The 141,682-nt window shown below is 54.2% G+C and overlaps 1 protein-coding gene across 1 annotated transcript; it reads right to left on the minus strand.

Moving 5' to 3' along the window:
* Nucleotides 1–15,071: 15,071 nt before the first annotated feature.
* Nucleotides 15,072–111,337, minus strand: CACNA1E (calcium voltage-gated channel subunit alpha1 E). The gene is made up of 49 exons (XM_053984694.1): nt 109,927–111,337; nt 109,138–109,404; nt 100,661–100,766; nt 100,100–100,239; nt 89,254–89,357; nt 87,911–88,063; nt 87,623–87,804; nt 74,413–74,516; nt 63,429–63,544; nt 62,399–62,452; nt 61,936–62,061; nt 61,488–61,697; nt 60,142–60,254; nt 59,786–59,898; nt 59,534–59,665; nt 59,153–59,225; nt 58,659–58,776; nt 58,311–58,378; nt 56,585–56,682; nt 53,504–53,560; nt 52,043–52,627; nt 51,659–51,933; nt 50,876–51,035; nt 50,216–50,345; nt 49,596–49,655; nt 49,219–49,325; nt 45,267–45,278; nt 43,810–43,906; nt 42,553–42,713; nt 42,021–42,158; nt 41,303–41,504; nt 40,942–41,106; nt 40,342–40,452; nt 38,789–38,872; nt 38,582–38,707; nt 38,413–38,478; nt 36,615–36,706; nt 36,310–36,475; nt 35,978–36,105; nt 28,941–29,037; nt 27,133–27,238; nt 25,635–25,742; nt 25,039–25,139; nt 24,663–24,769; nt 24,004–24,112; nt 22,455–22,583; nt 20,874–21,054; nt 20,598–20,788; nt 15,072–19,465 (listed from the first exon to the last, which is right to left on the minus strand). Exons 2-49 carry the CDS (start codon nt 109,401–109,403, stop codon nt 18,926–18,928), a joined length of 6,867 nt encoding a protein of 2,288 aa, XP_053840669.1. The 5' UTR covers nt 109,404; nt 109,927–111,337; the 3' UTR covers nt 15,072–18,925.
* Nucleotides 111,338–141,682: the final 30,345 nt, after the last annotated feature.

Below are 141,682 nucleotides of genomic sequence, written 5' to 3' on the forward strand. Positions count from 1 at the left end.
TCAGTCAGGGTGGAAGATCTTCATTCTGAACTCCGAGAGCCAGGTGCCACCATGGATTCCTCTTTGTGCCAGAGGCCAATTACCTCTGCCTCAGTCTGACTTGGTGGAAAGCAGAAAAAGCCTGGAACACCCTAAAACACACCCCAGGACCTGAGTATGACTGTGCTGTAGGTTTCTCTGGATTCAGTTGCCCCCACAGCCCCTGGAAAGGCCCAGGATGGCTGAATACCAAGGGTGACTCTGAGCAGACAGAGCTGACACACGCAGGTCCCTCCTGCAGCTCCCAGCACACTTCAGTGCACGGCTCTGTCTGATGCAGAGGATGCCAATCTGGCATTGAATTCCTCCTTTAAAATATTCCTCTCTCAGCTCTTGAAACACCCCCCTCCCTCCCCAAAATAAACAAACAAGTTAGGAAGCTCACGAGCCTGGGAATGGGCTGCGGGCAGGAAGCGCTGCGAGGTGACGGAGCTCCAGCGTCCCACAGCGGGCGGGGGCTCCTGCATCCCTCTGCCTCCTCCTGGTGTGATGCCTCAGGTTTTAGCTTTTATATTTTTCACATTCTGGGCTGTTTTAGTGTGTGGCTCTGGGCTTCATATGAGGGGATGGTGAGCTCTCTGCACAGAGCAGGGAGACAAAACAATTCCTTCTCCAAATCTCAGGCCCGAGAGCACAAACAGTGGTAGACCAAAGAGAGAAACAAAAAAGATGAGACTTCATGGGCTAAAGGTATAATTGGACAATGAACTGCAGCATGCAAATGGACCAGAACTTATAAAAGTGTGAGACCTGTGACCAGTGGTCCATTTTGTGGCCATGTTGGGTTGTGCTGCCCAAGGTGGATCCATTGAGGCCTCTTAATAAACCCCTACTTTATTCTTTAGCTCAGTTTAGTCTCTATTCTAGGGCAGCCTTCACAAGGCATTGGGTGCTTTCTGGCCCCTCCTGCTCCCCCCACAGCTCAGCTCCCTGGGGGTGGCTCTCGTGCACCCTGGGGCAATGTCACAGCGGGTCCTGTCAGGACACCGAGACACGGCTGGCACTGGGTGGCCTTCAGGAGAGCCAGGGTGAGGCTCTGGGGCTGGTGGCTCGCTGGGGACATGTCAGATGTGTGTTGTCAGCTCTGGCCAGTAATGATTTACCTCCATTCCACACCACACCCGTCTGGGACAGGAATCCTGGGAAGGTTTGGGTTAGAAAGGACTTTAAAGATCAGCGAGGCCCCACCAAAATCGAGGGAGCCAGGAAAGGGTCTGGATGATTTCAGCCTCTGTTGTAGATGTAGCCTCCACCTCCCATCAGCGAGGACAGGATGAAGGGATGCTAAGGCTGCTCCCATCTGTGCCAAGGGCTGAGGCAGCTGAATCATCTCTCCTCTCCCTGCCTAAACCTCATCTGCCCTTTATAGGTCTCTGCCCCCTCCTTCCTCGACAGCAACAAAGCAAAGTGAAAAACAGAGGCTTTATTACAAACAGTACCTGTTTCCATAGAGACTTGCTAAGAAAATTACACGAGACAAAGATGGAAATGAGCGAGGAAAACACAAGGGCTCGTCCTTGTGCATCGAAGTGATGCCTCACCTACCTGCAGAACCAGCAGCCCCTGCCCTCCTGGAGGGGGATGAGTGTGGGTGAGGGTGACAACACCCCAGCCCATCCTCACTGGCCACAGGAGCTGGTGTCCCCTGCTTCAGCAGATCTCCTGGCACCCCTATGGAGATGTTCCCAGCCAGCCCCCTCCAGAGCTCAGCGGTAAACAAGAGCCTGACTGTAAAATGGCAATGAAAAAGGCAGGAACAACATCTCCTTAAGGGAGAGGATGGAAGGACAAGCTGGAAAACTGTGAGGGGTGCAGGCAGGGCAGGGCCTGCCTGTCTGGCAGGCTTAGAGTCCTACCCCACCACTGCAGTTGCTGGAAGGAACAATCCTGCTGCTCCCAACCATTTGGTAAAGCACACCAGGGGATGCAAACAGGGAATTAAATGGATAAGACACTTTTAGACCGTGATGTTTTCTTCAGGAAAGGCAAACTCCAAGAGAGCAATGCCAGGCAGAGGGGTTGGGCCTGGGGATGCTGGCACTCGGCTGGAGAGCCACTGCAAATTCCTGTGCCACAGGAGAGGTGTGTCCCTGCCAGGATGGATAAGGACCTGCACCCCTCTCCTCGAAGCAAAGATTCTGCCTCTGAACAGGCACTGTGGCAGGGTCACTTCCCACTATCCCAGGTTGCTCCAAACTCTGTCCAGCCTGCCCTTGAACACCTCCAGGGATGGGGCAGCCACAGCTTCTCTGGGAAACCTGTGCCAGGGCCTCAGCACCCTCACAGGCAAGAATTTCTTCCTAATATCCAATTTAACCCTGCCCTCTCCCAGTGCAAAGCCCTTTCCTCAGTGTCCTGTCACTCCATGCCCTCATCAAAATTCCCTCTCCAGCTCTATTGGAGCCCCTTTAGGCACAGGAAGGGGCTCTAAGCTTTCCCCAGGACCTTCTCTTCTCTAGGCTGAACAACTCCAACTGTCTCAGCCTGTCTTCATAGGAGAGGTGATCCAGCCCTCTGAGCACCTTTGTGGCCCCCCAAAGATGGACTTTATTGCTATTTTTGGCTGCACGGAATCTCTCACACGTGTACAGGGCTGATCCATGGACGTAGGTCCAACTGCTTCCCAACAGTCCATCAGAGACAAGCGCCCATTTGTACAGAGCAGTGATATAAGAATGGCAAACACCTCTCTCAGCTAAAGAAACCCATGGATTCACCAGAAGGAAATTACCACAGACTCATGAGGGACGCAGGCTTCGCCACACAGGGGCGAACAAACCTTCTCCTTGAGGAACAGCCATGACTCAGCCCCACCAGCTGGGAAAAACAACCAGATGGAGCCGGGCATTTTCCTAGCACGGGAAAACCTCACTGGGGAGAGGGCAGGAGACTGCCCCTGTTCATCCCCACCCCACGTGAGGAAAATAAGCCAAGTGTCCTGCTGAGCCCTCCTGAAGGAGCACCGGTGCTCTCCTGGCCACCCCAGAGCCCTTGGTGTCACTTTGATGCCACCTCTCTGGGCAGACAGGGTAAGCCCAGCTGCTGGTGCTACCCTCCATGCTCACTGCCCACAGAAAGAGAGGACAGTGGTGTGCCAGCCTTTACCAACAGGGCTGGGAAGTTAAAATGCCAGCAAGCTCATTTGGTGCTATCTTAGCTGGGCACGTGGGGAAATCCTGCAGCTTTTGCATTCCCGCAGAACAGGAGATGCTCTCCACCAGCAGGGCCTCCCCACTGCCTCTGCTGAGGAAAGGAGAAACTCCTCCACCCTTGGCTGTCCACAAAGCAACAGAGTGCTGGAGCATTACTACAGAGCAAGGACAGGCCACGCCACATGTGATACCTCAGGGTGACAAGGCCCACACAGGTCAGTGGTGGCATCACAGGAAGAGACCAGCAGCTCAGGCTGCTCCTTCCTGCAGGCAGCAGCTGCTGCTCCCAGGTGTGAAAAACATGTTCACACTCCTGTGAAAATTTAAAAACTCTAATAAAGGACAATAGGAGACAAGGACTAAAGGTTATTTTGGCCCGGTGCATCTTGGCACCCAGCCAAGAGCACCCTGCTATTTTGGAAACCCCCTTTATGTACCATTTCTATTGCATCAGCCTGTTACATATTCACAGACCTTATGCATAGTAAACTTTCCCCCAAACTAGTTTGCATGTTCCAAGTACTGTTTAGCATGGCTGCTCCTTGGATCTGCCTTTTTAGAGCAGGCACATTTCTTGGCTGTAGTTTTGGTCCATTCTTATCACCTCCAAATTTTGGGCCTTGGTCCTCACTGCCTTCAGACGGTGAGTGCTGATGGTTTGTCGCTGTTGAGCAGGACAGGAACAGAGAACTCTAGATGAGAAGGTAAAGAGAATGAACTGATTTATTTCAAATGTACTGCTCTATATATATAGAACATCGTGAAGACTAATTCTATTGGTCTTAGAGTAGAAACATCTCACACCATTGGTGTGCAGTGAATGATGCACAGGCAGAACGTATCTATAAACAATGTGAATAACAAGATAGATTAGAGAATTATTTGCATTCTTTCCCAACTGTTTCCCAGGCTCTCACCTGGTTAGAAAACCTTTCTCTTTCTCTCTGACTGAGCTGAGAATATCCACAATGGCTGGCAGATCTGTACAGGTGTGCTCATCCTGTGTCCATTGGATGTTATCCCATCCCAGCAGGCATTTTAGCACAAGCACACTGTATCAGCTATTTCACTAAGCTTAATTAGCACCAGAAATAAAAACTATATCTTTATAACAAACTTACTTTAACATCACACATATAGAACCCATTTTAATATTTGCGAAAAGCCAATACTATAATATGTATAATATGTATAATATGTAAAACACAGGGGATGAGAGCTGGGAGTCTGGGCCATTCTCTCTGTGACAGTCCTGGGCCACCTCTCTGTGACAGTCCTGGCACGCAGCAGACACACAGGGACAGCTGGAAGCGCAGCAGAGCGAGGGGAGGAGGAGCAGGTTTCACTGGAGAAACACAGACATTGTGTTCGCTTGGACGCTTCAGCTGAAGTGCCCAAAGGCCAGCAGGACTCACAGCTGGATGAGCAGGCTGTCAGCAGCCACTCTGACTCACCCCACAGAGCTCCTCTTCCTGACACAGCCCTGAGAGATTCATCAGGGGCCTCCTGGGAGAGGCTCTTAGGAGACACTTCTGTGTTTGTGGCTGCTGCTGGAGAGCTTCCGAAATTCCAGAATACCTTTGCACAGGGGATCCTTGCCCTGCTGCTCTGGGAAGCTCATACAGCTGCTGGAGCCTTGTGGAGCACACCAAAGCACCTTTTCCAGCCTCAGAGCCATTGCTATGCAGCCTCTTTCACTGACAAACCTCCACACTTCCCTTCCTCTTCCAACACCTAGAGCACTGTGACACCCCAGATGTGACCAAGCCACAGAGCACAGGCTGATTGCTGGGTGCACCTCCATTGTCTGTGGAGAGATTTTTAGATTCCATGACAATCCCTGCAGCCATGGGAAGTGTCTCCCTGGCCAACATGAGGCCCCAGCAGCCAGGCAGGTGTGCAAAGTGATGCCTTGTGAAGGCTGACCTAGAACAGAGGCTGGACAGAGCTAAAGAATAAAGTAGGGATTTATTAAAGGGCCTCAATGGATCCACCTTGGGCAGCACAAGAGCCCAGCCAGGGCTACACCCAAGATGAACCAAAATGGTCACAAAACGGACAGCCAGTCACGGGGTCTGACACTTTTGTAAGTTTTGTTGGTCCATCTGTGCATTAGGGTTAATTGTCCAGTTCCAGCTTTAGCCCATGCAGTCCCATCCTTCTTGTTTTTCTCTCTTCAGCCCATGTTGTTTGTGCTCTTGGGCCTGAGATTTGGGTCATTTGTCCTTGGTGCCCAGCTGGAGAAGGAATTGTTTTGTCTCCCTGCTCTGTGCAGAGAGCTCACCATCCCCTAACATGAAGCCCAGACCCACACACTAAAGCAGCACAGAATGTGAAAAATATAAAAGCTCAAACCTGAGGCATCAAAAAAGCCCTGTGCCAGCAGAGCTCAATCTGCACTGGGCAGGCAAGGCAGGAGCCACTGAGAGAGCAGCCTGCAAGCATCCAAAAGCATGTTCTGCTCCCTGCACTGCTGAGAGCTCACATGATCAGAGAACTCGTGCTCGCAGCCAGGGCTGGGTTGCTCAGGACTTGGTATCCCCTCCAGGACAGTCTCCTTCTCCCATTGACAGAGCTGCTTGTGCCTCCATAAAACAGGATTTGCTTCTTCCACCCTGAGCTGACACATTTTGGGGAGCAAAGGCTGTCTCCTCCTGTGCATCCAGATGGCCTCGCCCCCAGGATCCCTGTCCCCACTGAGAGGCAGGCTGTCACTGCAGCACAAAGCACCAGCCAGCCCCACCCTTCCAACAGCCTCAGAGCAGCACCGGGGGAGCTTTTGGTGCAAAAGTGACAGCACCTTGCAGGTGCCTTGCATCCCATCCCTGCAAGTGCTCCAGGCCACGTTGGACGGGGCTCTGAGCAACATGGTCTAGTGGAGGGTGCCCCTGACCCTGGCAGGAGGCTTGGAACAGCATGAGCTTTAAGGTCCCTTCCAACCCAAAGCAGTCTGTGATCTGTCACCGTGGCCACACGAGCAGCACAGCTCTATTAATGAAAAGCTGTTAGCTTGCAGCTCCCTCCTTTCATCCTCGTGCTCCCAGGGGCTGGTTTTGCTTAGGATGGGTCTTCATGGGTCACTGCCAGCCCTGCTACTCTCTCCCCTCCCTTTTGATTATGCCCTCCCTCCCTTCTTACACCCATCACCCATTTGGTGGCACAGTGACATTTAATCCTGTGTCGTAGCCAATTCCACCAGACAAGCCAAGATGAGGTTTGCACTCGCAGCCCAAAACCCACTGAAAAAATACCCCCCCCCCACCAGCTGGTTCACCCCCCAATTCCCAAGCCACCATCACTGCTGGGATAACACCAGGAGAGTTATCGAGTCTGGCAGCTGCCCAAATTGCCCCCATAAAACAGAGATACAGCAGCTCATGGCCATTTAGTGCCTCCACTGCTGAGTGCACCACAGGACCCAGCATTCTGCCAGAGCCCTGGAAATGCAAATTAAAACATGGCTGTTCAAGGGAGGTTTTGCTCTTGCCATGCCCTAGCAGAGACGAATTTTGCAGAGCCACATTTCACGTCTGTCCTCGCACGTCGCGGCGTCAGGCACAGAGGAACAGACAGGAGACAAAATTCCAGCTGCATCTCCACATAAATCCAAGTGCAGTTTTACTGCTCACCTCTCAGCTGTCCCCTCGCTCCTGCCTGCCTCATTTCTCCCTCTGCCAAGGGGGGTGATGGACACAGCCGGGCTGTGACCCTGCTCAGAGGAAAACCTTTCTCCGGGGGTACAGGAGAAAAAGGTGGGGACCAAGGAGGGCTGAGCAGGAGGGGGATGCCCAGGAGGGTCCCCCCTTGGTGACACTGGCAAAAAGGAGCTCTCTCTCCTCTCTGCAGCACATCTTGGCATTGACACCGGGCTGGGGGTGTTGGTGGCTTGGCCCACCAGCATTATTACACGGCTTCTTGGCTTTATGGCATCAGGACCGGGCAACTCCAGGTCCATTCAGTCCAGGTCCCTCACGGGAACACCTCTGCCATCCTCTGCGTGACATGGATGCCAACACCCCGTGGCTGGGCTCAGCTTCCTGCCCTGCAGGACCCAGCCCGGGGCTCTGCATTCCTGCACAGGAGCTTCGCTCCGGCCTTACAGAGATCCCAGCAACCTACAGGGAAACAGGAATTGCAAACACTAAAGAAGCTCCCTCTGCCTAAGCCCCTGCTTTATATTCAAGCTGTCCTGACAGGCGTTTGTCAGGAACAGAGGATACAATGTTCTCTGTCTGCAGCGTGTCTCCGTATGGCAGCGCTGGCAAAATGAACCACTTCTACTAAGGGCTGTGAAATTCAGCCTGGGAGGTCTGTCTAACCCTCCTGACCTCCAATTTCCCAGTTAAAATAAGTTTTTGTTGTTGGGAGAAGAGCCAGACTCCCTCCTGGCGTTGCTGGAGCCTCTCCCCCAGGCTATGGGACAGCATTCTCCCATCTCCCCTATGCCTGCAGTGCTGCAGAGCCATCCCCCTCCACTGTGAGCCCAGAAATGGGGCAGAACATGGGGGGAAAAAGTCTATTTCTTGGCCTGATTTCATCCAGGAGATGATTGTAGAACAGCACTTACCCACTTTTCCTTCCCGACCTGAAACCTGACCTGTCCTCATAGCCTGTAATAACATCTCTGAGTTAATTCACTGGAGCTGTAGTCACTTGTGTGCCGAAACAGGGCTGAAACTGTCCCTTGGTGCAGAGCCTGGTCCGAGGGGCAGGTGAGAGCCCTGGGCAAAATGGGGCAGCAGTTCAGCCCCACCAAGAGCAGCCCTGACTGCTCCAGCCCTCCTAAACTCCCACCAGCATGGCAAAAAATAAATTTCTGCAGGGGGAAACTCTATGAAACACAATTAAAACATTTAGGCAGCAAATCCACAAAATCTCCTTCTCCAGCAGTTTCCTTTCCAGCCAAGCCCTCTTGCTTGGCTGACCGAGGATGGTTCTGAGGGAGCTGGGGGTGCTCAGCCTGGGGAAAAGGAGACTCAGGGGTGACCTCAGCACTCTCTGCAGCTCCTGAAAGGTGGCTGTGGCCAGCTGGGGTTGGGCTCTTTCTCCAGGCAGCACTGACAGAACCAGAGGACAGGCTTAAGCCAAGGGAAATACAGGTTGGATATGAGGAAGAAGTTTTTCACAGAAAGGGTGACAAAGTTTTGGAATGGCTGCCCGGGGAGGTGGTGGAGTCACCATCCCTGGGTGTGTTTAACAAAGCCTGGATGTGGCACTGGGTGTCAGGGTTTAGTTGAGTTGAAGGTCTCTTCCAACCTGGTCATGCTGTGAATTCTGTGAATTCTGTGAATTCTGTGATTCTGTGAATTCAGTGAAGGGGGAGACAGAGACAGATCTTCCGAGGGCAGCAGCTTTACAGCCAGGGGTGACAAGTCAAAAAGGCTTTTCCCCTGGGAGCTGCTGGGCTCTGCAGCACGGGAGAGGCTTTCCTGGGCACACTGCAGAGGAAAGGCAGCGCTGCTCAGAGCCCTCCCGCCGGCTGTGTTTGAGCACCCACCAGGCTCTCCCAGACAGCGCCGATTGTGTCAAACATCAAATCGCTGTCGTTAGCACAGGCTGGAGGAGTCAGTGCAGGGAAAAAAAGAGGCCAAGACGAGGAGAGGGTGTTGGCACGTGTGACTGCTAATCCCATCTGCCGTAGGGCTTCCTGCCCTCCGGCATTGGAAAAGCGGCTGGAAAGACGTCCCTCTTCCCCAACCAGCACTGGGCAAAGCAGGGATTTGCCAACATTCACCCCAAAAACGCCCTCAAGCCACAAAGAAGAGCCTGCGAGCTTTTTGGAGCATCTTCCACTGCTGAGTGATGCTGGGGACGGGGATGTCTGTCCGGGCAGAGGGGTGATCCGTGCACCACGGAGACACGTGGGGACCTCAGAGCCCCTCTTGCCAGGGCTGTGGGTGGCACAGTGGCCGTGCCCCGTGTCCTGGGGGCGATGCAGGTGTGAAAAGTGCATATGATATGGCTCTACGCAGATAGTTACTATATGTATTATGTCGTATTGATTAGTTGTGCTGTATTAACATTTTAATAGTATGGTAAATGTAGTTTTGTAGTTAAAATGAAGCTCTAGTAGTTGAAATAGAAACTATGTATGTGGGGTTTTTTTAAGGAATGAGATACTCGCTTCGAGGTAGCCATCACAGAACACCTAAATCGTCCAGAGACGAGGAATTTATGGTTTCCTTATCAGAAGAAGCTAATTTCTTCAGGCCTTGCTCAGACTCGAAGACGCCGTGGGGATGAAAGGAAACGACATATAACAGACAAAGTTTATTGTTTTAAATAGAATGTATGTATAAGCATGAAGTATGTATGAATATGTAACAGTGTATTGTTTTAAGGGTGATTCCGTTGTTCACAAGGCATGCTTGTCGTGGCTTAAGTGCCCGAGAGCATCTGGACGTCCGTAATTCTTTGCTTTTTATTGTCTTGTAATTGTCCTAACTCTAAATTTTTATTACTCCAATTGTATTACTATTTTTATAACTATTTTATTAGTATTAAACTTTTAAAATTTTAAGTGATTGGCGTTTTTCACACAGGGATCCTTGCTTGTCTCCCCCATGACACTCTGGCTCCTGCTGCAGGAGGCAGCTGCAGCTATTCCTGCTGGGAGGTGGAAGAGGAGCCTTTGCCAAGGGGCAGGGGAGGCTCAGCTCTCTCACAGCTCATGCTGGTTCCTAACGCGCTCCTGGTTGTTGGGGAGGTGAGACTTGCTGATCCAGCACAATATCACATGCTGCGGGAAGAGGGGCTCAAACTGGGACAAGTCCTGGGGAAAACGATGGCCGTGTAAATGGGGGCCACCCTTTGATCAGTGAGAAAAAACAAAAAACAAACAAACAAACAAAACCAAACAAACAAACAAAAAACCACCACAAACAAACAAAAAAAAACCCAACCGCCCCCCCCCCCAAAAAAAGCTTGATTGCACTTCCCCACCCCGAAGTAAATTATTATAAAGGATATTTGCAGGCCCCTGTCAACACTTCAGAAGCCAAGGGAAGGGGCAGCTGGGACCCGTGGTTCTGGCTGATGGTCCTGCACACTGCATCCCTCACCCAGAGGCCCCAGAGATGCACAAGCTCCCCTTTATTTGCCCCAGTACCATAGGATTAAGCTTTGCTGGGAAATATAACCTTGGATTTATTTTCTTCTCTGCTCTTCCTCTTTTGGAAAGGAAAAAAAAAACAAAACAAAAAACTCTGAACAACTCCTCACACCATTCATGATGGCTGTGATTCTGTAGATCTGTGAAAATCAATCCGAAGATCACATCATCTATGGCAGAGGGCTCCAGAAATTCACCGATTCGCTGGGCAACGTGTGTGGGAGGCAGAGAGAATCTGGCCTAGGCCTGGCTTTAAAAAATAACCCGTCCTTATCCCTGATCCCTCTCCCTTGCACCCCAGGCATCACTGGCACCTCTGTTGAGGTCTGGAGCTGCCCACCGGGTGTGCCACACCCGTACCAGGCTCCCTGTGGCATCTCACCCATGCACTGGGACACTGCAGGGACACCCAGCTCAGCCCTGCCACGCCTCTGAGCTGAGCACAGAGTGTGGTTTGATTTTGGCACAAATCTCCTCTGCTGGCTTTCCACCCACTCACCCAGCCCTGGCAGCATCCCACTGCCCGGTGCCAGGGACACCTGGAGAGCCCTGCTGTGGGGACAGGGAGGTACCAGCTGGGGAAGGAGAGCAATTCGCGCTTTTGGCATTCATTTAGAAGCCAGAATTGTGTTGGTCTAGGGTTATTTGTAATTATCTACACAGAAACAGCAAAGTCAAATGAACGGTGGGCTCTTTCCTGCTCAGTGGAGCTCCAGCAGGGGATGGGATTGTGAGACCAGACAAGCTCAGCCCTGCCTATTCCCTTGCTCCCTGGTGCCAAAGGATAACACAAAAGAGCTCCCAAAAACCTCCTGGGGGTCAGCAACACCAGCTGGCTCTTCTGTGCTCGGGTAGGGAATTTCCAGGGGATTCCACGGGATTTCACCTGCTCACCAGAGCCCTGCTCCCCGTGGTGTCTGGCAAACACAGCCAGTGCAGATGTGCAGCTCTACACCACTGAGCAAGGCAGATCAATGCCAGGAGATTTATTTTATTTTTAAATAATAAACTTTGGAATTGTTTATTTTTGTTTTTAAATAACAATTTTAAGTATTTTTCATGTAAAAAAATTTTTAATAGAAATAATTAAAATAATAAAAATTATAAATTTTTATTTTTAAATAATAAACTTTTTAAATTTTTATTTTTAAATAATAATTTTAATTTAAGTATTTTTAATATAAATATTTTTTTGAAAATAGAAATAATTAAAATAATAAAAATGATAAGTTTATATTTTTAAATAATAAACTTTTAATTTTTTATTTTTATTTTTAAATAATAGTTTTAATTTAAATATTTTTAATATAAATAATTTTTAAAAATAGAAATAATTAAAATAATAAAAATGATAATTTTTTATTTTTAAATAATAAACTTCTAAATTTTTTAAATTTTAAATAATAATTTTAATATAAATATTTTAATATAATTTTTTAAAATATAAATAATTAAAATAATAAACATAATACATTTTGATTTTTAAATAATAAAAAAAAATATTTCTGCCAGGAGACAAAAATAAATGAGAAGAACAAAAAATAGAGGTGCTGAACCAGGCCAGGCTGCTCCAGCCCTTGGGGGAGGACAATCCCTGTGGGGAACACAGGGCAAAGGAGTGGGGCTGTATGGGCTTTTTGTCAGCAGGGTGCTCCCCTGGGGAGGGATGCTCATCCGTGGGGGGATGCTCACCTGTGGGAGTGGGAGGAATGAGGGATTTGTCTTTACAAACTGTGGGTCTGCTGATAAATAAAGTTAGATACAGAGAGATGAAAGAAACAATGGGAAGAAGCATAAATTCCATAGGAATTCCACAGATAGACAGAAGGAAAAGGAAAAAGCAGAGGTGTGCATTAGAAGGGGGTCTTAGGTAGCAGGCATTTCGGGAAGTCTGTACCTCTCAAATAGCTCAGCCAATGGGGAATGAGAGAGGGAAATTAGGATAAAGGAGGTGTGTCCTCTGAAAATTTGAGAGACCCCACTGGAAATGCCCATGACCTCTCCCTTTATTCGAACGAAGTTCCAGGACTCCTCTGTCTCCTTTTTGGACATGAACCTCTGGTGTTTGTGGCTGAATGCTCCTGACAGGGGGATGCTCACCTGCGCGGGGATGCTCCTCCATGGGGGAATGCTGTCCCAAGGAACTGCCGGTGCTGGCAGCCCACGAGCCGGCAGCTCCACATGTGAGTAAGCACCAGCCCCTCTTCAGAGCCCACGCACATCCTTGGTGTGCTCCTAAGTGCCACCAGAGGAAGGAAAGGGAAGGAGGCGGACGGGAGCCATCCCGGCGGCTCCGATCCGAGCCATCATCAGCTGTGCCCCCAGCGGGAGCAAACCCTGCCCCCTCATCTTTGAACCGATGGATTTCAAGCACCTCGCTCGGATGGGAAAAAGGAAGAGAAAAGGTTTCATTCTTTCAAGTTCCTGCCCTCTCCTCTTGTCCTTTGCACCCCCAAGGGGCTCGGGTTTGGCTCCAGCAGCCTCATAGCCAAGTTTCCCTCGTTTTGCTGGAGGAGTGAGCAGAGTCACCACCAGATGTTTGACCAAAAGGACCAGAGCCAGGCTTCCCTTGCAGGGATGCACAATTGCAGACATCCTGCCTATAAAATAATCCAGGAATCCTTTAGAGAAGTGTCCATGCCTGCAGAGCTACAGACACACACGGTGCCATGGGCTTTCACTTGGCTTTGCAGGAGGGAAAGAGGGGCAGAGACGGAGAGAAAAAAAAATCCAGCATGATGAGGAATTCATCCTTCTTTTCCCAGGAGGGAGACCCAGGTTATGGGGTGGTGATCTGCAGCTGTCCCAGGACAGGACTGTTCATGTCCCCCGGGCCGTGCACAGCGCAGGGCTACCGGGGCTGGGGTGGCTCCCACATCCCGGGAGCCTGGGCAGCTCGGAAGGGTCCTGGAGCACGCAGGGCAAGCTGAAAGGAGCACACACAGACCAGGTTTTTGGGCTCTGGTGGCCCTGCCCCCAGTGGCTCCTCAAGGAGGAGCAGCCCCAGCACTTCTGGCAGCAGCATCTGTTTCTGGGGTACTTTTGTTCCCAATTTATCCCCAGTCTCCTGGAGCTATTATAAGCAGGTACAATCTGCATCGCCATTGTTATTCAGATGATGAACAGATAATTTTAACCTTTCTGTTCCATTTGTCAAGGGGCTTTTTTTAGCCTCTGCGCCTGCCAGGTAGAGCTCTGGCTCTCCGACAGCGAAGGCTCCCCGTTTTGCAGCACCAGTTTCCCTTGTGAGGGTGAAGCTCTGTCTCTGCATCTGCCCTGCCCTGGGTGTCTTCTCTATGGCCCCAGATATTTTAGGGGATTTGGGGAAATGTGCTAGAGGTGGTCATGCACTCAAGCAGCTGCATCCACCACTCATCCTCGAATGAGCATCCGAGGAGGGGTTCCATGGAATGTCCATCAGAGACCTGCACACTCCAAAGGCTTTCAGAGCTTTTGGAGCAGCTCATACTTAAAACAGTCACTTCGAGGAATGTTAATGCAGCACTTCTGGCCCACACGGAAGGACATCCTCTCCTCAAACTGCTTCCAACAGCACTACAAAGTCCTCAGTGCTGGAGGTGGCATCACCACCCTGCAGAGCTTTCCCCACAGTCAGGACTGCAGATCACTTTTTTGGCTATAAAATGGGAACTCACTTCCCAGCCTGGAAAAATGCTGGGCTGTCATTGCATTCATCGCCTCGGGAAGTGCTCTCAAAGCTGGGCCATCTCCTGGAACTCTACACTTCCCACTGAAAACTTCTTATCACTTCATGAGCCAGAGAAGTGAAAAGCAGATCTGTCAGCATTTGAGAAATAAAGGGAAACTCGCACAAAGTGAAGGGCAAGATAAAACCAGTACCTACTACAGGTCATTTGGGCTTAGTCCTTGGTGGCACCACGCTTGTGAAACACACAGGGTAAAGCTCAGCTCAGGGAGGTCCAGAGAAGGCGACTGCCTTCATGCTTCCCTGAGCTTTTCTTGGCACAGGACTGGGAAAGAAGGAGAGTGTTCTTGAAAAGCCATAAACCATCCCTGTCGCCATAGGCTGCTGCCTCACCTCTGGCTGCTGGAACTTTTCATGCTTTAAACACTCCCACAAAAAAAAAAAGAAGTATAAGACGTGACTTCAGCATCTTTGCTTGACAAGTCACCCACAAGCTTTGGACCAGGCAACAGCATCTGCATCCACCTGACATCTCTGAGTGCAGGCATAGAGGGGTGGCCAAGCTGTTTGCAGCATCTGCATCCACCTGACATCTCTGAGTGCAGGCATGGATGGGTGGCCAAGCTGTTTGGATGCCCCAAAGGCATGGATCCCAGCGGGGTTTCCAAGCTCAATGTGCAGGCTGTTGCTCCCTTGCATTCCTGCTGTGACACGATGTCACCGATGTCACCGTGATACTCATGGTTTCCCCTGGCCAGTTTGCTGCAGTGCCACCATTAACAGCTCCTCAGGCTCCTGGCCCTGGCTCTCCCAGCTCCCCCAGACCCCGGCACCCCTCAGCCCCCGTGTCTGGAAGCAGCCAGGTCCGAGCCACAGCTAGCCCAGGGTATCTCAAATACCCTCCCTGCCCCTCTCCTCCACAGCCCCCTGCCCTGTCTGGGGTTGCAGAACACCCCATCCCATGTGATGGCAGTGCCAGCACAGGCTGTGTGCCTCCTCCTCCTCCCTGCCACAGGGACCTTTTCAGGGGTTCATGACATTACCCAGAGTCCCCCCAGCCCCCCCAGCACGGGGGGTGCCAATGAAACCAAGTCTGCAGCGGTTCTTTACAACAAGGTTTTATTTTTCTTTCCTTTTGACAAAAAACATTGAGGAGTTGTATATTGTTGGTGGTCAGCTCGGTTCCCCGTTTGGGTCCAAACGAGCAGGTTATGTTACAACATCCCACCCCAGAGCCTGGGGCATGAAGGCAGAGCATCTCCCACCCTCCCTCCCACGGCCCCAGGAGACACCAGCCCCACGCCTGGGGGGCTCTGCCATCCGAGGCCTCCTGGGGGGGCAGGAGGATGGTGCTGGGACAGCCAGCCTGGAGGGGACAGCGGGGCTCCGTGTGCCAGGGCTGCCACACCTCCTCGCACACCCACCACAGCCCCCCCAGGAGATTTGCAGGGCTTCGAATCCAGTCCCGGCACCGAACTGGGAACCAGTTGCATGCCACCGGTGAACTCCTGTCCGCCCAGGGCATGTCCTATGCGGGCAGAGGTTGAAATACATCCCCCCCCGTCCCCATCCTGCCTCCCGTGGCCCAGCACGGCCAGCAGCCACCGAGTGGCACAGTCCTGGTGTCCGGGAGGCTGCGGAAATGTCCAAAAATACACAGAGGAGAGATCGTACAGCAGCAGCAAAGCCGAGTCCAGCGCCTTGAAAAGCGAGGCACAGGCTGCAGTGGTGCCCTGGGGCTGGTTTGCCTCCCCCCTCGGCACAGTCCTTCCCGTGGTTCTCCTGGGGGTTGTTTTTGGTTTCAGAGACGCGCTGTGGAGGTGCCACCGTGTCCCCGCAGGTGCCTGCCTGTCCCCCCACCGCGGGAGCAGCGCTGTGGCTGCTTCAGGAGAGGCAGAAGCGGGGCGTTTTCGGACCCTTTCCGGGTAAAAAGGGGCTGTGTTTTGTTCCACACAGTTTCTGTACGTTAGTTAAACACAGGGCTGACATGCCAAAAAGCTCAGGTTCGGGCTCTGCAGCCCGGTGTGGCAGCGCGGGCACGCCCCGGGGGCTGTGCCCCATCCTGTGCCACCGCTGCGGAGCACCACCAACACCGCTCGCCGGCCCCATGCCGGGGCTGAGGAAAGAAAAGCGCCCAAAAAGCTCGAAATCCGCATGAAACGTGCCCCCGCTTGGAGAGCATCGCTGCCTCCCTCCCACCCGCCAGGCACAGACACAAAAAGCCGCCTCCTCCCCCCCTCCGCGGGCTCTTACTCAGAGCCCGGCGCATTGTCAGACACCTTTCCGCATTTAGAAGGAGGCGATACCGACACCTATATTTAGAGCAGGTACGGCATCGCCTTCCCCGGCCCCCAGCAGCATCGCGTCCCTGGCCCCCGGTCTCAGCGATCCCACGCTGCCCGCCAGACCCGGCTCTCCCAAATTCCGCCACTGGGAGCAACGTTCCGGAAGCTTCAGGGTAAAGCCACGAACTGCTCACGGATGGCTGGAAGGGAGCAGGTGATGCCCGTGTCCCCAGCCACCACCAGGGACCTTCCCCACGGCTGCGTGAGACATGGATTGTCCCCAAGAGCCCAGAGGGGGGATATGCAGGATCTGAGCCAAAGGCATGGAGAGGTCTGCCTGTGGAGTTTTTGGGTGCCTGGGCAGGTGGAAGTGTCTGGTTGGGACGGCAGAGGTGCCACCCGCCATCAGGGACCGCTGGAGGCAGGAGCAGCTTTGGGCCCTGTGAGGGGCGTACAGAGGGCACTTTGGCCATGACAAGGAGGGGGGTTGGTCCATGCACGAGCCCTGGAGCAGGAAGGCTCACAGCCACTGGGATTTGCTTCTCACAAAGCAGAGCTCCCTCGGGGGAGCTCACAAAGAGATCGGGTCATGATCCGCACATGCAGGAGGAGCAGGGCACTTGGTGCATCTTTCCGTCAGGAGAAGCCACGAGCTATCCAGGACCAAAGCAAAGCCTGGCCAGGGCTGCTGCTCAGCTGGACAACAGCCCCAAAGCCCCAGGCCACAACAACCTGCAGCAAAGCAAAGCTGGGGGCAGGAGGAAGGGCAGGGTGAGTGCTGTACTGCCCTAACCTGCCCATCTCCATGTCCCATCTCCACTCATGGCCACCATGGCCGGTCCAAATGCACCGAGCATCCCCCAGCCCACAGAACAAGCCCTTCCCTGAGGCTCCAAAGGCACAGGGAGGCACAGGAGGCTGGAGCACCCTCCAGCTCCCCGGGACCAAGCTCTGGCTGGCGACAGACACAACTCATAGCAGAAACACAGCACAAGTCACCAGGGCGAGCCACCCATCGGCACGGGCCACCAGCAGCACCTCCCCAAGCTGGCAGGCACAGCACTGTACCCACAGCATGGATCGTTGAGAGCCGACAGCATATAATTAGCAGATTAATTAATGACTGGCGCTGGAAGGTGGCCCTGTGCTGCATTTTCAGGGTTTGCAGGAGGGCTGAGCCACCCTGCTCAGGACAAAGCTCCTTCCCCAGCTCTTGGACACACACCTGCTCCCAGACCAGGGCCATGGGGTTTGCACAGCCAGCCCCCCATGGCAGTCCTTCTCCAAAGGGGTGCCAGGCCCCCGGAGAGGGCACAGGCCATGGCTGCAGGGGAAACTGAGGCAGGGCTAGTGCTAAAGGCGGATGGCTCTGCCCGGAGGACAGAGTTTAAGGTACATCATGCACTCACATCTTCACTCCCCTGCAGACACGGATATCTTCTTTTCCTGGGCAAACAAGCAAAGAGGCCTCTGAGAGAGAGGTCTGCCATCACCCCCTTGGTACTGCTGGTGCCAAGTGAGCCGTGCTCCTGGGGACAGCTCTGTCCTCATGCCTTGGGCATCCCACTCCTGCAGGCACCGAGCTGCCCAAGGAGCCCTCGCCACAGCCATTTCTAACAGAGAAAATGCAATTCCCACCGCCGGAAACACCTGGCAGAGGGAGCAAGGTGACATTCCCAGTGCTCTGTACAGCAGCTCCCCGGGGGAGGCTCAGTCCTGCCCCCACCAAAGCAGGGTGCAGGCAAGCAGGAGCCCCAAGGGGCTCCCCAGCATTGTCAGGTGATTAAAACAAATCTATGTATGTGTATATCTTTATATATACAGCATATAAATATATATACACACACACACCCCGTATATACACACACAGGCACACCTAGAGTTCTCCGTATATAAATAAATATATGTCGGCGGGACACAGGGTACATTCGGCAGCACTGAGCCCCCCACCCCCAGTACAAACCAGTTTTGCCCCCTCTGGCAGCCAGAGCTGCTCAGGTCGGTCTGGGTGCATCCCAACCCCTCATCCCCTGCACCCCACGTCGCATCCTGCCCCTTTTCCAGGCAGGATGAGACCCTCGGGGAGGGAAGTTCAAAGCCACAGCAGCACAAGCCCAAGCGACAGAGCAAAGGGGGCCCCTTGCATCCCTTTGCTGGGACTCTCTGGCCATGGGGAGCAAAAAGTCCTCGGGATGAGCTTTCCCGGGGATCCCTCTTGGGGCAGGGAGCGGGGCTGCGGCCGGGGGGGGGGGCTCTCCCTTGTCCCCCAGCACACCAACCCGTCCGGGCCGCTCTGCCACCCATCAAATGCTTCTCTGTGCAGAAAAAAAAAGTGATAGTAATAAATGAAAGTCGACAGATTTTAATTTTTTTTTGCACAAAGACTTCTCTTTTTTTTTCGATTCTTTTCTTTGTCGTTGGTGGGTTTGTTTGTTTTGTTTTTTTTTTCCCCTCTCCTTTTTCTTCCCCCTCCGTTCCGGTCGGTTTGGGGTGGGCTTTTTTGTTTGTTTGGGTTTTTTGTTTCGTTTTGTTTTGTTTCCCCCCTGCATTTGGTTCTGGTTTTTAGTTTCATTCCCAGGCGTGGCGAAGAGCATGCATTGGAGAAGGGCAGGGCGGGACGGGGCAGCCGAGGTGGGGTCGGGTGGCGGGTTTGAGGCGGCGGGGGCAGCTTCTAGCACTTGTCATCCTCCTCGGTGTCGCTGAGCACGTCGATGCTGGCCCCGCACATGACGCCCTGCGCCGCCCCTCGCCGCCGCCGCCGGTAGTGCCCGTTGGGCATCTGCCAGCTGTGCCGCAGCGGTGGCGCCGAGCCGATGGTGTTGGAGCGGCCGAGGCTGGTGGCCACGGCCGCCTCGAAGGTGAGCGTCTCCTCCTCACCGCAGTCTGAGGCGTGCGAGTCGTCGTGCAGCGCCAGGTAGGGCTCCGAGATGTAGCGCTGCGGCGTGGACTGCCGACTCTGCTTCCCCGCCGGGGAGCTGGAAGACTCGGCCGGGCCGGCCGTGTTGGGATCCAGGGTGGAGGAGAGCAGCGGCGAGCCGCCCTCGCTCTCGTCGGCCGGAGGAGAGGTGTCCCCGGCGTGTCGCAGCATGGAGGCGTAGGACAGGAGGGGACGCGGCTTGGGGGGCACCGGCGGCAGCTGGCGGCGGCCTCGCCGGGGCGTGCTGGTGTCCGAGATGGAGGGGATGGAGCTTTCGCTCAGGGAGCCCATGCCCTGCAACGCACCGGGACACGCTGGGGAATGCAGGCAGCACCACAGCACAGCACCCCATAGCATGGCACGGCACGGCACAGCACAGCACAGCACCCCACAGCACGACAGGGCATGGCACAGCACCCCACAGCACGGCACGGCATGGCACGGCACAGCACAACTCAGCACAGCACAGCAAGCACAGCACAGATAACACAGCACAACACAGCACGGAACGGCACAGCACAGCACAGCACAGCATGGCACAGCACGGCACAGCACAGCACCCCACAGCATAGCACGGCACAGCACCCCACAGCACAGCACCCCACAGCACCCCACAGCACAACTCAGCATACCACACACCCTCTCCCCCCACCCTCGGCTCCCCTGGAATTCACCTCTGTCTTGAAAGGGCGATTCTGCCCCATCCCTGCCCCATGAGCTCATCGTGGACTGCGGCTTCCTCACAAAGAGAAGCACACACGGGCAGGCACTGAACTCCCTGGTGACCAGTGACAGCACCCAAGGGAACAGCATGAAGCTGTGCCAGGGGAGGTTTAAGTTGGATATTTGGAAAAAGTGCTTCACCCAGAGGGTGGTCAGGCATTGGAAAAGGCTCCCCAAGGAAGAGGTCACTGCACCAAGACTGACAGAGCTCAAGATGCATTCAGACAATGCTCTCGGGCACATGGTGGGATTCTGAGTTGGACTTGATGACCCTTGAGTTCTGCTCCAACTCGGGACACTCTACGATTCCATGCTCTTGGTGGTCAAAAGCAAAAAGCACTCCCAAACCCGCCGTAGGAAGAGCTGATGGCTCGCCATCTGCTGCTCTCCAAGGGTGGCATCTCCATGGGTGGCTTCAAGTTCACTCAAGCACCGGCACCTCCAGGCTGGAACACTTTGACCTTGGCAGACAGCGGATACCATAGCAGCAGGAGGATCAGCATGAGATCCACCCCTGTCCCCAAATACTCTGCAGGGTGCCTGAGCAGCCCCAGCCTGCTCAGCTCACAGGAGACACAGAGATGCCACCACCAGGAGATGAGACGGTTCAGAGCTCCCAGAACCAGGGCTTATCTTCCCGGTTTTGCCAAGGAACTTTTTCTGTGCTTCCCTTTACGCTTAGGAAGGGATCTCCACCACCCACCTGCCTGCTGGGTGTCTGCGACCTGCCCTCACTGGGTGACCGGGACTCGCGCCGCCGCTCCGGCGACTCCTCCTGTGCCTGGGGACTCCTCTCCTCAGAGTTGCAGCGGGAGATGTCAGGGGACAGCAGGTGCTTGCGTTCTTTGGATCGGCCCCGCTCCCTGCCCGAGCGGTGCCCCTCGGACCGGTGGCCTGCAGGACACCCACGTCAGTCCCCACCACCACCCCGTCTGCAGCAGCTCAGCTGGAGGGTTTTTTGGGGTTTTTTTGAGCTCACCCGAGTCAGTGTTGAGTCGCCGGGCAGACAGCTGGAGCGAGGAGTGGTAGCTGCGCCGGCGGGACTTGTAGGTGTTGTCGCTGCTGCGCTCCATGGAGAACTCATCCAGCCAGGAGCTGTTGGGCCGCTTGTCCCGGATGGTGGAGAACGATCTGCGCATGGAGCTGGTGTCTGTCACCACCTGCAAGCAACCCCAGCCAGCCGGGGAGAGCATTAGCACCAGGCAAGGCTGGGGGTCAGGAATGACCGGTTCACCCCCACCACGGGGACGGCCGCGCCGTGGGATGGGGAAATTCGGGGTGGGGGCAGCCAGCCTGAGAACAGCTCCCCCAGATAATCTCTGCACAAATCAGGGGTGGGAGGAAAGCGGGGTTTAGCCTTGGAGCTCGTGGGCTCCCCTTCCCCAGCTGGCTGGAGCTGTGCTGCACAGGCAAAGCCAAGCCCAGGGCTGTGTGGAGAGCAGCAGCACCTCCCGCTGTGTGTGGGGACACGGAGGGCACCAGAGCATTGCCCCCCAGGCTGCCTCCCCAGCATCCCTCCCCACTAGGAAAGCAGCGTCAAGAGGAGCAATCCTTGAAAAGATTGTTGGCAGAGAGGGGTCCCCCAGTGCCCCTTGCTCTGTGTTCGTTTTTCCAGCTGCCACCACTTTTCCACACGCCTCCCTACTCTTCTTTTATTCCCACATCCCCAACCCTTTCCCCTGCACTCATTCCCTATCTCCCCGCTCATGCTGTTGTTTTATCTTCCCTTTCCTTTTCTTTCTCCCTCCCATGCTTCTCCTTCCTACCTTCTCCCCTCGTTACACCCTGTGTTTTCCCATGTTATGGAGAAAACATCACCTCCTTCCTTACTTCCTTTGCTTAGTTCTAGCAGCTCTTTGCCCCTGCAGCCTCAGGCTGTTCTCCAGCTCCTCTCACCTTTCCTGCTCCCATCCCCTTCTTTGCTGCTGAATGACCAAGAAAGCCCATGAGACAAAGCCTCCCTTTGTCTTCACACCCTCACAAAGCACCGCACCAAGACTTGGTGCCTGCACCAAGGTGAGAAAGCAAACCCAGAGATTTCACAGCAACACCAAACCCCAAAAAACATCTGCATCTTGGGGGAGGCTGAGCACAGGACAGAACAAAGAAACCAGGCAGACAGATGAGGAGGTGAGATGTGGCCTGGGTTCCCCTGGACAGACAGAGAAGTGCACATGCTGGGACGATGGGAAAGGACGGAGAAGGCGTTTCATCACCTGTGGTCATCTGACAGCTGGGCTGGCACTCCTCAAACCTCAGCCACTGCCTAGGGCTGCAGGAAAGGAGGGGGTGTCCCACCGTGGGGAGAACATGCGCCTCCCGGCGTGGTCCTGGACCTCCCCCACAAGCCAGGAGATGGATCCCCCAGGCTGCTCTCTGCTGCCAGCGTCCCCCTTGTAGGGCAACAGCAGCTCCTACTTGTGCAGCACCCAAAGAAGGGGAGAAGCTCTGGTATCAGGGTGCTGGGGATGCCACAGGGCTCAGCACAGAGAGAAGCCCCAGCGTTATCTGGCAGGCTTTGATCAGACCCAGCACCTGTGGGGGCTCTGCTTGGTTTTACCTGGGGATCCACAGTGAGACGAGGCATGGAGGAGGCCCTCCCAGAGACAGCATGGTCCTGAGTGTCCACGGGAAGGTAGCTGCCACGGTTAGAGGGCTGCACTCTTTGAAACTCCCTAACCTCTGGCTCCTGGAAATAAACACACAGCCAAGCTCTTGGGATGGGCTTGGAGCAGAGCAGCACGCTGCTTTGGCCCTCTTGGCAGGGGACAGCCCTGCTTGCTCAGCCAGGGGCCGAATTTAAGTTGGCCAAAAACAGGTGGTAAAACACTAGCGCAGGTTGCCCAGAGAGGTGGTGGATTCTCCCTCCCTGGAAGTGTTCAAGGCCAAGTTGGATGGGGCTTTGAGCAACCTGGTCTGGTTGAACATGTCCCTGCCCGTGGCAGGAGGATTGGAAATAGATGCATTTTAAAAGGTCCCTTCCAACCCAAACTATTTGATGATTCTATGAAAAACAGAGTCTAAGCCATCAGAATTCATCACACTGCCGCCAAAAAATACCCTCCAGTTCACAGTCCCCAGGTGAGCCCTGCACATGTGGTGCTTCAAGCTTGCCTGATGGCCAGCTGCCCTTGCACCTCTACAGTGACAGTGGAAACCCTGCCTGGGTGTGGGGGCATCCTGACTGCTCAGGGTTTAACTCCTTCTTTTGCCAGGATGGGACAAATGGATAGGATTTTCAAAAAAATCAAAGCTTCCTGGCCACATCCCTGTTGAAAGAGCACACTCTGCCCATAGCACTTAAATGCTTTGGTCAATTCTCAGTTTTTAGGGGACTCTGTGGATGCTTACATTCACTCACAGTGTCGAGGAGATGGGCACAGAGCGACCCTGGAGGTCACTAGAAAGTGACTTTACGGGGGCAGGGGGAGTCTGATCTGCCACCTCCCCACGTGGCTGGGGTGGCCGAGGCAGGGGATGCCTGCCTGTGTCATACACAGGTGACACAGAGCTACAGACCCTGGGGACACGGACTGGGCTGGGGACACAACGGTGGTGCCACACTGCGCCGGGTGGTGCAGGAACGCAGACACGGAGATATATCGAGATGTGTGATATATAGAGATGTGTGATATATATAGATATGTGATATATATATATACACACACAGACAGACAGGAGGCCAGAGAGGGCTGCTCCTGCTGGAGACAGTTTGACAGCTTGGCTGGGGACTGGGGACGCCACCACTGACAACAAAATGGACACGAATCTGAAAACATCAGATACCATCACTCAGCACGGGGTAACCCACTGACATGAGTGCTCAGTGGAAAAAATAGCCTGTGGAGAGAAGGATATTTTACTGCAGGACATTGGTCACGGCTCTTGCCCCAAAAGCACTTGTGCTGCCTGGCCCCACGAATCAGGGCAGGATGGCTGTGTCCCCAGTGCCAGAGGCGAGGGACAGGACATCCAGGGATATTTGTCCCCTGTTTTGGATCTGTGCGTGACCCAGCAGCTGCGATCCCTGCACTGTGCTCACTCCCCACACCTCCCCGTGCCCACCAGCATCCGTGCTGGGGCTGCAGAGGAGCAGTGCATGACTTTACCAGAGACTGGTGCTCCTGGAACTGCTCCTGGGCCGGATCCATGCACGCCAGCTGGAAGATCTCCTGTGGCGAAAGCGGGCTCAGCGAGGGGAACCCGCCTCGGCTGCTCCTGGAAACACAGCCCAGCTTCAGGGAGGCCACGACCCCTGGGATCACCTCTCCTGCAGCTCAGAGCTGGGGAGCCCTGTGCCTGCCCCCCCAGGCTGCTGAGACCCCTTGTTTGAGACAAACATCAAGTTCCCTGGAGAGCTGAAGTGGTGCCCCAAGGCAGGAGAGGACACCAGTGTCCCGAGTCCTGCAGTAGCAGTGGGACATCCCAAGAGCAGTGACAGAAACCCTTAACACCTCATTCCCACCAGCCAGGGTGCTGGAATTCCCCAGTGCACTGCTCAACAGCTCCTGGGGTCCAGCTTCACCCTGGGTGAAGAGTGCCAGGATGATCCTGCAGGAAAAGCATCCACAGACCCCTGGCCATCCCCTTTTCCACCTCAGCTGCTGCTGGCGATGCTGACACACACCAGGTACCTGGAATCCTGCAAAAGCTTTGTGCCAGATTTCTCCCTGCTCCTAGCAGCAATTTAACCCTTTCTACAGCCCAGTGCCAGCTCCAAGAAGGAAAGAAGGGCTGCAGGAACAGAAAAGTGACAGGCAGCACTCACAGGCCCGAGAGGGTGTCCTGCTGGAGGTACGGCAGAGCCTTGGCGTTGGAGATGATTTCCTGCGGCAGAGAGGACGGCTCCATGCGCTGGAACATCGGGGCATTTTTCTGCATTGAGGAAAGGAAGGAACTGAGCCTGTAGGAAACGTGGATGAACATCCAGTGCTTCCCCAGCCAAGCTCCCACCACTGGAAAGAGGACACCGTGCTCATGTTCCCTGTCAGGGACTGAGGATGATCGCAGATACGCCTTGTAGTCCCCAAACCCTGAGCTGTGCTGTTGCTTTCATCCCAGCTGGCTGCACGTTTGGGCTGGCAGGTGGTGGGAAGCAGAGAGGGTGATCTGAATGTCCCTGTCCTGCCCTGGCTGAGCCTCACCTGCTCCTCCAGCTGCTGCCGCTGCTTCTTTGCCTTGCTCTGCTTGTAGTAATCCATGATCATCATGGCTGCATATATTTTCCCAACAGTCAGGTCAGAGGCTGGGAGCATGAGAGGGAACAAAATGGGGTCACTTGTGTCGTAAGAGAAGTCACCGACGTGGATCTTGGGAAGAGCCCTGCTCTGGGATACCCTGGTGACCCTCAAACTCTTCTCACCGCTCCAAAAGAGAGAGTGCTGAGCACCCAAACACTCCCCATGGTGATAAAATAGACGAAGATGGCTTGAAATCATTATCATCCTAGGTCACCAAAGCACACATCCTCATCATATCATCAGGTGTGCTCAGCCTCCCTCCCTCTGCTCCAGAGAGGATTCACAGGAGCCTGTGGCTTTGGCAAGAGTAGATCCCTGCGAACTGGGTGGTTTTCCAGAGAGTTCCCAAGCAGGCAAGCAGAACAAGGCAGAACAAACCCTTTGCCCACCTCTCCCCAAGCTGGAGATGGGTCTGGCCAGTCCCCACCTCCCTTTGGGAAGAAGTTGCTGTGGGGATGAGGGGAGTTTGAAAGCAATGACAGCCCCCCCCAGAGACTCACTTTTTGGCATGGGTACCAACAGGTCAAGCATCTTCTGGGACAGGTGAGGCCAAATGGTCAGGATCTCCTTTTGAAGCTCAGAGTCCAACTGCTGCCAATCTGCACCTCCTTCAACAGCAGGGAGCAAAAATGGCCCACACGCATCAAACCTTGGCACCAGGGTCCAACCAACCCCCCTTCCCCATCCTGAAGTGAGGTTCCACCTCAGTATCCATCTCTCTGGGCTGGGAGGGCCATCTTCCCTCAGCGAGCCTGGTCTCCTGCTCCCACAGGGAAACTTTCCTACCATCCCTTCCATATGTGCCTCCATCTCCCCATCCCCTGCCCTCCCACTCAAAGCTGCCACCTTCAAGCTTGCCTTGGGTCCGTCTCTGCAGCTCCAATCCTACTCCAGCCCACACACACCTGCTGCTGCCCCACTTTCTTTTTGCTGGTGAGCAGATCATGTGCCGGTGGAAGAGCAGCTCCACTTGGTAAATCCTGAAATGCTCGGCGAGGCTGTGCATGCAGAGCAGAGTTCTCTGGCCAGGGCTTTGCTGAGCTTAGGAAGACCCAGGACCATCAGAAGCTGTCAACGTGCCCTAACGGAGCCACCCAAGCACAGGGCAATTTGGGTGAGCTGTAGAACACCCAGGTTCAAATCTCTGCTTTGTCTGGAGGGGTTTGAACCTATCCCTGTTGTCTGAGCACTGGGCTTTGGATGACATCTTACCCTGGGTTGGGTTTTCTCCCAGTAGCTGAGCTGTTCCTAGAGGAGGTTTTATTGAAAATGCCATGTTTCTGCAGGAAGTTTTTGATCTGATGAATCACTGCCTTTCCAGCAACAACAACAAAGGAAGTTTTCCTGCTCTGAACATTTTATCTTCCCTGAGAGACAGAGAAGTTTCTTTTCCCCGCAGCCTAAGGAAGCCAAGCACGTATTTTCCATCCTTGGTTTGGCTTCTTACACGGGGAGGAAGGGGAATTCTCTCTCTCCTCCATTGCACAGTGGACATCAAGCTGTTTCTTTTCTCTGGAAACAGCTTCTGATGAAGAATTCTCTACCTCTTCCCTAAAGAGATAGATGTTTTTTTTAACAGAAAGTGGCAGAAATTTGCCTGTTCAATGTACTTGCTCCCATCCGTGTGCATCCAGGCTCTGGATACCAAATTAGCTGTGAGGAACTCAGCCCGGCCAAAGAGAAAGGGACTTTTTTTGTGAGGTGATAAGACAAGGAAGAAGGATTTTGAGCTGAGTGAGGGTAGATTGAGCTTGGATATTAGGAAGAAATTCAGAAGGTGGTGAGGCCCTGGAACAGATTGCCCAGAGAAGCAGTGGATGCCCCTACCCTGGGAGCGCTCAAGGCCAGGCTGGATGGGTGGTGGAAGGTGTCCCTGCCCATGACAGGGGGGTGTAACAGGATGATCTTTGAGGCTCTTTCCAACACAAACCCATGCTGGGATTCTACAAAAGGACGATGGGCACTCTGCAGAGTGCCCCTCTCTGCCACAGCCTTTACCTTTGGCAATTTTGATGTCCAAGGCCGTGCGGATCAAGGCCATGAGGGTGGAGGTGAAGTGGACTGTCATGTCCTCGGCCACGGGCATGTTCATCAGCACCAGTCTCTGCGCAAGAGAGAGAAGAAAACAGCGGACGGAAAACAATATCGAAAAACACATTGACCAGGCTGGAGGAAAATAAATTAAACATTAAACAAAAGGGAAAAAAAAAAGGAATCAAAATTAAAAAAAGAAATAAATAAAAGAAAATAAAAAGCAACAAGGAGTGTCAAAACAGCACAGCCAAAAAAGAAGGGCAAGGATCACCCCACCGCCCCCCCACCTCCCCGGCTCCTTCCACCCCAGGACGCCGGCTCACTGCCTTCCAGGGCTCCTCCTGCACCCCAGGAACGGCCCCTGAGCCCCCCTCCCCACGGCACCGGGGCTGCCACAGCACCCCCTGGCACTTTTGGGAAGACACACCTGATCCGTCAGGGATGTGGGTATGTGGGATGTGCGGGAAGGGGAGATGGGCTCAGGTTTCCGTTCCCGGCTGGTTTGGCTTTCCAGCTCTCAACCCTTCCCAGCTGGGGCAGGGGAGAGGAGGGTCCCTAACCTTCAGGGACTTCAGATCGGCTGGATTCCTCTAGCATGCTACATCCTGGCACTCCCTTTTTGCGTCTTTCAGAGATGAAGTTTGCCAGCACATGCAGGGGGTCCAAATTATCCATGGGTGGGGAAGGGAAAGGAAGGGAAGGGGAGGGTGGGAAAAGTGCAGAAGGAAAGAGAAAAGGGCAACCAAGGCAGGTTAGACACGCCATGCTCCTTCCCCACCCTGGCAAGGCGGGGTGCAAACCGAAGTGACCAGATCCACTTTCCAGAGAGTATATTTTGCTTTGTGAATACCTTGGGTCACCCTTCCCTGCCCATTCCTTTTCACCCAGCTTCTCACGTCCCTTTCCTGCTTTCAAGGCTCCCTTTTTTCCCCTGGAAAAGTGTGATGGTGGATGTATGCTCATGTAAACAAACACGTGAGAGCCGGAGAGAGTGGAAGCACGTTTGGAAGTGTGCAGGAATCCCTTTGTGCTAGCCCTGCTAAAAGGCCAAGAAAAACCCTAATTTCCTCCTCGACAACAGATCCTCCTGTAGCTCTGGGTCTTGTCCTGGCAGCTGCTGCCCTCAGAAAGCCACGAAGCTCCCACAGCACATCCTCCATGGCTTCCCATGCTCCTCATCCATGCCTACGCAGCTGGGACCTGACTGACAGCCACCACTCCAGGTAGGAGAGCTCAGAGCTGCCTTTGGAAGGCCCATGGCTTTGCCCTGCACAAGCCATCCCTGGGGTAGCCCACGCTGATGGTCCTGGCTCCTCAGGCACAGCAGGCCCGCTCCTATGGGATTTGGGATTTGTCTCCACTGCCCACCTGTTTCCCATCTCCATGGGCTTCTGCACCAGCTGGGATGAGGATGGTTCCAAGCCCCTGGGCATGAACTCCTGAGGACATCTCACTCTGCTGAGTGTGCTACAGGGCTGTTCCTCACCTCACCTCACTTCACCTCCTGCAGCCCTCCCACTTCCACACCACTGCTGATCCTGCCTCTCCTTTTCCCCTCGGAGCTGCGAGCGAGCACAGCAGCATCACGTGTGTGGGCACTGGAGAGCAGCCAGCGTGGCCAGGGCTCTTGTGGGCACACCGAGCTCCCCAGGAGTGAGCCAAACACATGTTGGACACCCCAACAACTCCCCAGCTTCCCCGGCTCCCCGCCTCCCGCAGGTGCCCCGGCTCCTGCTGGGCTCTAACCCCCAGAGAAGGAAGGGTTGATCTACCTTATAGGCCACTTTGGAAGGACATCTCTTGCCGAGGCCTAGCGGTGGTGACATAAGAGTCAGCATTTCATACATCTCAGTGTAATGGATTCGGCCACTGCTCATGGAGGGGGAAGGGGAGGGAGGGAGATGCAGAGAGAGGAGGCATTCCCAGAGAGCGGAAAAAAACGTACGAACGAAAAATAGTACAGGAAAAAACAGAAGAGAAAGAAAAGAAAAGAAAAGGAAAAAAAACAAACAAAAAAAAAAAAAAAAAAAACAAAAAAACAAAAAAAAAAAAAAAAAAAAAAAAAAAACAAAAAAAAAACAAACGGACAAACAGGAAAAGAACAGGAAACCCGTTAATCAAGGCAAATCATACATGAGAGACTGTCCTGATGTGGATTTATAGCACTGCTCACACAGACCCAGGAATGCTGGCAGAAAGCGACTCACCCCTCTCCTCTCTGCTGCTGGCCTCAAGCGCCTGTCTTGCTACCAGCCTGGGACGACTCCTCTGCTCTGAACCCCTCTCCTAAAGCCCTCCAGCAGCCCCCACCTCGTCCCACAGGTTCCAGGGCTGTGTGCGAGTGGTATAAATCAGATACACGGCACTCGAGCCATGGGTTATTTGAGATAAGGGTGCTTTGCACCACGGTGCTCTGTGGCCTCCGGAGCGTCTTCCCTCCCGGGGGGGGGTGCCTGGTAGTGCTTGGCATGGCCACCTAACCCATAGCCAAAGGCTGTGTATCCCCAGCTGGTGGGGTCTATGCAATTGGGAGGCAGCATCTTGCATAGAAGGCAGTGGGCCAGGGTCACTTGTCAAAGGAAGATGCCCAGTTGCTTCCGTCTGGCTCTGCGGATGGACCACTTTCCCACCATGCACCAGTGCGAAAGGCATGCTGAATCGGCTGGAAAAAAAAAACCAGGAGGAAAAGTTGGGCATGCCATGCTCCCGCCCTGGCTCTCTCCCACATGCGGCTGCAAGTTCCACCAGGTTGGAGTTTAAAGAGTCTCAGCAGAGGCAGCTGTTTGGGCCTTCCAACATTGGGGTTTGTTTGGGTTTCCCACAGGAGCAGTTAAGGCAGGACCCCCCCCTCCCTGCCTTGCACTTCTCTGCTCCATGAGGAGCTGCCTGGGATTGCTGAGCAAGGAATGCCACCAAAATTGGGCCAGCCGAGGCTGCCCTCTGCCAGGCTGGGGTAGCTGGGCTGTGCCTCCCTCTCTCTGCACATCCACATCTCCCAGGGACCCTGGGCTTGGTCACCTCTTCTTCCCCTCGTGCCAGGCCCCCAGCCTGCACTGCAAGGTTCAGGATGGTCACTGAGCTGGGGCAACCTCGTGACACCAAAGGCATTGACCCTCACTGCTGGACACGAGCCCATCTCAGCTGGGGTGCCCTGTGAGAGAGGGCACTGCCAAAAAATTAAGCATCCTCACGGGATCTTGACTTCTTCCCTAGGATGAGCTGAGAGCAGTGTGGAAAGGGGAGATGAGGTCTCCTCTTCTCAGGGTTTGGAAGCAGCCCCCTGGTCAGAAAGGCCCCTATCAAGATAAGTCCTGACATTTCAGGTGTGAACAGAACTGGTGACAAGATCTCTTTGGGGTGCAGGCACAGAAGGGGCTGGACCAGTCATACCTAAAAGATGGTTGATAAGAACTCTGGAGAATGATGAGCAGGATGACCAAGAGGAAATATCCAGGAGTCTGCAAGCAGCACCTTGGCAGGGCTGGATGAGCACCAGCTCAGGGTGAGATGACTAAAATTTTCATGCATGAATTCAGTGCAAAAAAAGGAAGCAAGAGAGTGATCTTCCAGCCATCCTTCCTGGCAGGAGGAATTTTGGGGAACCCAGCACAAAACAGGCACTGCCCTTCAGACTGAGATCCTCCTCAAAACGAAGGAAGAATGGAGTCCATGAAAGGAAGACTTTGCCTCAGTGACCAAGAGGGATCACATGAGACCTGCACACTTTGCTGCTCCTCAGAGCAGAGATCTTGGAGCTAGAAAGCAGCACAGCTGTGCCCAGACACCATTTCCTCACGGAGTGAAGCACAGGCAGGCACATGGAATGACATCCATCTGAGCAGGATTGATGCCTTGTGCAGGCTGACCTAGAACAGAGACTAGATGGAGCTAAAAAATAAAGTAGGGATTTATTAAAGGCCTCAATGGATCCACCTTGGGCAGCACAAGAGCCCAGCCAGGGCTACACCCAAGATAGACCCAAAATGGTCAAAAAATGGATCACTGGTCATGGGGTCTCTCACATTTCTATAAGTTTTGGTCCATTTGCCTATCGGAGTTCATTGTCCAATTACAGCTCCAGCCCATGAAGTCCCACCCTTCTTGTTTTTCTCTCTCCAGCCCACGTTGTTTGTGCTCTTGGGCCTGAGATTTGGATCATTTGTCCTTGGTGCCCAGCTGGAGAAGGAATTGTTTTGTCTCCCTGCTCTGTGCAGAGAGCTCACCATCCCCTCATGTGAAGATCAGACCCACACACTAAAGCAGCACAGAATCTGAAAACAGAAAAGCTAAAACCTGAGGCATCAGGATGACTCCCAAGAGCTGGTCCAAGCATGGGCACACCCAGGATGGGGGATCTGACCCATCTATCTGTGTCTGGACAGAGATGTGACCCACAGCTACAGCACAAGGTGGCCACCAGGGATTAAACCCTGTAAAACCACCAGGAATTAATGGCTTGACCCTGAGAGAAGCCTGGGAGTGGCAGAGGAGTAAACGTGGGAGACAGGACATGTGTCCTCCTGTGGTTAGGAGATAAGTACTGTGCCACACAGGCTGTTAGGAAGGGAGCAGCAGGAGTGCTGTGAGAGTAGATTCAGAAGAGGTGAAGTCCACAGGGATATTATCTGTGGAGCATTCACCCGGCAGGCAGGGCAGGCTCACTGAACTGAAAGGTGTGCAAGCTGACTCGGCGTTTTGGGATCTGGCAAGATGCAACAACCACATGGAATTTTTTTTTTTTAATCTTTTGGGAATTGTTCCAGGGCAATAGGAACTCCTGAAAATCCCATGTTCTTGAAATATCTCCTGCACAGGGAGGAGGACTGAGGCAACACAAGGCAGAGATGGGGATGGTCTCCCCCACATGACAACAGAAGCTGTTCTCAGTACTCTTTGCTTCTGCCTCTTCTTGAGTTTCTTTATCTTCACTGTTCTGTCATCCACAGTCAGCAGAAATCCTATTGCTCTGAGACTCCTTCTTCCAAGGAAGCATTACAGGTACCCCTCTGAGCCCCAGGTGATCCAGCTTAGGAGAGCAGCATCTGACATGGAGCCCTGTTGAGAAGGGCTCAGCACTCCTCCCGGAGGTGTCTTCTGCCTGCAGGGACCTGAGCAGGCGTCCTCAGCCAAGCTGCCATCTTCTGCCAGGGATGCAGCAGCAGAGAAGACTGGAAAGACTCCAAGAAGCCCTTCCTGGAACAGACAACCCCATCTGAGATTCTTGCAAGAAATCTTCTGCTCCTAAATCCATCTTCCTACACGAGGTGACCAATCATCCGGGCCTTGTGTTCTTTGTGCTGCTTTGCCTCTGGCAAAACCGTCCCCACGTCCAGCTGTGGAGGGTGACAGAGCTGTCCCAGGGGTGGCATCTGTAAGGAAAGCCTTTCTGATGTTTCCAGAAGGATGTGGTGACTACACCACGCTGCAGCAAGCAACCCTCCTCCTCTGCAGAGGCAAGAGCAAGGGCTGGGGTTGTCTGAGTTCCCTCGTGCACCTCAGAAGCCGTGAGGGATGCAGAAGGAAGAGCAGGCTCTGTGATTCATCCTTTCGTGCCATAGGCACAGACAAAGGTGTCATGGCACTTCAGAGAATGCGGCAGGAGAGGGATTTTGCTCAGCTGTCACCCCAAAATAAATTTTCTTAAAAACTCCTTCAGGTCAGAGAGACACAAGGAGGCCAAATCACTGCCCTGGACTCATGGCCAGGAGCCAGGAACTGAGCTCAAGGGAGAGGAGCTGCCAAACTCCAGAGGTGTGCCCTGGTGTCGCCATTTCCCAGGCAGATCCAGCAAGCTTTGTGCAAGACTAGCAAGAGTCCTGCTCCTCAGAGATGTGATTGTTTGTCCTCCAAAGTGCCACACTTGAGGACAGGGCTGTTGGGTACAGCACAGCATCCCTCAGGAACAGGGGTCACCCTGGCCTCCTCATCCTCCCCCGGCCCTCACTGTCCAAAACAACAGCAAAGTCCCCAACATCCTCCAGCCTTTGCTCCCTCCTTCCCTCCTGAGGAGCAAACCCTCCCAAAAACCTCGTCCCACATGAGGTGCTTTGAGGAGTCGAGCAGGGACAGTGGCATTTGGCCTGGCGCCCCTCGGGGCTCTCTGCACCAGTGGAACTGGGGTGGGGGGCTTGCTGGGGGGGCACAATTTGTCAAAACCCACCCCAGGAGGCTCTGAGCCCCCCCCCAGCCCCACTGATGCCTCCCCCGGAGGGGAACAGCTGCTGGCTCTGGGAGGCAGTGGACCTCTTTAAACTCGAAGGAAAGCAACGTCAGGGGTCCCTGGGGAGGCGCGGTGGTAGTGGAGCGGGGGAAGGAGGGGTGGATGGTGTGTCCCGTGGCCAGGTTGTGGCGGAGGACTGGGAGGCAAACCTTGCACGCCACCCTGTAGGGGCAGTTCTCTCCTAGGCCCAGAGGAGGCGAGATCACCCGTACTAATTTGTACATATCCTTATACGAGATCCTGCCGCTGCAAAGGAAGCACAGGTGGGTTAATAGGACACTGAGAGGGTGGAGGGGAGGATGGAGAGCTTATCGGGGGGATGCTGGGGCCATCTGTGGGGCATGACCCCCAGCAGAGCACAGCTCTTCTCCTTGTGGCTCTGTCAGACCCAGAGAGGAGAAAAAGCTGTGAGCATCAGCTACCATCTTTTCCACCATGAGAGCTGGCTCGTATCTCCTCACACTGTCCTATCTTCACCCTGGAGAAGGACAGTTTTGGTGGTGGACACCATCCCGTGAGCCTTCCTCATTGTGCCCCTGACCCCTGCGCCTGGTGGGAGAGGACTGGGATTTTAGACACAGTGAGCCTGCAGCTTGGTGGAGTTCTAACCCAAGGAGTTGTGGCCCATCACCAGAGCCCCTGTCCTCACACAGCCAACCCTCTGAGACCCACGAGGTCCCAGTGAGGTTGGCAGCTGAGCCACTTGTGCCTCCAAGATCTGGGGAACCTGAGACAGGGAGGGATAATGTGACCAGCTGGGGGCTGTGGCACCTGGCGCTCTCCAGTCCTGTGCTCTGGCCACCAGCCCAGCTCTGCCAAGGGTGCACATTATTAGAAGCCATCCTCCCCAAACACACACCCCCATTCCTCCCACAGAAGCACATCTGCCCAGAGCTGGTGCAGCCATCCCAGGATACGGCCGTATCCTCCAGCACCATGGGAATGAGGATGCAGCCGAGGCACAGAGCTGGCAGGAGAGGGTGCAGGATGCTGAGCTCCCCACTCCGCTCCAGCCCAGAGCCCCTGGGGAAGCGATGGGGTGGAAGTGCTGAGGTGCAGCTGCTGCAACCTCCTGGGCATCCTCAGACAAGCTTGGAGGGAAACCACGCAGGGAGGCAAAGAGCGGCGTCACCGTCCTACCCGGCATCTTTGCCTCTGGTTTCTTTCTCCTTGCTTCTCTCCCATCCCCTTTCCATTGCTGGCCAGAGATGAAGAACCAACCAGACCCCAACCATCTGGACAAATCCCATCCCTGCTCCCCCCTGGAGCTGGATGCTCTCCCCAGGAGAGCTCCGTGTGATGGTGCCGCTATTGGGATGTGGTGGGAGCTGTTGGGATGTACTCACCCGTTCCTGGCCTGGCACCGGGGCCAGGGCTGCCACCACTGTCTCCCGTGTCCCCTAACCACTGGCTACAAGCGTGGCTTGCTCAGGAATCAGAGGGGCACATGGCATGGACAGGACAGCTCAGGCTTGTTTTACAGTGGCTCCCGGACACCGAGGCCACCATCGTGGGCGATGAGAGGGAATCAAGTGCCCAGCATGGAGAAACCCTTCCCAAGAGCCACCCCAGAGCAAGCAGCTGGGTGCTTCACTGCTCCACCTCCTCTCCTTTCTCTGGTTGGAGCTAATATTGGGCACAAAAAAATACCTTGGCTGGGGCTGGTCTCCTGAGGGCAGGACATGGAGGCAAAGAGTCTCCAATAGGAGCATGTGGGGTTGCCAAGGCCAAGAGCTAAGATGGCACAGGCTCCCTGGCAGTGGTGAATCGCAGCCCCAAGGAGTCCCTGGGCTCTGGAAGGGGCCACACAAGGCACCCTTGGTGGTGCTGGGGCTGAGTGAAGGGCAAACATGTTCCCAGAGCTGCCAAGGGCATTGCTCTAGGGATGCTTGGGACCCTCCAAGGAGGAGGAGCAGTGGAGAGCAAGGCCTCTGCAGCAGCAGCAGGAGGAGCAGGGCCAAATTCTGGCCACCCAGGGTGTGTGTGGGCCCTGTGAGCCCATCCCACTGCTGGGAACAGGCTGCTGCCTCCAAACAGGAGCCCTGTTCTCCAAAGTCCTCATCAGCAAGGGCAGGAGTGCAGCAGCCAAAGCCCTCCCACCTCCAGAGGGGTGAGTGGGCTGGCCAGCACAGAACACAGCTCCCCAAACAGGCCCCAAACAAGGTCCTGTGCAGGTGGTTTGGCAGGAGCCCAGCAGATCCCCACGGGAGGGAACAAGACCCGCTCAGCCCTGCTCTCATCAGGAGCTGCGGGTGCTGGGGAGCAAGGGATGCAGCCAGTCTCAGGGCAAAGGCTCCCAGCTGGTGCATGGGGACAGGAAAGGAGGCTGAGGGGGATCTGCCTGCTGGGCAGGGAGAGGAGGAAGAGCAGGAACGTCCAGCACTCAGGATGAACACCCCATGGCAAACTGAACATCACCCAAGACGCCTGTACCACCAAGCAGTACAAGAACCAGCTGCTGTGACCACGGGTGACAGCAGCACATCCCTGACATCACTGAGAACTACACTTCCACTAGGAGAACACAGAGACCCTGGTTTAGAACCAGCTCTGAGAGGTTGCTTGGGAGAGAAGGAGCTGACTACATACCACGCTGCTCGGTCGTACTCTGCCCAGATCCGGACAAACTCATCCAGATGGTGAGGGCCCAGGATGGAGGAATCCCGTGTCAGGTATTCAAAGTTGTCCATGATGACGGCCACAAACAGGTTGAGCATCTAAATCAAAGGGGGAAAAGGCAGAGAGAAAGGAAATTGAGGGGAGAGAAGGGAAGGGAGAGAGTGGGGGAAGGTGGGGGAGAGGGAGCAGAGAAGGGAAGGGAGAGAGAAGAAAGAGTGATTGTGGGAAAGCGATGGAAGATGACCTGATGGCTGGGGTGCTGAAAAGGGGGATCCCCAGAGCCCTCAGAGGAGGCAACTCACCAGGAAGGAGCAGAAGAAGATGAAGGACACAAAGTAAACATAGGCCAGGTCAGTGCCGCAGCGCTCATTCTCATTCTGCCCAGACGTCGCCGTCGTGTCTGGCTCGCAGCCTTTGCCCTCCAGGCAGGACAGCATGATCTCCTGCCACGCCTCTCCGGTGGCACTCCTGTTACCAACACAGCCCTGTCAGCAGCTCGTGGTGGCACGGGACGGAGTCAGGACGTCCCCAGGAGAAGCCTCACCACCCCCTGCCCAAATTAAACGCATCTCTGGCAGGCGGAGGAACGTTTTCCATGGCTGCTCACCTGAAGAGGAGCATGAGGGAGCCCAGGAAGCTGCGGAAGTTGTTGTGCCGGTTAATGTGGCTTTCCTCATCTAGTTTGATATTGCCAAAAACCTGCAGAAGGGAGAAAAAGGGCTCAGCTCTTCAGGCAAGAGCTCATCAGCCAGGGAAGCAGCTGCCCGTTCGCATTCCCGTCCTTGAGAGCACTCCAGGTTGGGTTGGACAGGGCTCTGAGCAACCTGATCTAGATGAAGATGTCCTTGCCATGGGGTTGGACAAGGTGGCCTTTAAAGTCCCTTCCAACCCAAAGCATTCTCTGACTCTGTGATTGCTCGCAAAGTACCCCAGCAAACACAGGCTGGTGCACAGCCAGCGTGCCAAGGAGCTGGTGCCAGGCAGCCATCGGGGAAGGAGGCTCTCTTCTCCTTGGCAGGGATTTGCTGTGGGTGGCAAAGGCTGCAAGAGGCTCAGCTACCATGGAAACAGGAGCATGGAGGGCCTGGGATCAGCTGAGTCCAACCATTCCACATCCATCCTTCGATGCTATCTGAGCACCGCATGGCACCCAGCGACCCCAGCTACGCTGGAGGTGCAGGGACAAAGTCCCACCGTCCTGGGCCACACTCCTGGACACTCCCAGGAGCTTTTCCCTTGGTGGAGAAATGGTCTGTGATGCTGGGGTCAGGCACAGCACTGCAAAAAGGGTGGGGAAGGGCTCAGGGAGGGAGGGGCAGACCCCACCATCCCCAGGTATAAGAGAGGCAACAAAGATCAAACAATGGACAATATTCTGACAACAACCCTCAGCCAAGGCTGTGGTAAGACATACCGAACATTCGTAAAGTGCCTCAGATTGGAAATATGTGCTGTTATTACTGTTAAATATTTATTCCCCTTTCCCTGAACCTAAAAATACACCAACTGCAGAGTATTTTTTCCCTGTACAGGTTTTTTGGAATGTGTAATTGTAGAATATTTTCTGCCTCCAGCTATTTTGCTCAAATAACGCCCACAGACTTTACTGCTTGGGGATTTGTTCACAATGGTGTTAAAAAAAAAAAAAAAAGTTAAAAAATAAATCTAATACTACCAGCCGGCAGGGAGGGGGGCTGAGTCAGATGGCGGCTGTTTAGGAGAACACCTGGAGCCGGTGCCAAGGTGAGTAGGACAGGGTGGCAAAAATCAGCCACTGGAAGTTCCTAAACAGCAGAGCTGCCAAGCAGCACAAGCCAGGGGCCTCTGTCACCCCAAAATGAGGCATTGGGTAGTGTGGCAGCTCATCGGGCAGCTCCACATCCCCAGTGCTCGCCGTCGAGGATGCTTTGTCATATCTCCAGCGTGGGATTTAGTCACAGCAGAGGCGAGCCAGCCCTGCAGCACGAGTGGGGCTGAGGGGTTCGGCTCACGTGCCTCTTATTCACCAGCTGCAGCCCGTGAAACTGAGGCCTCCCCGTGCTCTGCACACCCCCAGCAGCTGGGAGATCACGGCAGGGCCCGAAATGTGAGTGCCCGAACAGACCGACAGCGGTGCAGCTGCAGGGACAAGATGGATGGCAGGCGCCCAGCTGAGTCCTCAGGGCCACATCCCCAAGGGGACCAGTTGGGAAGGCAGTTGTGCAGCTTGACTGAACGAGCCCATGGCAGTTTCCCCCAGGGCCCTGCAGCTCCCAGAGGAGCTGTTCCACCCTCAGCACCCTCCTGGCACTGCGGCTGGGTGCAGCAATGACAGGCAGGCACAAGGCTGGCTCCTGCGTGCAACATTGGGAACTCGCTGGTGTCACCGTCTGTGCCACAGGGACGTACGGACACGTCTGTCTCACCTGCATCCCAATGATGGCGTAGATGAAGAAAAGCATGGCAATCAGCAGGCAGACGTAGGGGAGTGCCTGCAAGAGAAGCAGACGAATCATCTCATTATCACAAGTCCAGCCCCAGAGGAGTACAGAACTCACAGGTGAGCTGTGCTGGTCCAGGGCACATGAGACTGACCTTGAAGGACTGCACAAATGTCCAGAGCAGGATGCGGATGGTGTAACCCTGGCGGAGCAGCTTGATGAGCCGAGCAGCCCGGAATAGCTTCAGGAAGCTCATGTTGAAGCTGCTGGTGTTCACCAGCTGGGAGGAGATGAGAGGGTCAGAGGGAGGTGGGAGCTCCCACCACCACCCCACAGCCCACTGCTCCCAGCCCTGCTTCACCTTGGTGTCCGTCAGGATGATCTCTGTAATGCTGCCGATGACCGTGATGAAGTCAAAGATGTTCCAGGTGTCCCGGAAATAATTCTGCAAAAGAAAGAGGGAGAGAGGGAACGGGGATTTGAGCTCAGGGATGGCAGGTCTGAAGGTGCTGGGCCACGGGCCAAAGCTGCTCATGGCCAGCGGTGGAGACCTCGCAGCCCATTTGTATGCAGCCACAGTCCAGAACACCATCCTGTGTCTGAGACAGTGGCAGACCTGAGCATGCCTGCAGCAAGCAGCTTTTCCTGGGAGATGATTCATGCATGCAACACACCACCCTGGCAAATGGGAGCAGGAAAAGCAGCCACAGCCTAGGTCAGGCTGCAGCAGCTCGCCACATTGACCCTCACGGCCAGGAGGCTGCTTTGCCCTCCTCTTCACAGACACCAGGACACATCTCAGCCCCTGCTATTTGTGCAGCAGTGCGGGAAATAGTAAAAGTAAGATTTTCAGAAAGCTGTAAAAGCAGGCCTTAGAAACAGAAAGAGCAGAGAAATTAGAACCATCTACAGCTGCAAAGTCTGAATGTAGAAAAAGTTACAATAGTACAGCAAGCAAGGACATGAAACAATAGCTTGAGTTTTAGGCTTGGCTAAGACAGACCTTAAGACTGCAGAAAAATATGCCTAACAAGATAGTAGAAGGTTTTACGCCTAATAATGGTGTATTGTGTATTGTTAATAGAGAGCAGAGGAGCAAGCATTGTGTGAAGCAGGTGTATGTGTGCTTTTAATGATTGGCCAGAACAATTGTCTGTAAGCTTTGGCAATATGCTACTGGCTAGAAAGTTTTTTAAATGCTCTGTAACAAAGACATCTTTGGCTGTTGTTGGCAAGATGTGAGCTTTTGCCATCTTTCTGTTGTCTCAACCCTGTGATGAGGCTGATGCTGCAATAAAGCTCAAGGAACGAATCCCAGAATCCTGTCCTGTTCGTGAAAAACTCCAAACACACAGCAGCTGGCACAAGAGCAAACGTGACCGTGACTGGTGCTACTGGGAGCAAGGAGGGTGGCTAGAAACCCTCCTGATAGTGGACTTTGTCTTCCATAAGCAGCAAAGAATAGCTGAAGAAACAGCAATCCGTGGTTTCAGATGCCAAATGAGCAGCTGGGAGCTCGAGGACTGTGAATCCATCAGGGAGGTCTCACTGCTGCTCAGGTACAGCCAAAGGACAGACGTGCACCAGCACCTCCTTACTTGTGGGGACAAGGGAGCACAGCCACCAGCCCATGCAGCAGCAGTGGGCTCTAACAGAGCAGCAGCACAGAACATGCATGGTCCAGGCACAGAGCATGAGGCAAGAAGTAAAGCAGCAGTGTGGCTTCTTCCACCAGCAGCATCCAGCACTGGGAAGTGCAATGAGAACCAAAGGACTCCAGCCCAAAAGCAGCTCTCAGGCCAAGATCCAAAATAAGTAACAGCAACTTCACATTATTAACGCCTTCCCTCTGTGATCTGTGCACTGCCAAAGTGCAAATTAACACCCTCATAAAGAACAGGAGCAGGCACTCACCAGGAAGCCGAAAGCGATGATCTTGAGGACGCACTCCAAGGAGAACACCATGGTGAAGGCAATGTTCAGGTACTTCAGGGCCAGCTCATAGGTGTATGGAGCAGAATAGTACTGATGGAAACAGAGACAGCACTAGCCAGGAGGGGGTCTGCCAGCCTCATGGCTGATGACTGTCCCGGCACAAGCCTGACATGGCCTATGTTTGCTGCCCTGGCTGCCTCCAGAATTCCTTCCTTTCCTCACCCCTCCCTCGGGACAGGCCTGTGATGGTCCATGTTCCTTGCCTTGGGGGCCTCAAGAACACCTCCTCCTTACTCTCTCCACCCCTCTCGCAGCACAGATGCCAATTCTTCTAAGAAGGGAGCACAGAGAAAATCCAGATCTGCCTGCAGTAGTTAAAGAGGTCTAAATAATTTGGGTAATTTCTTTTAGAAAATGTGCCACCTCCACTTTGGCTCCTGTATTGTTTCACATGGATGTGCCCAGAGAATTTACACACCTCAAAGCATCTCCACAACCAAAATTCCCTCTGCTCCCATCCTGATTGATCCTATTATGCTCCAAACGAAGAGGACAGCCTCCCTCTGAGCACCAGCTCACCTTCATCATGAGCACCACGGTGTTGAGCGCTATCATGGCCATGATGGTGTACTCGAAGGATGGGGACACCACAAAGTGCCACACGCGGTACTGGAAGGTGTGTCTGTTCTGGGGCATGTACCGCGTCAGGGGCTTGGCGCTGATGGCAAAGTCAATGCAGGCCCTCTGCAACAAAATAGCACCCATCAGACCCCCATGGACACCTGGGAGGTGCTGGTGGCTGCCACAATTCTTTCCTCCATGATCTGCGAAGGTAGCTGGCTCATGGGTTTCTCACCTTTTTGATAGCAAGGGAGTTCCAAGCTCCCAAATTGCTAAAAACCCCATAGAAATGTCCTTGTTCCCCCTCCCCAGACCATACCTCGTTCTTCTCCAGGCTGCACTCCTCCATCATTTTGTCTCCTTGTTCTTGGAACGTGATGATGATGAGAGCCACGAAAATGTTGACGAAGAAGAAAGGGAAGACCACAAAGTAGACGACATAAAAAATGGACATCTCCATGCGGTTGCTGCGGCTGGGCCCACGGTCCTCCTCCGTCACATCCACCGAGTGCTGCAGCACCCTGTGGGCAGAGAGGTGAAGAAAAGCAACCAGGGATACATCCAGCACTTCCAATGGGACCCAGCTCTGTCTGTCCATGCTTGTATAATGACCAGGTAAAGCTCTGTCCTAATCTGCTTTCAAGGATGACATTTTTAAATGGCTACAGCTTGTTTTATGGTGCTTTGCCACGTCCCTGATGGAAAATGGATCTTCCAGTGCTCTGCACACAGAGAAAAAAATATTGCCCAAACTCACATGAGCATTTAGAGAGGTCCAGTCCTAATGTTATCCCTAATATTGACTTAAAATATATCTCTGGGCCATGCAGAAAAGGCATTTTCCATCATTCACTCCCTAAGGAAGAAGCTAACCCCAGCTTCATAGCGGGGCTAAAAGCTCTTTTGTGCTGGTGTAACTTTTTATTCTCTCCGCTCCCTGCCCAGCAGCTCCTCTCTCAGTCTCACTGGGTGCAACCTGACCACCCCAACAGGGTGACCACCCCTATTCAAGGGGACAGATGGAGCAGAATACTCACTGGGGCCACCCCTCGCCGGTGGACACGGTGAACAGGGTGAGCAGAGCCCAGATGATATTGTCGTAGTGAAACTCGTGCCGCTTCCACTCCCGGCATTTCACCTCCATCTTGTTCTTCTCATGGTCCACGTAGTTCCCTCTGCAAGGTGGAGAGGGAGCAGTGACCTCGGGTTTTTGGGTTGCCAGAGTATGGGATGGTGGGTTTGAACGCTGGGGGCAGTGTGGGTGTGTGAGGGGGTCACCTCTCTTCCCGCAGGTAGAGATGGGGAGAAGCTGGATAACAACCACAAGGAAGGGGAGAGAGAAGGGGAAAGTAAAACAGAAGAGAGAAGGAGGAAAGAAGAGGAGCCAGTTAAGGGCTCTGCACCCCACAGAAGGATGGGCCACAGAACTGGGGACAGAGCTCAGCCCATGCTGTCCCCAGGAGCAAATCACGGCCAAGGACTTAAGAGGGATGCACAGCAGACATGACCCAGCACCCTGCCCTTGCCAGAGGGGTCAGAAGCACCAGAGCTACTCCACAGGGCACCCACATGCAGTCCTTCTGCGTGTCCTTGGAGCTGTCAGTGCAGTAGAAGAACTTCCCCTTGAAGAGCTGCACGGCAATGACGGCGAAGATGAACATGAAGAGCTTGTAGACAATGAGGATGTTGAAGACATTCTTGAGAGATGTCACAACACAGTCAAAAACAGCCTGGAAGAGAGGGAAGAGCTCACCCTGGGGAACCCACAGCCCTGGACCAAGACCAGGTTACTTGCTGGGAAAAGAAGGAAAGAGCTGGGCTTTCTCCCAGGCCAAGAGCTATTTTGTGAATGAGGTGAACACCCAGAGCACCCACAGCACATGTGTAGGCACCATGCAACCCCTGAGACAGCACCAGGGATGGATATTTGTGTCCTCTGTGTTCTCTGCAACCACGGAAGCAGACAGGGGGACCATCCTAATGATGCAATTAGCAGCATTCAAGACTAATTAGCGAACACTTCATCATTTCACATCACCCCGAATAACAAGGCAGAGCAAATACCTCTGCCTGGCACAGCAGCACGTTCCTTAGTGCTCACAGCCCTGGCTCTCACAGCACTTCAAGTGGGGATTGTCCTTATCCCTGTTGCATGATAGAGACAGGCACTTCCAGAAAGGAACTGACACAGGCTGACTCCGTCCACTGATCAGGAAGAAAACCTGGGGTCAACCCCCATGTTTCTGGGCTGCCACCCTGGCTCTCATCAATCAGCCAAAATCACCATTTTCAGCAGGTGAAAAAAAAACGGCTTTCTTGTTCTCATACTCTTTTTTTGTCTCTGTACCCCATCAGCTAAGATAGGGAAATTCATAATCCTACCTGTGATGCAGAAATAATCCCATTATTGAGATGGGAAATCCCTCTCCAGTGCAGCACTGTGACAGCACAGCACACAAAACCCCGAGCTGTTTGCAACCTGCTCTGGTGGGAAAGATGAAAAACTCTGCAAAGGGATTTGAGCTCTCCAAAACCAGGGCAGCCTATTTTTCAGGAGAACATCCGGGCTTTGCTCCATTTTGTCCACTCAAGCCCCACTTTCCCTGGCAGAGGAACTACTTCTGGACACCTTGCAGTGGTCCAGGCTTGCTTTTAAAAACTACCTGCACCTCCAGACACGAAGCAGCCTGAAGGGCATTGTGGTTGCAGACGGGGCTCCTAGAGCACCCCAAAAGCTTTGAAAACAACTTGTTTATTGCTCACAAGCAAATCACGCTCCCAGAGAAGAGGAGAAGAGGATGTAAGGCAGGAGATGGAGCTCGTTACCTTCAGCTTGGGCAGTCTCTTGATGGTTTTCAGGGGCCTCAAGACTCGCAGCACACGGAGAGACTTGATGGTCTTGATATCCCGGCCCTTGTTGGTCCTGCCACGTCGGAGGGAAGCACACGCACCCAAAAATGGGACAGAGAGACAATAACCTTGTAGACCTGGGTGCCCTGGAGAACTGAACTGCCGACAACACCCCCCAGCACGTGCGAAGACGGGAACAGGAGGGGCACAAACACTGCTGAGCTCTCAGCCCACCTAAATGCGGCCCCTCCAACACGCGCGCTGACCGCCGGCAGAGATGGAAAACAAGGCAGTCCTCTCTTTCCCAGGATTAGCACCCTTCCAGTGACCTTACAAACCCCTCGCTGTGGGAAGCAGTGCCAGGACTGGGGCAGGCAGTGCCAGGAGGTTTGCAGAGCACGGGCTTTGCTTCCCTCCTTCGGGCACATGCTGTTTGCAAATGGGGCTTGCGCAGGGTCACCACCACTGCAAATTGTTTCCTACCCATTGCAAGAAATTCAGAATAAAATGAGAGAGGTTCGCTCAGTGGGGTCTACATTGCCAGGGAAATTGTGGGTACCTCATCCCTGGAAGTGTTCCAGGCAAAGTTAGATGGGGTCCTGAACAGCCTGGTCTAGTGGAAGGTGTCCCTGACCAAGGCACAGGGCTTGGACCCTTGGAAGGGTCTCAAAGGTTTCTCCACATCAGGGCTACTCTTGCCTTCACCCCAAGTCAGCTGAGGGAGGCAGAGCTTACCAGTTGAATTCTTTAGAAAAGCCCCCTCATGACCCTCATTTTTTGCATATGATGATTATTCCCCAACCACAACGCTAGTGGTTTTTTTTTTTTTTTTTTCCTTGTCTTTTAACTAAAGACTGGATCTCAGGGTGGAGCAGCGAGGTCCTGGTGAAGGTGGCACAGCTTGGATCCACCAGGCACCCTTGAAAAATGTCAAGGAAATTACTTGCAACAACAGATGCTCCCAATTACACAGCTCCTTGGCGAGGGTTAATGCAACAGGGAGTACAATAATGGGCTTAATCATTATGAGATGTAAACAAAACCACTAATTAATAGCCCTCCCTAGGAGCACAGCCCTCACATGCATGGGAAGCAACTGTACAGACAGACCTAGGACTCACTTTGCTCCTGTTTTGCTCAGAAATAGGGCCTGCATAAGGGCCTGGAGCATCTGACTGAGGGTTGGGGTAAGGGTTTGAGGGCAGCACTCAGCTGGTGCAAGCTGTCACCAAGGACACCCCAACTGCAGTGTCTGTCACCTGCTGAGGGGGGATCCCTTCAGCCCTCAGCAGTGCCTGCAGAGCAGCATGCTGCAGTCACTGAAAATGCAGCTGAGGGTCAGCCCAGGTGTGGGACAGACTGACCTCCACCTGCACCCACCCCCCTGCACTCCCAGGAGCAGCATCCCACAAGATCTTGAGCACCATAGTTACCCCAAAGCATTCCTGTCGGCGATCCAGCCCAGCAGCCACCAAGCAGCACCAGCAGAGAGAGGGAAAAAGAAAGAGAGGAGGAAGGTAAGAAAAGTGTCAGGAGAGCTGCATGGGGACCCTGCAGCAGCTGCCCATCACCCCAGACCTCGGGAGAAAGGCACGGCGTGCAGACCATGTCATACGCTTCAGCATGGGGCACACCTCCAGGGAGGGACTCGTCCAGAAGCCCCTCCTGCCTTCCCTGCTGGAGGTTTTGGCTAGAGGGCACGTGGTGAAAGCCCTGCTGCAAGAGGAACCTGCATGGAGTGGACAGTGGGCAACAGCAGGAAGGCACACGGTCCTCCTCAGCCGAGTTGTGGGGTCAGTGAGCCAAAGGCAGGGGCCTCTGAGGGAACCTATCTGCAAGCCACAATAGCTCCCACCCGAATTCTGCTAAATCACCTCCACTGAGAGCTCCACTGATTAAGAGCCTGAGCTGCAGTGCAGGATCTCCTGCAAGCCAGCAGGACACTCAATTGGACAAGCCAAGGTGGGCTGGTTGTAACCAAGCCTCTGTCCCTGTTTGAGCCAAGTCCCTGCCACGTGCACACAGAGTGCTCAGCACTGGGGGCAAAGCCTGTAAGTAAAACATTTCCTCAACCACATAACACGAAGCCCAGCCCCTGGCTGTGTGTCAGTCCAACATGTGGGAGGTGTGCTGAAAAGGTGACAATTTAACTTTGCAGCACTTCTGTGGTGGGACCTCTGCCCTGACCTGCCTCACACCAGGTTATTTTGCAGTCCTTAGGGGTCCTTCTTTCTTACAGACCCTGGTGCCAGTGGGCACAAGGAGATGCTGCAAGGAATGAGGCCCCTCTGCTGGGTAATTGGCCCCTGCACACCAAGGGTTCCACACTGGCCACTCAACCTCTCCACCAACCTTTCCACCACCCCTGGACAGCTCTGCAAAACTGCTGTGAAATGCCTCCTCAGAGGGAGGCAAAGGCGAGTAGGGTCTTTAGTTGTGGTTCTGGTTATTTCAGCTAATTTAATTTGAACACTTTGGAGATGTACAGCTTTTTATTTAGACTCTGTATGGATTGATGTATTAGCTTTCCATGTGGTGAGCTAAGGATGAATGGAGACAACCTCTCTCAAGGTTTGTGGCCTCCAAGGGAGCAGTGGACAAGCCACAATGGCTCACAAAGAGACAGCTTTGTGGGTGGACACTTGGTTCTCAGTGATCTAGATGTGGCACAGACAGCTTGTGGGTGATGGTGGCACTGCTGAACCAGCTCAAAAACCTCCTGCTGTGCCCACGGCCACCCAGGACCCCTGTGGGAAAACCAGAGTGCAGAGGGGAGGCAAAAGGAGCAGGAAACCTGCATGGCACATCCCAGCATTCCTACTAGGAAGTGCTGGACTCAGTCACCAGCTGCTCTCATCCAGGAAGTTGCCACAGCCACTCCATGGGCATGCTGTTCCCACCCAGCACCATGGAGGAGAGGAGAAGGAGAAGGAGAAGGAGAAGGAGAAGGAGAAGGAGAAGGAGAAGGAGAAGGAGAAGGAGAAGGAGAAGGAGAAGGAGAAGGAGAAGGAGAAGGAGAAGGAGAAGGAGAAGGAGAAGGAGAAGGAGAAGGAGAAGGAGAAGGAGAAGGAGAAGGAGAAGGAGGAGAACATTCCCCCTGCCCTGGCCCCACATCAAAGAGCTCACGGAGGGAGAAGAAAAGTAGACAGACTGGAACATCACCACCAGAGTTTTCCCCTGGAGATCAGGAGGGAGGGTGGGAGGGAGGGTGGCAGGCTGGGATATGGAGAGCTGGTGAATATCCTGCAGCTCCCGCAGCTTTGGCAGTGCTGGGCTGCTGAGGGGAGAGGCAGGTGTTCTTATAAATGCTTTATAATGTATGAACCCATCGGAAATCACCGTGGTGCCTTTGTTCCCTTCACTGCCGAAGCCATGAGCTCATCTCCTCCAGCAGGAGCCACGCTGGAGGCGGGGCAGACGGACAATCCTGCAGGTTCACATGATAAAAAGCCCCGTCCATGGCACAAGCAGCTCAGTGTCTACCCAGCTACAGCTGCAAGAGAGAGCAGGAGACACCAGTGGTTGCTGCAAACGTGCGTGGAGATGCCAAGGCCTTCTCCACGGGAAGGGCTTCGGTGCCACAACCGATGGGGATGCTCACCCTCGAGAATTCAGCTGCCCCGTGCCCAGAGGGAACGTCCTTCCCTCGGGAAGATGGGTGGAGGCAGGCAGGTGGCAAGCAGGGCTGGAAGGTGCCGGGCAGCTTCCCCACATGCTCGGTGTTTGGTCCTGCCAGCCGCAGGGGCCACCGCAGGAATTGTGCCACCCTTGTGGGGTGAGGGCAAGGGGACAGTGAGCATTTACTGTGCCTTGGTGAGGACAGCCCTCCACCCAGGAGCAGGCTGAGCCAACAACATGTGCTCCTTCAGCCATCAAAATTCTTGATGGACGTCGCCTTGGAAGGAAAAGGCTCCCTTGTCCTCCTCCTCAAACCACTCAGTGCATCTCCAGGCTGCTGATGCCCTTGAGCCCTGCCAGACACGCTCCCAGGGGCTGTCCTGGCAGAGCAGGGATCAGCCAGACCCTGGAGATGCTCCATCCACCCTCGAGGTGGCCTGTGTGGCCTTCCAGAGGCTCAGAGCATTGTCCCCAGGCAGCAAAGCTGCCCCAAGCCCCTTCCCCATGTTGGGGTCTGCAGTCAGCCCCCTGCCCTGCCCAGGGGCTGCTTCATCCCTGTGCTGGGCGAGCTGAATTCTCCCATGCTCTTCCCAAGGACAGAGCAGGGGCTGGAAGCACTGGGTGAGGAATGGGGGGAGTAGGGTGAGGAAGGCACAAGCAACGAGCCAGAGGGGCACAAGTGGGTGAGAACCAGGAGGAGGAGCTGCTGCCCAGTCCGGGGTGAGGTGGGAGGGATGGATTACGGGCTGTAATCCATCGAGGGACCTCGTAGGCACCCCGAGAGCCCCGCACGGTACCTGAGATGTGGACAAGGCCAAGGCTCCCGTCCGCGTGGCTGCCAGGCCCTCCCCTGTCACCAGCCACTGCTGCCAGTGTCACAAAGAGAGAACAAGAGCGTGACAAAGGAGCCTGAGCCTTTCCTCTCTCTTCTCCTCTCCCTTCTCGGGCACCAATGGGGCAGCACAGCCCTGGGGACCAGGGGATGCCCCTTCCCTGTAAGCACCACCTTGGCACCACACATCCCTCCCTAAGCTTACTGCACCCCCTGCCCCAGCCAGCAGCACAGGGCACATCAGAGCAGCAGGAAACTCAGCCCTGCCCTCCATGGCATGGGCACCATGGACATCCCAGTACCCACAGGGGCCACAAGCTCAGTGCCAGAGCCCAGTCTCCAAGCAATGCTCAGTGGGGACGCTGCAGGGCAAGCACACAGCCCTCTCCATGATGCCTCAGAGGATGCTGGCACAAACCCCACCAGCCTCATGCCCATTCCTGCAGGGCTCCAGAGCAATGTTCCCCTCAGACCTGAGGAAAAGTCACCAGCTAGGGGTACCATTTCCAGCACAAACGTGTTCAGGGGGCAGCTCCACCTGGCAGGCTGCTGCTTCTGCTGTCTCTGTGCACCCCAAGATGCATAGCAGGTATGTAACTCCAGCTCTGGCACCTTTAGGCCATTTTCCCCCTCTCTAATAGCCCCTTCTGCTCTGTTTCAAAACCACTTGTACCACCAACTTCTTCCTAGCATCTCCAGCTTGCCTTGCCTTGCTCCCTGCCTGCTTTCTCACCAGCCTCTGAAAAACAAGGAGAAACACATCTCCAGAGCAGCCACACAGCACTGCCAGGAGCCACACCAGAAGCAGAGCAGAAGGGTGCAGAGAAACAAAATGCAAAAGAAATCAGAGTCTGGTAGCCATGACACACAGTTTCATCCTTCTTCCACCCCAGCTCTGGGAAGGCAGGGAGCTGACAAGGACAAGGGCCACTTACGCCAAGGCAAAAGCCACCAGCGCTCCCACCACCACAATGAAATCCAGGATGTTCCAGAGGTCTCGGAAGTAAGAGCCATCCTGCAGGATCAAGCCCTGATCAATCATCTGGAGGGGAGATAGAGAGAGAAAAACAGGCAGGGAATGAGCAGCTCAGACACCAAGCTGGGGGACAGGGACACTGCAGACACACCCCAGTGTCCTGGGTGTAGGACTTTGTATTTTGTGGAAGCCTTGAGGCTGATAAAGGAGGTGCTGAGCACTCTGGACCAGCACTGCTGAGAACAGGACTTTAAGGTCTCCACCTGGTCAATTCTGGACCAGAACGGCAAAACTGAGCAATTTCCCAGGGATGCTGCATCCTGTCAGGGCTCTTACCTTGATCACCATCTCGAAGGTGAAGACACCAGTGAAGACATAGTCGAAATACCTCAGCACCTGCAGACAGAGGGCACAGGTGCTCTGCAGCTGCTGCTGAGCAAACCGTGCCCACCCAGACACCCAGCTACAGCAGCTTGCCTGGCTCAGGGGTAGAATGGGGTTGGTTTGCTTGTCCCAAACACAGCCTTATCCCTAAGAGCTCAGGACAGCGTTTGCTTGTCCCAAACACAGCCTTATCCCTAAGAGCTCAGGACAGCCCCAAACCCAGCCTGTGCAAGCAGGAGGGAAACATTCCCCATGCAAATGACGCTGCTAGCCAGGATCACATGCCCCACACCAGCACCTGTACCAGTATCTCCTCAGTCCAAGCCACTTTACAGCTGACCAGGCATCCTGGTATCTCCCCAGGCTCTAAACCCCATGTGTGGGAAACTGAGAGTGACTCCCACAGCTCACAACGGAAGGTGGGGGGGGAGAAGTCAGATTCCACGGCACAGTACGAGTGCCACCACCGGCTGCCCTGATCCTACAGATCCTGCCCACAGATCCTACAGGGCTAAAATCCTGCGGGAGCTCTGCCTGCACTGGTGGGGGCAGCGGGAGGGGGTTGCAATCACTTTGTTGCGGTCGGAGTTGGTGAGGACGGGATCCTCGGCGGCGAGGGCGATGCTGCTGGCAGCGATCACCAGGAGGATGCACATCTCGAAGTAGCGCAGGTTCACGATGTAGTGGCAGGCCCTCCTCACCCTGCGGGGACACAGCCCACACCCCACCTGTGAGCCCCTGGCAGGCCACAGCCACAGCCCATGTGCAAAGCCCACCCCGTATTGCCACTTTCCAGGGTGGGGAGACGGGCAGCAAAGCCTGAGGAGCAGAAGAAGGGAGCCCAAGGGGTGTTTGGGCTTGTTGATGCCTCTTCTCAGCTGTCTCAGCCCCACAGCCTGGCAGGGAGAGTCCCTAAGAAATTGGGGTGCTTATTCTTCCAGGCTGCAGGATCTGGGGAAGAGCTACAAGGCAGCAGAAAACTGCAGGCAAATGTAACAAACAAGGAATAAAAATCCCAGCTTTGCAATTGGCAGCTGGGAGAGAGAGCCATGAGACATGCCACAGAGAGAGAGCGATGTGGGGCTTGGGGAACTCTGTGGAAGGCTTCGGGCTTGGGGAAGCCTGTTTGGGAGACACTCAGCTCCCTTCTCACAGGGATTCCCTGGTTTTGGTGATGTCGGGGGTCCTTCCCCTTGCAGCCCTCCCCAGCCCCAGTGTGAAAAACGTCTCACGGGTTGGTGGTGCTGAAGATGAACATGGAGCTGTGCGGCACCATGGCTTTGCCCGTCTCGCTCTTTTCCTTCTTCCGCTTCTTTTTCTCCATTTCTTCCTCATCCTCTTTGGTCTCGGCCTCCTTTAAGGGGCTGGCTTCACCATCTGTCTTGTTGCTAACTGCAGGAAAGTGAGAGCCTTTGCCCGACCTTGCACCCAGACAACACCCTGGGGTGTCCCTGCCACCTGGGCAACCCTCCTCTGAATTCCTGCTCTGAATCCCTGTGCTGTTACAGGGACAGGGACTAGGCAGGAAGAAAATATACCAGCTGCTGGGATGGAACAGATGAAATGGGTTTATCAAGGCCAGTTTTCACCTTGCTGGTTAATTAATAGCACTGTTTAAAGCAGCTCACCTTGACAGCGAGGCTGCCGCTAAGGGGTTTGAGCAACAGTGAGCTGCCGGAGGCTACAGATGTTCCAGGAAAAACAGGGAATGTGAGAGTTTTGCCCAGGCAGAGAGGAAGGGGAAATGATGGATGAGATGAAGGGGTGGTGGAAAATAGTGGATCAGATGAAGGGGTGGATGGGAAGACGTGAGAAAGGGACACAGGCCCCAGGGCATGCTGGCGCATCAGCGTTTGGGCTCCCCTGCAAAACTGGGGTGAGATCCTGCAAGGAGGAGCAAGGAGATCCCCCCAGCTGATGGATGTGCACAGGAAAAGCCATGCAAGCGGCTTTCCATCCCCACAGGGTCCCCGAGGGCTGGGAGAGGGGCTCAGGAAAGAGAGACGGGTCCTCACTCTGTACCACAGCGGAGTCGTGGACATCGATCATGATGGCGGTGCTCTCGGTGGCCTTCTCGGTGTTGGGGGTGATGGAGGAGAGGTCAGGCTCACTGTGGCTCACGGTGCGGCTGGGCTCCAGCAGTGCCTGCTCACTCGTGTCCGGGCTGCTGCACTCCTGCTCCGTCAGGTTGCCCGTCTTCCCCTGGGAGAGCTGAGGTGCGGCGTGTGGGGGGCTCCCTTTCTTGGTGGTCCCGATCAGATCGGCATCGCCAGCAGGGACCCCGTTTGTCCTGCAGCAGGGACACGGGAGAAAAGGAGGTGTGAGAAGATACGGGCACAGGAGAAGAAGAGAATACGAGGAGCTGTGGGGACAGAAAGATGCTCTCTGCAGGCACCAACCTGATGGACTCTCCGCTTGCCTCTGGCTCCCCCAGAATCAGCGCCTCTGCTGCAGCCATGTCCCCACGCCGGTCCCCATCCTGTGCCCCCTCGGCAGTGCTGGTCTCCTCCAGCCCCATCTCCTGGCTGGCCGAGCGGCTCCCCAAGATGCCAGCCGTGTCCTTCCCCTCCATGCGGGCTCTGCGGTGCCGGCTGCGCCGCTGGCTCTGCCTCATCCTCGCCCTGTCCTCGATGCTGCCTCCTGCCCCGTCCTGTTCTCCTGGCTCACAGTTCCCATGGCAAGACTTCTGCTGCCACACGTCCCGCTTGGCCCGTGGCGATGTCCTGTCCTCCCCACTGCCGGGGTTGGCCCCCGGGACTGGCTGCTCGGGTCCCTCGTGCTCGCCCTTGCCCTGCTCCTCAGCGCATTTCTCCAGGGTGACACCCTCCCCGGGTCTCTTCCTGCGGAAGATGCTGGCGTGGGGATTGATGAGGGGCGGCTCGTCCTTGTTGATGCCCTCCTGGCTGGACATCTGCATGTGCCGGCGCAGCTGGCTCGTGCGCTGCTCCCACACCGACATGTGGTGCCGCCGGCGACGCTCCCGCCTGCAACGGGGGACAGCAAGGGGTCACCGTCCTGGCTGCCCACACAGTCCCCTCGGTGAAGCACCCACCCTGGATTTAATCTGGGAATCCCAGGCAGAAGGAAGTGCCACCGCCAGGGTTACACGCTGTGCTAGGGCTTCCTCAGTGGTGCTGGCGGGGACTGGAAATGGGGCTGGGAGTGTGCTTGTGCCCCTTCAGAAAGCATCAGGCTGATGGATGACCGGCCCCAGCAGCCTCGCCGCTGCCCTGAAGCTTTCAGGCAGTACGTCCAGTTTCTGGGAGCAGCCAGCATCCTGCCTTGCCCTATCCCAGACAGGCAGAGACCACCTTCCTCTTGTGTGACTGCCTGGGGACACCTTAAATATGGGCCAAGCCCTCTTGCTGCATCCAGGGACCTCTCCTCGCCTCTCTCCCAGCACATCCCGGGTAGAAAGCCTGCCCTGAGCCTTGAGGAGCAGCGATTTTGACTGTCTGAGGGCAAGGAGCTGCTTCTGGGCTACACCACGAAACCTTTTTAGCGTTGTAAAACAACACCCTGGAGAAGACAAGACGTGCCCTTCCCGACACCCCCGTGGCACAGGGAAACACCCAGGAGCACACACGGGCACGGGCACTGCGCACACCCCACCGCACACCCACGGGCAGCGAGCGGCGGGCGCCGGCACCGCAGCACCGTGCACGGGGGGACCCGCACACACCGAGGGGAGCGCGGGGGCACACGGATACAGTGCACACACACACACACACACAATGAATCCCCACTCCTGTCCCTGCCGGCCAGGCCGGAGGGGAGCGAGGTGTGCCCCGGCCCCATGGACGGACGCACAGACAGCACAGGAGCCACAGACGGATACGCGCCCCCCGCCGCCCACATACAGGTGGCTGCTGCGTGGCTCCCACATCGACATGTGGTGTCTCCTCCGCCTGTCTCTTCTGCGGAGGAAAAACAAACGGGTTCAATCCCCTCCTTCCACTCGTGTGGGCAGCACAGAGAGCTGTCCCCCCTCCCTGGGCAGGGCTCATCCTGGCCCTGTGCATCCACAGCGAGCCCCCACGGGCACGCTGGTCACGGGCTGCCCTCGCTCACGCTGGCACTCTGTTCCCTGGGAGCTTTCCCCACATCGTGCACAGGGAGAGCAGCGCAGGCTCCGGTCCTTCAGAGCCTCCAAGATATCCTTGGATACTTAACCGCTGTCTCAAACTGCTCGAAATTCACTTCTCTCAAGAAACACGTGGCAATTGGAAAGAGGAAGGAATGCATCAGGCCAGCCCTGAGCTGCTCAGAGCCACCGCCATGAGCTCACGCTGGCCTGGGAGCACAGAGGGGAACGTGAACTTCCCCAGCAAACACAAGGCACAAGGCCAGGCTGAGATGCTGCAGAGCTGCTGTCACCTGAGCAGCCCCCGCACAGAGCAAGTTAACAGGGCTGGCAGGGTGAGATTCCAGGTTTTAACCTTTGCCTCTACATAGAAAGGATTCAGATACACACAGCTCCAAGAACGCTGCCCTGAGAGTGTGCAATCATAGAAACACAGAACATCCTGAGTTCGAAGGGACCCACAAAGATCACTGAATCCAGCTCCCGGCCCTGCACAGCACAACCCCAAGAATCCCACCATGTGCCTGAGAGCACTGTACAAATGCTTCTTGAGCTCTGGCAGGCTCGCTGTCATGACCACTTCCCAACAGTTTGAAGGCATTCCCCCTTGTCCTATCACTTGTCAAAAAACCACCTTGTCAGAAGTCCCTCTTCAAGCTCTCTCAAGGTGCTCCAAGGTCTCCAGGCTTAACAACCTCAATCCTCCCAGCCCCAGCTCACGGGAGAGGTGCTCCACTCATGCTGGTGATTATGGTCTCCATGAATCCCCGTGCATGGGAAGGGCCCAGTGCCACGCTCGAGGCAGGGCTGGAGATGCCAGCACCCACAGCATTCCCACAATGAGCTGCCGAGCCACCAGACGCATCCACGCGGCGCGTCCGGCACCAGTGCATGCAGGCGCATTGTTTGACACGTGCCAGCACCCGCACGCGCCCACCTGGCAGCCCTGAGCCATCTGCACCCAGGTGTACAAACACAGCGCTCCCACGGGCACCGGGGCCACCCACGCCATCCCTGGTCTCATGGGAACACCTGTCCATCCCCACACTGCCGGCAGGAATGCCCGTGCCAACCTGAAGGCGCCAGGTACCCGCGTGGAAATTGGAGTCACCTGTGTGCAAAGGCAGAGCCCTGCTCTGAGCTCCCTTCTGTGCCAGCTCTGCTCTGCCTTGGCCACCACTGTGTTGTCCCCACTGTCTCCCACAAGCTCAGCACCACCAAAAGCACACCAGACCTGAGGCTGAGCATACCATCAAGCCTAACCCGTGGCATCTACTGCCTGGACCTGACCCTAATCCATCCTGGTGAGTAGGAGGAGCCGGAAAAAAGCCCCATGAATATCAATATTCATGGCCCTTTCAATGCCAGCCACCAGAACAACAAGGAAAGGTTGAAAAAATCTGTTTTTCCAACCAGCTCTGTCTGGCAATGACTAGAGAGCTCTGTCAGGGATGTGCAGTGTGGGCAAATCCTTTACTGCCCTAATATATTCCATCTCCCCCTCTTCCTCTCTCCTATCTGTCCATTCCTCAGCCTCTCCCGCAGCTCTTTATTCCCTCACTTTATCCAACACATTCCCACTGGTATCCAGAAACAGAGCCAACATACAGACTCCACCACCTCTCCCCTAAACCCCCCTTGTACCTGGGCAGACAGATTTACTATGAACACCCCATCAGCCCCAATCCAGGGTAAAATCTGTGACTGCTGGGGGATCAGGCAGGCCTTACAAGCACACCCTGTTCCTGCTGGCCCTAAAACCATGCAGGATGGGGGACCACAGCATCCCACCACTGCCAAACCAGGGAGGGGGCCGTTCCCAAGGCTGCCTCTGATCCCCCCCAGATCAGCACTCGCCTGAAGACAGCAGTTTCTCTCAGCAAATCTGCAAGAGATTCTGCCGTGTACAAGCTTGGCTGGGTTTCAAAGCATAACAAAACCTAAAATTCCCTGGGAAGGGATTCTATTTAAAAAAAAAAAAAAAAAAAAAAAGAAGGAAAGAAAAAAGAAGAGGGGAAAAATATAAAATAATTCCTTCAGCTGTACTGAAATATACTGTTTTGGGAAACAAATCAAAACGCCTCATTCCAATGTTGACTTTGAAAGTTTTATGTGATTTAGACCATTTGACATCGCAAAATAAAGAGAAAAAAAGGCAGCTAGGAAGGGAAAACCAGAAATTTCTCCTGCTGAAATGCAGAGACAAGGCTTCTTAACACCATGCTGGAGGTTTATGTGGTTTGGGGCTTTTTTTTCTCACCCCAATCAAATTTTTGAACAATCAAACATGGTTTCACAAACCCGCTCCATCTTTCCTAACTGCATCCGCTCCCAAGGAAGGAGCCCGAGGGAGATTTGTGACACCACTGCTCCCTTCTCCCCCAGCCCTGGCTGCTCTCCTGCAGCTCTGCCATGAAGAAATACTCCCCAGGAACAAATATCACCCCTCCTCAAGAATAACTTGAGATACTTTCCTCCTCCCCAGCCTCCTACCATCAGCCCTAAGCGCTTGAGCTCTATATTTGGGGCAGAAAGCCTCTTTTAGCATATTTTTGCCATGCCCAAGCACTGAGACTGCAGCTTGGTGTAGAGGTTGGCAATTTCAGGAGCTCCCTGGAGAGCTGTTCCCCATGCTGTCACCTCTCTAAAAGCGCTGCTGCTCATGGGGAGCACACTCCTAGACCTCCATCCGTCTTCAGGAAGATGCCCAGGCAGGGAGTCACCTCATGTGGGGACCCCTTTTTTCTTGTTGGCAGCCCCCCCAACCAGCCAGGCCAGGCTCTGCTGCAGCTCTGTGCCCTTCTAAGCCTGCCTGGGCTCGGGAGGGTCACCAGGGTGGTGTTGGGGAGTCACTCACTCGATAGCAGGCATGTTTGGGGCAGACATGGGGCTGACTTCTTTGGCTTTCTGAAGGGCGTGCTTCTGGTTAAAGGCCTCCTCTTCCTCCTGCTCGTCCTGCAGAGAAAAGAGGGCATTGCTCAGTGGGGTCTCAGGGCTCTGAGGGAAAGCTCAGCCACTGGAAGAAGTGAGAGATGTGCAGGGCAACCCCTGATGCCAAGGCTTGAGGGATTGAGGGGGACCTGTGCTTCTGACGCCTTGGAGTGACAACCTAGAACAGAGTCTAGACAAAGTTAAGAGAATAACGTGGGGTTTTATTAAAGGATAATAGACACACCTTCAATAGGCACACTTTGGGCAGTCAAAGCTTCCCACAGGGGCTACACCCAATATGGACAATGGTTGTGAGTTTTTCATACCATTATAAGTTTGGTCCCCATATCAGGGGTTAATCCTCCAATTACAGCTTCAGGTGATGAAGTAATGTACCCCCAGTTTGCTCCCTCACAATTCACTTTTTGTTCATACTTTTCAGGGCCTGAGGCTGTAGGGTGTCCTTGAGTTTCAGGCCCAGAGGGATTGTTGTGTGTGACCAAAATGTGAAGACAGTAGCTAACACTTTATATGGAATTTAGAGTTGTGCAGTACTGCAGTACAGGATTTGAAAAATATAAATTTTTTAAGGCATCGCTTCAAGAGACACTTTGTCTCCCTTGTGCTGTGGGTATGCAGGCTCCCCACTACACCAGATCTTCCCCAAGGCATCGGTGCTGCTTGAATAAGTGAGCCCAGCCCACTCCAGGCAAGAGCTGGGCTGAGCATGGTGGGACAACCCCAGACAGCACAGACCAGCTCAGCCCCCACTTCTTCACAGCCACAGGGGCCAGACAGGCATCCCCCAAACCGAGTGGGAGGTAAGGCATCCATGAATGACCCCGGCAGAGACCGGATTGCTTTAATGAGTATGGTTGTGTCTCCGGAGCAAAGAATGTCATTAGGAGTCATTAGCGAGCATTCAGCCTTTTCAAAAACTCAGCGCTCCCTTAATTGATGCTGCCAATACCCGTGGGGCTGTCCCATCCCTCGCACCCCAGCGGCAGCCGGCAGCCCCTGGAAGTGCCATCTGCACCCTCCCCCCGTGGGAGGACCCCTGCACACAGCCCTCAGGCAAACCAGCACTGTGCCCCGTTTCAGGTCAGATTTACACCGGCGTGGAAGCCTCCCAGTGAGCCCCAGGGACGTGAGTAATAGCCCTGGCTCCACAAAAATCTGGGCACCACAGGATCACTGGTCTGCTCCAAAGAGTGGACACGACTCTTGCAGCTCTCTCCTACTCACCATTATCCAGATCGTGCCCCAACTATTTTGTGTTCCCCAAATATTCCCCAGCATGGCCTTAAAAGCAGCTGAGCACCAGCCTAAATTGCATCCTAAATCACATCTGCTGCCCACATCTATGGGCAAATGGGGAATAAATATTGACACCACTGGAAAATGTTTCCCACTCCACATCTCCAGAGTGCTCGGGCAGAAAACAGTCCCCACATCAGGTCCCACCCAACAGATGAGGGTTATCTCCATCTGTCTGGTGGCAAACGGGACTGGGGAGTTTAAATGGAGAAATAATTAAAGTGTGGGTGTTCCTGGAAAGACCAGCAGGTTTAAGTGTTTTCCTAAATCAAAGCCTAAATGGCTTTGCCCCAATTCTCTCCACGGGAGAAGGAAAAGGAGCAGCAGGAACGTACCTTGGTGAGCTCCTGAGCGTTGGCCAGGTTGTCCACGGCAATGGCCAAGAATACGTTCAGCAGAGTATCTGAGAGCAGCTAAGGATGCACAAGCCGTGTGTTAAGGACATGTGTATCTGCAGCTCCCAAGGAGCCCAGCCAAAGGCACAAACTCCTCACCCATCCCACAGAAACAGCCCTCAGTGCCCCTCCCCACAGCTCCTGCTCTGCCTTTGGGACACCCAGCGCTGCCACACGTGTGTGGTGGGTGTCCCTCAGCTGGGAGGGGAAGAAGGGGAGGGGGATGCCCCCAGAGAGGGTGAGGAGATGGGGTTGTCAGCACTGAAAGCACAGCAGCCTGGTGGATACAGTTTCCAAACAGGGTGAGGACAATGAAGTAGATGGAGGACCACATCCCTGAGCGCACGCCTCCCTGGGAGCGGATGCCATTGTACATCACCTCATTCCAGTCCTCGCCTGTCAGGATCTGCGGGGACACACGGCAGCAGCTCTGTCACCTGCACCTGCCCATCACCTGCACATCTGTGCCACCAACGCGTGGGCGCCATCCACAGAGACCCCCTGCAGTGGATAACCCAGCTCTGCAGCACCTGAGGGATATCCCACTGCACACTGATGAGGATTTAAAGCCTCCTCAAAAGAGTTTTGAAACTCTTCATCTTCTGTAACAGAGGTGGAAGAGTTTCCATCTCTTTCCGTCCACTTTGTTGTAGAGGAGAGGGAGGAAGCAACAGCTGATAGAGGGGAACCTGTTTGGTGTAAAGAGCCCCTCCCAGCCATGGGGGAGAAACCAGGTGGTGCCAAGTCCCTTTGCTTGAGTCTCCTGGCAGCCCAGCTCCTACCTGAAACACCGTCATGATGGCTGCAGGGAAGGTATCAAAGTTGGCCGAGGGAGTCCCATCCATGAAGTTAAACCTGGAAAGGGAACCACGTGGGTGAAACACCAAGGTCACCAAACCCCCGACTGCTGTGCTATCAGTTCCCTTGTGTTGAGGAGGACCTTTCCCCACTCTAGAAAAGGTCTCCTCAGCATATGGTGCCAGAAGCCAGAAGGTCTCCTGGCTAGAAGAACCAGCACAGCTCAAAGGCAGCCCTCAAGTAGGGATTTTTGTGTGGGAGGAAACAGAGGGGGAAGGTACAGTCTTGCTGGGCTCCTGAAGAGGGTGTCATCACTTGGCTTTAACGCTAGGAAACTCCTGTTCCTCAGCCTTGAAATGACATACCTGCCTCCAAACAGCTGCATTCCCAGCAGGGCAAAGACTACAATGAAGAGGAAGAGGAGGAAGAGCAGACTGATAATAGATTTCATGGAGCTCATCAGCGAGACCACCAAATTCCTCAGGGATGCCCAGTACCTAGAAAACAGAGATATTGCTGAAACACTGACAGTGATGCTGGAGAGCAGCAGTGACTGGATCTGGGCTGCAGCCACAGTCTGAGACGGAGGGCAGCAGGCACTGATGGTGGGTACGCACTTGGTTATTTTAAATATCCTCAGGAGACGAAGAGCTCGTAGGACACTGATCCCAAAAGAGGTTCCTGGCCTGAATATAGCCCAAACCACTTCGAAGATGCTTCCCACTGTGACCTGAGAAGCAGACACAGCCACAAGTCAAAGACAGGCTCAGGATGGGCTGCTGCAGGGAATCTTAACGTCCCTGAAGATGAGGCACCCACCACCCAGTCCAGGAGCTGGTGTCACAGGCTGTCCTGGCAGAAAGTGCTCCCTGCCCACTGTGAGGGCCATCTTGATCTCCCCCTTGGTGCCTTGCATTGCAGACCCCTGCCAAGCATCTCCCCCCACACCCACAGCATCCCTGGGGCTGCTCACCCCACAGTCGAAGCAGTTGAAGGAAGAATGGAAGTAAAGGCGTGGCCCCATCCCGTACATCTTCAAGGACATCTCCAGAAGGAAGAGCCCAAGAAACAGGAACTCTGCATAGTCTGGAAGACAAAACCCAAGTGTGCTTGAGGTGCTGAGCTGTGTGGAGCATGCTGCATGCACCCACCTGTTGAGCATCTGGCAGACCACAGAGATGGGACAAGTCAAGGACCACGCTGCATCCCCAAATTCTCAGGGCTTGGGATGAGGGAATTTGATCTGTGAGGAGCTAAACTGTATGCAACAGAGCATCAGACCCACGAGTTAATCACACAGTGTCCCAGGGGACTGAGAGGACCAGACACGGCCAGCACGGGGCAGAGCAGCTCTTTGGCATTACAAAGCCTACGAAGGCATCAACCACACGACACTGTAGGGGAATATTATCAACCTGGATTAAAATCATTGCATGGCCGGAATCTGGGCAGGGAAACAGAGCTGAACAGCCAAGAGCCAGTGAAAAGCCTTTCCAGCTATTTCATGAACATTTAGCAGGCAAGAGCCTGGCTCTTCACCTTTCCCAGAAGATGCTTCTCACCACGACCAGCTGCCACACCATGCTGCGGCGGGCTGGGAGCCCAGCAGTCCTGAGCCTACTGCTGCAGATTTGGGTAGTGCTGGGGCTTGACAGGTGACACATTTTCAAGGTGAGGAAGAATAACACATCCAAGAAAGCAGCACCGTCCCCACTGCAGCAGCTGAGGAGTGACACATGGGGCTGACCACGCTGCTCTGCAGTAGCCCACGCTGCAGTGCTTCCGAGACCTCACCTTCTGTCCTGGCCCATGCTGGGCTCAGGGAGGCTCCATAACTGGGAACCTCCAAGGCTGGGATTCCCTCACCATGCTCTGCACAAGGATTTTAACCAGGATGTTCTGCCATGATCAATCCCATCCCTACAAATTTACACCTTTCCAGCAATGGCTTGTGCACATTCAAAGGTGGTTCTCCAGCAAGCTTTCCATCACCACTGTTCACAATTTTGGGATAAACTCCACTGAGACTGGCAGTGTTTCTCTCTCATGGCAAACACAATCAGACCTGAAGGACACAGAGCCAGCACAACTCCTCCGTGTTTGCTCACAAGGCTGAGACAGCCCTCAGTGGCCATGGGGCCAAGGGCAAAGCCAAATTAAACATCTCTACACGGTCGTTTGTTATCAACAGTGGATGGAGCTGAGGTTATTCCCCACCCAGCTCCACACCAGCATGACTGTGGTGGGCCTCATCCCTATGTGCCTTGAGGCAAGCAGTGAGGGTGTGCTGCAACACTCTCCCACCTACACCAAACTCACAGAGGAAGTGGGTGAGCCAGGCTGGCTGGTTGTGATGGACGATGGCCACGCAGGCAGTGTTGAGAGCCACCAGGCTCAGGACGATCCAGTAGAAGACCTGGGATTTGACCATGTGGCGGACGGAGATGCGCAGGAGCCGCTCCTTGTGCCGTAAGTAGGAGGCACCGTCCACCCTGGCACCTTTGAGGCCAGAATGACTCGAGGGGTTACCTAAAGGGAAAAGAAGGGGGACAAGGAGTTGGATGCTCCAGCCTCCCCTGCAATATGAGACAGGACAGATTGCTCTTATGGGGCACAACTCATCCGGAGAAATTTTATGTGGCAGCAGGAGGTTTGCTGCTAAACTAGCAGAGATGTCTGGATTGTGACACTCTCCATGTGGGTGGGTCTCTGGGAACCCAACCAGCTGACACAGGTTTGGGGTAAGCAAGCCCCAGACTGCACTGACCCAAGGTTGGATGAAGAGGTCTCCTCTGCGCCAGCCTCCGCTCGCCCACGGAGGAGATGTCGACACAGTGCTCGTCACCCGACATGGCATCCGTGCGATTCCGCTTGATGGTGGCTCGTCTGAGAACTGGGAAGGCAAGAGGAACAAGTGTTGGAGTCTCAGTGGCCCAACTCCGCCAGTAGCCAGCCCGCTGGATCAGGACCTGGTAATCAGTACTCGGGTCTGGTAACAGGACGAAGAGACCCAAGTGATCCTAGTCCACAGCTATCCCTTGTGTGGGATCAGACACCTGCCAGCCTCCACGCTCTCTCAGCAGTTATGGTGCCAATCCACCTCCCCTCACCCCTCTCTTGGACTGCAGACCCCACTGGGGCTTCCCCATCACAGCTGGAGGGTCTGAGCCTCCAGCTCTAGGCAGGCAGAAAGAAAGGCAAGCAGATTTTAAGGGCTTTGATGGTCTTACCTTCTAAGGCTGAGGTCCCCGAATTTTTGTTCTCTTCAGCCAACATGACTTCCTCTACGCAAAACACACAGTTCAGCATCAGGAGACAAGGCACTGTCATATGTCACTGCCTGGTACTTAAGAACCTCCCCCAGCCCAGGGGCTGGCTCTGCAAACTCTTACCAACTGCTGGTTAAGGGCCCAAAAGCAAATTCTGGAGGGTGACAAGTGGCTGCTACCAAACATCGCATCAGAAAGAAGAATTACTTGTGATCAGCCCTTCTCCCTCCACTGTCATTAAGCTCATGAAGGAAGCTTAACATTGTGGGCAGGTCTGGGGCTCAAACAACCCAGTCCAGGGCTAAAACTGAGGTCTGGTGCTCAGCACTCATTTGAAGACACCCATCTTTTACAAACAAGTCTGAACGCTGGATGAAAGTGTAAATCTTCCCTTCCCAGAGCTGAATGCACTGGCCTCATTCCTAGGAGGAGCAAGCAAGGACATGGGCTGTGGCAGTTTGGGAACCAACACCCACGGGCTGTCATGCCTGGTGTCAGGAGGAAGCCTGGAACCTCCACCACCCCCAGCCCAGGTCCAGGAGTCCCGAGGTAGGAACCAGTAAGTACATCCCCTCCAGATGGCTCCAGGAGGAGATTTAACTGGAAAACCCCTCTCCCTGTTGACTGCTCTTCTTTCCCACTGCCCACCACTGCAGGGGACTCCAGCAAATGTCGGGAGAGAGGAAACCATGGCAGAGCACAGCTGACAGCCGTGTTGCTCACAGCCTCCCTGGAGATGTAACGTGCTTCATGCACAGAATGTGACAATTTCATGTCACAGAACATGAGGACTCACTGGAGGTTGGTGAAGTCCTTGCTTGCAGCCTGGTGGGACCATCCCACCAAGCTCACCCATGCACTCAACATCACCACGTGAGCACCTTGGACACTTCAGGGCTCAAGGATTCCTTTCTATCCTCACCACCCCACACGACCAGCAGTCTTTGGTGCCCGTTGTCCCCCCGGATGTCCCCTGGCCACCATCCTTTACCCGCTTTGTCTATCCACGCCCGGTAGCCGTTGAGCTCCCGCTCGATCTGCTGCTGGCGCCGCAGCTTCATGAAGGCTCGGCGGTTCTCCACGCGCTCTCTCTCTTTGGCAAACTCCCTGGGGAAGGGCAGAAGGGAGGGCTGAGAGCAGGGCCAAGGGGCAGCAGGATGCCCAGGGGGCTGGGGAACCACAGCACAAAAAGCAGGGACCAAGGTGGTTGTTGGGGACGTGCATGGCTATCCCCAGCCAAAGTGTGACCAGAGGATGGGTAGAATGATCAGGGAGGAGAAAAGCAGGACTGGATGGATGTGAGCAAACACCCTGCTTGATCGCTCAGTCCTGCACGTTCCAGCTGGGAGCTGCTGCTCCTCAGGAAGGATGATCCCAGTGCCACCCAACTCCAGAGCCAGCTCAGCTTCTGTGTGTCCCTTCAGGGAATAAAAACTGGGCGCTGTGAGGAGGCACTGAGGGGATGGAGGAGGGGAGGTCCTGTCCCTTGCCTTCACCTCCTCCTCTGAATCCTTTTCCTTTCCAGCCTCTCCTTGGAGTATTTTCCCAGAATGTGAGACATGCCTGTCCTCCTCTGGATCTCAGGGTCTCGCAGGAGCTGTCCAGGTGTCATGACCAGCACAGAGTCATGCCCCACCCCCAAGTTCCTGCATCTACAGATGCATCTCCCAGCCCACGCCCTCAGCCCCTTCCCGGTCCCAGGATGCTCTGAGGGAAGCGTGATTACAAAGAGCAAATGGCACTGTTCTCTCTGTGAGAGGAACATCTCTCTCCCCAGAGACCAGCAGCAATCTCAGGCCTCGGAAAAATAAAAACTATTCCAAAGAACGGAAAGAGCTGGTGTGTCTGCTGCAGGGAGCGTTCAAGTGCATTACCCCAGCTGAGCTATTACACCCTAATGCTGTGTGGGCTTTTGCATGTGTGTGTGTGTGTGTGTGAGTGTGTTTGTGTGGAAAGCCCGGAATGTTCCCTGCATCTCTTGTTTAAGATCCCCAGACAATTCAAGCGCTTTTAATTCCACCCCAGGAAGGTGAAGTTTCCTGCCGCTCTGGCATTAAGTGTCAAATGACTCCCCCTCCAGCACTGGCTTTCAGACTGAAATGAGACTTTCTTCCTGGGGCAGGGAAGCGGGGCGGGGAAACAAAAGGCAAGGAAGAGAAAAGTGAAGGGAAGGAGGGTGGGAGGAGATGGGGGAGAAGGAAGGACCTCCCCAGCCAAGAGTGAAATGCTCTCTCAGCTTTGGGCATGCCATGCCAAAGCACCTCCTTGCTCTAGCTGGAGGAAAGGCAGGAGCATTTTAGCTGTGCAATCACTCCTTACTACCCTTTGTTTGGTAATTTGGGATGTCAAGGAATGAGAAAATGCTGTTTGGAGTCAGAGTTGGAGGGGAGTTTCCTGTCCTCTGGTCCTCCCAGCTCTGCCCCACCAGCCATAATTCCACAGCAGCCTTGGCAGCGCTTTTCCCAGACCCCACAGATCCCAAATCCTAGAATGATTTGGGTTGGAAGGGGCCTTAAAGAACATCTCATTCCTTGCCATGGACAGGGACACCTTCCACTACCCCAGGCTGCTGAGAATCCCATCCAACCTAGCCGTGATCACTTTCAAGGATGGGGAAGCCACAACTACTCTGGGCACCCTGTGCCAGGGCCCCACCACACTCACAGGCAAGAGTTTGTCCCTAATATCTAATCCAACCCTGCTCTCTGTCAGTGGGTAGCCATTCCCCCTCGTCTTATAACTACATGGCCTTGTCCAAAGTCCCTCTCCAGCTCTCTTGAAGCCTCTTTAGGCCCTGGAAGGGGCTCTAAGGTCTCCCCAGAGTCTTCTCCACTCCAGGCTGAACAACCCCAGCTCTCTCAGCTTGTGGGCAACTGGGAGAACTTAGGAAGCTCCTCCTGATTTGTATCAGCTGGGAACCTGGCCACTCTCTGCTGCCTCCTGCTTGCCTATCCCTCTGTCCTCCAGCTCCTTTTGCTGCATGGCAAGAGAAACCATCATCATGTGCCCACAAGTGGAAGCCACCCAGAAGGACCAGCTGAGCCTCAAGCCACCTCTTCCTGCAGAGGGGAATGGGGGCATTGGAAAAGGTGCTCATCAAGCAACACTTCCCCCCTTTTCCTGAGCCAGCCCTTTGGCTCATGGAGCACTGATTTACAGGAGGCTGGTGCCACATGCACTCAGGGACAAGGACAGTGCAGCTGCGGCAGCGTCCCCGAGGGAGCCGCTTCCCACTCACTTGATCCCTAATGGAGCTTAATTGCTTTTGTCCATTAGAAGGAGGAAGGGGTGGCAGAAAGGGGAGGGGGGGGGGAAAAAAAGTTAATCTCAACTTAATGAATTATTACATTTCAGAGAGACGCGTTCCTGAGCAGGGCAGCAGCGGGGGCTGGTGACATCTGAGAGTGGGTAGGCGATGCTGACAGATCAAGGATTGCTCAGAGCCGATTTGCAGCAGCGGGTAGAGATAATACTGTGTGTGAGTGAGAACAGGGCCAGCCACGGTGACTGACAACCGCTTGGGAAGGCTCCAAGTCACAGGCAGGACAGTCTGGCATCGCCCAGAGAGCAGGTGCTGTCTCCCATCGAAGGGCTCTGCTCCTGCTCTCTTGGGGTTACATCACCAGGGATGGCCAAACTCTGCCCTGCAAAGAGCCCAGGGAGGTGCTGCCCCATGGGGTTCCTGCAAGGGGGCTCAGAGCACCCCAGCAGATTGCACAGTCTCTACCTGCAACACCTCTGCTTGTCCGCCCAGGTCTTCTGGCCCCAAATCCCGATGGCTCCAGCTCGAAAACATCCACCCTGGCAGCCAAGATCTGTGATGCCAACCTTGTGTCACTGCAGTCCCTCTCTGCCCAGCCTCGTGAAGCCAAAGACACTCAGAGAGCTCTAGAGGCAATTGCTGAAGGCTCTGGTGGGATTTGGGGATAAATATGCCATCTGTCCTCCTGTTCCCACGGGCACCATTCCCCCATACCCCATGCCCAGCCCGCTGGGGCCAGGGAAGCACAGAAGCTTTGCTCCTCCTCTGCCTGTAAATTCTCCTCCACAGCCTTGGCATTTTCCTCACATGGCCTGAGAGCATCTCTGCTCCTGGCAGGAGACCCTTGGGGACACCACCATGCTCAGCCACATTCCTCTCCAGGCCCCACAGTCACCCTCACACCAGGAAAGACATGGTTTTAGTCCAACGTTATCTGCTCTAAGGACTGGAAAGCCCAGGTCTGGTTTCAGTGGGAGAACCACTCCTCGTGGAAGCATCCAGCTTGAAAATGGGTCCCCTCTTAAAAAAAAAAAACAAAACACAAGGAAACAGGAAAAAACCCCAAACAACCAATTACAAGAAAACCAAGAACCAAAAACAAGTTAAGAGAAAAGAGTATCACAGCCATTGCAATCCATTTTTTTCTATTTTTTAGGCCATCCTTAAGTTCAAAGCAGGTAAATGGTGCTGGTCACATCAATGTTGTGGCCTCCATGCTTTGAAACAACAAACCATCTATCTTCAAACCCATCAATTCATCACCTCTTGCCTCTATTAAAGATGCTTCCAGCAAACCAGTTATCAAATCAGCCTTAAAACAACTTGAGGCAGGAGAAAGGATAGGATGGAAATCAGAGAAATACTGGACTACACAGTGAGGATTTGGCAGCAGCACCCCTCTGCTATGAAAAAACTCAAATATAATGGGATGCATAACAAGAGAGACCATCTGTAAGACATCAGGTAACACTACTGCTCTCCTCAGGTCTTGGCTTATGGCTCCCTTTCAGGTTGGAGCACCACAATCTGAGGAAAAACTGCCTCCGAAACTCCAGGAGGGTATCAGAGGTGATTATGGGACAGAACTGACAACAGACGGTGTGGCAAACACAGCTGAGACAGTTGTAAAGCGTGGGGATCAGATGGTATTTACCCAAGAGGTGTACAGGAACTGAAGTGAGAGTGTTGAACTGACTGTGCAGTCTGTAACCTGGAGCCTCAGCTTAAACAGACGGTGACAGCAGAACTGGCGCTGCAGACTGGGATTATTGCACTGAACCCACGGCAGAGGCAGCAGCAGGGTGTCCAAAAGGTACCAAAACCTCTGCAGGGGTTAGGTGCCTGCTTTGAGGGAGACCACAAGTTTTTCAGTGAGGGTAACTGCTTGATTTAAGCTCACCTGAACTTGGCCAGAGTCAAAAATTGAATGGAGCTCTGAACAACCTGGTCTAGTTGAAGATGCCCCTGCTCATTGCAGGGGGTTAGACCAGATGGCCTTTAAAGGTTCCTTCCAACCCCAACCATTCTGTGATGCCTTAACAAAGCTGTGCTGTCTCAAGAAAGTCTTCTCTGAAGCACTAAGTGGTGAAGAGAAAGGACACAAAAGGAAAGGCAAACAGCAACACCCCGTTCCTTGTACTGCCTGTCCATTAGCTTTGATCACCCCTGTGCACTTGGGCAGGAGCTCTGTGTCACCACGGTGTGACAAAGCTGCAGTGGGAGGGCACAGCTGACGCTGCTGAGGAGAGCACATTTATAGAGCACTGGCAGTCACACGAGCCGGGGAAGGCAGAGCTGACAAGCTGTTGGTGACATGGAACAGTAAAACGGGAAGGAGCTGGGAGATACCAGCCCTGAGGTGACCCATTATATCACTGTCCCAGTTAAGAAGGGGCTGATGCTGACGGGCACCTTCTACCTTGTGGAAAACTTGTGGTTGTCCACCTGGATTTCTCCAAGGCCAAGTGTGCTGATGCCAAACTGAGTGGGGAAGTGGACACTTCAGAAGGGAGAGCAATCCTGCAGGAAGACCTGAGCAGGCTGGAAGGGTGGGCTAATGAGAACCTTATGAAGAGAAGCTGTGGCTGCCCCATCCCTGGAAATGTTCAAGGCTGGATGGGGCTTGCAACAACCTGGTCTAGGGGAAGTGTCCCTCTCCATGGCAGGAGGGCTGGAAAGAGATGATCTTTACAAGGTCCATTCCAACCCAGGCCATTCTCTGATTCAAATGTAAGGTCCTGGACATGGGAAAACAAAACCCAGGAGGGCAGCACAGGCTGGGATCTACCCAGCTGAGGAGCAGCTCTGTGGAAAGGGACCTGCAGGTCCAGGGGATGTGTTCAGTACGAGTGAGCAGTGTGCTGCTGCAGCAAAGAAAGCCAGCAGGGTTCTGGGCTGTATCAACCATGGCAGAGAAGAGATCCACAAACATTTAGCTGTAGACTCTCAATTTCATCATTTTTTCCAAGGATAACACCACCAAGTTTTGCATCGCTGTCCCACTGCCCAGAGAGCTCTGACTGCAATTCTGCACCAAAGGCAGCAATAGCACGCTCAGCCCACGCTGCAAAGGAGCTGCAGAAGGGTGGCAGAGGGTCTGGCAGCCCCAGCAGCAAGGAGCAGAGATGGGAGCCCAAGACTGTGTTTCACTCTTATCAGGCAGGGCTGGCATAAGCAGCGCAGCTTCAATGCTTCAAGAGCCCCGGGCTTTGTTCACAATCACTCCCACTGGCTCATGCAGTGCTGGGAAAATGTCACTCCTCCCTTTCCCTCCTATGCTCCAGTTTTTATCCCCTCTGTAAGCAGAGAACATCTTTATAGTCTCCTTTTGCAGGCGACAGCAATCCGCAGATGAAAGGTGCGTGGTCAATACTGCAGGTGAGATGTAGTATGGAAAGAAAACCCCACACTGATTTTCAGCCTTTCATCACATTAACTTCCCAGGAGCTTCCAGCGCTCCACTCGACACCTTCTTCACCCAACAGCAGTGCCCAGCACCCCCTTGCCAGGGTGGAGCTGCTCCTGGAGGAACTGGGCATCTCCAAAGCCATCCACTGGCTCAAATCACTGGAGCCACGTGATTGCTGCCATCAACCAGGACAGAAATTACCATAATCTGGAACAAACAACTCCAAAAGCAGTCTGTAAGCAAGCACTATCTGCTGAGTGCCTTGTTGAGAGGATCAAAACGGAGCCTTTTCACCCACAGCCCGCGGACCACAGGCAGTCCATGGAGCAGATTTGCCAGGAGGCAGGAATAAGAGCAATTTTGAAGCAGCGGAGACATGCTGGCAAATAATTTGCCAGGAGAAATCAAAGGGGAAAAGTCAGCGAGTCATCTTTTTGTTGTGGATTTTTTTTTCCCTTCTCATCCAGCTGCCTGTAAGAGGAGTCATTATTCCCTGTAACAGCAGAGGATCCGGCACAGCAGCCGCGCACGCCTCTTGTCAGGCAGCTTGTGTGCATGGGGCTTGGAGCCCTTGGCAGAAAGGTGGCCCAGCAGAGCATGGCAGAGAGGCATGAATGTGGATGCCCACCTGCCTGCTGAGTAGAGATGGAGGTCCCCCAGATTCCTCTGCCTGGCCTGTGCTCAAAGACCACGGTGATGACAAAGAGCTTCCCGAGAACAAAGTGACAGCATGGACGTTGCTCATGGTGGTGCTGGGGGGCCTGGGAGGGGCATCACTGCCCCCTCCTTGTGACACCCACTCCTCCCTTCAAAAGGGAGCCACAGTGTTCCCAAGCACAACAAGTGCACACATCTCACACCTCATCCGAGCCACGTCCTGAGATCCTACAACCATTCCAGGAAAAAGCCAACGTGATGCTTCCAAGCTTTCATACTTCCAACTCCGTATTTCTTGGGAGTAGAATCACAGAGTCGTTCAGGTTGGAAAAGCTGAAGATCCTCAAATCCAACTGTTAACACAACAGCACCGTGTTCACCACTATAGAATGTCCCTAAATGTCACATCCATGTTTTTTGAACACTTCCAGGGATGGTGATTCCACTAGTTTCCTGGGCAGCCTGGTCCAATGCCTGACCATTCTTACGGCAAAGAATTTTGTTTGTTGACGTTTTGCTGGGAATTTATGGTCTCCTTACAAGCTTTCCTGCATTTCCTGCATGCCCCCCACTTCTCCCTCCACAAATCTTTGAGGCATTTATCCTCTTCCCAATGTTTTTGGCTTCAAAACACCAGATCCCGCTTAACCGTGTGGGGCCCAGATTTTTGTGTGGAGCTGGCAAAAAGAACCCTCTTTTCACTGAAAATGTACACTTGTTCCCTCAACACCCTTATTATTAATTGCTACAAAACTTAATTTTATTCATCGTTTGTTATGCATCCAAATTGGATGGGGAAAAAAAATTCAAATTAACTGAAGTGAAAAGATTTCAGAAGATGGTACAGAAGGCTCCTGAAGGAACTGAAGAAAACTCTCTGGAGACTGGGAATGCACTGCTAACCCAACCTGAAAGAAAGATCTTAAGACAAAGAAATCTTGCCAATTTGATCCTTTAATTATAACATTAGTAGTTTCTTTCAAAGGCTTAGTGGAAGAGCTGGGGGTGGGGGGCAGAATAGACTTAAAGGGAGAAAAGACTTAACATCACCAGGATGAGTGGAAGCAATTAGGAGGATTTAAATTACTCTCTTGTTTGGTACAAGGCAGATATTTTTCATTTTTCTTGCCATCGTGCTCGACTTCTTGCTCTGCCATTAGTTTCCAAAGGTCTTCTCCTTGGCTGGCCTGAGGGCCCAGTCTTCCCAGGTCAGGCAGCATCTCCTTCCACTCTGCACCCACTCTGCTATTTCTGCAGGCCAGGAATACCAGCGACCATAACAGCTCTGACACCCTGGAAAGGGGCTGGATGTACAAGACTGGATATGGGGATGGAGTCTCCCAGCTCTCAGCAGAAGGACGATGCTGCAATGAATGGAGGAGGGTGATTGCAAACCAAATTTTTTCCGCAGAGGCTGTGAAAAGGGAGGTGGGAAAGAGTCAAAATGCAGCCTGTTTGGTACTGAAGCTCTGTGTGAGTCCTCAGGCTGTGGCCACTGCTGGGGTGGCACTACTGCCACTGGCACATGACACCAGCAGCAGGGACAGGGCAGCATGGCTCTCGTCAGGTCTCTGCTGCTCCGGAGACAGAGCTCAAACACACGCATTCAAATTGTTTTATGTGAGAAACAGCTGAGGAAAAAAAAAACCAAACCCAAAACTCAACAATTTCACAAAAAAATGGAGAGCAGATCTTTGCAGATCATCCAGCACATGCAATTCCTCAAGCCACAAGGCAGCCTCAGGTAGAAAACGGCGTTTCAGTGGATGCTCCATCCTCAACGTGCTCCATCCTCACTTGCTCCCACTGACTCTCTTCTGCCAGAATTGTCTCAGTAGCTCGTGTAGCTTTAAAAGCTGAGCAGTCACATCTCCTTGGGCTCTGTACCTGCTCCCAAAGAGGAACGGGGCCAATTTTTTTTATCTTTTCCTGCTTTCAGTCAGAATTAATTGATCCGTAATTGTACCCATAGAGGGGGGAAGTTAATAGACACGGTAATAAATGCCAAAGCCACAGCAGAACTGGCTCTCCAAGACCCTGCCTGGAGGAGCTCCATCTCCTCTTAACAGAGCCTGCATGCGATTCCAGTGCGTGCCTGTTCGTATTTAGGGAGAAAAACTGAGGAGCCTGCTATGATGAAAATCATTTCTTTTTCTCTCCCACATACTTTGTGCTTAAGGAGCAGATGGATCCAGGCTGTTTACATCACAGAGGTCATGCCTCAGCTTAACAGTTGGGGAACTGACTGTTGGGAGAGATGCTCATCGCAACCAGGAGACTGCTAAATCTGGGCTCCGGCAAACTTCTGCTGGTGGCAAGTGAAACACACAAATGTCCTCCTGCAGCCTCTTCTCACTGGGGACCCACCCCAGCTGTTGTGTTGTTTCACCAAAGGGAGCCTCTGCTGAGATGAGGCGAGGGCAGAGGCAGCTCAGCAGCAGCTCCTGAGCGTGAACCTTGAGGAGAATGCTGGAAATCCCGAGTGGACCTCGTTATCCACCGATGCAGATGGTGCAGTTTGCAAGCTACGTGGGGCCAGGTTTCTGCAAGGAGGCCATGATTTCAGCTGAGCACGGCCTGGCTTCCCCAAAAGCACTGGTGTAACTGCCAGGGAAAGAATTCCTCCAGTGGAGGTGTTTCCATGGCACTCATTCCCAAAGTGACCATCTCTTCTCAGTTCAGCACGGCCACACAACAAGTGGGGATATCTGGCCAGGCCCTGCCTGCTCATTCAGCTCAGAGCTGGACAATGGGAAGGTCACACCTCCCACCCCCCAGCAGAGCCAAGTACTCTCTCCCAGCACAAGAGGATTGCTAAAAACAAGAAGAGCTCAGCAAACAGAGCAAGGAGCAAGGCCCTTCCTGCTGCTCTCAAGGACACACATTATTTGTGTGCACAAGTACCCTCTCCTGCCCCTAGCTCCTACTCCTCCACGGCTCCAGCAGCACCTTTGGATGATTCACCCAGCCAAGGTGCTTCATCCACTGAGCCACAGAGGATGTGGCCGTGCCCAGGCAGGGGGACACGCACAGTGGCCATGCCGTGGAGTGGCAGAGCCCAGCTGGCCACCTGAGCTCACCTCACTCAGCCCTCCAGGGAGCTGAGCAGTCCTGCTTTACTCTGGATATCTGCCACGCCACAAGAGCATCTCTCTTGCCAATTAGGCCACCCACCCATTTGCATCCTTCCCCAGTACAAACCCTATTAGCAATAAACAAACAGTGGAAATGCCAGCCGGTGCCTGGGAAGAGTCCTAGACAGGAGCATCCAACTCAGCGGGCATGGGAACAGCTGCCTCGGGCAGCCCTGGTGCAGGGAACACCAAGGTGGGCCAGGGCACGGCCAGGCATTCTACCAGCCCCGCTGTGGTCCTCTGGCCAGTGTCTGGCTTGTGTCTCCAGGCTGCTTTCAGCATCACCCCAGCACCAAAAGCCTCTGTGTCCGCACAACACACTACACTGACACAATTTAACGTTATAATAACGTTGTTCCCAGCTTCCTAACTTTCCTTCTCCAGGCTTTTGTAGGAAAGCTCTTGCTTGACATTGAGACCCAGCTGGACTTTGCCCAAATGCCCAAGCTGGATGTGGCATAAGAAGTAAAAATTCCACCCAAGGCTGCTTGGATATCTTCATCCCCCATAAGAATTCCCTCTCTGCAAGGCAAAGTGAAGCCCTTCCTGCCCCTGACCCAGTCAGACCCCAGAATGAGAGCTGGGAAAATTCAGCCCAATAACAGACCCCAACCTGCCACTCTAGAAACTGCTGAAATCATCACCATCACACTTGGACTTCCAGGGACACTCAGGAAAGGGACAGAGATGACCAAGGCCATTCTCCACCCTGACCCTTGCACCTAAGGGCTTTCCATCTGGCCAAACCAGTGCTACAACAACTTTTGCATTTTGTCATGATGTGTAATTAGCTAAAAAACTACCTGCTTCAGTCAGAACAGAGGAGCCCACATCTTCCCCAGTGCAGGAGAGGGCACGCTCTCACTGTTCACCAACCCCTGTCAGCAGCTGAGGATGTGCTGGTGCAACCACAGTTCATTGTCATGGAGACAAGAAGAGTTTTTGTCTCCAAACCCAGCTTAATGGCTTGGATTAAAACTGCCTTCCCCTCGGGAAGTGCAGGACAGGGACAGTTGCTTTGTCCCTACTTCCTTCTCTTCTGGGCTCATCCACGTGCACCCCAAGCATCCCTATCCTCCCCAGCCTGCACCCCACCAGTGCAGGGCACATCCTCCTGGTCACAGCACAGAGGTGCTCTGTATCACTCCCCAAACCCATCCCAACCCACGCACACCCCCCTACAAACAGCCTGGACTCAAACACATTTTCACAGACCCCCCTCCACCATGTCTCTCCCCTCTTGGAGAAGCCAAGCAGCCCAAAGATCCCCAGTGACCATTTCTCACAAGGGAACCAAAAGCAGGAGATCTTCAGCAAGGTGAAATGACAGTAATAATAAATATCTTCAAGGCTGTCCTTTTTCCAACTCCCCAGGCTGAGAAAGAGCCAAGCACAGCCAGGGAGCAATCCCTTGCTGTGGGGCAGGCAGGTGTGGAGGGGATGGAGGGACACAGCCTTAGGTCCCAGAAATGTGTGACAGGCACAGCCCGGAGGGAATGACCACTCTGCTTACCCTGACAGCACTCCCAGGACAAGGTTGAGGACGAAGAAGGATCCAATGATGATGAGGGGGATGAAGTACAGCCAGTTCCAGGTGGCTCCTAAGGCATCATTGGTCTGGAGGGGAAAGAAAAAAAACACGTGTGACATCACCTCCAACACCAGCAAGGGGGAAGAGGGAGGGTGTGTTAACTTCAGTGCTCCAGGCTCCTCAGGGTGGCGTGGCCATGCCTGCCAAGCCTTGGTGGGCACCCCTCCCCACCACAAGAGCCCTGGCACCCCTCAGCACCAGCCACAGTCTCCACTCTCCAGCCCTCATCAGGCAGGACCGCTCTCCTCCGCCCCTCCAACCATCCCTGCAGAGACTGTGAGAGATGGGTGTAGCTGGAGGTGCAGGGTCCCACAGCCCAAAACTGGGGTGCTGAGGGCGAGGGGTCACCCTGAGCATGTTTTCCCCAGCATTTTGGCTCAGGGCTCCCATGCACATCCACTAGGATGGGGCAAAGCAGCCCCACGGCATTTACAGGGTGCCTTAGGACCAGGCAAGGCGGCATCTAAAGAAGAGGCAGCCAGAGTTTGTCCCTTCATGCATGGTGGGAAACCTCCAAACAGGCATTTTGCTGCTGGTATCATCACTAACACCTTGCAGACACCCTCCCACCACAGGCACATTCCCCCAAAGCCACAGAGCTGAGATCAGACTGGAGCTCTGCGCGCAGGGCACAGCCCAACAGCTGCAAAGGCTCCTGATGAGCCCTGCTCAATACCTCCAGACATTAATTCACCAGAGGTTTTAATAAAAGTGCCCCTCTGTCCCTCCCAGGCCCCATTTGTCCTCTGGTGTCAGGCATGGTGCGCATGACGCCGGGCTGAGGGTGATGCGGCAGAACGTGACTGTCTGGGGGAGGTGGTATCAATCTTCTTGCAATGAAAGACTCTTTCTCTTTTCTCTCTCTTCCCCCCCTCTCCCCGTACTAATTAAGCCCTCATCTTCATCTGAGTCATTGGCACCACATCTCCTGGTCGGCCAAGAGCTGAGGCGAGGCTCTGCGATGGGAGAAGCGCGACTCTGAGGAGCAAAAAAAGTCACCATGTGTGCTGGAGTCTTCCTCCAGTGGGAACTTCAGCTGGGTGTCCCCACCACCCTGACACCGAGCCCAGGGCAGGAAGGGTGACACCAGCACAGCCCAGCACAGGCACTGACCACAGCACTGGGACAGGCGATGTGGGCAAGTGTGTGACAAGGAGCACCTGGCACACGGCAGCCGTAAGGGCTCTGAAAGCATCTGGAAGGACTCACTGCTCTCCTCCTTTGGCCCTAGGGAAACCACACATGTCCTCTCAAGATCCTGCTCTTTCAAGAGCCCCAGTTCACCACCAGCCCCTTTCTTTAGGGCCACAGGAGAAGAAAGCACGGGGAGGAAGGAACGATGCACAGGAATTCCCGACAGCCAGCGTTCACCACAGCCCTCCAGAGACACCCAGGCCACCGTGCTCTGCTCTGGCAGCACCATCTCCCATGGCATCACTCTTCAAGGCATCGTGCAAGCCTCAGCCCAAGCTTGGCAGGGCTTCAGCTCCCTGCCAAGATGCCACTGGGTACCTGCCACTCATGTCAGTATTGCTTGCCTTTGAAACTGGCTCCTGCCCAAAAAACACAGGCTTTCCCCAAGGTCTTTGTCACAGGGAATACAAAATAGAGGAGCTTCTTTCCTACAGAAGACCAAGACATCTTCCCACAGGACTGGGCTATCACCATCCCTTCTTTAGCCATCTCAGCAGGAGAGAGGGGGAAATGGGCAGCTTTCCTAGGGTTATCAGTGCCCAGACCACCTCTTCCCTCTCCGTTTTTCAGGCACAGCAAAGCTGGTGGCACTGGGGACCTGCAGCAGGGACAGCTGAGGCAGGGGCTTGGCAGGACTCCGGTGGCATGGGCTAACTGTGATCCCAACCTCTGTGCATTTGAGTGCCTGGCTCCCCTGGGGGTGGAGGCAAAGGGGGTTGGAGAGATTTTTAAGGGGATTTGGGAGGTCACAGCATCACTTGCACCCAGCAGCTGCAGGAGGGGCAGAGGAGGAGATGGGGAGCTGTGGCCATGGACCCCCATACTCAAGGACACAGCACTGGCCACAGTGAGCTCAGGGATGGTCCCAACCACCCCGGCTGCCACCAGCAGCCCCAGGAGCAGCACTGCCACCAGCAGCCACATGGGTCCCCCTGGCTGGTGCCAGCTTTCATGGCATCCCCCAGCCCCAACATGAAATTTCTCAGGGGACATCCCAATGCTCCCTACAAAGCCAGGAACTGGTGATGCCCAGTCTGGATGCACTGGCTCCAGACCATCATCTGGTACTTGCTCAGCCATTCAGACTGCCAAAAACTCACTATCCCCACTGGAAGCCTCCTCAAGCAGATGCTCCAATGACTGCTGTAATTTCCAGCCTAAATTTATTTGCGGCCATTTTCTACACCACTCCGTTATTTTGCCAGCAGTGGCCTTTGGCTGAAATAGCTCTTTTCCTTCCTCTTTCCATCCTAATCTATTTCCAGACAGCAATCACAGTCATCTCCAGCCTCTGCTTTGCTGGCCAAAGCAAGGTTCTTCCAAGTTCTCTCTTGCCCAACTGGCTCTCCTACTCTGTTTTATCCAGTAGCCCCTTCCCTGATCCAGTCCAGGCTCAGTTCATCCTTCCTGGACAGAGGACACCTGAGTGAGCAATTTGATAGGTCACACTCCATCCCTGTGTGATGCCACAGAGACTTCACCACCTCACCTGCATCCCACCATCCTCTCTCCTCCTTTGTGCCACCCCTGCCCTGCAGCCACCTCGTGGTCACCCCAATGTCACCTGTTTACCCTCTCCTCCTCCATGTCACTGCTTCCCAGCCAACAAGACCTGAGCTCCAAGGAGAGATCTTTGCTGCTCCTTAACAAGAGCTTGGCTTTCCATTTCTCACTGCATCCAACATCTCAAATGCCTCCCAGCCCAGGACGGCAGCCTCTGTCCCTCCAGCTCTGGGAAGCCAGCGGATGCTGGAGGCAGGAAAGCCCACAACGCATCCCCAAGGACTCCATGAGTCAATGACATCCCCTTTGTCCCCTCAACACCATCCCAGCACTGCTCACTTCTCTGCCAGCCTCACAGAGCCCCTCATCAGGGTGGTATTTCTTGTTTGGACTCAGATGTTTGTTAGTTCTTATCTCTGTCATAGTCTCACAAACTCTGAGTTCTACAGCACTTCACTCTAACAAACTAAAAATGGAGCCCTGTCTCTCTCTTACAAGGCTTTTTAAGGATAAACTGTCCAATTAAGAAATGACACCTGAACTATTTTTACTTTTAACCCAATAACCAACCACCTGTGCCCGCAATGCAGATGTTTTTATCCAATTACACAAAACCACCCAAACCCATGGAGAAGAAGGTGAAGAAGGACCAGCCTCTGCCCTAAAACCTCCATCTTGCTTTATACATATTACTATATTCTAAAACCTCAAACTCTAGGTTTTCCACCATGTGATATTACACACTTCTATTCAAACTACACATCTATAATCTCAGTTCTATCATTCCATTATGGAAGCTTTCTCCATGGCCTCAGGTCAAATGCAGTGTTCTTTTGGGGTGCCTGTCAGCACAGAAAGTCTGAAATTCCCACTAACCAGGGTTCCAACACATCCCCTTCCCCTCTTTCCCCTCACCATTACCACTCTCCTACAGCAAACTCTTTACTACAAGGAGCAACTCTAGGATGTTTCCAGGCCTGCCATGCCGGGTTAGCCCGGCGTGACCTACCTTTGACAAACCCATGACTCACTTTCCTCTCCTGCCTCCCGAATCTGTTCCGAAATGGCATGCAATCGAGGTCAGCCTCACAGTCCTATTCCTGCCTGCCTTACTTTTCCTCCCCTCCTCCCCCCGCTTTTAAATATAGGCATCGCATTCGCTATTCTCCAGTCAGATGGTGCCTCCCCCAACTCGATGGAGTTGTTAAAAATACTTGTTACCAGACCTGCCATTTCATGTGCCAGCTCCCTCTGAGCTCGGGGGGAAGCCATCCCAAGCACCCAGGCTGGTGGGCACGGTGCTCTCAGCGTTGGGCTTCCATGGTTTCCACGTTGGCCATGCCCTCGTTGCCGGTATCGCGCCTCTTGTTGCTTTGTGTTGGCCAAAAGTGGGGCTGAAATGTCCGTCCGTGCCCAAATCTCTCCAGATGTTGTTTCACTGGGCCTTGCTTCCATCTGCAGAGGTGGGGAGCCGCTCACTGCTCCTCCAGGAGGTCTGTGTCAACACAACTTTGCTACGGCCCTCCTAGCACTTCCTAGCTTTTTTGGCACCAAGATGTCGTTGTTTTGACTGAACCGCCTCTTTTCCCATTCCTTTGGGGCATCATTTGTTCTTGATATCCCTATGTAGGCAGTAGTTCATCATCTTGGTCCACTGTGCCTTCCCACAGGGTTTTGCTCCCCTTCGTTGAAGGTACCAGGAGGTTGTTGTTTGCAGAATTCAGGGTAGACGCAAGAATTTTAATCCCTGAATTACACCAACTCCTTTAATGAAGAAATTCCAAGTTCCTGCCTTACTCCCTGCACAGCTGAGCAGGTCCCATCACTCACCCAAGCGCTTTGGGACAGGCTTTTTATATTCCTTTGGGAAACGCAGGAGCTGCTTGGTGCCAAATCTTTGCTGCTTCTTCCCTTCCCTTTGAGAGGCCTCCTTCTTGTTATGCACCCCACCACCCCCTAAAACTCCTCTGTGGCCACCAGACCAAGAACCACCACGCTCACATCTTGACATGACCCATCCTGCTGCCAGGAAAGCCCTCTGAGCCTATAAATGACACCACCATGGCGTGGGAGCAGGACCCTCCTGCAGGGAACAGCCCCCAGCACCTCCTGCTTCTTGGCCCCCAAGCACAAGGTTATTCTTTAGGCAGCTCTTGGGGTGCTTGTTTGGTTTTTTTGAGTTTTTCTTTTTTTTCCCCCCAAAAGGGCAGGAAAAGGCGCGGGAAGCTGCAAAAGCAGGTCTCACTAGGGGGGCCAGAAATCTAAAGAAATCTAAATATATCCTGAAGTTGAATGCACAGCACAAGCTCACAGCCCACACGTCCCCTCCCTCAGGCTGCGGCGCATGGGAACCTTCAGGATTTCTTTGCTATAGGGGAAGGGAGGGGGGAAAACCTCAATAAACCCCACAAACTCAGTCTCTCCTGGCTAAAAATAAACAGAGAGCAAGTTCAGTCTTGTGCAGGGAGCCTTCATGGCCACTCCATTGCTCCATCCCTCACTGGGGAGGGGAACTGGGGACCTGTGGGCACCCAAAGCTTTCAGGGAGCAGCAGGATGCGGATTTCATTCACACAGAGGTTGAGGGGTGATGGAAAAAGCCATGGATCTCAAGGATCTTTGCCCTGGGAGCTGTGCCTGCCTTCCCCAGCACTTCTCGGGTGCTTGCAGAGCAGGACAGCGGGTACAAAACCACCACAGCTTCCATGATTTGCGCTCCAAATCCTTGGCTTGGCAGCTTCCGATGGTCTTTGCCCAGTGGTGACACCCATCGTGCCCCTGCCATGGCTGATGGTGCTCTCCAGCATCACCTTCCCAGCCCCTGACCTGCTCCTCCCTGCAAACCACAGCTGCATCCAGCTGAGGATCACACGCAGGCCAGCAGCCACAGCCTCACAGCCCACCAAAAGGGGGAGAAAATTCATTATAAAAATACCCCGCAGCAGATTCCCTGGCCTAAGCAGCTCCCTGCAGACCCTGACACCCGCTGCTGCACAGTAACAGATCTCCTTGTTCCCTTTAATAGCAGTAATTGAATCTCCTGCATGCAGGGCCATGCTTCACTCCCTGCCTGGGATCCATCAGTGACCCTGGCACTGGACAAGATCTGAATGGAAATGCTTTGCTTTCCCAAATCAGGTTAATGAGGAAATGGGTGCATTTCCTCTGCAAGGCCAGAACTGGCCCAGGGTGGGACACATCCTGCCATGGCCAGGTGTCAGGGTCTCCAGGCAGGGTGGGCACCTCCTGCCCCATTGCCTTCCTCCAGCACTGCCCTTTGCTGGCCCTGGGAAGCTCTGGGGTGCCAGGGACAGGCAGGAATAATGCCAGAGCAGGACACAAAGCTCAGCATAATCTTCTCTCTGAGTGCGTGCAGGGAGGGAGGGAGTGGGGAAACAGGAAAAGGACACGATGCATTTCATTTTTCTGTTTCCTAAATGGAATGCAAAAAATGCGCTGCTAGAAGCATTGCTAAAAATCAAGCATTTTCAAAATATTTGAAATAGGCATTGAGACCAATTTCGGTGCTGTTCTCCTCCAACCCACCAAGAAATTGCACCCAGCTGCCCCAGCATCGATGCACAAACCCTGTCCTCATGCGTGCCTCCTGCTCTGTCTCTCCCCACAGTCATCCTTCACTGTGATCCCTCCACTTTTACTCCCAAACTTTCACTTTCCCCCTTCCCAGATCCCTCCTGCGCTTTCCCCAGCACCCCCTAACCAGTCCTCAGGCAGGATGAACTTTCCCTGATGGAGCATTTGCAAAGCTTCATGGCTCTCTCCAGTGCAGACCAATGTGCCAGCACTGCTGCCTCTCCGGCTGGACCCAGACCCTGCGTGCTGCAGCAGGGCCTGGCTTCCACAGGATCAACTTTGGGGCTGTTTTCTCATGGGGCCTGGATCCCTGCTTTGTTTTGGGCATGCTGCAAGCCCAGAGAGGCAGCTTGGGCCCCATGATATTATTTTCATCGTTGTATGACGTTCCTACATGGAGGAACATCCCCAGCTTCAGCTGTGCTGCTCTGGGGCAACAGAACCCTGCACAACCTCACTCACAGACCCCAACAGCCCCATAACCCAACCTTGGAGCAGAAGAGCACATCCACCAAGAGACCAACAGCCCCATAACCAAACCCCGAAGCACAGGAGCACATCCACCAAGAGAACAACAGCCCCATAACCCAACCCTGGAGCACAGGAGCACATCCACCAAGAGGTCTGGAACCAGCTTTCCAACACCTCACCAACACCAGCCCCAAGCCTGCTAGTGGAATTACAAGTCCTGGGCTTAACAAAGATGAGCAAGGCAGCACTGAGACCCCCTGCCACCTCCCACCCTTGAGCCTGGAGCTGCTGGGTGATGCCAGAGCACCCGTGGCACCCCCAGCAGCCCCCCTCAGCTCCTCCAGTGCTTCCAGCAGACCGCCTTGGAGTGAGACTTCCCCATGCGGGCAGGGAGGAGGGTGTGGGCAGGCAGCTTTTGATAGAACATGCCTGGAAGATGGGATCCAGCAGACACAGTTTGTTTCTTGCTGTGTCATTTCATCGCACACACACACACACACACACACAGAGGGAAAAAGGGGAAGAAGGAAAAAAAAAAAAAAGAAAAAAAAAAGGCAGGAACATTTGGCAAGCTGGTGAGGGTCTGGCTTTGCTGAGTGTGGAGAAAGAAAGTGCTCTGTTTTTCGAAAGGGAGGAGAGGGGAGAGCAGGCTGGCTGCCACACACGTGCCTGGCAGCACCCACGGCTGGCAGCACGGGCACCAACTGGAGCCATTTGGGGGAAAACAGCTCATTTTTTGAGCTCTGAAGGGTTTGAACCTTCCGGGTGGAACCTGCAGTCTCCTTTCTGAATCTGCTCTAACACACTCAGTCGCGTTTAAAGCAGCATTTCGGAGGAGGGAGGAGGAAAAGGCTCTGTCCCGCGGTGTCACAAGCGCTGGGGACTTTTTGGCAGCCTCCATTCCCGCAGCCTGAGCCCATCCCGCCGTGCCCGCACGGCCGGGAGCCGCCAGGAATAGCTGCAGAGGCATCGCGGGCTGTGCTCGCTGCCGAGCCGCTCGGAGCTCTGGGTGCTGATTAAATTTTCATACCTCCCCGCCAGGATATTCTGTGTGCGTTGTGCTTTCATTTCAAACACACGAGAAGGGACTCCTGTTCCCCTCACAAGCATGCCGGCTGGGGACCCTGGTGCCATCCCAGAGCACAGAAGGCTAAAAAAGCCAGGTGGTTTCCCTCTTTTTGCCATCCCTCCCACCTCTCCTTCCTCCTCCTGCTTCTCCTCTTCCCAAGCTCCTTGCTGGGAGCCACCGTTATGCATCACACTCCCGGCTTCCTGCTGTACCACGCTCCTCCAGCCCATCACTGCAGTGTCAGGGCTGGTTTTGGGATCTTTGCACCACCAGCAGAGTTCCCACAACCCTTGGTGCACTGCAGCTCTTGCCCTGAGACTCCAGGAGACAGACACCAGAGTCCAGAGGATCTGCAGCAGCTCCTGGAGGTATTGGGGCTCAGGGAGGTTTCCCAGCTCATCTCAGGTCTGAGCAAACCCCCCACAAAGTGGAAAATCCTCTCTGGTCAAGTCAATTTTGCTGGTCAAGGCCATTTTGCTGCCTCTATGGAAAGCCAGGTCACTCTCCAAAAGATTGAGGAGGAACCCACCCAGAGCTGCACCATGCTCAGGTCTTACTCAGACTGCTCACACAGAGGTGCTTCAGGCAGGGCAGCTGAGTGCTGAGCACCCCAAGGGATGGCTGTGAAACCCCAGGAATCGATGCCAACATGCAATGAGTAATTTTGTACTCACACACATGGAAAAAACAACTGTTCTGCAACAGATTCCTCCTCTGACCCCCTCCAAGGATGACTGGGGCAAATGAGGATGGGGCAGGAAGAGGAAGAGCCAAGCCTTGCTTACATCTCTGACCCATGTGCTCTGGCATGACCAGCGATACCAACACACCTCCCTTCCCCAGCATCCCAAATCAGGCTGACCTGAGCAGCCCGTTTCACAAAGGATGGATGTGCCACTGCATTTCAAAGGCAGCCTCCAGCAGAAGACCTTCAGTACTTTAATCCTAAGGAAGATGAGGACAAACATTTTAGCAGGGCCTGTTGTCACAGGACAAGGGGGAGTGGTTTCCGTCTGAAAAAGGGTTGATTTAAATTAGATATAAGGAAGAATTTTTTTTCCAAGGAGGGTGGTCTCACATTGGCACAGGTTGCCCAGAGAGGTGGTGGATGCCCCATCCCTGGAAGTGTTCAATGCCAGGTTGGATGGGGCTCTGAAAAACCTGGACTAGGGGACGGTGTCCCTGCCCATGGCAGAGGGGTTGGCCTGGATGATCTTTAAAAGGCCCCTTCCAACCCAAACCATTCTGTGATCCTGTGGTCTCGAGTTTGGTGCTTCACACACAAAACCAGTCCGAGCCAACCTGTGCAAACCCAGCCCTGCCCCCGGCAGCACGAAATGACTTCTGCACACGGTGAGATTCACCAAAACCCTCCTGCACCCCACGCCTAGAGGAGATCCCAGAGACTGAGGGGATCCTCCCCTCCTGGCCCCAGCACCTCCAGCATGCTGGAAGCACGTGGGGGTTGAATCACACATGCTGCAAACCCCCATCCTTGCAGCAGCTCCTGTTTTCCAGCCACTCCTGCAGCGTGCCCGCACGCGCAGCTCACACTTGATACCCAACCCACGGCCCTGCAGCCTCCTGGCTCTCTGCTGCAGCTGCCCAGCTCTGCATGGGGCTGCAAGACCCAGACCCACCTCCCCCCGAGGCCATGGACACAGCTCTGCCTGCCACCACTGCATTTTGGGAGGTGTTTTTGGAAGCCACCAGCAGCTTGGTGTTCTTTCCCCCAGCAAACGCTCCCCTCCTGCTGCGGAAGCACCCAGAAGGCTCTCAGCACTCAGCCCTGGCATTTCCTAAGGCTCCCTGTGCTGTTTGACCCCCCTGCTCCCCTGTGGTCCCAATCCCTCCCACGAGGAGAGGATGAGGAGTTCAGCCTGACAGCCAGATCCACGCAGGGAAACACGCAGCAGGCTCAGAGCCTGTGAGCAGTGCCAGCAGGAATCACAGCAGAGTTTGGGCTGGGAAAGCCCTCTAAGGTCACCCAGTCCAACCATTAACCCAGCACTGCCAAGGCCACCGCTCAACCATGTCTCCAAGTGCCACATCTGCACATCTTTTAAATCCCTCCAGCAACGGTGACTCCAGCACTTCCTGGGCAGCCTGTGCCAGGGCTTGACAACCCTTTTGGAGAAGTTTGTCCTAACATCCAATCTGGACCTCACCTGGTGCAACTTGAGGGCAGTTATTCTCATCCTGTTGCCTGGGAGAAGAGACCAAACCCCATCTGGTCACAACCTCCTGTCAGGGAGTTGTAGGGAAGTGAGAAAGTCCCCCCTGAGCCTCTTTTTCTCCATGGTGAGCCCTCCCAGCTCCCTCAGGAAATAAAGATTTCGAACTCCTTGGCTCTTTGCCTCCTGGGATCGTAGAAACCCGGCTGAGCATCTGAAGCCACCAGCATCACCTGTGCCCCACTCCTGGGGAGCGCCCCAGCAGCCCTGCTATCCCCCCAAGCCCCAGCAGCACTGTTTGATGGCAAAATGCAGCCCTGCCCCACGCCAGCAGAGGCAGAGAAGCAGGACAGTGAGTCTTTGCACTTCCCTCTGGTCCCTACAGAAATCAGGCTTGGTCTGGAGCCAGCCCAGGGAAGGGGCATCTGCTCCAGGAGAAGAAGGAAACCAAAATACTTCTTAGCCCCTGTTATAGACCACAGGGGCAATCTCAAAGCCAAAGTCCCCTCCAAAGGAAATCAAAGTCCTCCAGGCTCCCAGGGACAGGAGCTGGAAAAGCAACAACACTCCACAATTAATTTATTTCAACCCATACTGTGATTTCTACTTCACGAAGGCAAAGCTGACATGAAGAAAGCAAAAAAAGCAAGCACAGGGATTAAATAACCCATGTGGAAATTAGCTTGTTGTAATGCTGCCTGCAAATTCCAGGAGCCACACTTGTACACCTGGTAGAATGGTGGAAAAACAGATCTTAAAATCATGATAACAGTCACAGGGGAATTCTGTAGTAAGCAATTTCTTTGAGAGATTGCTAAAGTGGTTTTCCTGCCATCTCCCTCTCCCCTGCAGAGTTAATCCACAAGGACACAGCCCCCCATCACTTTATCCCAGTGGGAAAGTGGAGTCCCCCCAAACCTGGGGCATGGCCTGGGCAAGGCCCACGCTGGTTAGCAGCAGGAGCCTGCTCTGGCTTGCTGCCCCAAGTGATGAAGATGATGGCAGAGCACCCCTGTGGTTTCCCAGCCCTCCTCCTACATCCCCCAGGGACTGCATCCCTCATCTTCCTATTAAAAAAAAAAAAAAAAAAAAAAAAAAAGACAAAAATCAATTTTTCTGTCTCCAAGCAGCAAAAGGACCTGAGCAGCCACAACCTTTTCAGCTTGAGGCCCTCAGAGAGTCCCTGGGCAGGACGGGAGGTTTCAGCCCAGCAGTGCTGGGAACACCAGCTCTGGCCACCCCCCGAGGTGAATCAGCAGCATTTGATGACACCAAGGCCACAAACTCTCATTCAGTTAAAAGCCAAGGAAGGTCCCTGCTCCTTTCCATAACTTGTCAGTTACAGGTGGTTCTTTGCAGAGGAACAGGGAAGGGAGGCACCTTCTTTGTGCTCCTGGCCATCAGGAACGTGGTGACAGAGCATGGCAGTGACATTGCTGACAGAGCACCTCTGCCCAGCTCTGCTAATCGGGCTGGGAAGACGATTTGGATCCCCACAGGGGTCCCAGAGAGCCCCCAGTTTAGCAGCTAGGGTAGTAAATAGGGGTTCCTGTAGGGTAGGCACAGCTTTCAGAGCTCCCAGCTCCTGGGTTTTCAGACCCAAGTGATGAATCAGCAAATCCCAGACACTGAAGGCATCAGCTCCAGCCTTCCCAGCAAGGACACCCTGAGCAGCAGGAGACCAGGCTCACTCAAACAGACCCCTGAGGTCCACCAGACTATAAACTGCCCATCTGTTCCCCATGCCCTCACACCCCACCAGCAGGACTCCAGCACGGGCAGTGCTGCTGCTGATTGCTGCAGGCTCCAAATGCTGGGAAGGAGGGGGGACACGGGGAGCACTGATGGAAGCAGGTTTTGCAGGGAGACAGTCATTAACACACGAGCAAGGCTCAGGGCAGGTGGCTGGCACCAGCCCCAGGCATGCAGAGGCTACATGTGATACACTGGCAAACCACCTTCCCTGATACACTCAATTATACCTGGGCAACAGGTGCTGTGGGTTAAGTCTCTAATCCCACTGACACACCAGAAACAGACACAAAATTGAAGTTTTTTTGGTCTCAACTCTCAGGTGGTTCAATCCTGCTTAATTCCCCCACTGACACAGCAGGATCCTGACACTGCCTTCTCCGTCAGGAAGAGGAAAACCAAATCCTCATGGAAAGGTCAAGCCTTTGCAATGAACTCTCCCCTTTCTACTCCAGCCTAGGTTTCACAATCCATCTGTCCACACACACCATCCTGCACCCCCAGAGGGACCCTGTGGCAGACTCAGCAAGAAAGGGGGCCCCAGTGCTGACAGCCTGGGTTTAAAAACAGCCTTCCCCCCGATGCCAGAAGCAGTTTCCCCACCACATGCCATCCAATTTGCCTCCTGCAGAGCAATGCCACTCTGCAAATCCCCGGGCGTTATGGGAACCAGGGTATAAAAACATTCCCGGTGCGGTGACGCCAAAAGTGATGCTGAAATTAGGCTGGGAACAGAACAGGCACGGTTGCTTCTAGCCCACAAACTCAAACATGCTTATATGGCCAGTCGCCCACGGAGATATGGCACTTTGGGATCGCCTGGAGCTTTTTATCCAGCTTTGCCCTCAAGTTGCTCTCTGGGCACTCCAAGCCCTTGGGCATCAGCAGCTTCCAGCAGCTGCAAACCACAAGAACTCAGCCCAGCCACTCCCTGCTCCACCAGCACAAAGACCCCAGCTCCCTGCTGGATGCCGAAATGCTGTCCCTGCGCCAGAGAAGGGGTCTGAGCCCAGCTCTGAGACTTGCCCGGGCCACCAGACATCCGCTGCTCGCTCTGCGATGCCCAGAAAATGTGTCCACTCCCACAGAGCTGCCCTGGGGAGCACAGGAGGAGCAGGCGAGGAAGGATGCCTCCCCAGGCACAGCCTTCAAGCGGGAGGATCACTGCAGGACATGCCCACGAGGAGGTTTTGCTCTCTGAAGTGAGTCAGAGATAGTGACTAGGCCCTTAGAGCTCCCTTTGCCTGGAGGCATGGAATGCACACGAATTCTGGAAAGATTAACCCCATTTCCATCATGAAGGAAACTCTGGATCTTCTGAGCTTGCAGCACACAGAAAGAGCCTCCAGCTCCCCACCCAGAGCAGCACTACTCACGTTGTACAGGACTGTGGTCCACCCTTCCATGGTGATGCACTGGAAGACGGTCAGCACAGCAAAGAGGATGTTGTCGAACTGTGTGATCCCGTCGTTGGGACCGATCCACTCCCGGCACTCGTAGCCTGGGGGGCAACCCTGCACCCCGCAGGGATGGGGAGGGTCCAGCTCCTCCAGTTCACCTGCAGCACACAGCAGAGAGCCAAAGGAGGCAGAGGTAAGGGACAGCTCATCCCAGCTCTTTTCCACTCGTGGGAGGTGGGGAGGGTGCCCAGCCCTTGCCCCCACCTGAATTGTTTGTGTAGCAGGCTCGGTGCAGCTTCCCGCTGTAGAACTCCAGGCCGATGATGGCAAACATGAGGATAGCAAAAAAGAGCAGCAGGCCAATCTGCAGGAGAGGCACCATGGCCTTCATGATGGATTTCAGGACAATTTGCAAGCCTGGGAGAGGAGAGGAGAGAAAAGGCACAGCTCAGAGCGGCACTGCTAACCCCCATCCAGGGACACATCCATCCCAACTCCGGCAGGAGGGAGTCGGGGAGCAGAGAGGATGGACAGCCAACAGAGAGATGCAAAAGACCAGCACAGCCTGGAGGATCCCTCTGGGCAGGAGGATCCTGAAGGAAAGCACCACTGCAGGGGAGGGAAAGCCAAGCTATAGAGGAACCTCCAGCAGAGGTTGTTTCTGGCCCCCACTCCAATGTCCTGCCTGAACTTGCCCCACCTGGACTTGGTGGGACACGGCTTGTGCATCTCTGTCCTCCTTGTTGCCCCAGGGCACGGATCCAGCCCTGCCAGTGCCCAGGGCAGGAGGGACAGGAGGACTGGTGCCAGCTGCAGCCTAGTTTCTTTATTTATCCCTGTGCCAACAGATGAAATCTTGCAACAAAAAGGAAAAAAAAAAAAAATCAAGAAATCTCCCCTGAACAAGCCCCAGTCCTGAAAGGATCCACCCACCACCTTCTGGCCAGGGAAGAGGAGCTGCCAGCAGGCTCTGCCAAGCACAGAGCGGGCTGGGCAGGGGACAGTGCCACCCGGGGACACCAAGTGCTGCCACCTTTGAGTTCTTGCTAGATGGAAAGGCAGGATTGATGCCTCAGGGTTTAGCTTTTCTATTTTTCACATTCTGTGCTGCTTTAGTGTGTGGGTCTGGGCTTCTTATTAGGGGATGGTGAGCTCTCTGCACAGAGCAAGGAGACAAAACAATTCCTTCTCCAGATGGGGACCAAGGACAAATGATCCAAATCTCAGGCCCAAGAACACAAACAACGTGGGCTGGAGAGAGAATAACAAGAAGGGTGGGACTGCATGGGCTAAAGCTGGAACTGGACAATGAACTCCAATATGCAAATGGAGCAGAACTTATAAAAGTGTCAGACCCCATGATTGGCTGTCCATTTTGTGACCATTTTGGTTCATCTTTGGTGCATCCTGGGCTGGGCTCTTGTGCTGCCCAAGGTGGATCTATTGAAGCCCTTTAATAAATCCCTACGTTAGCTCTGTCCAGCCTCTGTTCTAGCTCAGCCTTCACAAGGCATCAGGGTAAGGTGGCACAAGGACCCCTCTTCCCCCAGGGACACCAGGGACAGATGCAGACACCGTGGGAGGAAGATCAGGAGCATCCAACTTACTGGGAATGCCCGAGACGAGCTTCAGAGGCCTGAGCACGCGCACGGCCCGCAGCGTCCGCAGGTCCACGTGGGTGTTGAAGTGTGTCCCGGCCGTGGCGAGGATGCTGTGGGCACACAGGGACAGAGCAGAGTTAGCCCAGGGAAAGCCCTTGGCCACATCAGTGCCATGTTGTCACACCAGGCAGAGGGAAAGCCACGAGCCTGAGATTAAGAGTCGCACGCTCTCCCGAGTGAGCTGGTCGGGTTACAGCCCACCAAAGGCACTTTCTGAGTTTGTCATCTCTTGGGAGCAGCAAGAGGTTTTATTGTTTAATATTGTTCATTTTTTTTGCGCTTGTGCCTGTTAAATAAACAGTTTTTTCCTACTTTTCTCCAAGGAAATCTTTTCCTGATCCAGCTGGGGAAGTCATGAGGCTTCTCAAGCCATGTCCCTGGGCAGGTACAGAGATTAACTCCTCCCAAAGGTCAGCAAGCCTCCTTTGATGCTCACACCAAAATTCATGGGCAGCTATGACCAGACAAAGCCACTCAGGGGCCCCCCAGCCCCAGCAGCCCCCCATCAGCGCCCCCCACACCCCAGGATGGCTGAGGATAGCCCCACATCACCCATGGATCCCATCTGAGGTCTCAAGGATGGTGCAGGATCTCTCCCAGGAAGGTGGCACAGTGGCCAGGAGCAGCACTCAGGGAGGTGAGTCCCTCCCCTCCATGCTCCTGTGGCAGCACCTTCAGCCATCAGCTGCCCTGGCTTTTTCCACACATGGAGCTTCCGCAGAGTCCCAGCTCTGGGACTGCTGAGAAGGAGCCGAGAACCTCGCACACATTCCAAAATCTACAGTAATGAAAGTTTGATGACCTTGGAAGGCAACCAGCAGGCACAGGAAGGACTCCAGAGGTTTTCTTTTAAAACACAAAGATTTTTTTTTTTCAAGCCTGTCTCTGGAAAACAAATTGGGGCAGGAGGGAGCTGGTGCACACTGAGTCCAGCAGTGGGAACATTCAGGGGCCCCTGCACCTGCTCTGGGAACAGGGATGCTGCATCTCAGGGATGCTGGCAGAATCTTCTCCCATCCAGGTTTGGTCCCCAGGTGCTGGGTGAGGAGCAGAGAAGTTGCAGTAGAGCAGCAGGGGGTGGGAGAGGAGGGGATGGGGAGGAGAACGGGACAGAGGGAGGCAGCAACCTCAGGGTTGTTTGCAGCAATCCAAAAACTGAGGGAAATTGGGTCATTGTTCCACTAATTCATCTAATTACAGGCCAGAGCAGCTCTCTGGCGTGCTGAGCAATTAGCACGCTTTCTCTCACCCTCTCACTGAGGTACAGCAGGTACCAACCTGTCCCTCCAGAAAGGCGGCTGGGTTTCCTAGGATACCCTGGCAGCTCTCACATCTGCAAACCGGGTTGTTTCAGCTCCTTTTCCCAGTCTCCTCTTCCTCCCTGGCCCCAGCAGCAGCTGGGATGCATGGCCCACAACCCCCTGTGTATCACACTGCTTAGCCCTGATATTTACAGGGATCTTTTACCCTTGCTGGCACTTTCCCTTTCCACACCCAGTCTCTGTGCCCCAGCCCGTGCCCAGCCCCTGCTGCCCACAGGACTGACAGGAGAGCACAAAAGGGACTTAATTAAGTCAGGAGCAGCCAGAGAATGGGGAGAGCTGTGCTGTTAAATTGGTTGTAAGATCAAAATCAATAAATATGATAAAGCACGGCCCCTTGGCAGCGCGAGGGAGGCAGAAGAGCCCCGCTACTTCCCACCCTGCCAGCGAGAGCAGGGTACCCCAGCGCTCCCCAAAACGCCAGCACGGGGGGCACACTGTGCCAACACCACGCTGGAAACCCTCCTTCAGCTTTTGCTCCTCATGTCCCAGCCTCTGGAGTGCCAGCAGCCTCCCAAAGGGGCAGGAACAGCCCCAGCGCTGGCTCCAGCCAGGACGGAGCAGCTCCGGGGATGCTCCTGGGCAGGATGCCGGCTCCAGCCCAGCCCAGCCGGAAAGGTCCCGCAGCAGAGCAGCACTGGGACGGGCGGCTCTCTCCTCTCACCGCGGATCCCAGCGAGCCGTGGTCCCACACGGACGGAGGTGGAGCCCTGGCAGGCTCACCACTCCTCCCGTCCCCGGGGCAGGAGCAACACCCGGCTGCAAAGTCCTCGGCTAACCCAGATTTGTTTGAAGGGCTCCGGAGCCGCCGCGCTGAGCCTCCAGGCAAGGCTCGGGCGATTTCAGGGCACTCCTTCCCTGCGCTCTAAATTAGCTGCTAAGAATGGGACTCCTCTGTGGCAAGGTGACATGCTCCTTGTCCTCTCCGGGGGACAGGGGACATCACGAGCTCTTCGGGAAGGAGGTTTGGACAGATCACCAGAGCGAGGCGGTGGCACTCAGAGCTGTCACCCGAGCGGTGACAAAAAGCTGACCCGCTGCTATGACACAGGTGCCTGCACATCCTCCTGCAGGCGGTGAGAGCAGAGGCACCGGGAGCGCACAGCAGCTGCTCCCGGCCAACCCAGAGCCTCTGGGCACGGGCTGAGCAGCCCCACATCACCCTTAGAGCTAATAAAGCGGCTGGGAAAAGCGAACCAAGCTTCCAGGCACGCCAGCCTGGCTGCCGGCTGCTTTTCCCAAGCCCTTCTGTGGCTGGAAGTTACACACGTCCCCTCTCCTGGATAACTGGGCACAGACAGCACGGTCACATCACTGCTAATCATAAATCCAATGCTCCAAACACACCTTGCTGCTTTGGAATTCAGCATATCTCACCTGGCAATTGCTTATTAACCCTCTAATCATGCCTTTTATTAATAATTTTATTTTTAAACCCTATCAGCCAGAACTTTCAGTTTCTGAATTAAGGTTTCTCACAGCTCCTGAGATGGGACCCGGGCTGTGACAGACCTTTGTGCTGCCACAGGGCAGCAGCTCCGGTATCTGTAGAACAATTTAAACCCTTTTCGATCATTTACAATATCCACGTCTGATGTGCTAATAATTATTCTTTATTTTTAGGCAAGGACCCAAACTAAAATTACATCTCACCATCCAAGTTATTTGAAAAAAGCTGCCAGATTTAGGCTATAAAAATCCCAATGATCTCATGCTTTTCATCATATGTACTGGAGGAAAAAAAGAAGGGAAAAAAAAAAAGTGAAGGCGTTTTTATAGGTCACCCAGGCAAAGGGGTTAGTTTTACTTCAGAGGAAAGGGGGAAGAGAGACTTCAGGTGGAGAAAAGAGCAGAGAAGAGCTTTTGGAAGGATGCAAATGAGAGAGGAGGCAGGATGGGAAATATATGCTAATCCCCCAAAGTATAATTGAATAGTGAGCAATCACCAGCAGACAAAAACACTCTTTCAGGAGAGGAAAAAAATAATAATCCATTGCTTTGTGTTTGCAACCAGGATGATTATTTGATTTTATTTATTTGGAGGCTCCGGGGAGGAGGGCGAGCTCCCGCTGGGGCCACCACACCTGCGGACTTAGGGGCTCGGCAGAGCCAGGCTCTGCCCCCGGCGCGGCTCCAGCTCGCAGCAGCTGAGCGGAGCACACGCCCTCGCCTCCAGCTGAAGACCTTTAGATCTCTTCCCCCAGGGGTCAAAAGAAGGAAAAAAAGCCCAAGAGTAATCTCATTTTAAAGGATTCCTGCTCTTTGGGACCGTGCAGAATAAAGCACGAGTGATGTTCGACGACGCTGCCCACGCAAAGTCAACACTGAATTCGGGCACTATCCCACTCTACAGCAGCCATCGTGGCCCCTGTGCCTGTGCACTGCTGGGCTCCCATCACCAGCATCATCCCATCCCATCCCATCCCATCCCATCCCATCCCATCCCATCCCATCCCATCCCATCCCATCCCATCCCATCCCATCCCATCCCATCCCATCCCATCCCATCCGCAGCTCTCAGCCCTAAGGAACAGCACACACAGCTCAGGCCACGCTGCAAAGAGCTTCACATCAGAGACTCCAAGCAAAGGCTGAACCCCAAATTATCAGATTGACCCTCGATTCACCCCCCCTGACCCCAAACTGAGCCCCTCTCAAGCATTCCCCTGGGGAGCACTGCTGAAGCTCACACAGACAAACTGTCCCAGCAAAGGGTGTGCTGGGAGGAGGGAGGCACAGGCTGAGACAGACTAATCTCAGCCCAAAATCTGGGGCAGGCAAGGTGCTGGCTGGCATGCAAATTAATATTTATAATTAAGTGGAAATGTCCCTGAAGGCTTGCACTGCCACCTGACTCTACGAGGGAGACGACTTCATAATTAATACGCTGGTCAAACGTACAGAAAGTGAGTTACCTGATGAACTCACCCCATTCCTGCCCTCTTTGGGGGTGAATCAACGGGGTGAATCCATCCCTGCCCTCGCTGCGGGCAGCATCCCTCGTAGCAGGACATCCTCATGGTTCTTGGGTGCCAGCCTGGCTCGAGGCAGGGCCAGAGGGGTCAGGTCACCCAGTCTGAGGATGCCACAGCAGAGCACAGCCTTGGGGACACCAAGGGACAGGGACACCAGGGCTGAATCCCGCCCTTGGCACAGTTCAGAGCAACGTCAAAGCCTCCACCACCTCCACTTGCTCTTTCTAGGTTTCGGGGCTGTGACCCAGGTGGATTGAGCTGCTGCACAGCTCCTATTCCTGCCCCTCCCAGCAGCTTGGAGAGGTCTGGATGGGCACAAGTGGCTCCCTGAGCGGTGTGATGAGGCTGAAGGACAAAATCTGCCTTTACCAGCTTTTGATCTGGGGGCTGAGATGATCCCCCAAGGCCACCCCTTCCCAGAGAAGCCCCCAGGATTTGGGGCATGACTGTCCTGGATCCTGTGAGCTGGCCAAACCCCACGTCTCCCTCCTTCCTCCATCCCCACAGTGCCTCTCAGCAGATACAGGGTTTGGCAGGATGAGAGGATGCTGATAAAACTGCGTTTGCACCCACAGGACCTGGTGCAAACCTGAAGCCACTGACAGCCGACAGAGAGCCGGCCCCACAGGAGGAACGGAGAACAGGCGAGGGCTGACCCCAGCAGGGCCTGCCTGAGCTCGTGCCAAAGGAGGGGAAGGGCTCACCTGTGTGAGCCCATCTTCTCACCGAGGATGAGGAGGGAACAGCCCACTGCCCCTTTTCTCAGGCCATGCCCCCCTCCCCACCTCCCAGAGCAAGGCACGTGGCAGTGCAAAGAAGGCTCTAACCCCACAGGACAGTGAGAGCATCCCCCTGGCCAGGAGCTCTGCCAGGGAGTCGGGGTGCAGCAGGAGCCCCTGGGGAGTGCAGGGGTGCCTGGCAGGGGAAGCAGTGCCCCCAGGGACCAGCAGCCACGTGGGAGGGACTGACTCACTCTGCGGCTTCAGGAAACCAACGGGGCGGGAAGGATGGAGCCGGGATCGCGTGAGCAGCACGCGGGCTGGATCCTGCGCTGGGAGAAGGATCTCCCCCAGAGCCAGAGCTACAGCTCTGCCTGCCCAGTGATGCCTCAGGGTTTAGCTTTTCTGTTTTTCTGATTCTGTGCTGCTTTAGTGTGTGGGTCTGAGCTTCATATGAGGGGATGGTGAGCTCTCTGCACAGAGCAGGGAGACAAAACAATTCCTTCTCCAGCTGGGCACCAAGGACAAATGATCCAAATAACATAAACAACAGTGGACTGAAGAGAGAAAAATAAGAAGGGTGGGACTTCATGGGCTAAAGCTGTAATTAAACCACTAACTCCAATATGCAAATGGACCAATACTTATAAAAGTGTCAGACCCCGTGACCGGTTGTCCATTTTTTGGCCATTTTGAGTTGTGCTGCCCAAGGTGGATCTGTGGAAGTCTCCTAATAAATTTATCCTTTAACTCCATCTAGTCTCTGCTCTAGGTCAGCCTTCACAAGGCATCACAGACATCTCCACCCGCCATCTCCAGCAAGGGGAAGCCTTTTCCCTCCTCACTAGCCTGTCCCCTGACCCAACCAGGGAAGCAGTGCTGCCCTTTGTGCGAGGTGCTGGTCCCAGGGCCATGGCATATGGCACATGAATCATTCACCAAGCTGGAAAATTAATTATTCATCCAAACAAAAGACCAAACATTTTACTAATTGTCCTGAAAGGAAAGAGCTGGGAAAGGGGGCAGGCATCAGGTTGGATACTGCCAACATTCATGAAAGGAAAAGAAGGAAAGAGGGCGAAAAAAGTCTTCTCTGGTGTGATCAAAGTATTGTTGGGCTTTTGGACCTGGGGTTGTCTCCTTGCTGGTTTATCCCTATAGCACAGCACTCCCTGCAGCGGCTCAGGCTCCAGCAGGACAACCACATCAGGATGCTGCACTTGTGCTCCGATTCCACACTTGTTCTCCAAAACTCTTATCCACTCCCCCAAGCTTCCTTCCCTGGGTGTGCCCTGTGCTCCCTGGGTTAGGTAAATGCAGGTGTGGGCACGGTGGGAAGAGCCTGTTCCCAGCCCAGGTGTGCTCTCACACCTGCGTGGTGTGCCAGACACCTGTGGGGCCAGCACCCCAAACCACTAGGGTATGCAGCACATCAATATTCCCTGATGCAGCTGCTGCCAGCGCCTGTTCAAGGATTTCCTTTCCATCCCTGGAACTCTAAAACTGAAAAGAGCATCCAAACATGCAGAACTGGGGTTGTGCAAGGTGCACTAAATACCTGAGGGCAAAACATCCCTGCCTCCCCCACGGGGGAGCTCAGGGGGAACTGTGAAGAGGGAACTTTCCAGGACAGTCATCTCAAAATCCAGGCAGCATCAAAACCAGCAAAAAAGCCAAGCTGCCCTCCTCATCCCTGGGCTCACCTTGCAACCCTGCAGCAGAGCAGGGAACACCTTCCTTAGAATGATTCCATCCTGCTTCCCACCAGCCACAGCAGGAAATCAGGGCACAAGCATGCACAGGATTTCCCTGGGAGGTCAGAGCGAGAGACCAGGCTCGCAGCTGCTGCTTGGCTTTGCAGGAAGAGGACAATGGATTTTGGGACAGGACTAGGAGAGCCAGGCTTTCCTGCTCTGGCTTTGCTAAGGGCATGGCAGGCAGCGCCAGCAATCCTTCACTCCCACTTTCCCTTGGCCACGCTCCACCCCACAAAACCCTTTAATGAAAACCACCGTGCCCAAGGGCTTCACAAAAGGCACCCAGGTGTAGAGGGTTATTAAACCCTCCCAAAAACCCTGACGGCAGCGCTTCCTTTTACTGACCCTGGTGTTTTTATCCAGCTTTTACAGTGGCTGCTTCGCCAGCTCCTGAGCAGAACAACTTCACAAGGGCCTTTTGATTCCCGTTTGGATTTTTTTTTCCCATTGTGAGCAGTGCTCCCCCACCCCTTCACCTCTCACGTGTTATTGTATTACTGCTATTAAAAAAAAAAAAAAAAAAAAAAAAAAAGCCAAAGGGGCTTTGATAATGCTCAGGCACCGGAGTGTGTGAAGCACACACCCACCTGGATATTTGCAGAGGGAGTTTAACCCTTCCTGTTCCATCAAACAGCGTGTAGGACAAAGCAGGCAGCTGCAGGTGCTCTATTCCTAAAGGCATTCAGGGAGCTCATGCTCCAGTTGCTCGTGGCTGAAGCTCACTTTCTCAGAACCACCGAGTAAGAGGTCACCAACCTTCCCCCGCCCTTCCTGACCATTTCTGAGCCATTTTCCCTTCTGGTCCAGGTCACACTGCATCAAGCAGGTCCCAAATCCAGCCTCAGCACCCAGCTGGCTCTGGTTCTCACAGAGACAAGGTGAGCATCCCCAAACCCCAGGGGAAACATAGATGTTCCCCTCACTGGTTCTGCCTCAGAACGAGTAAAAGTATTTTACTCGGCATGAAAGTATGTGCAATATGAAAGTATTGCACCCTTTCATATAAAATTATTTTTAGCTGGGGGGGGGGACGGACAGGCTGTTTTTTCATGCAGCAATGATGATTTGGAAACCACAGGTTACAAAAAGAGCAGGTTTACAAATGTGACTATTAGTTCCCCAGCAGAAGCTTTAGCATCAGGGAGTTTTAGGTGGGTGTTGATTTCCACTGAGATTAAAAAAAAAAAAATTTATTTATTGACAGAAGAAGTTGAACTCTAGTCAGTGCCATCCACTCCTGCACAAGGTCCCAGGAGGCCACTCATGGGAGAAATCCCTCATTAGGCTTATGTACAGCAGGGAGAGGGTGAAGGAAGTCCCACTGCTCACAGAAATCCCAGCATGGTGTCTGTGACCAGGATGCCACCTGCACTAAGGGCCTCTCCCGTCAGATACACGGCAAAAGGTAAGTCCAGAAAGGAGCAGTAACACCCTGTGTCACAACCATGGGGACGAGGGTGAGTGTGACACTGGCTCCCTCTGGGTCCTTCAGGGAAGGATCCTGGGATGGGTCCTGCTCACGTGGGTATTTTCTCTGGCTCATCATGGGATGCACCAGCATCCAAACCCACTGAGGCAAGCGCTACCCTGCACTTCCGACCGCAACATCCCCTCCACCACAGCCACAACCTTTCAGTAAGCCACAACAACATCCCCACGGCCACCAAATCTCCTAGGTCTCCGTCCAGACACTTTTGCATTCGCCAAGCAGAAAGTCTGAGCCCGCAAAGGCGATCCCAAAGCTCTGCCGCCCGCCTTACGCAACCGACACAGAACGAGCCGCCAAGTGCAAACCTTCTCCCACAAGCTGTTTGCAAGTCATTTGCCAGCCAAGGATTATTTGCTGCAGGAATTTGCCAATAATTCAGCGGATTAAACAGGCAAGAGTTTCCTGCATGGGAGGCGCAGCCATGGCACCCGGGAACAGCAGCTTTGGCAGCACCGTGGGGCAAAGACAAGAGCTGAACAGCGCGGAGGAGCTCGTGGCCTGGTGCAGCTGATCCCAGTGACCCCAAAACCAGTCCAGGGTGAAAATCCACGGGTTGCCTCCTCCACCCACCATATGATAGAATTTGCCCTAACAGGTCGGTGAAGCCGGCACTGCTGGGGCGAAGCCAGCAGGTGAAGGGGCACTCCTGGGGTTCCACTCTGCTGGAGCAAACACCAGGATCCCAGGGTGGGTGTAATGGTGGGGAAGCAGACACTGGAGAGCTGCAGCCCATGACTGGCAGTCCTGGGGGGGGACACGGGCACCTCCTGTCGGGGTGGGCAGCACAGTGCTCGCAGCCCTTCATGGACAGTTGGTTCCCTGGCACGGGGCCCGGCTCAGCCCGGCACCGAGAGGAGCTGGTGAGGCTTCTGCCAGTGAGTAATTGCTGAGCGCTGACTCAGCACCAGCTCGGTTACAGCAGCAAGCCCAGAGCCGTGGGGAGGGCAGGAAGAGGGCCCTGGTGAGCCCCTCCTCCCAGCCCAGTGCTGCCCCTTGGCCCATGCCTCAAAGGATGCCCAAGTCAGGATGCAGGTGATGGGCATTTCCCACCACCCCCCAGCTGCTTCTTGCACACTCAGCCCAGCGAGGCCAAGAGCCCCTCTTGTTGCTACCAACGTGTGTGCCATGCTGTCCCCAGAGGTGTGAGCACCTGTCCCCAGGGATGTGAGCACCTTTGCCCAGCCTAGGAGCCACAGAACCCTCTCCATGAGTCAACTCTGCAGATGTGGGAGAGCAGCAGCCTCCCATGCGAGGGCTGCACCTCCCACAGGCTGCCTGTTTGCTGCCCGTCACAAGCATCACCCACCACCAGCACACCCTCCGTTCCCAGGTGACGTGGTCCCACTCCCCAGCAAGGCCATCCAGGTCCCCAGTGGACCAAGACAGTCAAAATGTCCCCAGCTGTGCTCTCCTCGAGCCTCCTCTGGTGCACAGTCCCAACCTGCACCTCTCCACCAGGGACAAGCAGCCCCCAGCACCACACCCCAGCAGAAGCGGGCTCTGCATTCCCCCTCCTCCTCCAAACACCCAGCCAGGTGTCACATCCCACATGGTGCCACCAACCTGCAAGCCAAGAGTCAGGACTGTGCAGCAGGAAGCTCTGTAGAGACCCCAGGCATCCTGCCTGGCCACCATGCCTCAGTTTCCCAGCCTGCCCTGCAGCTGCTCTGTGCCCAGCAAAGCTCAGGGAGCACTCAGACCCCCAGGCTCCATCTGTTTGTACACATCAAGCCAGCTCCTCTGAGCGTGACATTTCCATCAGCGGGCAAAAAGAAATACCCACAATCCAGGCACCACCTGCCCTGCACACAGAGAGGGGCCCAGGGGGTTGCCCTGGGTGGGCTTCTGCTCAAGCTGACTTCCAGTGTTGGCTAACACAAGCCCAAATGCCCCTGCCTGTTTCTGTGTCACCAGGACAGCCCAGCACACTGCAAGCAGGACTCAAATCTGGGCCACGTCCCTGGCAGGTGACACCACCAGTGACACAAGCAGCACACATGAAGCTCTGTGTGCTACCACCCCCAGCACCCCTGCTGCATGCTGGGATGATGAGCAGCATCACCTGGGAATGTGACCCTACCCAGGCCTCATTCCCAAACCTCCAGCACCAGGGCAAGCCTGGAAAGTGCTTGGGAAGGCAAGAGGAGAAGAGAATTTCCCCCTCCCCGTGTAGGGTTTGACCAGAATCTCTCCCAGATCACATCCAGTTGCTTATCAGGTCATGCCACCAACTTGTCCTCACCTTGCCGTGTATTCAGGTGGGTGACAGGCCACCAGGTGAGGAAAGCTAGACATGGTGGCCTCAGAGCCAGCCCTTCTGCCCCTACAAGGAGCCTTATCCCACCATCAGCGTCCACAGCAAAGCACCTCCAGCACAGGCAACCATCCTCCCCTCCCTCATCAGGACAACGAAACACCACTGACAGCAGCAAACCAGGCACCTTCCCCATGTCCTGGAGCTCGTGCCCTCGCCAGGATGAGCCCCCAAGCCCAACCAAGCCCACCAGTGGCCCCACAGCACCCGACTCACCCGCTGAGGACCACGATGAAGTCCATGACATTCCAGCCGTTGCGCAGGTACGAGCCCTTGTGGAAAACGAACCCCAGTGCCACGATCTTAATCCCAGCCTCGAAGCAGAAAATCCCAATGAAGTAGGGCTCTGTCTTCTCCTGCCAGAGTGAAATCAGTGACCCAGTGAGAGGGGGAGACTGAGCAAACACAGCACCAGGCATTTCACATTGACACAACTCGTGTCCCATCCCACCTCCCCATGACCCACCATCTCCTCTGGGGGCTTTCCCAGCCCTTTCTCAGCCAGCAGCAACCTCAGAAATAAACAGAGGGTGGCTATGACACACTCAGATTGCCCAGTCCTTCCCTACCCCTTTTTAAGGGGCTTAAACCTTCCTGAACCCTTTCCACAGAGAAGGAATATATTACAGCAGCCCCAGGAAGGCTGGAAGAGCTAGTCCCAGAGGAAACCTCCTGTCCGGCCACCCCAAAATCAGTAGAAATTGCCTGGTAGGATTGGGTGGCTGCCCTTGGCTTAGCCCCCAGCCCAGCAGAGAGGGATAGACACGGGGTACTCACTAATCTCCGTGACATGGGCGTCTTGTCATCCTCGGGGAGGTGCTGCTCCAGGGCCAGCACGATGCAGTTGGCAATGATGGTCGCCAGGATCATGTACTCGAAGGGAGTGGAGGGAAGTTAAGGAGCAGCGAAGAGCTGGGTGACACCTCCAACCCTCCAGCCCACCCTTGGCTTCACCTGCTCGGCCACTGTGGCTGTTTTCCCCACGGGAACATCCACACACAAAGTCCACCTCGGTGTTGTTCAGAAATGAGGGGAGAGAGCTCCCCAAGGCCTTCCTCCCTGCAGACCTGCTGGGCCTCATCACCTCCTCCCCAAGCTCACTGGACATCTTTGCTGGGATGAAAACTCCCATGGGAGAGATGCTCCTTGTGCAAGAGCCCAGAAGGTGGACACAAGGTTTGAAGCGGGACAACCAGGCTGGGCTTTGCCTGCAAGAAGGTTTGGCATGGTCCTTGGCAGGATCAGGCAGGCTCTCCCTGGCATGGCACACTGCTGGCCAGGGCTAGCATGTCCCTGTTTTCCTTCTCTTTTCCATCACCCATGGAAAATGGTGATCAGCAGGAGATGAGGCTCAGAAAGGGGAGGTGTCACAAGGTTATCAGCAGCCCTTGTCCTAAAACACCCCCATGGGAGGAAGCACCTGCACAGCCTGAGGAGGATGGAGCTTCCCTTGCAAATCCTGGGGATCTAACATGGATCACTCCACCATGTGCCCTTGCCAAGCACCCTATGGGCAACAGGATGAGCCCAGGTGGCACTGGGAGCTGCAGAGCACTTGGGTGAGCATTCGCAGCTCTGGGTACTGGTGGCACCTGGGGCTGAGCTTCAGTTCAGCCAGGGTGGAAACTCCCTGTGGAGATATCCCAGCTCAGCCACACCCCAGCAAGACCCCAAGGGGCAGCAGCACCTTGTCAACAGGATCTGGTTGGACCTTTATGAGCAATCCTAAATCCTACACACACGTCTAGGTCTTACACAACCCTTCTCCAGGAGCCACCCCGAGCCAGGAGAAGTGGCAGCAGAGGAAGGAAAGGGCAGGTTGATGCCCAGGAAAGCACCCCAAACTCAGCCTCCTCCTGCCTTTTGATTCATGGGATTGAGGCAGGGACACGGAGCTCTCTCCTGCCTGGCCCAGGGCCGAGCTCTGAAAACAAAGCACTTCCAAATGACAGGATAGCCATATCTTTCCAACATCTCATCCATCTTTCCCAATTCTTCACAATAAAAGCCCCGTTGTCCTCAGTAACTGAATGTGGAGCGATAGAGCAGCGGACAGCACACCCCTGATTCTGCTCCCTCCTTGCCAAAACAGCTCTATTACTGTCACCACTGGCACCAGCAGCCACCCAGGGAGAGGACTGCCACCTTCCCTTGTGGAAAGGGGATGTGATCCTACCTGGGATGGATTTGCCCATGAAGGAATCATCCACACTCCCACCATCCCAAGCTGGCTAAGCCTTTCCCCACCACACCAGGCTTCTCCACACACAACACCCTCAGGCTGACATGTTTCAGGCAAGGAGGTGCCCATTAGCTCTGGGAAAAGGGGTGATTCTCTTTTCCAACCTCATCTTTTGGCCACTAACTACAGAGAAATGCCTTCAACCAGTGGCCCCAACCCCCAGGCAAGAGAAGACACCTCAGTGCCAACCATGAGCATGGGAAAAGGGAAAGCATGAAGTGACCCCAGCCCAGGGACGCTGGGCACGCTGGCAAGGTAGGAGCACGGATGGGCACAGAAACAGGTCCCCAGAGAGATGGCCAGGAGAGGCAGCCAGGGAGAGCCCGTGGGAGCTGGATTGTATTTAACTCGGTAGGAAGAAGAGCCAGGGAAGATACATCCAAGGCATTTAAAGAGCCACTCAGTGAAATTAATGGTTGCTACGTTAGAGGCAAACCCAAAGAGAGAGGCTGCAGAGCTCCCTGCTGCTGGCTCAGACCTCGCTGCCAGGCAGGCACAGAGCAGGAGCAGCTCCCTGTGCTTGGGGAGGGGGTCCAGACTCCAAAAGTTTTCCTCTGAGGGCTCAACACAAGTGAATATTTCCCTGCATGGCTCCGGCAAAGTCCTCTCCCGGCATCCCACCCGAGGCCAAGCGCTCCAGCCGACCGCAGCGCTTGGCCCTGCGCCACCAGCCTATTTGGGATCTTTTTGTATCATTTTCCTGAAAGTCTGCGAGCAATTAGCACCGGCTTAAGAGACAAACAGCGTGATAGTGGGGCGGGGCAGCAGCTCCCCAGGCACCAGGCACATTTGCCTAGATGAGAAGTGTGGGAACGGCGCGGAGCATCCGTCCGTCTGTCCGCCCTGGCGCGGCTCAGCCCGCCCAGCATCCCGCACTGCTCCCTGCCACAGCCACTGTTCCCGTGGGAGAGACACCCAGGTGGGGAAAACCCCACTGCAGCAGCATCGGAGCCCTGCTCAGAAGGGCCTGGGGGGCTCAGGACCACCTGGCCCCAACATCTGGTTCAAAGCACGAGGACAATGCACATCTGTCACACCCCTGCACAGGACCACGTTCCTGCTGCACCTCCAGCAAGTGGGTGAACAGATATCATCAAGTCAAGGAACGGTTTGAGTTGGAAGGGACCTTAAAGACCATCTCGTTCCAACCTGTCATGGACAGGCATGCCTCCCACTAGGCCAGGGTGCTCAGAGCCCCATCCAGCCTGGCCGAGCCTAAAAGGGCAATTGCTCCCCAAAGCACTGGCCTAAGCATGAGGTCACTGCCAAAAGTGATTCCCCAAACCCCACTGGCCCAGTTTCTCCGGGAGTTGAGCCTGGGTTATCACATCCAGAGCTGTGTAAGACATCAACCCCATGGAAACCAGCCCCCCATAGCTCCAGCTGTGCCAGGTTCTGAGTTCCAAGAGGAAAAGAACCTCCCATGGGACAGCAGGAACATCTGGCTGGACTGAGGGATATTTTATCTCCACTCTTTACTTCTGCCAAGCAAGCATCCTCCTAGTCGGGGCCACCGGACAACGCTCTATCAGTGCTTTGTTTTCTCCCACATCAGATGAATAATTACAAAACCTCTCAGCCACCCAAAATGCAGAGTAGCCCTCGCCTCCCTCCAGGCCAAGTAATGAAAGCCCATCTCCCTCCAGCCTTCTCCTCCTCCTCCTCCTCCGTCTGGCTTCTCCTGGAGGATCATTAGGGAGCCGATAAAAATAGGTTTTCTTATTGATTTATCTCCTTTACCCAATGCTCTCTCCCCTGCACCGTTGACTTGTTTCCTTAGCAACTGGGCCGATCCCTGTGCACGCCACACCTGCAGCTCCACGCTTCCCTCATGGTGCCTTTGAGGCGGGGACAGTGACCCCAGGCCATGGGGGCACCCCCCAGGCCACCTGGAGCAGGCACTGTGGGCCAACCCCATGCCTGGGGCTGGAGCTCTTTGGCGGGTCTGTCAGGAAGATCTTCCTGCTGTAACCTTCCTCTTCACCTTCCTCACTAGCCAGAAGCCCAAACCAGCCTACCCAGAGCATCCACCTGACTGGGGCAGGGAGTGAGCCCAGCTCCAGTCCCTGGAGATGGGTTTATGGTGCTGGCTTTATGGGTTTGTGGTGCTGATGGGACATTGACACAATCTCCACAGGAGGCTGGGTACAAGATAAATCCTTCCCCATATGCAGGCAGGGACAGGAGCTATGGAGACATCCCCTCCATCCCACCTCTTCCCAGTCCCTTCTCTCCACTCCTGGGTAGGCAGGTAGGGAAGGAGCAGAGGAGCCAGAGGAGTGAGGTCTTGGGGAATCCTATCTTCCAGTGCCACCAAAAGAGCAGGAGCAGCTTAATCCCTGTCCACACCTGCATCATCCGGGTTCCAACATCTAGAAAGTTGTGTCTCTATTTCCCACCTCTCCCCACACCTCCCTGGGGACCTGCTACTCCGAGGGGCATGCCCTGCTCCTCAGATGTCAATGAGAAAAAGCCTCAGTTCCTTCACCTGTGGACTTCATCTTGCCGGTCCCAATCCCAGCACTGCTGCCTGTCCCACACAGACATGGCACGGCAAGGCCAAAGATCCACATCTTCAGCATCCACCCTAAGGATGCCCCAATCCTCCTCCTCTCAGCTCCACGCCCCAGCAGGAAAGAGTGCACCTTCTCTCCAAGGCTGTTTTCACAGAATCATGGGATGGTTTGTGTTTGAAGGGACATTAAAGTCATCTGGTTCCAACCCCTTGCCACGGGCAGGGACACCTTCCACTAAACCAGGTTGCTCAGAGCCCCATCCCATCAGACCTTGAACAATTCCAGGGAGTCCACAGTCTCTCTGGGCAAGTGAGGTTTTTGGTGTCCAAGAAAAAAACGAAAGTGCCAAGTAGGGCAAAGTCTGTGAGTGGCCCTAATTCAACTCTGGGATTCCCCATCCCCACAGTTCCTCCCTGGCTTGTCCCTGAGGACACAAGGGATTTCCCTCCACTGATAAGACTATCCACAGAGTTGTGGCCCCTCTTGGCTGTCTCCATCCCTGTGTCCTGCCACCTAGCGCTCCCAGCCCATCCATGCTGGGGGGGGATTGACAGAAAGCAACATCCAGACCCCAAATCCTCCCACCTGGAACCCGAGCCAGCTGCTGTGTGCCTGCTACGCAGAGGCTCAGGAGAGTGAACACGGGCTTGGGTTGTGCTTGTGTCCTGGAGTGCCCAGCCTGCCTCAATCCCACTGCACGGACACAGGAGCCCACCCTCCCTCTCCGCAGTCACAGCTGTTGCTGCTTTGATGGCTCCAAAGTGCAGTGGTTTGGTTCCCATCGAGGGTTAAAGCGAAGGCAGTGACAGCCAGGAGTCCAGCGGGGCAGAGCTGCCCACACTGCTGCCGCTCCTGTAGGGATGCAGGATGCAGGATGTGGGATGCCTGCCTGCCACGTGCAAACAGCTCCATGGAGAAGCGTCTCCTTCTCCCCCACCTCACCCTGGAAATCAAATCTCTCTCCTCTCCTCCTCCTTTTTTTTTTTTTTTTTTTTTTTTTTTTTTTAACAAAAAAGGACCACATCATGTGATTTTCCTGCCTTAACATCAGTTTTTTAACTTTGGTTGCCACAGCAACAGGATGCAACTTGGCATCACCATGACAACAGCTGCCTCTGTTTAAATTCACCATCTGACAGGCAGCCTCGCTCTCCCCGGCTGTCAAAAAGATGGACCTGCCATTACACCTACTCGCCCCTCCCAAAAAAAAACCTTCTAAAATCTGATGAATGGAGGGCACAGAAAACAGGCTGGGAGCAGGAGGAGGGGGAAATGTTCTTGGGGAGGGCAAGGATGGTGCTGCCCAAGGATGGCACAACATGGCGCAGGCTCTTCCCTTGGGAAGGCGAGACCTGCCGGAATTTTGGCCCAGGAAAAGCCAAGGTGCAGCAGGAGGTGCTTGGTCAGGTGGGGTGTGACATCACCAGGGTCCCCAAGGGGCACTGCCCATGCAGCATCAGGTCACAGGGAGAGTCATGGTGAGCAAAATGGCTCAGCCACTCACAGGTGTGCTTCCCATGGAGCAAAATCCCCCTGACTGTTGGGATGGGGCTCTGAGGGCACTCCAGCTGCTCTAGGCCAGCCCAACACCAGATTTGGTCCTCAAAGGGGACGAGATAGGTGAAATCCCTCACCACGGGGAATATGGACATCCTCTTTCCCTGCCACACCAGGGCAAGGTGCAGTGGACAGCCTGCAGCCAGATGCTGTCCTTGGGGACACAGCGAGAGCCACACAATGTCATCTGGCCTTCCTGGGGCAGGAGAGGGATCTTATCCAGGTCAAATGTGATTAAGCGGATGAGGAACGGAGCAGATATAGATGAGCTGCAGCCCATCTCGTATCCTAACTGAATTGGAGCTTTACAGGCAGCCAAACAAATGAAATCAGGGTAAAAGGCCTGGCCATCAGCAGGAGGAGAACAGGCAAGAGGACAAAGCTGCGTTTCCCAAGGAGAAGAGAAGGAGATGTTCCCTAGAGCCAAAACAGCAGCTGCCCCGTGGTTTGGGCAGGAGCAGTTTTAAAAGAGCAGCTCCAGTGGAGGCAACGCACCAGGCTTTCCAGCGAGGAACTCGGCAAAAGGCTTGCCTCCCATGGAGCTGCATCCCAATCCCAGTTGCTCGTATTTCTCCTCCTTCTCCTCCATGCATCATCCCTATTTACACTGGGAAGCCAAACTGCAGAGGCTGCTGGTTATAATTACACAGTTACCCAGCAGATATCCAGGCCTGAATCACCAGATATTTTTAGCCCTATTACCTAGTCAACCAGAGCTGGATGAAGAAGAGCCTCCACTCCGCCCTGTGCTCCTCTCCAGCCCCTTTGGCTTTCCTCGGTGCTGTGCCCACCCTGACCCACAGAACCAGGACTGGCCCTCCCAAGGCCAGCAGCTCCTACTGACCATGGCCAACATCCAATGCTCTCCTCCCCAAAATTCCCCCGCCCAGGAGCGATGCCATGGGCTCCAGGCCAGGCAGCTGAGGTGCTCACATGGTTTTCCTGGCACTACCAAAAGGCACCAGCTGCCTGTGCCAGGCTACAACTACAAGGATGGGAACAGCCGGCTGGGCCAACCTAACCAAACTCATCACGAAAAGGCCTTGCCCGTTCCCAAGCCCTCAAAACTCCAGTGGTGCAGAGAACCATCCAGGGTGGATGCGTTTTTCTGGGAAGGAGATGGCAGCAGGGCGGGGGATAGGCAGGAACACTGAGCTCCCGCGTCTGGAGCACGCCTGTTCCCAGCACTCACATGGGAATATGTCACTTACTTCTGGAAAAAAAAAAAAAAAAAAACACAAAATGAGCCCATCTCCCTCATGCATTGCAAATTCTAGGGGAGAATAATGCTGGGGAGTTCTGCTCATGTGGTGGTGGTGGAGCTCCAGTCTCTAGGAGACAGCAGCTGCCTGGAGATGAGACATCACGCCGGCACGGGACCCCAGCCCACGCCGGGAGTGCCAGCCCAGTGGCAGTACCCCAGCTCCTTCTGGCTCCTAACAAAAGTCGGAGGGGTGAGAGCCCTCCCACACCACGCTGGAAAAGCACATGAATAATTTGGCATATTGTGGAAAAGCAGGCAGCCGGCCTGGCCGCTGCCCTGCAGGGCTCTGCGCTGAGCCGCCATGGCCCCGAGCTCGCCACCGCACCGGCGCTTCTGCAGCCACCCACCCCGTGGGCGTTGCCAGGAGGGGCAGATTCGGGGATGCCAAGAGGAATTCAGCCCCTCCAAGCTGGCCCTTCATGCCCAGGTCACCCCCTCGAGCCTGGAGATGCCACAGCTCCCCGGGCAGGACCGGTTCCTGCTCAGCAGAGGTTTGACCTGGCGTGTCGGAGCTGCAAAGGGACAATTCCCCTGCCGTGCTCTGCAGGGCGGGTGACCTGTCCTGCATCCCTGGGCCTCACCAGAGGCTTTCCCCCGAGGTACCTGTTGCACCAAACCTGGCACCAGGGAAAACTCTCCCGTGCCCACCAGAGGAGCCAAGAACTCCACCAACAAGTTGCAGGGAGAGAAAGCGGCAGCAGCAGGAGCTGCATGGAATCACTGCTGCAGAACACGGCACGGGGAGGCTCCTACGGCCACAGCGTGGCCACGCTGAAGTTTTCAGGCTCAGATCCTCCCTGGGGGCAAAGCCCTGCAGGTGTCTGGGGGTCAGCAGGCAGCGAGCCCAGGCTGGTGTGGGGCTGAGAGCTGTGGTGCTGGGCAGCAGCCAGAGCACCCAGGGGCACCCACAGGGAGGGTGGGAGGAGAGAGAGGTGTGTGGGGAAGTATGAAAGGGTGGAGAAACAGGGGAAGGAGTGGGAGAGATCTGCACCCTCCACCCTGCGCTAGGAGAGGGGTCCCTGGATAAAATCGTGGCTCCCCGTGCCAGCCTCCCCAAAAAAGGCTGTGGGGCAGAGCCAGATGTTTCCAACATCCTTCCATCTGCCGCAGGGAAGGGGAGGCCAGTTCCCAGAGCCACCATGGGGGGCCGGGGGCTGCAGGGCGAGGACGGCTGTGCCCCTGCCAGGCACGATCTGCAGCAAAGAGGGCACACACAGGAGGGACAGAGCCACCACCCAGCAGGGACTGGAGGTTCATGGGGCTCCCAGGTGGCTCAGGGTGGGGTGGGGTGACAAAACTCTGCAAGACATCGAAGGCACAGAGAAAAGGCCACTACCTCCCACCTCCCCAGGCACACACTCGGAGCATCCCAAAGCACGCAGGGAGCAGAGCACCCGTCCCTGTTAGCGTGGGGAGCTAATAAATCCAAGCCTCAGGAGGGGCTGGGAGGACTCCCGAGGGGGGAGAAAGGGCTCAGCTCCTGTCAGGAGCAGGCAAGGAGCCGAGGACAGGAGGGGAAGCAGCAACAGGGCGAGGAGAGCATCCCCAGGGGCCGGGGCACCCCTCTCCGCACACCTTACCTGCCCAATAGTGCCACACGCACGTGTCCTGGGCAGCCACCGAGGCAAATCCGGGCCGCAAAGGTGGGGGCTCTCAGGGGCTGCAGAAAGGATATGGCCAGTCGATGAGCTTCTTGGCGTATTTCCTGACTATGTTCTCTTCCCCGAAGAGGAAGAGCGATCTGTTGACGGTGAAGCAGTTCTGCCGGACGGGGATGGGGTTGTACAGAGCCATAGTCCGGGCTCTCTGCGCTTTGGTTTGCTTGAAGGCTCCCGGGCTCCCTCCGGCAGGGGCAGGAGCTCCTTGCCGGCTCCGGTTCTGGTCGGAGCCCCCATCTCCGGAGCCCAGCCTGCCGGCCACTGCCTCCCCAAAGCGAGCCATCCTGGAAGAAAACACACAGGTGAGCCAAAGCAGCAGCACCGAGGCGGCGGAGGGGGGGGGGGGGGGGGGGGGGCGGGGGGTAGGAAAGAAGAGGGAGGGGGTTGCGGGGCGCAGTCCCAACCACAGCCCCCTCCTCCTCTCCGGGTGATGCTCAGCTCCGTCTCTCCTCCATCCCTTCGGGGGAGCGGGGACCCGCGTGGAGGAGAGGCGGCAGCGTGCGGCACCGGCACGGCACGGGGGGCAGCCGAGAACGGCCCCCCGAGAACGGCCAGCCGGGCGGGCAGCGAGCCCTCCTCCTCCGTGCCCGGCGGAGGCCGCAGCCACTCAGTCCCTAAGCACCTTCCCCCACGAAGCAAGGGGTTAAACCCAGCCACATCCTCCCTACCGCTCTGCTTGCGAGCCCAAACCAGCGCCTTTTAACCCCCCAGCCCCGCCGCAAGGCGAGCAGAGAGCTCGGGAAGGGCAAGGAGCCGAGTCCTTGCAGCCACCCCCCGGCAAAGGAAGACACAATTCGGAACAGCACCCAGCGCAGCAGCCGCGGCCGGGGGAACAGGTTGCAGCGTGGTCCAGCCTAGTTGGAGCCAAGTGTCCAACTCCTTCCTCCCGACTCCATCTTCAGCATCCTGCGGGAGCCCGGCCACCCGTCTGCCGGCTCGCAGGGGCAGCGGGCAGGGGCGGAGGGCTGAGCCCCCGGGCGGGCACCGGCGGTGGGCAGGGATGCCCAGCCCTTCGCTGCCAGGGCAGGAGCACGCAAGGCGGCGTCGGCTTCCCGCAGGAGCCGGGCCACAAAATTAAAGGCTGCCGCGCCTCTGCAGCTCGGGGACAGCTCGCTTTAATGAAGTCAGTGGCAACACAGGCGCACACCAGCGCGCACACACGCGCAACACGCCCGGCTCGCTCCCTCGCTCCATCCAGCGCGTTCTTTTGGCAAGCACGGGAGCTGCCGCAAAGGAAAATCAGAGGCGAGGGGTGGGTCTGAAGGGAACAAAGGCAATGGGGGAGCCCCCACCCTGCCAGAAGCGCGCACACACTCCCTTCCCCCCCCCCGCCCTGGCTGCAGAGGGCTTTCCAGCACACGGGCGCTCCTAGGTGAGTGGCTAAATTGGGGAGCAGGGGAGGGGGCTCCCCGTCCTGCATCTCCCCCACCCCACCTCAGCCCGCGCCGAGCATCTCTCCCTGGCCACACGCATCATCCTCCCCCCATCCCTGGGACACTTCGAGGATCCCGGCTCCCCGCCGGAGCCGCCCGATGCCAGCGGGTGCCCGGGGAGTGCCCTCCTGCTCACTCGCATGCAGATGAGCCTCCACACCTCGGTATTTTCCTCCTTTTGACACACGATGTTGTCTGGTAGAAACAGCGGCTCATCCAAGAGGTGTAAACAAGCCGGGCTGGATGTGCTCCTGCAGGAGCTTCCGTGGGGCTGGGGGGTGTCTCTGACCCTGCTCCCCCCTCCAGGCACCTCACGAAAGGGCAGGGGAGTGGGGACACTGCTGATGCTTCAGTCACGTGTGTACCAAGGTCACCCAGGGCTCCCTGGGCTGGGCTGTACCCCCGTGGGGCACCCACCCACCTTTGGAGAACCCACCCTGCCCTCCTGGCACACACAGGGTACCCCCAGACCCCCAGGGATGTCCCCGAGTCCTCTTGGCACAGCAGGGCACAGCACACAACATGCCCTGAGAGCTGTTCACACGCAGGGTCCCCCACCCCTCCCACTGAACCCTGAGGCCACAGAGCTCCCCCGGGCCTGTGACACTGCTGCCTGCATTTCCCACAGCCGTGGCTCCAGCCAGCAGCACAAGACATCCAGCGTCCCTGTCATGCTCTTCCCTCGTCCACCCCACCAACCACCTGCTCTGCAAGCACAGTGGCTGCTGCCCTGTCCCTCACACCTGCTGTGCGGCAGCCAGGACTGCTTGAGGCATCTCAATTTTTATAAATAAATAAATAAAGCTCCCAATCACATAAATCATTAACTCATTTGGGCAAGGGCTTCTCCTTCCATGCAGCCTGGCAACACCTGACCAGGGACTCCACAGGCACTACAGTGGCAGAAGGGCACAGGGCTCATTTTTTGGCCCAGGCTCTCCTGGGTGCACTGCCAGGAGCCCTTGGGCTGGATGGGTGAGAAAGAGGAAGGCCCAGATCCTCCTCAGCAAGATAACAGAGGAACGTTTGCCAAAAGGGTTGTGGGATCACTGCCCCAACCTCAGCCAGGCACCGAGAGCCCACCAGCTCTCCGTGACACCCAACCCTTCTTAATTCTCTCCTTCCAATGATCTTTATAACCAAAGTGGGTTATCTGCAGGGTTTACAACAAGGCCCTGGTTGCCTCACTACCATCCTGCAGCACAGAGTGGAGCAGAGGCACTCAGATCCCTCCCAAAAAACATGTCCCAGGTCACCAGCCAGCCAGAGTGACCCTGGCTTTTCATTCTACTAACATGAGGTGAGGAGGTGGCCACAGCAGCTACCAGCTAATTAAAGTCCCTTCTTGCCTTCAGTCCAGGCAAGACACTGCCCTCAACGAATCAATTATTATTTGTGGCTCACTCCAACACCTCCTCCTCCTCCTCCCCACCACCAACGCTGCTCTTCCCACCTTTCAGCCCTTTAAGCCACCGTTAATTAAGCCCGAGGCTGGGCCGATTGCCAGGAGCAGATCCTCAGCCTTGCAGAGCTCCTGCTCCTGCTCCCCTCAGCCCTCTCCCATCCCTGCCTGCACGGCAAGGCCTCACCCAGCCGAAATTCAGGCTCTGTGTGGTACCCAGAGCCCAAGGAGGATGGGGAGGGCTCACCCAGCACTGCCCCTGCATCCCCTGTCTGGCTCAGGGCAAGGGGCTGAGGGGGAGGAAAGCAGCCTTCTTCCTGCGTTCCCTGGAAGCAGGGATGCAGCCCTTACCTGGGCACTTTTGCTGGGGCTCTGGGCTGTCCCCTGAACCCAGAGCTGGCTCTCACCTCTGCTCTACATTCACTGCTGCAGAGCAGAGCTCGGGATGACCCTGCTGGGAGCCTCTCTCCTCTCAGACGGTGCTAAAGGATGGGATATTTATGAGAAAGCAGCTCCTTAAGAGAAGATTGAGAGCCAAAAGGAAATAAAAAAAAAAAAAAAAAAGTCTCTGGCTATGCCAAGAGATGCAGGCTCTGTTTCCCAGGATGTTTATTGCCATTCTCATCTTGACCCTCACCCAGCACACTGGGATTTGTGAGTCAGGGAGAAGTGTGGCTGATGCCCACATGATTCAACATGGCACAGGGATTCAGAGCCAGCTCTGTGGGGCTGTTTGGGTTTTTGTCAGTGGAGGAAATGCGAGAAGACAGGGAACAGCAGGTGCCAGGACAGGAAGGTGCTCGGGATGCGCTCAGTTCTACAGGGACAGGCTAACACTCCTCCGGTCTCCAGCAAGCTCTGAGAAGGAGCAGCTGAGGGAGCTGAGGGGGGGGCTCAGCCTGCAGGAAAGGAGCCCCAGGGGTGACCTTATTGCTCCCGAAAGGAGGCTGCAGCAGGGTGAGGGTTGGTCTCTTCTGTTAGGCAACAAGTGACAGGACAAGAGGAAACAGCCTCAGGTCACACCAGGGGATGTTCAGGCTGGGTATTAGGAAAGGTGCCTTCTCCAAAAGCGTTGTCAAGCCTGGAAAAGGCAGCCCAGGGAAGTAGTGGAGTCACCAGCCCTAGAAGGATCTGAAAGATGTGCAGATGTGGCACTTGGGGACACGGCTGAGCGGTGGCCTCGGCAGTGCTGGGTTAATGGTTGGACTCGATGAGTTTAAAAGCCTTTTCCAACCTAAATGATCCCACAGTTCTGTGATTCTCACACCAATACTGCCATTCAAGTCCCCTCCTTGCTCTTCCCGCACCTCTCCCAGCCACGCCACCACCCCAGCAGGGCCGGACATCACCGGGGACACGGGGCTGTCCCCTCCCGGGGATCCCGAGCGCCGGTGTCACATCCATCCCCCCCGGCGGGGCCGCTGCCGCCGCTCCAGCATTGCCATCTAGTGGCAGCTGTCCCCTCCCTGGGCCACCCCAAGGCTCCCCCGGCCGGACCCTTCCCGAGGGATGCTCGAATCATCGGATCAGATGCGAACCCCCCGCGCAGCTCCCGCATCCCTTTGCGCAGCCACCGGAGCACCCCGAAATCTCCTCTCTGTGCATTGCTGGGTGGAGGCACCAAAAAAAAAACCAAACCAAACCAAAACAAAAAACAAACCCCCCAAAAAAAACAAAAGAAAAACAAAACAAAACAAAAAACACCAAAAAAACCCGCAAAAAAAAAATCCAAAAAACAAACAACACCCCCCCCCCCAAAAAAAAAAAAAAAAAAAGGCAATAAAAAGCCCCAGAAAATAGTGCTAAAAGCAGCCTCTGCCAAACCTCGGGTTGCTCAGAAAGCCACAGCTGCTCCTCAGCTTGGAGGGAGCACCAGGAAGGGAAGAAGTCCCTGAGGAGAGGCTGAGAGTTGGGTGGGGTTGTTCCACCTGGAGAAGAGAAGGTTCCAGGGAGAGTTTAGAGCCCCTTCCAATGCCTAAAGGGAATCATGAGAGCTGGAAAAGACTTTGGACAAGGGCCTGGAATGGCAGGAGAAGGGGGAATGGTTTCAAGCAGGGGGCAGGATGAAACGGGACATTAGGAAGAGATTCTTGACTATGAGGATGGGAGACACAGGGACAGGTTGTCCAGAGAATCTGTGGCTGCCCTATCCCTGGAAATGTTCGAGGCCAGGTTGGATGGGGCTTGGAATAACCTGGTCTAGTGGGAGGTGTCCCTGCCCATGGCAGAGGGGTTGGAGAAAACAATCTTTAAAAACCTAGACCGTTCTATGATGCTAATGCAGGCTCTGGAGAGGGAGGACAGGCTCCCCTTCCATGACTGATATCCCCAGGAGATGTGATGGACTGCATTCATCTTAGAAAGTGGCTTTTGGCATCCTGATTTATTTTTTTTAAATATGGCTATGCTGAGATTAAAAAAATAAAATTAAAAAAAAAAAAAAAGGATCAAATGAGAACCATCTCCAGTGTGCTCTGGCCAAATTTCAAATTGGGACTGAGTAGCTGTGATTCAGAAGCATGTTTATAACCATGCAGGAATGCAAGATTTTTTCCAGGAACATTCATTCCATTACCTGCTGGATTAGGAGGAGGATGAGGATGTTCTCCCCACTTGCAAAGGAGAAAAGTCCTGCTGAGCCCAGCACCTCTGCAGCAGCAGGGACACAAAATCTCTGGGCTGGAACACTCCAGCCTCTGCCTGATGCTCGTCTGTGCAGATGCTGGCAGCTGTGGCACAGGCCAGGACAGCCCTGCTAGCATTTCTTGTGCCAGCAAAGCCCTGCAGAGGCTCTGCAGCTCCTCACAGCAAGGCAGCTCTCACCAAACCAGGGCAAGTGTTTCCTCTCTGCTCCCACTTTTTTCCAACAACCTGACCAGGATGTGCCTTACCCAGCAGCCCTGACAGAGTTGGGCACCAACATCCTCACAAGCACCAGGACACATCCCCAACACCAGCCTAGAGGTGGAATTCGCAGGGTCAGCACTGGGATTTATCCACTGAGGGGTCAGAGGGCTGGGAGAGAAAGGAGAGCCAGCAAATCTCACACCAGGCTGTGAATTCTGCACTCCCTCACCCCACCCCGGGCTGCAGCAGCCACTCCAGGTGTCACACAGCAGCTGTGGCAGGAGAACTCGGCTGTGTGAGGCTGGAAGTGGAATTACGTGCATGCTGCCAGGAAACATCCCCACATTCACAGACACTGCTGCTTCCATCACCAGGACCCACGAGTCCAGTCTTGGCATCTTCAAAATCAATAGGAAACAATCTTGCAAAGCTCTCTTTTGCTGGCATAGGGGAATAATTCTCTGGGAAAGGAGAGTTTAGTGGCTGTATCTCACCCCAGGCAAGCTTTTGCAGGTGATGGACATACAGAAGAAGCAGTGCCAGAACAGCTCTCACCCAGGCTTCCCCCTGCAGCCCCTTCCAAGACCCCAGCTGCAGCACACCTGGCATTCCCACCCTGGGGACCCCGTTTCCTAACCTCTCTGCAAGAGTCTGCCCAAGACAATCCAGCCCAGAGCATCCCTGATCCCACTTCTTAAAATGCTGGCCAGCTCCCAGCTGCTGAGCAAAACACAATGCAAAACTGGAGCAAAAAACCCACAACATCCCACCAGAATCCGTCGAGGCCCACCAGCCTCCAGCAACCCTAGGGGTGAGAGGCCAGGGCTGATTAACCATGGCTTTTTGGAGAGCATCCATCCCTTCCCCTCCTCCCCTGCATGCAGATATTTCACACTGATCTGTGGTGACATCTTTCTGTGCAAGTAAAGAGGGAAAACATTAGTGGTTCTCTGATGTCATGACGCTTTTTTTTTTATTATTTTCTTAAATATTTTTTAAATATTTTTAGTGGTTTTAACTTGCATATTTGTAAATTTTTAAGTTTAGTCATTTAGTGTAGTTTTGGTATTTTGTTAAGCTAAAAACCAAACATCTTAAAAACCTCGCAGTTAGAAGCTAAAAAGGTGTTACATTATTTTGAAAAATTAAATTTCTCTTAAAATACATCTTATAAATTAAGATTAAACTCATTTAAGGGAGATGTGGCCCCACACTGCATGGCTGTGGGAGCGGGGCAGCTCACACAGCAGAGCCACCGATAAAGCAGAACGTTTTTGCATCTTGAATTAAAGGTGGATTTAGCAACCAAATCGTGGGATCACGGGATGGATTGGGTTGGGAGGGACCTTTAAAGGGCATCTAGTCCAATTCCCAGTCTTCAGCTAGACCTTTAAAAGATGGCAGGCTGGGAGAAGATTAAAGGACAGCAAAGGAACCTCCAGTCCTGGGCGCTTGTGGGGGGGACGCAGCAGAGATGTGCATCCAGCCCCAAACAACCCACAGGAGTGGATTTTGGTGCTCAGTCTCACTCTGTCCCCGTGAAGCTCAGTGCCTGCACCAACCCACGCCCCACAGGCTGCTCAGCACTTTGTACTCCCCAAAAACACCCAGCCAAAACCCAGAGCCACCTTTGTGGGTAGCCAGACAAGCTCAGGAGAGTTGCTGGCACCTTCAAGAAGAGGCAGGTGAGACCCCATCACCCCAAAACCACTGAGAAAAGGGACAACATTGCAGGGATGCTTCCCCCAGCCGGACACTGTCCGCTCTCCCTTTTCCTACCCAAACACCCCGCTCCGAGAGCTCCTGGCAATGCAGAGCTCCTGGGGCTAACCCTGCCTTAGCCCAGGAGGCTTTGTGGCTCAACTGGAGGGCCCTAGAATAATCAGCCATTAATAAATTGCCTGGAGTGCCCTGCTGCTTTATTTAGCTTTGCCAGCCCAGGCTCTAATTAGCATTTGCAGTCACATCCTGCCTGCTCTGGGCAGGCTGCAGCAATCCCCCCTCTCAGGAAACAGCTGTCCACCCTCCCCTCTTTGCCATCACATTAAAGAGAATTTCCATGCCTGCTTCCAGCCCCTAAATCCCTCCTGTCCCCTCAGCCAAAAGCTGTGGAGCATCCCAGGCTCACTCTGAGCAGGCTGGCAGGAGGGGAGATCACACTTCTCCAGCCTCCTCCGTCTCACACGGGTCCAGCTTTGGGCAAGGCACCTCCAGAGACGTCCCCTGGAGAAGATGCAATGGGGGGAAAATAGGGATATTTCAGAATGGCCCTGCCCAAAATATTGGGACTGAGCAGCATGGGTAAAGGGAGAGCAAAGAGATGAGGAAGGGATGGAGAGAGACCCGGGGGGATATTCCCCTTCTTGCCACCAAAGCTGCCAAACCTTACTTGTGTGTGGGAACAAGCTCAGAAAATACATCATCCCCAGAGCCATCCATAGACAGCCAACAGCAAAAAACTTATTTCTAGCCTGTCGAAGGGTTGGAGAGGGATTTCTAAAAGCATTTTTCCAACCACTGCACTACCCAAAGCAAAAGGAAGCCCCCAGCATCCTCATGACCCCTCTGGCACAGCAGTGTTTGCTCCTGCCAATGCCAGCAGGAGATTTTCTTCTCCTTTAGACCTCCTCTTCACCCCTCCAAGAGGCAGGCCCGTGCCTGAGGACCATCCAGTGCTTTCTCTGATCCTCTGCCCGCCCTGCAAGGCTCAAGTTGGATAAACACAGCAGAGCACCCACTGCCAGGGGGTGGCTGGGATGACAGAGGAGTGTCCTTCCTGCCTTCAGGCTGCAAATACTCCCTGCAATAAAAAGAAAGATGGACCAGAACTCCACCAACTCCATCTCCAACCTGATGAAGCCAAATTCACAGGCTCAGCTCTCTCCAAAGCAACCCTGCTAGCAAACAGGGGTGGCTTTGACAAAACCACGCTGTCAGGACAAGCGCCAGAAGACAGAGCTGTTGAAAATTTTTTTTCCCAGCAGGTCTAAACTTGCACTGAGCAGCTGATGCTCAAGGCAGCCAGAGAAGCCCCATCCTTGGCGTGCAGCCAGGAAGGAGATGCTGCTTCCCTCTCCCAAACCTGTGAAAGAGAAAAGGCCAAGGAGCAAAACCTCTCCCTGAGAGCTCCTCGGTGCTGGGAGGTGTGAAAAAGCGTCCCCCTTGCTGCAGCGACAGGCAGGCAGCTCAGCAGCCCTGTGAAGGCAAACACCCCCAGCAGCCAAGGCTGAGCACGGCTCCCAAGATTCCTCAATGGGGAAAAAGTTCATTGAGGAATTTTTAGGTTTAATTCCGCCCGAGAAAATGCAAGGGAAGGGAAGTTACAGCATATCAGGTGCTGTCTCACGAGTTGGGGAGGGGTGGGGGGAAAAGCAACCCCTGTGAGGCTCCTCTGGTGACAAATAAAGGAGTTGGGATTTGTAGCAGAGCTCGTGGAGATGAGGCAGGTTCCATCACAGCATCATCCACCGTGGTGGGGTGTTCTGAGCTTGCAGGAAAGCTCCTTCCCACCAAACAAGCTGGTTGGCATCATCCAGGGAAGATGGGATGACACCAGCTGGGATTCCAGGTGGGGTTTGGGAAGCATAATGTCCCACTGACCTCCTCCCCCACGGCTGGGATAAGCACCAGAACATTTGAAAGCTGCTTTAGTACAACTGCAGGGACCTTCCTGAAGCTTTACAGAATCACGGAATGGTTTTGTTGTGCAAGGAACCTTAAAGATCATCCCATTCCAACCCCCTGCCATGGGCAGGGACACCTTCCACCAGACCACGCTGCTCCAAGCCCCATCCAGCCTGCCTTTGGACACTTTCAGGGATGGACATCCACAGCTTCTCTGAGCAACCTGTGCCAGGGCCTCTCCACCCTCAGTCGAGAAAATGCCATTTTGGGAGTGCCCAGTGAACCATCCTCTGTATTTTAAAATGGAAAACAATGAGTTAAATGAAAAATAAGTGATTGTTTGATCAAACTAGATACCTCCTGAGGTCCCTGAATTAATCTGTTACACTGTCATCCCTGAAACACAAACAGGGCGGGAAGGGCAAGGCAGGTACTACACCAAAGGAATGGAGAGTAGTAAATAACATTAACCCTACAAACTGCAGAGGCTGGAAAATACCTCTGTCACAAACAGTAGCCAGCCTGCCACCAGAATCACACAGGGACAGGTGGGGACTGCCTGGGAGAGGGGAAGAGCTTGAATTGTTCCAGGGGAGGGAAAGGACGAGGATGCAAACGAGCAGGAAATAGCAGAAGTTTCGGTGCTGCACCGAATCACGCTCTGCCAGTGCAGGGAAGTGCTAAAAACCAGGGACTGCTGAAGCAGAGGGCTGTGCTGCCATCCAGAGGGACTTCAGAAGCCTGGAGGAACAGCAGAGGAGCAGCATGGAGTTCAGCTGCACGGCAGACACCAAGCCCTGCACCTGGGGAAGAACGAACCTGTCCGTGCTACCTGGGAAGGGGCTGGGCAGGGAGAGCCCCACAGAATTCACAGAATTCCCAGCATGACCAGGTTGGATCACCGGGTCCAGCCCAGCCCCAACACTTCAACTAAACCCTGGCACCCAGTGCCACATCCAGGCTTTGTTAAACACACCCAGGGATGGTGACTCCACCACCTCCCCAGGCAGCCATTCCAGAACTTTATCACCCTTTCTGTGAAAAACTTCTTCCTAATTTCCAGCCTGTATTTCCCTTGGTGCAGCTTGAGGCTGTGTGCTCTGGTTCTGTCAGTGCTGCCTGGAGACAGAGCCCGACCCCACCTGAGCACAGCCACCTTCCAGGAGCTGTAGAGAGTGACAAGGTCACCTCTGAGTCTCCTTTTCCCCAGGCTGAGCACCCCCAGCTCCCTCAACCGTTCCTCACAGGGTTTGTGTTCCCAGCCCCTCTCCAGCCTCGTTGACTCCTCTGGATGTACTCAGGTGTCTCAAAGTCCTTCCCAAATTGAGGGGCCAAAACTGGACAGGGCACTCAGGGTGTGCCCTCACCAGTGCTGAGTACAGGTACCAAGGGACCCGGTGGCCACCAGCACTGTGCTCTTGAAAAAAAAGGGCCAGGATTCCCCTGGGGTGTGTCAGGCAAAGCCAGTGGGTCGAGGAGGTGGCCTGTCCCCTTCATTTAGCCTTGGTGACACATGCAGAGTGCTGTGCCCCACAGGACAGGAGACATTTAGCAACTCCAGCCAAGGTGCCTAAAGGACAGGAGCTGGGAGAGCTGGGGCTGCTCAGCCTGGCTGGAAGAGGCTCAGAAAGGATCTGATCCATGCACAGAGCACCTGACAGGGGAGGAAGAGGCAGAGCTCCTGTCTGCAGCACCCAGAGACTGGACTTGAGTCATGCCAGAGCTGCCCCAACCCTGTTTCCCAGCCCTCCCAAAGTCCTGGGGTCAAGACAACAGGCACAAACTGCAATAAAGCAAATTCTGCCTGGACAGAGGAATAAACTTTTCCACTGTGAGGGCAACTAAACATTCGGGGGAGATACTCAAAACCCACTTGGACATGCTACTGGGAGGAGCTTGGAGGACTGTGGAGCCTGCTCCAGGTGACCCTGTCTGAGGTTCTTTGCCACTTCACTGCCCCACCATAATTCTGTGTTTCTGAGCCACAGCCAGCCCCAGGCCAAGGGGGAAGCTCCTTCCAAAGGCTGGCTCCTGGAAAGCATGGACCACAGTTTGAACACTGCTAACAAAGATTCCCAACACCTGCAGCTGAGATTGCAGTGAGGGAAGCAGGAGCTGCCAGGATGCAGTGGCAAAGCACAAGGCAGCAGATCCTGAGTGGAGGCATCTCCTGGGAACCACCTTGTCCTTCCATGCTCAGCTCCTGAGGAGCTCCCTGGAACCACTTCTGAGCCTGCATTATTTCTGAATAAACTTAAGAACAATCAACCTTAACAGAAATCAATCTTAACAGAAAAATGCTCTTAATTAACTCAATGGAATAATAAAACATAACACTACAATGAAAATAAGAACATGAGAAATTTACTGGAGAAACTAAAAAGGGTATAAAAAGCGTATTATGGTTTTAGGAGATTTGGGGTTGCTTGCACCAACTTGTGGCTTCATCAAAAACAAAGCAATCATTGTGTTCTCTTTTGTCCATATTGGTCCATATTGGTCTAAAACTGTCTTTTTCCATTCCACATTTAATGATTTTGTTCTGCTGGCGGGACTCCTGTCTCCCCTCTCTGTAGAAATAATAAATAATGCCTCCTGGGAGGCATCTCCTGGGAGCCACCTTGTCCTTCCATGCTCATCTCCTGAGGAGCTCACTGGAGCCTCTTCTGAGCCTGCACTGGCTCAGCCACACAGGAAGGCTCAGACCCTCCTCCACCCCTCTGGCAGCCCTCGGGAGGCTCTGCAGTCACTGGAATTAACTCAGGGAATTCCTGCAGGGTGTGCCAGAAACCCAGGCTTTGAGGAAATTCGGTGAAGGATGCTGCTATTTCCATGCTGTTGCCAGGATATTCAGTGGAACTCGAGTTCACACCAGGTCAGAAAAACAAACTCCTCCCCAGGATGCAAACCTTGATCCGCACTAAAGGGAAGCAGGGAGAGCACAGGGAGGTTCAGGGCAGGCACCTTTTGGAGAGATGTTTCTCTGCTGTTCCGGGTAAGGTACCATGACAAAAACCATGTTTCAGTGCACCCACTGCCAGGTTTAGCACATTCACAGTCCTTTTCACTGCCTGCACTGCTCCTCATGCAGGGTACAACATAAGCAGGCAGAGGCACATTAACAAAGAGACACTCGTTAGGCTCAGAGAGGTTAATTGCTTTGCAGGGGGCTGTAGAAGACTTGGAAGCATGGGTGGATCTACAGGAAGGATCCTCCCAGGTTCGTAATTCACAGCATCACCTGCCACTGAGATCTCAGGGCTTTGACCTGCAGAGCCCCCAGAGCTCCTGCCTGAGCTGCCCCAACCCCATTTCCCAGCACTCCCAAAGCCCTGGGGTCATGGCAACAGACATCTGAAGAGGAGCCCGTGGTGGGGAAGGACAAACCCAGATGGTGCTGTGTTGGAACCCTGGTTAGTGAGAATTTCAGACTTTCTGTGCTGACAGGCACTGACCCCCAGGAGAACACTGCATTGACCCGAGGCCATGGAGGCTTCCAAAACGGAATGACAGAACTGGGATTGTGGGTGTGGAGTTTGAATAGAAGTGTGTGATAGCACAGGGGGAAAACTTAGAGTTGAAGGTTTTAGAATATAGTAATAGATATAAAGCAAGATGGAGGTTTTAGGGCAGAGGTTGGTCCTTCTTCTTCACCTTCTTCTCCATGGGTTTGGGTGGTTTTGTGTAATTGGATAAAAAAGTCCACATTGTGGGCCATGGGTGGTTGGTTATTGGGTTAAAAGTAAAAATACTTTAGATGCCATTTCTTATTTGGACAGTTTATCCTTAAAAAGCCTTGTAGAGAGAGAGACAGGGCTCCATTTTTACCTTGTTAAAGTGCTGTAGAACTCACAACTTGTGAGGCTGTAACACAGATAAGAACTAACAAACATCTGAGTCCAAACAAGAAATACCATCTCACCGTTTAATCCTGACCCTGGCAGAGAAAAGAAGCAAAAGAATCAACAGTGCTGGGGAATATGCTGGGAGGCAGTGATGGAACTGGTGGCCCAGCACACACCAAAAGGGCCCTTTGTCTCATTCAGCACCAGTAAAAAGATTTTTTTTTTTAAGAAATGAGGATGTAAGGAAAAAAAAAAAAAAACTCAGCTTCATTTGTAATCTGGGATGCAGAGCGTGCACATAACCAGACAGAGGCTGCCAAGTCGAAAAAAGCCAGTGAGATCTGTGAGCAACACCCTGTGTGTCTGCAGCCTGTTCTGCTCTCTCCCTGCTTCCCATCCAACCACGTGGAGGCAGAGCTGCAGGAACACCCCAGACCCACAGGCTCCCCACGGGAGCAGCACAAAGCTCCCTGGACCAGGGATCTGCTGGGTCTCCTTTTCCTAGGAGCTCCTTAGGCTCCCAAGAAATCAGACCTCTCAAATTCACAGCACCAGAGACATGAATTTAGATGCTGCAAGACAGGGCATCACTTTTATCTACATCATCCTTTGGGGTCACTGTGCTAGGGCAGAGTGCTTTGCTTCCCACGGGGACACTCAGACCCTCCACCCATCGCTCAGCGTTGGGATATTGGGACACACAAGACAGATGATGGACTTTGGACCTGGCTAGCACGAGAGATTTGGTAACAGGATGCCTTGGCAAGAGCAAACAGAACTTTGAGGATTAAATCAAGATTGCAAAGAAGGTTCAATCAGACGGGTTTTCTGGAAAAAGAAAATTACATCAGACTTCTGCAAGCAAGAGATGTTTAAAATGTGTACGTTTGTTTATGTGATGATTAATCCAATCACTGTAGTAAAACATTACTAGTCTTCCTAGAATAAGTACATAAGCAGTTATACTCCACAGTAAAATTGGATTCTTTGACCACCTCAAAGTCTTCCTTATCTCTCATCACTGATAACTCAGGTGCTCAAAGGCTGAATTACATCATCCCCCCTTCACACTGTGCCACAAGTCTGCTGCTTTCCCCCCAGCCTCCCCCATTCCCTGCCCAACACCTGCCTGGAATCTGGCTTTTCCATGCATCCTGGCTGTAAAGATCATCCCAAAACAAGGGCACAGCTTGTATTCCCCAAACTGCACAAGCTAAGCTTAACAAATCCCCATGCACACGTGTGTTTCGGCCATGCAAAGCAGGGTTGGGTCCTGTGTGCTTCATATTCAGCCTGAAGAGTTTCTGGGATGTGCTCCCTGTCTGGCTCTGCCTGTCCTTACCATCAGCTAAGGAAGCAGCTGCTCCTCCTGGAGAGGCCACAGGAGGTTCCCTGCTTGCTTATTTTGACAAGGAGCTTTTCTTCTGAGTTGTCCCTAAGCTCAACATTATCCAAAGGATGCTGCCAGGCATCCAGAGCAAAGACAGCAGTGATTCTACCTTGGAGCACTGCAGATCTCCCCAGATACCTCCATCCCTGACCCCGAGGTGTGAACACAGGGATGGAGGGCAGGGCAGCAGGCTGGCACTCTGGAAAAATGGGGTTCAGTGTCTGCCCTGGGCTGAAGTCCCTCAGACAAGAACAAGGTGGGCTGGTACATTCATTTTTCACCATAAAGTTAATCCCCTCCCAGAGCCACAGGGACTTTGTGTTTTCTGTTCTCTGCCTTGGTTTACTCTTGGGGAAAAAAAAAAAAAAAAAAAAAAAAAAACAGGGAAAACAGCATTCTACCCTTCTTATTCTACTCGTGGAATTGTTTCACTGGCAAAAGGAAGCAGAGTTGGAGGTTTAGTGAGGGTCAGACCTGCCAACACTGGTGAGCATGAAAAAAGAGCCTTTCTTCACTACCCTCAGAGCAACCCACATCCAGAGCAGCTAAACAACATCTGGCTACACACCAGGAATGCCACATCTGCAAGGACAGGGGAGCAGAAGGCTCATGCAGCAGGACAGAGGCACAGGCAGCACCTTTTGCTGTGCCTAGCACGCTGCAGACCACCCAGCCACAGCCTGCAGCTACTCAGACATTTTCCATGTTTCCCATGTCCCATTTAATGCCCTCCACCATGCTGGAGCTATGAGAGAACACCCCTCTCACTGCTAACCAGAGCCAGACTGCTCCAGTGAAAGCCCCCAGGGTGATCCAAGGCATGTGAGATGGGCCCTTTGGAAAATGAAATCACAGGGAAATTGCATTATTACTAATAAAATTACACGTAAGGAAATTAATTTGCTTTTTCTCCCCCATAGGGTATCCATCTATTCCCAGAAAACATCTCTGGTGCTGGGGTTGCTGGTTCTGCACACCTACCAGGGCTTTGGCAAAGCTTTTGGGGAGAATACTGATGGCTTGTCCCAGAAGGATAGAATGGTTTGGATTGGAAGGGACCTTAAAGATCATCTTGTTTCAGCCTCCCTGCCACAGGCAGGACCACCTTCCACCTGACCAGGCTGCTCCAAGCCCCATTCAAAACCTGGCCTTGGGCACTTCCAGGGATCCAGGGGCAGCTACAGCTTCTCTGGGCAACCTGTGCCAGGGCCTCCCCACCCTCACAGTCAAGAATTCTTAACCTTAAAGCCACTCACTTCCAGTTTAAAGCCATTCCCCCCCCCCCCATCCTGCCACTGCATGCCCTCATCAAAAGTCCCACTCCTCCTGATGTTTGAGTCTGATGATAAAGCAGGAACCTCTGGCATGTGGTTTTTGCAGGCTGATGGGGTATCAGGGCACAGAAGTCTGAGAAAGGAACAGATGAAACCCCTTGGTGCTCACCAACATCCCAGGAAGGGGCCTGGCAGAGCAGGTAGTGGGGCTCTGTGGTCCTCAGTGGGACATGGGGTCTGCAAAGCCCAGGGGCCAGAGCCCATTGTCCACCCCAGCATCACAGACTTCCAAAAGACCATCACAAAGCGGGATGAAATGATAAACTCAATCACCCAGGAGCTGGGAAATGCAAAGACAGGACCCTTCCAAGCTGGGGAAACACCCTCTTAAACCCCATTGGGATGGCAGCACCCAGCACTGCCGCCTGAGCATTCCCACTGTGTTAAAAACAGAAATACGGGGATTTGGGGCTTTTCTTGAAATACTGGGTTGCTGGATGGAGCAACTGAGGGCAGCCAAAGGTGGGCACATCCCACCAGCAGGAGCAGGAAGAGCTCCAGCTCCATGTCCCTGCCACCAAGCAGAGCTGCGGAGCTCACCAGGCCACTAATTAGCGAGCGGGCTAGCCGACAATTAACGAGGCCACCCCTCTGCTTCCTGCCCCGCCATGATTTATTCATTTGGCACCCCCAGCGGGCTGCAAAGGATAACGAGGTACCGAGCGCCTGCCGAGCCCATATGGCAATTTATTTCGACTGCAAAGCTGCCCGAGTTGCCGGCCAGGAGGTTCCCCAGGCACAAAGGGATGAGCAGCACCAGGGAGAGCCCAGTCCCAGCGATGGGCTGCTCTCCAAAAAAAGCAGGAGCAGCCCCAGCATTATCACAAGTGGCTTTATCATGGAAACCATCCCAAAGAAACCCTACCAGCTTCACACCAGTGGAGCGCTGACCTAGATCTTGCCAAAGCAACGTGCCACATCTAATTAATTCAGGGGCTCCCATCTCCTTTGGGTGTTTTATTAAACATTATTCCCCAAATCAGGTTCTGGAGGCAGGGAACTGCTCCAGAGCAGTGATAGTGGAGTAGGATGTGCTGCAGCAGCTTATCCCAGGCAATCTTGCTGATTGCTGAGCAGGCACAGGGAGAGGAAGCTTGTTATTTCAATGTGGGACTGAAGCACGTGGCTGCAGCCTTGTCACACAGTGAGCGTGGGGTGAGAGAGGCTAATCCAGGACTTGGAGCTTGGCTTTCCTCACAGCACCAAGGCAAACGATGAGGATAAGTTGAATAAAGTAAAATAATAAATAAAACCGGTGGGTCCTAGCTCTTGTTTTCTCAAGTCTATTAATGTCCCAGCTTGCTCTGGTTCAGAAAGATTTGGGCGCTTTTTAGAATTGAATGCAAATCATGGAACCATTGAGGTTGGATAAAACCTCTAAGATCAAGTCCAACCATTAGCTCAGCACTGCCAAGTCCCACAAAAAATGTCCCCAACCACCGTATCTGCAGATAATCCCCTCTCAGCTGGGTTAAGCCACAACAAAAGCAGAAAGGCAACAGCCCCAAACATTATCTAAATACCCAGATCCAGCCAAGGGAAACTGCCTTGACGACTTCCAAAACAGAGAGCTTCCAACTTTCCCCCCAATTTGGGGACATGCCGTTCCCACAGGATGTCACCCTCCAGCTCAGAGCCAGGAGATGGAGCACGGCCGGCCCTGGCTGCCCCACAGGGAGCCAAGAGAACACCCCCAGTCCCTCTCAGCAGCCCCACACAGAGCGGGGAAGGCTCCCACTCCCCCCAGCTGCCCACCTGGGCTGGGGGCTCTCCGGTACTTACTCCCACTCCTTCCTCCGCGCCTGGGGCGTGCTCTGCATCTTGTGTGCCTCGTGTGCCTTGATGATGTCCCTCTGCTCGATGAGCCCTCCCCGCCGGCGCTTGATCACATCGGGGCTCACAGGCACCAGCTGGCCCAGCCCCAGCTCCAGGGCCCCGGCACGCGCCTCGCCGTCCCGTGAGCGGGAATTGTAGAGGGCGTCAAAGGAGGCAGCGCGGGACACCAGGGCCTGGGCCAGGCTCTGGGGCTCCAGCAGGTTGCAGGAATGGGTGTTCTGTATCAGGCCCAGGCGGTGCTGGCGCCACGTCTCCTCCTCGGGCAGCGCCAGGATGCAGCGGGACGAGGCGGCGTCCGGCTCAGCCGCCCTTGCCGGGGAGCCCATGGAGCACGTCCCGAATCCCAGCATGGCTGCTGCTGCTGTGGCTCATCACTCTGCAAGGGGACAGGACACAGGGAGGCTCAGGGCTCTGCTGGTTCTGCCCCACAATTCCCTCCATTCCTCCCTCATCAACCAAAAGTCCCGTTTCTCCTTTGTTTGTTGGGCTGGACCCTCTCACAGCAGGACACGCATCACTGGGATCCCCAAGGTTAGGGCAAGGGGCAGCACCTCCTGCCTTCCTCATCCTTCCCAACTGAACCTCTTGAACCTCCCTGACCCATGAGCCAGCCCTCCCTGGAACAGCACAGCTCGGTGAGATGGGAAAAAGGATTTGGGACACGTGGATCAAACCACACCGGGCTCCTTCCATTTGGTTGGTTTCTCTCTATGGGACACCCCTGGCTGAAGCATCCAGATCTCCCCTCCAGCCCCACACAGGCAGCCCTAGAGACAGGCAGCACTTGAGGGGGCTTGGATGGGGAAATACCAGCGTGGCTTTGAGTTGGGAGCTGCATAAGGGAGCCAAAGGCAGGGGAACGGTGCCAGGAACACCACACGGAGCAGCGCTCCTCGGCCAAGCAAAGCAGGTGATGCCCTACAGACAGGAAATGCTCGTGGCCAAGACTACACCCAAAGCCATGGTGAAATGCTTTATTTTCGTGTTGGAAAAGCTCTGTTCAGCCTCTTATTGATGCAGGAAAGGCTTTGATTTGGCAGTCCCAGAAATTCCCCATCCAGCGTTTGCCCATGATGAAGGTGAAAAAGGGGACGAGAGAAAGCAGAAGGCAGCCAAGGCCTTCCTAACTCCATCCCTAATGCAGGAGAAAGCAACCCAGCAAGGAAAAGGAGGATTTAAATCCCCCAATCATGCAGCAAACTAAGCACATCATCATCATCTTAACCCCTTCCCAGGGCATCGCTTGGAGATACCTCCAGAACAAAACAGGGAGGTGAGAAAAGAGGATGGGATAAAGGCTGAGGAACACCACACCAGAAGCAAAAATAAATTAAATATAGGGGGGGAAAATTAACAGTAACTGAGGGGACAGCAGCAATCCTAGTCAAAATAAGCCTGCAATTCCTCACGAGGGGAAGGGATGGAGGGCCCTGGGGAACATCCCATTTCCTTCAGGTGCTGCCCTGTAAATAGAAAAGCATCCAAAGTCACCCTCAAATTTAAAACAGTCCAGCCCAAGGGGTACTCAGCCTTCGGCAAGCTCTCTGGAAGGAAGAAGGCAACTGCCAGCAAGAACCTCAGCAAATTAATTAGCACATTGATAAGTGGAGTTTGGCTGCTCCCACTGAGAGCTATAAACGGATCCTCCACTCCACTACTTTGCTTACCCATGCGACTTTTTTTAGGAGCATTAATTACTTCTTCAAGTCAGTTCTGGACACCTTCATCATATCTAATTTCCAGCAACTTCTGCTTTTCCTTTTCATATTGCTCTGCTCATTCTCAACCCTCCCCTCTTAAAGTTTAACACCAGGTTTCCTTGGGTTTGGGGGCTTTTTTTGTTTTGGTTTTCTTTTTCCTGTAGTTGGTGAGCTTTCTGTTTTGGTGGGGTTTGTTTGTTTGTTTTGGTTTTTTTGTTGCTTTTGTTTGTTTGGTTGGTTGGTTATGTTTTGTTCAGCTTCTGTTTGTTTTGGGTTTTTTAGGTTTTTTTTAAACAACCATTAGCCCTGTTCCTTTCCTAAACATTTCCTTGGCAAGGACAGGAGGATTTCATGCACACCAAGTGTGAACACTCCAGGTTTCAGCCATGCCTGAGGACAATTAGCCAAGAGCAAATGAGGATAAATCCCAAGGGCAGGTCCAGCCTCCCCCACAGACCCTGGCTCTGCTGATGCCTCCCAGGGCATCTCCCGCTCCAGCTGACTCCCAGGCTTGGGGGCAAGTGGAAAAGCTCAGGCAGAGCCCCCAAACAAAACACTGAGAAAGTTTGAGGAAATAAACAGAAATAATTAGCTCTGCCTCCGCCCAAGCAAACAGGGCTCATGCTGCCAGCAGAACAAGCCACGTTCCCTCTGGAGAAGTGACAACGAGAGAAGGGAGGATGCCAGAACATTTTGTTAAGGAAAGCTGACGAGGTTTCACGCTAACGAGGGATGCCACATGCCAGGTACAGAGCATCTGGCACCAGGGCACCTGCCTCTCTTCTGGCCTTTGGGGCCCTCCTCACACACTGAAAACAAACACTTTATTTTTACCCAAAATCGGAATTAATGGGAAAAACACCACATTGGCTCACGTAATTTGGTTTCTGCTGTTTGAATGCCAGCCCTGCCCCTGTTGATGGGAGCCCACAGCTTGGGCTGTGCTGGAAAGAGGCATGGCCAGAGCCAGGACCATGGAGCCAGCCAGCAGCCCTGCTGCGAGCCTGGATTTCGTAATAACATAGAACTTGTGCGTGTGTGTGCATCACAAAATGGCTTGGGGTTGGGAAAAAACTTTAAATTCATCTTGTTCCAACTCCCCTGACAAAGGCAGGGACACCTTTCACCAGACCAGGCTGTTCCAAGCCCCATCCAACCTGGCCTTGGACACTTCCAGGGCTGAGGCAGCCACAGCTTCGCTGGACAACCTGTGCCAGGCCCTCACAGGGCAGAATTTTTTCCTAATATCTAACCTAAACCTAAACTCTGTCAGTGTGAAGCCACTTCCCTTTGTCCTATCACTCCAGGCCCTCATAAATAGTTCCTCTCCATTTTTCTTGTAGGCTCCCTTCAGGTTTCAGTGCCTCTGAGCCCTTCCAACTGCAGATCAGCCCTTTCCTGGGGATAAACCCAGGCTGCCACATAGCTCCCTGATAACAGCCTGGCAGAAGATGACTTCACACCTCCACTAATGACAAGTAGGGGTTAAAAACAGCAAAGGAAAACAGCTTATCCACCAGTATTGACCCCTCTGGAGTCCCACACGTGGTTTCCCAGCCCCTACCACAGGAACAGGGATGTCGCTGCCAGAAATGGGACCTGTATATACCTGTATTTGATACAGGAGACCCAAGGAACTGCTGCACTGTGACACAAAGCAGGCTTTCAGTACGTTAAAGTGATGCCTCTAGAAGCTCTCACCTCCCAAATTTCATTCTAAAAGCAATAAAAGTCAGGAAAATCACTGTTTGCTCCTGCTGCAGAGAAATCATCTGGGTAAAACCATGGCCACTGAGAACAGCCAAAATGAGTTAGAGAAGGGGATATTCAGCTAGAAAAACATTGGCACTTGTGCACCTACCTTCCTTCCTTCCTTTCCTTCCTTCCTCCCTCCCTTCCCTCCCCACCCCACGTGGAATTTACACAGCCAAACACTGAGCCCTGTACATCAGCAGCCCATACACCAGCATGGGACACAAAAGCAGCATGCCCACCCCACAAACCACTGAGAAAAGGCTTTTCAAGCACAGGAGCACAAGTGATGGAAGAAGAAGCACACAGAGATCCTCTCTACAGCATCCTCAAGGGACCCAACCCTGTTACCTCAACCCCGGCCACGTGCCAGAGCCCCAGCAGGCAGGAGACACAGAGATCTCACACCGTGCCTCATTTTTTTCCCCCCTCTGGCAGCTGATTAACTAATAAAGAGCTGCAGGGAGGAGCAGGTTCCCAGCAGCAGCGCTGCCCTCCGAGGAGGAAATTCCTTTTAGGGGTTTTCTGTGCGCGTGTTTGTGTTCCAATGGCAGCAATCAAGCCTTTAGCCAAGTAACGATATATTACCATAATAACTGCACTCAGCACTTAAGGCGCTGGGTGAGCTCTTTGCTTCCATTCTCTGAACAACTTTTACCAAAACCCCCGGAGTTAAAGCAAAGGGTTTAAATGCTGTGCCGGTCCACAGGGCTCAGCTTCCCAATGCTGAGCTCCAGCTGCCCCCGGAGAGCAGGGAAGCAGAGATCTCTTCCTGGAGAGGGCAGGATGGACAAACCCTGGCTGTGGTGTATTCCACAGGCAACCAAGCTGCTGGAGCCCTCCAAACGTGGCTCAGCAGCCTTCCCTGGGGATTTGGAGGATGATTTTGATAGCAGCAGCAGAGCAAGAAGCTGTTAAACATCTATATGCATGAAAAAGGTGCATGATACTATCTATATATACACATAATATAAGGGAGCATCTAGGATGCTGCTCCCAAGCACCTTGGGGACGACCCAAGTCAGGCAAGGATTCTCCACTTCACCAGCCCACAGGAGATGATGTCTCCTCCCCCAGTTTGGCTGGTCTCCCTGGGAACTCACATGTTGGGGTATCTCGGCCTGCTTCAACCCTTCCCGAGGCACAGGGATGCTGACCTGCTTCATCCCAGGCCAAGGGGGCCACTTGCTTTGCAGGACAATCAAGAGCTTCCCTCCACCGAGCCATGCTTGCCCTGAGCTGCCAATTACCAGTCCCTGCTCCAAAGGGGGAAGGGGAGCTCAGGCAGCGTGGAAAAGCAGAGCACCGAAGCTCCAAGCGCTCGGAAGAATTTCAGCGTGGGGCCCTTCCAAACAGAGACAGATGGGCTGCGAGAGAGGCTGATTCATCCTCGTGGCCTTTTCCTCTCCTGCCACGTGCACTTCCCCTGGCAGTGACATGGATGCTGGGGTGGGTAAGCCCTGCCTGGGTCAGCTCTGGGCCGCCCTGGGTGCTCCAGCCCATCTGGGGCTGTGCAGCACGGTGCCAGCTGGTGAGTGGGTTATTTTTAGGCGAGTCATTTGATACTGGGCGAGAGTTTGTGGGATTAAACCCCCCAGCACTGGCAGATTTGCAGTGCCTCTGCTGGGAAGATGCTCCCAGCATCCCTGGGACTGCATTCCAGGCTTTGGGAGCTTTGTACACTAGTAACAGAGGGAAGGGAAAGGGGAAGGGAAAGGGGAAGGGGAAGGGGAAGGGGAAGGGGAAGGGAAAGGGAAAGGGAAAGGGAAAGGGAAAGGGAAAGGGAAAGGGAAAGGGAAAGGGAAAGGGAAAGGGAAAGGGAAAGGGAAAGGGAAAGGGAAAGGGAAAGGGAAAGGGAAAGGGAAAGGGAAAGGGAAAGGGAAAGGGAAAGGGAAAGGGAAAGGGAAAGGGAAAGGGAAAGGGAAAGAAAGGAAGAAGGAAGGAAGGAAGACATTTACAGACAGAGGTTTCTTGCACAGATTTAGTCCTACACACAGCAAAAGGTGTGGATGAAAAGGTCAGGTCAAATGTACCAAACTGGGAGAGTCAGGAAAGGCAGCATCACATGTGCCAGTGTGTGGAGGGCAGAGGGACATGGTGGAAACAAAGAAAGGCCACTTGGCTCAAAAAACATCATTTTCTTATCACCCACTCTTATATTACACACTATTTTTTGGGCCACAGTGATACCAAAACAACACAACAAAGACCTCTGGAACACCTGCAAAGATCAGATGGAGGAAAGAGCAGAGCTCAGAACACCCAGGAGCTGCTCCAGGCCAGGAGAAGCTTCAGCAGCAGACATCAGACAAACTTTTGTCTGGGAAACAGCTTTTGTTCTGCCACACCGGGGTTGTCACAGCTGGAGTGATGCTCCAGCAGCAGAGTCCACTCCTCAGGGTGGACCACCACTTCTGCTTCCCAGCAAAAGCTGATCTGAGCCCCAGTGGAGCCAGGCTGCTGCTCAGGTCCCATCCCAGGCAGGAGGCATCTCCAAGGCCAGCGAGCCCCCAGTGGGTACGAGGGCTCACCTCGGGTAGCACAGCCCCGAGCACAGGAGCCCTCCTGCAGAGCGCCGCTCCCAGGGGGATCAGCTTCAGGAGTACCAAAACATGAAATTATCCCATCTCTCCTTTAAGAGCAACTGTTAACCACCACCACTAACTATTTATATGGATGCACGTCAAAGAACTCAGCACTTCTCCAGCACAGAGAGCCAGGAGAGACAGAGACTGCCAGGGAGCAGGGCCCTGTCCCCAGGAGACAGCAAACCCCAGCCCCAAGGATGCTTTCAGAGCATGAGCAGGCTGCAGTGGCACAGGGGCACAACCAGGCACAGAGATTGGGAGCACCATCCTAATAACCCAAAGCTCTTCCAGCACCGCCTTTGAGACAGTCTCATCTCAACCCCTCTCCCTGCAAGGCAGGCAGGTCCCTGCAGCTCAAGGCAAGACACCCCTCACCACACATCCACCACACCTACAACCTGCCACCCCCAATTCCAGCTCCACACCAGCATCCCAAACCCCCAGGAGAGCAGAGCAAAGGCAGGCAGACAGACAGACAGACCTGAGGGGGTGTGTGCCATCCACCGTGGGCAGGAATGGGGAAGACGGGACGACGCCTGGCACAGCTCAGCCTTCCCCTTCCATGTACAAGCTCTTCCCCTCAGCAGGGGAGAGGGATTGCTCCGGTGGGAGCAGCTCTGCAAGCAGAAGGGACCAAGCTTGGCAACAGGAATAATCCAGGATGGGAAAGCCAGAGGGCTCCGTGCACCAGCGGTGTCCAGAGCCCAGCAGCGCTGAGCACAGCAAGCGCGCCCTTAGGAGCTTGCTTTCCAAAGAAGGGCACAGTCAGGACTCCTTAAGAGAATTTCCAGGCCACCCTCCAGGAATTAGCTCTGCTCCTGCATCAGAGTACAGGGTGTCACCCCTGTGCGGCTACGCCGCTCTTCTCCCTCTGCTCCCACCACGAGGAGATTCTCCTTGGAAAGGCAGAACAGCCCTCCTGGGCTGCCTGCCATGCCCCAAGGCAGGGCACACAGCCAAGGTAAAGCACAGGTGTGGGAACAGCCCCGAGCTCGTGGGCCTCAAACTGTCCCCTTACCCAGCACCTGCACGGCCCAGCCCAGCATGCCCTGGATATTTGGTGAGCCAAGAGCCAGTGCATGCAGGTGGCCATGGACAGAGCCCCACCACCCCAAGGACAGCATACTATCTACTTTTTTTTTTTTTTTTTTTTTTTTTTTTTTTTTTTAGTGTACAGCAGCAGCACTGACTCTGCACATCGCACCTCGGCTGCTCCCACACCCAAGGAATGGGAACATGGGAAGCAGTGCTGCCAAGCCTGGTAACTCAGCCTGAGCTGGCACATTTCAAAGAGGACAAGAAAACCCACACAACATCAGAGCTCAGCATCAGTCCCCATCTCCCTGAGCCATAAAGCAGCTGAAGTATGGAGAGGAGCAGGAGCTGCCCGCACGAGCCAGGGTGTGTTAGAAGTTGCTGTGCAACAGAGAAAGAAAATGCTTTTAAAAATAAATAGAGCAGCCTCTGGGAAGCACTGCTGGCAGAAGGCAGCCAGCCCTGGCTCCTTCCACCTGGAACGACGTAGCCTGCAGGAAGGAGCTGAGAGCAGGACATTGTTCCTGCTGGGGGATATCAGGTCAGCTAGAAACCACAGATATAAAGAAGATTTGATGTGGACAGAGAAGGCAAAATTGGAAGCCATGCTTGAAGCATTCAGTTCTCCTGTGCACTGCTTGCCCGTGTCGAGGCTGAACACACGTGGTCCCAGGATCCCACAATGATTTGGCTTGGAAAGGACCTTAAAGCCCTTCTAGTTCAAACTACCCTGCCATGGGAAGAATAATTTTTTTCCAAATATCCCATCTAACCCCGCCCTCTGCCAATGTGAAGCCATTCCCACATCTCCTGTCACTCTGTGCTCTTCTTCAAAGTCCCTCTCCAGATCTCTTGTGGCCTCTTTTAGCACTGGAAGGGGCTCTGAGGTCTCCCCAGAGCCCTCCCTTCTCCAGGCTGAAGAAGCCTAGCACTCTCAGGAAGTTCTCACAGCAGAGGTGACTGTGAGACCCCAGGCTCCCCAGAGGGCTGTCCCTGGCCTGAGTGGCTCCTGCTGCATCCCAGGCATCACCAGCACTCATCCCAGCCCTGGCTTCACGCTCCTGCTTATGGCTTCTCTAAAAACACCTGCCTGAGCCAGAAGCTGGGCTAGGGCAGGAAGGACACCCAGCCTGGATGGCAGCATCACAGGGGGGTGGCATCCCGTAGCCACGAAATCAATGTTTAACCTGGCAAAGGCACGGAAAACAAGCTCTGATTCCCAACAGTGCCTTGGCTGAGGTGACTCACGAACCACAATGCGTGTCAGTGCTTAATAGACCTGCACAGGTTAATTACTCCATCCTGGAAACAGCACATTCCTGGCAAAAGGAGTCACAGCACCCCTGAGAGGTGAAAACAAAGGGATGCCACGAAGGTGAGCAACAGCAAGCTTTATTCTTCTTTGACTCCCGCTCCCATTACGCGCAAAGACTGGCTGAAAAGGTCTCATTGTTTGTGCAAATAATGAAGACAATCTCTTGCACAAATTGCACCATGAAGAAGGGAAGGGGATAAAGGATAAGTCTGGTCTGCCATGCTGTGGGGGGAGAAACTCTTTCCGGTGAGGGTGGTGAGACACAGGTTGCCCAGAGCAGTTGTGAATGCCCTATCTCTGGAAGTGTTCAAAGCCACTTCGAGCAACCTGGTCTCATGCAAGGTGTCCCCCCGTGGCAGAAGGGGCTGGACTGAGATGATCTTTAAGGTCCCTTCCAACCCAAACCATTCCAGAGTTCCATGGAGAGCACGTGCTGTGCATCCTCCACTGCAGGGTCTTCACCAGCAGCCTCAGCCACAAGCATTAGGACAGAGCAGGGCCCTAAATCCCTGGTAAACTGAGCAAAACCTTCCTGATTCCACCTTAAAGGAGGAAAAGCAGCCTTTCCTTTTGCTTTTGCTCTTTACCTCAGAGAACAGAGTGGATTTGCCTTATCCTGGCTTGAGCAGGGTTGGGACAAATGGACAATAAAAAGTAATTTCTTTCTTTTCTGGCAATTCTGGTAATTTCTGGCAGCATCACACGTGCTGAAATCGGGCCCTGAGGAGCCTTCAGCAAGCCACCAGCTTCCCTACTGGCTAGGAAAGCATGTCCCAGGACACTCTGCTGCTTAGGGCCAATAGACTGGAGCAGCCCCTCCCCTTCCTCATCTTTCCCTGTTCCAGCCATCCTCAGCCACTCCAAGCTGCTACACATCCCCAGAGCTCATCCTCTGAGCCCAGTTTCTCCCACACTTTGGGAGATGGGAACAAAACAAATAAATGTTATTGTGGAGCTAAAAAGAACATTTCAGCAATCCTGCTTCTTCCACCAGGACTAATAACCTGGCTCAGCGAGCACACAATTCTCACCTCCTACTCATTGCACACACTCCCAGGAAGTCCCAGGGGCCCCTCTCCTGCTCAGGGGACACCACCAAATCCCTCAGGAAAGTCAGGCTGCTTCCTCTTGGCTGCCAAAGGCTGGACCCTGCAGAGGGTCTAAGCCAGCCTGGCCATGAGCCCAGATGCTTTGCTAAGTTGCCAAGGGAAAGGGTCTGTACTTCTGGAAACCATCTGGGCAAGAAGACAGGCATGAAGCACAGCATTTGGAGGCACTGCACTTTCAGATACACCCAGCCACCATCAGCGGCCTCTTCCCCCTCCAGCAACACAGCTCTGCCCCCAGCCCCGATGCCAGTCCTGCTCCAAACCGCAGCCCCAGTGGTGCCGATCGCCCCCATGTGCCTTGCTTCCTCACAGCCAGCAGCTCCAGCACCTCCCTTTGGACCAAAGCCACTGAATTATCCTTGGGCTCCCTCTCCTCTAAACACTGCTTCTTCCAGCAAGAGCTCATCCAGTGCTGCTTTCCCTTCTTTTATCCACTCGCTGCAATTGCTGGCGCCGAGCCGTGACTGCCTTCCCTCCTTCTCCTCTTTGTGGCATGATTTCCTCTCCGCTCTTCCATCCCTCTGAAGCACGCTTCTCAGAATCATTTGTGCCACAGCAACCTTCCTGCCAGAGAGCTGCTTTGTGGGACACTTAAGCACGGTGCAAGTGAGCTCAAATTCAGGACGAGACTAATTTGTGGAGGAGAGGAGGGCAGGCACAGCCAGGAATAACAGCCTAGCCCAAACCTCCGAGCTTGGCACTGCTGACAGCTGGAGCCTGGGAAGATCCAGTGGGAAAAGAGCAATGCACATCCCATTTCTTCTTTATATAAGACATGCATCAGTCCAGCCCAACATTCTCCATAGCCCTGGCTGAGCAGCGAGTCCAGACACAGAGTTTTGCTCCGACCCAAGCTGTCTGCTCCACTCATCAGCTCCATCTCCCTGCTGAAATGATGCCCCACAGCTCAATCAGTTCCTAAATCCATCACAGAATTGGCCCTTTTGCAGCAGCACGTACCCTTGGAGCTTGGACTTCACTGCATTTGTGAACATCAGCGCTCACGCTGCGGTGGCTGCTCGCTGGTGGCCCCCCATCCATCCCTCTCCAGCTCTGGAGAGGCTCCAGATGAGGCTCCTCCACAGGCCACACACACACACACACACACACAGAGCTCTTTTTACACCAGGGAGCTACCATCTGGAACTTTTAGGCATCTCCAGGATGGCTGAGGCCCAGCAGCGCGAGACTGACAGCGTATGTCACGCAGCCTGCACACGCCAGGGGTTCTCCTCCAGCATGGCACAGCCAGCTGGCATTGCCCAGTTGTCCAGCCCAGCCCTGTGCTCACCACCACCCCCACAGTGGCCACCAGCAGAGCCCGTTGGCCTGCAGCCCCTCAGCAGCGGGCAGGGCTATTTCTGGCAGCGTCACTCCCCCTCTCTCTCCTCGTGCCCACTCACTCCTTCCTAAATAGCTTCGCACCACTGATTTTCCCCATGCCAGCCATCCACCGTCTGCCGGCAGGATTTGGAGTGCCAGCAGCATGTTTGAGCTGGGGAGAGCCAAGCAATCATCCTTCATGGTCCCCAGCCCCCACCTGCACAGCTCAAAGTGGCAGTGACCGAAATCCATCCCTCCCAGAAGGGACCAGGCTGACACATCCACCCTCCCCAGACTAGCACTGATACATGACTGCCATCCAACATTTCAGGTTTAAACCAGGTCATTTTCTTGCTTTGAACCTTGTTTGTGTGTCAGTTGCCAACTGAAGCACTTGTGAGGGTTCCAGTCTTCCCCCAGGGTCTGTGGATCTGCCTGGGGTGCATCAAAACTCCATCACAGCACACAGCAGCACAGAACCACCATTCGGGAATGCTACACTCGCGTGTTCCTGGGTTTTACACCCTTCCCTCTGCCTGAAATGGGCTGGACAGTCCCAGCAATTTGGCACAGTCCCAAGCTGAAAACACGGGGTGCTCAAAGCCTGTGAACACCCAGATGGGATCCCCCATCTCAGAGAGTCCTGGCACAGGGTCCACAGGGTCAGCACTGCAGCCAGGACAAGGCATCTCCAGAGAAACCAAGGCTTCCCCTAAAGCAGTGGCTGCCAGGACCGACTTTATGGCCTCTCCAAGAGCTGCTCACAGGCTCTGCCCCACAGCCACACAACTCTGCCACCCTCCACAGGCAATGCTCAGGTCCTCACCCCTCCTGCAAATGACACGCAGCTCATCACTGCACTGGGGCTCATTGAATGGTCAGACCCAATGAATGGTTTGGGCTGGGAGGGACCTTAAAAATGATCTTGTTCCAGCCCCTGTGCCATGGGCAGGGACACCAGGCTTCCATGGATGGGGCAGCCATAGGTCCAGGAAAGCAGGTGAAGGTAAAGGGTCTGTCCTGGTCCTTTCTCCTGTGAGGGAACAATTCCAACATGCCATCAGGGAGGAAGCAGGCCTTGTGTCCAGAACCTTGCTCTTCCCCTGCTTGTGAATGCCCTGGAATCCCTGGAAGTGTTCAAAGCCACTTTGTGCAAGCTGATCTCATGGAGGGTGTCCCCCCCATGGCAGGGGGTGCTAGACCAAGCTGATTTTCAAGGTCCCTTCCAACCCAAACCACGCCAGAATTTATTGAGGAAGCACCAGTTGGACACGAAGACATAAATCTGCCACACCTCCTCCAAAAACACCCTTGAGCCAAAGCACTGACACCTTCAAGCTAAAACTACTCCTGCACGTGAGCCAGCTCGCTACAGACCAGAGCAGATCCCTGGGAGGTTTTGCCCTCCCCCCACAGCCCCTCGGATGGATCCCCAGCCTTGTACACACAGGCTGCATCTTGGCTCGTTCCTACCACACTCAGGTTTATTTTGCAGAGAAAACCCGGCCCCAGAAGCTCAGCAGGGAAGCTTTTCAGCACCAGTGAGCACTCAAGGAAGGTGTCAAGCCACCTGCAAAGAGCTTCCCAAGCTGTCAGCATCCCTGCAGTGCTGGGAGGCACAAGACTCAACAAAGCCTTGGCACCTAAGGGACCCTTCTGGAGAAGCTTTTGGGAAGCAAGAATAATCCACAGTGCTTTAAGGCTCTTTGCAGCCACCTTGGATCTCCAGCCAAAGTGTGCAATCACCCAGAGCCTGGTGGGGATCCAAGAGCAAGACCAGGTATTCACCTCACTTCCAAGGGTGTCCCAGCAAACTGCCAGGAGCTGAGCCAACACCTCTGGGCCAAGATCCCTCCACTTCCAGGCTTTCCCAGCCCACCTGGAAACCACAGCACCACAGCACAGACCCCACCACACAGCCTAAACCCCAAACAAGCCTTGGCTGAGGATGCTACACACCAAGCAATGCATCTCTAAAAGAGGTTTGGGTGCTTTCCACATCCCACAGGAGCTGTAACACGAGGCCAGTAGTGAGTGTTTCTAAAAATCTCAGGCTGCTGAGAGACATGGAGCCCCGTGTATGAAGAGCCTGCTTGAAACGGCTAACGGATTGCATTTTTCCCAAGCTTGCTATTTCCATATGCCAGGAGGAAAAAAATAATAATAGGGAAAAAAAAAAAAAAAAAAAAAAAAAAAAAAAAAAAAAAAAAAAAAAAAAAAGCCCTAAATCAGAGCAGCGATAAATTTCTAAAGCTACTGTAGCAAAGGCAGGGAAAGAAAAAAAAAAAAAAAAAAAAAAAAACCACAAAAATAACCTGTAGTAGAAGCAGCCTCCCAGAAATTCCCCTGTGCTGCAAATGGCAAATTAAGTCAAAAGGAAGAGGAGGGGGAAAACCCACATCCATAACAACAGATTGTGGACAAAAGGACAACAGTAATCATGGTCTGTCACTGCTGCCATCGAATTCAGCATCCACCACAGCAGCTCATTATTTAAGAAGTAAAACCTGCACTTTCACCCCCAGGTCCAAAGCAGGGCATGGAAACACAGGCTGGCCACACACTGCCTTGGGAGAGTAAAAAGCATGCAGCCACCAGGCTGGCACCTAATGGGACTTAATGAGGAGTGGCAGGGATGAGAGTTCACCCCAAACCCAGCAGAATGGGCCTGATTTCACCCTTGTTGCTGGGCTTCCCACTGAGTCCCACCAGGCTGGTGCAGAGAGCTCGCACATCTCCTGTGCCAAGTGCCTGCTCTCACGGTGCACAGCAGGGAACAAGGGGCTCAACCCCCCTGCCAAACCTGCACAGAGCTCCCCAGCACCCCCAGTATCAGCTCTGACCCAGCTGGAGGTTTTCCATGCAGGAAAGTCTGGGGCAGTGAGCTCTTGACTCCCAGCACCACCCAAGCTCAGCCCCCATGTCCCACCACGGAGCTAAAAACACGGCGCCATCCCAATCCACCATGGTTTGCCCCAGGGACCCTGCAAACCTAAGGATGCTTTGGTTGTTTATGGGATCTGCAGGCAGGAAACCAGGGAAAATTCAGCTCACTCGAGGGGAAAGGCTGGCCCAGCCCAAGGTGTCATGCCATGGAGATGCAATCCTGGCTCAGAACTAAAGGAGCAGCAGTGCCTGGCAATTCCCAAAGCAGCCCCAGCCACTGAAGCTCCAGGAAAACACACACTGAGCAAGCTGCTAATTTACTGAAGAGTCCAGAAAAGAAGCATGATGTGGAAAAACATGAGTTTGGAGAAGAGATGAGAAATGCTGTTATTTGGCATTCACAAGATGAACTAGAGGCAACAGCACCCTCAACTCCATCAAGCAACATTTCACCAGAGTGAACATTTCACCAGAGTGAAATGTTCCACAACCAAAATAGGGCTGGACCAGAAGTCCCTCCCAGCCCTCCCTCCTTGTGCCCAGTTGCAGAAAACAGACAGACCAGGAAAAGTTAATACAAGAAGCCAAGAGTTAATACAAGAAGCCAAGAAGTAATACAAGAGCTAGTGTTTTTCAGCTAATTTTTTTAGGTGACAAACTAAAAGCCTTACACATTTCTATATCCCAGTGCAATATTTACATTCCTTGGCTGAAGGAAACAGCAGGAGCAGCCCAGAGCCTGCAGCACTCAACCTTTGAATCCACAAAACTACAGATCCGCCTCAAAACAAGAGGAGAAAAGGGATTAAAAACCCAAAGGCATTTAATGCAACCAACACACAAGGAGACCTTTTGGAGTCACCCAGACCCTCCAGCCCTTTGGACACACACATTAAGGACTCCAAGACAGATTTTCTGCATTGTGCTGGGAACCATGCATGGCCTGAGGGAGGTGATTTTTCTTCTCCTCACAGTGATGCACAGCCATAGCCACCGGCAGCCAGGGTGATTTGAGGGGTGCAGAACGTGCACCAAGGCACAAGAATCACACAGGCAGTGCCTCTTTCTGTGGCCACATCCACCCAGCCCAGCTTCAGAGAAGCCCCTGAAGTCGAGGCAGGGGATGGGGAGGTTATTCCCACC

This window comes from Vidua macroura, chromosome 9, assembly GCF_024509145.1.
Source record: "Vidua macroura isolate BioBank_ID:100142 chromosome 9, ASM2450914v1, whole genome shotgun sequence".
NCBI classification, from domain to species: Eukaryota; Metazoa; Chordata; class Aves; order Passeriformes; family Viduidae; genus Vidua; species Vidua macroura.

Excerpts from the sequence above, each read along its gene's own strand:
- CACNA1E (XM_053984694.1), bottom strand. The coding sequence starts at position 109,403 with ATGGCTCGCTTTGGGGAGGCAGTGGCCGGCAGGCTGGGCTCCGGAGAT. Across the intron at positions 29,038-35,977 it reads GAGTACGACCGAGCAGCGTG|TGGCCGAATCCATTACACTG; the intron begins GTATGTAGTCAG and ends CTCCATGAGCAG. Across the intron at positions 21,055-22,454 it reads GTCTCACTGTGGATCCCCAG|GTGGTGACAGACACCAGCTC; the intron begins GTAAAACCAAGC and ends GGTTGCTTGCAG.